The 144179-nt window shown below is 44.0% G+C and overlaps 4 protein-coding genes across 5 annotated transcripts; 3 read left to right on the forward strand and 1 right to left on the reverse strand.

Moving 5' to 3' along the window:
- Window positions 1-36909: 36909 nt before the first annotated feature.
- LOC308286611 (alpha-2-HS-glycoprotein) lies at window positions 36910-43866 on the forward strand. The gene is made up of 7 exons (XM_080727701.1): window positions 36910-37178; window positions 38076-38186; window positions 38784-38871; window positions 39535-39701; window positions 40270-40377; window positions 41088-41174; window positions 42218-43866. The coding sequence occupies exons 1-7, from the start codon at window positions 36954-36956 to the stop codon at window positions 42743-42745; spliced, it is 1314 nt and encodes a 437-aa protein (XP_080583827.1). The 5' UTR covers window positions 36910-36953; the 3' UTR covers window positions 42746-43866.
- Window positions 43867-46422: 2556 nt separating this feature from the next.
- LOC308284554 (G-protein-signaling modulator 2-like) lies at window positions 46423-66367 on the forward strand. Of its 2 annotated transcripts, none has more exons than XM_080725214.1 (15): window positions 46423-46535; window positions 52776-52997; window positions 53332-53467; window positions 54012-54151; window positions 56055-56178; window positions 56720-56835; window positions 57698-57853; window positions 58076-58184; window positions 58678-58840; window positions 59789-59868; window positions 60392-60577; window positions 60863-61025; window positions 61847-61993; window positions 62093-62208; window positions 65723-66367. In XM_080725214.1, exons 2-15 carry the CDS (start codon window positions 52777-52779, stop codon window positions 65888-65890), a joined length of 2025 nt encoding a protein of 674 aa, XP_080581340.1. In that variant the 5' UTR covers window positions 46423-46535; window position 52776; the 3' UTR covers window positions 65891-66367. The 2 variants fall into 2 exon arrangements, with proteins under 2 accessions (XP_080581340.1, XP_080581339.1); XM_080725213.1 differs by lacking the exon at window positions 46423-46535 and adding an exon at window positions 48438-48476.
- A 796-nt stretch (window positions 66368-67163) lies between these two features.
- Window positions 67164-72684, reverse strand: mcoln3b (mucolipin TRP cation channel 3b; the record flags this gene model as incomplete). The annotated part of the gene is made up of 13 exons (XM_080727568.1): window positions 67164-67203; window positions 67303-67433; window positions 67522-67728; window positions 68660-68782; window positions 69778-69879; window positions 69991-70140; window positions 70260-70372; window positions 70520-70619; window positions 70938-71034; window positions 71164-71242; window positions 71399-71552; window positions 72125-72292; window positions 72478-72684. The coding sequence occupies 13 exons, from the start codon at window positions 72682-72684 to the stop codon at window positions 67164-67166; spliced, it is 1671 nt and encodes a 556-aa protein (XP_080583694.1).
- Window positions 72685-75943: 3259 nt separating this feature from the next.
- dnai3 (dynein axonemal intermediate chain 3) lies at window positions 75944-117777 on the forward strand (the record flags this gene model as incomplete). Its single annotated transcript, XM_080727582.1, has 23 exons — window positions 75944-75982; window positions 76683-76742; window positions 81847-82031; window positions 84471-84573; window positions 84771-84907; window positions 85349-85548; window positions 86315-86431; window positions 88438-88628; window positions 89518-89642; window positions 90566-90655; window positions 91410-91502; window positions 94515-94637; window positions 96460-96533; window positions 97157-97307; window positions 98167-98263; window positions 109125-109249; window positions 109882-109945; window positions 111118-111248; window positions 111537-111741; window positions 112446-112537; window positions 113483-113605; window positions 117047-117177; window positions 117774-117777. The coding sequence occupies exons 2-23, from the start codon at window positions 76721-76723 to the stop codon at window positions 117775-117777; spliced, it is 2583 nt and encodes an 860-aa protein (XP_080583708.1). The 5' UTR covers window positions 75944-75982; window positions 76683-76720.
- Window positions 117778-144179: the final 26402 nt, after the last annotated feature.

Consider the following 144179-nt stretch of genomic DNA (forward strand, 5'->3'; position numbering starts at 1 on the left):
CTCAAATAAATAGGTCTTACCTGTTTAAAGGGATAAGAAACCCCGCCTCTAATGTGTTTTATGGGATTTCAGAACATGAAAAGATTTCTAAAATGTAGGCGTGGTTATCTGCTGTTGTGGGGGGAGGGGGCGGAGTAATGCGTCTTGTAACAGAGAGAGACAGACCGAAGCTGTCAGCAGTGGGCACTTGTTGCTTTTCCATTTCGGAAACATTTTTTAAAACCAGCCATTGGAGTCCAGCTCTGGACCACGGAACCAGTGAAGAATGGACGCTAGGCTCGCTATTTGCTGTGTAGTGTGTGTGTGTGTGTGTGTGTGTGTGTGTGTGTGTGTGTGTGTGTGTGTCGTGACAGTGCGCGCGCACACAACGTCCACACACACGAAAACTAGCAGATCTACAAGCTCACAACGCGTCGCTTTCGCGACGCGTTGTGAGCTTGTATATTAGCTATGTAGCTATGTAGCCTAGCTAACAGCCGTAGCAGCAATAGCTTCTCATGTAAACATGTTGGTTTCGGCTATACGGCTATTAGCTAGGCTACATACATAGCCGATATACAAGCTCACAAGGCGTCGCTTTCGCGACGCGTTGTGAGCTTGTAGATCTGCTATTTTCCGTGTGTGGACGTTGTGTGTGTGCGTGCACTGTCACGACACGCACGCAAACACACACACACACACACACACACACACACACACACACACACACACACACACACACACACACACACACACACACACACACACACACACACACACACACACAGGCTACACTACACGGAAAATAACACAGGCACCACACAGTGTAACCGTCTGTTGACAGAGCCTGCTCTTCTCTCTGGCTGAAACAAGCATACAGTGAAACCACGCCCCCCTTGATACGACTCTGTAAAACAAACGTTAATATTAATTAGATATGCCTACGTCACGTTACACCACAGAACAGTGATAGCTAATATTTAATGAGTGGCGCGAAATATTTCTTTTTGACCTAGAAACTGGAAGTACACAGAAATAGCTACAGCGACAGCAGAAAGCTCTGAATCCCCAAGCCTATAGGCAAATTGAACCATATCACTGCTCCCTATCACAAGTGACTCATTGATATAATATATATTTATAGAAAAAGTGATTTTGTGTTTCATGCTCCTTTAAATAGGCTGAAAATATAATAAAGATTGACCGGTCCTAAATAGAAAACTATCTTTAGTTTGAATTAACTGGATTAAATATTTAGTTGGTAAACTAAATAGAAAAACTAACCTAAGAACCTGCTCTAAAAAAGAAAGGTGTTGAATGTTTTTTGAGAATTTTGTCTACCTACCTCCATCATTGTAAATAGTTTATTGTATGCATACTATTTTTGCTTCATTATTTCATTCAGTAAACTTGACGTCTTTATTATTCACATTTAAGCTCTTGTCTCTGGTCTATTGTTTTAGTCACCTCCTCACGAACCTAGAAATACGGTCATTTTCTACATCACTGCTTCTATCTCATTTATAAATGCTTTATAAGGCATGAATAGTCCTCACTTTAGATGGGCTCACGGAACATACTTAACTAACGAGTAGTAACTACCTTAATAAATCATTAATTGATGATGAATTCATGATTAATAAAGTATGAACTCATGATGAATTCAGCAGTTACTAATGCTTATTAATCATGAATGTTTTGTCTTATTATTACTATGTTGTTTCAGGTGTCCGCTTTTGTAATAAATACAGTAATTTTCTACATCACTGCTTCTATCTCATTTATAAATGCTTTATAAGGCATGAATAGTCCTCACTTTAGATGGGCTCACGGAACATACTTAACTAACGAGTAGTAACTACCTTAATAAATCATTAATTGATGATGAATTCATGATTAATAAAGTATGAACTCATGATGAATTCAGCAGTTACTAATGCTTATTAATCATGAATGTTTTGTCTTATTATTACTATGTTGTTTCAGGTGTCCGCTTTTGTAATAAATACAGTAATTTTCTACATCACTGCTTCTATCTCATTTATAAATGCTTTATAAGGCATGACTAGTCCTCACTTTAGATGGGCTCACGGAACATACTTAACTAACGAGTAGTAACTACCTTAATAAATCATTAATTGATGATGAATTCATGATTAATAAAGTATGAACTCATGATGAATTCAGCAGTTACTAATGCTTAACTACTGTGTTTACTACTGTGTTTACTAATGTACAGTAAATGTATAAATAATGCCTTACTAATGATGAATTCATGATTAATAAAGTATGAACTCATGATGAATTCAGTAGTTACTAATGCTTAACTACTGTGTTTACTAATGTTCAGTTAATGTATAAATGATGCCTTACTAATGATGAATTCATGATTAATAAACTATGAACTCATGATGAATTAATTAGTTACTAATGCTTAACTAATGCTTTATAGTGTATAGTTATTATAAAGTGCTACCAGGTGGGTAAATAGTTAGAGACTAGGTGGTGTTCATCTCTGACACTGAAGTAAGTTGTGTATCAGCATTTAACCCAGATGAGGCCGATTCTACAAATGCCTTCTTCGGCACGAAGTTATGCGCTGTGAGCTAGTACATCTGATATTTTTGAATAGCCAACACTAAAATCTATAATGTCAAAGATGCTTTCCCAGTTTTAAAAGGCCCCACAGCCTTTAAAGGAAATGACATAGAATACACAATAACAGTCCAGAACATGTTATGCCCATGTTACTATGGAGGGAAATAAGACTTTCACCTAGAAAAGAACCACACTATGATAAAATAGAAATAGACAATAGAAATGGATGCTTAAGTGACACATTTGAGCACGTAATGCTTCACACTTGCTTTTAAATATTGAAGTTCTAACATTATTTGAGAGTGCTGTTGGCGAGGTGTCTTAACTGATAAAAGATGTTTGTTGTAAAGCAAGTGTGGTTTAATTTCTCTGTTGGTGGGTTAGTGTGAAAATCAGATGAGGTGATAGTATCGGAGTGCAGGTTGGAGGAATCGGCTGATGAATTATGCAGCGTTAATGGCAGGATGGCATGCACATGTGCCAAGAGACTTGGGTTTGGGGGGTGGGCCAACACCATCTACAGATCGTGCCTGGGGGTACCAAAAGGCTACCGGTATATGAAGTGCCCCCACTTCTCCTATGTGATCATTATGGCTGAAGCTAAAGAGTTGGGTTGCAATAGAAAAGGCCAATGAAATGTCTTTACAGCCAGGTGCAGTAAAAAAAATCACACCCGTGTGAACTGAGCGGTGGTTTACTGTACTGTATACTGTACCTAACTGTACTGTACTGTACATATTCTGTGTTCTATATCTATGAATTCTATGTGTTCTAGATCTATGAATTCTGTCACCTCCCCCCCACCCCCCCCCCCCCCAGGCTAGTCTCAACAGCACCCTCTTACCCACCAACCCCCCCCCCCCCTTCCCCCTTCCCCCCTGTGTGTGTGTGTGTGTGTGTGTGTGTGTGTGTGTGTGTGTGTGTGTGTGTGTGTGTGTGTGTGTGTGTGTGTGTGTGTGCCTGGTCTGGCCTGGCCTGAAAACAGCGCCCCTCCCTTAACATGTGTGGTCAGAAAAGGTACTGCAGGCTTGAGGCTACATACACGGCCGGACGGCCGGACGGACGGCCGGACGGCCGGACGCATACACACACGGCCACGTATAGGAGACGGTGTGACCACCGCTCAATAAAAGATGTGTGTGCAGTGTGTGTGCAAAACGTGTATTTGTGTTTCTCATAGAAATAAATCAAGTTGCGTAGCCTCTGAAATGTAAAGCACAACAACAGAAAGTAGGCCTACAGCACTAAATGCTTTCTTTTCAGTCTTCTGAAGTCTATTTAGTTGTTCTTGTTCCAGGTAGCATTTTCAGATCATTTTTAAAGTCCCATTGAGCGGTCTGTTTCAGTCTGGGTTAATGCAGAGCTCTGTTGGGCACAGAGTATAGGCTGTGTTGTGTGCCTGAGTGTCTGAGTCAGCGGATGAGATTGGAAGTGAATGGAATAACTAAATGCTAAATGCCAACAGAATAATGAGAAAACTCTATGAGGTTGTCAGAGGCTGTCAGGACCAAATTCTCCAGTTAGTTGAAACACGGAGAGTCCCGGAAAAGAGCTAAAAAAGATTATTTCCAAAAAGGTCATATTTTCAGGAAGCAGCACAGCTACTGACAACTGTGCATGTTTAGCACTGACAGTTTATATGTGTTTAAACATTTTTTTTACATACTTTTATTCCCAGATTGCCTCATTACATTAATGATAAACTCCAGTTAGATTTGAAACACACCTCCTGGAAACTAACTAACTAAAGGTTTTGAGCTTCTGTGAGAGAGAAGGTGTCATGATACAGTGTTGGAACAAAGGGATGTCGGTGACTCACGGACTCAATATAGTTGGACTGTCATCATACGACTAATCAAAGCCGGTATAAAAGGACTTGAATGAGTCATTTCTTGTTTACATAAGTAAAAGTATCAATGCTGCAATGTAGAAATGCTCTTACTGGAGTATAAAAGTATCAAAATGTACTTAAAGTACCAAAAGAATGTTCCATTTCATAAGTAAAAAAAAAAAGCTCACAATACATCGAGACACATTGTCAGCTTGTAGATGGGCTATTTTCAAATGGCCGAAATGTATAGGACTGAAGTGGTTAATGATTTACCTTTAAGATGTAGTGGAGTAGAAATAAAGTAAAACATACTGAAAATTGGAAATACCGGTAATAGTAAAAGAATACCTCAAAATGTTACTTAATACAGTACTTGAGTACATTTTCCATTTTGGACAACATGATTATGTCTTCTCTAAAGTCATTGGGCACGATAACTTTAAAGATAACTATATATATCTTCCCCCATTGTATGTTTTTTATAGTTGGAGTGAACACTGCTTTCCACTTGGCTTAGAACGATTTTAAAATGATATTTTTTATAGCTATAGAACAGTGCTCAGTATGAATGGCCCTTTAGGGTTAGCCAAAATAACCATTTCTAGTACTATACTTTGATGCCAATCATCCTCTCTGTGCCACTCGTATTTTATTCATTTCTTTTCTGTTCAGCTCTGATTTTGAAGTCATACTTTATTCTATGTGATAGGATTGTCGATTATGCAGTCTTACTCTATTCTGTTTGATAACGGGGTGTTCTCTCTAATCATCTGGTTTCAAACCACTGCAGTGCTGAAAACAGACACAGAGGAAGCCTCAGTTCGGCACAATCCACTGATCTCCGTGACAGACGTGTCCATCTAGAATTCAGCATCGTCTCAGCAATGGCCACTTCAGAGAACATAGGGAACGTCTGGGTCCTCTAGTGCTCCTAACACCTTCTAGCCATATTCCTATCTAGTCTTGTTTTTCTTGTTCTTTTGTTTCTTGTCATTTATTTATTGTTTTTAATTATTAATAATATTGCAATTTTTTTATTTGATTGTTTTGCACAGTTTTGAGGGCATACTGACCCCAAATGTTGCTAGTTGTACCTGTATGAGTGAGTGACAAATACATCCTTAACGATTCTTGATAATTTTTTATATTAGTACTGTATATCGTTGATCCCTTTTCATATGCACAACCCAGCACTAAACAAACATCTATTTCCACACTATAGCATGATACAGCCTTTTTTGAACGGTAGTCACACCGTCTCCTAAGAGTGACTTTGTCCGTAAGTTATGTATGTTTGTCTGTCATTACTGTCTGTCCATGACGCGTTATTGGAAATGACACCCAAGCTCCAGGCGGAGCCGCTCGATTGTCCACGACACTGCAAGCGGCGCGAAGGCCAGCGGACCTTGGTCCTGCTCTTCGCCCCCGAGCGCCGCAGGCGAAGCCGTGGTGAAGCCGTGGTGAATGCAATCGTTATATTTATGCCCAGGCCATAAGGCCTGGGCAAGCCCACGATAAACGCCCTGTCCAAGCGACTACAATGGAGCGCTCCCTAGCTCCGCTTCAGCCAATCAAAAGCTTCGGTGGGCGGGGTTTCCCTGGAGCTCGGGTGTCATTTCCAATAACGCGTCCATGACAGTAGCATGAGCTGCAATACTGCTGGTGACCAAGGGGCGCTGTTGCGTCACACACACACACACACACACACACACACACACACACACACACACACACACACACACACACACACACACACACACCGCTCACTTCAAACTTTAACTCACTTCAAACTTTAATCAAAGTCTGAGAAGCTTCTTTGATATAGCAGACAGCATGTTACAGTACAGGCACCAGTCTAGTTAAAGTAATGAGGAGTATCCCTGATGTCTTCATAAGAACCTTGAGTGTAGACTTTTATTTTAAACTGTTGTTGCTGTTGGTCAGAAACGTCCTACTGTATGTCCAAAACTGTTACTTTTCAGGATTCAAATTCAAAAGTAACAAAAACGCAGATAAACAGAAATTCATGGTACAGTACTTCCTGGTTTTAATGCGGCACACGTAAACATGACAGACGGGGAGGAAATCATATCTCCCTGCTGTGTGGGATTATTAGCGGCCAGCCAATCAAAACAGCACGTTCAAGTAAAACATTTAAAGATATAGCCAGACCAGGCCAAGGTGGGGGGTGATGATATGGGACATTGTAATATAGTTTTTCACTGGAATATTTTTCCACAGTTTTACATATGACCACTTCTCTAAATACTATTGCTGTACTGTTCAGACCCCCACCGATACATTCCTGCCTAATATGCAAATGCAGGGCTTGCAGAGGAAATTATGCATTTAATAAGGCACATCAAATGTCATAGAGAAGAATGGATAACTGCTTGCATAACAGCAGCAACACACCTTACAAACCAATATGCTTAGAATTTCATTTTGAGGAGCTGAAAGTGTGTGTGAATATCCCTTATCCCTTTGATTCAGTTACTATATCGTTACACCCCTAATCGTGATGCATTCGGCTTTGTCGAGCGTCTATATGAGCACAATTGGCTCGTGTTTGGGGGAGGGATGCCAGCCAGGAGAGGATGGTGATATCACTGCACGCTAATCCTACGGGCTGGGGCAGCACCTGACTGCTGGGAGTGTTGGGCAGGAGGAGTTGGGGCCTCCGTAGGATAGGATAACGACTACATTTGGGAGAAGAAATGGGTAAAAAGAGAAAGAAATGCTACTACCATCAGGGACGGACTGGGACTAAAATTCAGCCCTGGCATCTTAGCCCAGACCAGCCCACACAACCAGCGCACGCGCAGATACTCTACCGACTCATCCGGTTGAGGCACATACAAATACACAAGCTCTTAATACCACAACTTTTACAGAACAACATAAATGATAACTACACAACCCACAGGCAACTACACAATCCATACATTGTATAAGTTAGCGTACAGTTCTCACCAACAAGGGGAGTATGAACATGACTGCATGTCAAAATGTGCATGCAATTTGTATTTGTATGTTCATGTTTGTTTGCATTAAGAAAAAAGGAAAATGATAATAAAAAGACCTTGATCAAAAAAAAAAAAAATGTGCATGCAATAAGAAATTTGGCTTGTTAGCTAATAAATGGAAAATAAGTATATTGATCTGAGAAATGCTACTGTTTAGGTAGGTAGTAACAGTACCTACAAGGGGCCGTTACTACTTATTGGCATCAGCTGCCAGCTGGACTCAGAGTCTGACACAATCACCTCCCCTCTGCAGGGCTCTGTGTCTGTCTCATTTCTCCAAAAGCACTTGACTATGATTGAAAATTATTAAGGATTACTGCGATTATGGTAAGCTTATGTTTCATATCGCACTCACCTTACCTGTAACTTTCACTACTCCCCGAAAAAAAATATGTTTCGGCCCCCCAGCCCTCTGGCCTAGCGGCCCACCGGGCATATGCCCGGTTTGCCAGATGCCCAGTCCGCCCCTGACTACCATAGAATAGAACCTTTCTAGCTGTGGACACAACACCTCCAGTGATTCTGGGGAAACGCTAGATCACAGAATACATGGACACATAAAAAAGGCTATAGTCCTTCACGCAGTTGACCTGGGTTTGAATCCGACCTGAGGCTCTTTACTAGATGTCACCCCCCCCCCCCCCCTCTCTCTCTCTCTCTCTCTCTCTCTCTCTCAAACATCTTTCCTTTCTCTCTGTTTCACTGCCGAAAATAAAGCATGCATGAAATTCCCTAAAAAAAAACTTAAAAACAAACCCAAAGACATAGGAACTTCTGTGCAAGTATATATTTTAGTTTTTTCCACTGTGAGCGTATTACAATCAAATCACAATTATAGAATTAGCATGGAATTATTACATAACAGTAGTGTTGTTGTCATAGGGTTTTTGTTTTATACAGACAATAAGGTCTGTGATTAACATGTGATTAACAAATACAAGAAACCTTCAGGTTTTGTTGACATTTATACGAGCTAATCAACCGTGGATTTTGAAGCCACTGTGGGCTTTTTTCACAGATATTAATTGCCTGTATAGTAAAACAAATCCAAGTGTATTGACTGATGGAGATTATCTTGTTGAACAGAAGGTGTGAATATCATACTGAAAGCTTTCGTCATGTATCCCAAACCCAATGCAAATGAAATATGCCATTGGAAATAATGATGGTAACTTCCAGGTTGGCCTATAAAGAGATGTCAAGCTATTGAAAATGATTGATGGCAAAACATGGAGGGAAATACAACTAGATTGCACTGTATACCTGTAGCTTAAAAGCAGTTGGTAAACAATGAAATTTCCCCCAAAATATATACTGATTTCTGGAGAGAAAATCTATCTACAAAAGAGGGCCACAAAATAAAAAGTTATTGGAGCAGATGCAGACTGCAGAGTAGCACAGAAAGGTTTCTGCCTTTGTTTTTTAGCGTCTATAACTTTCCTTTGAGTGAGGTTATTTTAGGCGACTTTTCCTCTGAATATACAGTACACACAAATTAGACACAATCTCACAAACTCAAACAACTAGAGGCGCACACATGCGCACACAGACGCGCACATATCCACGGCTTATCGTAGGCACCCAAATCTGTTTATTTCCTAATGACTGTAGAAAAGCCTCATTAAGATCAAAGACTTTCTTTCTCTTAATTACGCTGTCACCCCATCCAACCCCCCCCCCCCCCACACACACACACACACACACACACACGGGTGGAATCTAATTAAGTTTAAGCCACAGTATAGGAGTAAATAAAATAAAAATGCTAGAAGCAGTGCTCTTCCGAGCACAGGTCTCCACCAGGTCAGGTATGTTATTGTGACCTCTTGGTGGCGCTATAATAGGCCGATGTGAGAAGGGTACCATGTCTTCTTCGGCCTTTAACAGCAATGTGAAGCTGCATGCATGATTTGACGCATTTTGTTCCACAAATAAGTTTGGCAAAAGTCAACCTGCTGGTGGCGCTATAACACGCCAATGTGAAAAGAGTGTCATTTGTTCCTTGTGCGTGCTGAATTTCTCTGTAATCCCAAGATGCGTTCATGATTTAAGTCATTTTGTAAAAAATTGACCAATCCTGCAAACTTTGGAGGCCAATGTTTGCCAATTAGGATGGATATTGGACAGATCTGTCTTGATCACATGACTATAGATCTACTGAGTACTGATTTGTGTAATGTTTGGATTAAATCTGAAGGAATAATAGGAAAACATTTGTTTTACATAAGTCGGCCACCTGGTGGCGCTATAAAATGGAGATTCCACTCCTTTAAGGCCTTCGGTAGGTGTTCAACATTTTAGTGGTAGGCCTATAGCAGGAGAACTACTTTGACCCTTTGATTGAGCCCAATCTGGGTTGGACATGGTCTGTGGCGCTGCCTCTGCTATGACATGGTGATGTCATGAAATGGTATGACATCATGGATGGAACAGGTCTCATCAAACAAAGAAATCACCTGCGCTGGTCGCAAAAATGCTGCCGGCTCAATATCACTGTTTTCTTAGAAGAGATGCCTTGTAAGCAGCTATCGGGGGGCGTTCTCCATTCCGACATGTCGCTACTCCGACATTGACTTCTTATTGTCTGGGTGGCAACACTTCCATAGAGGTTAGGTTTAGGGTTAGGGTTAGGTATGGAGTCATGTCGTAATGGAGACATGTCGGAATGGAGACATGCAACTGCAGCTATCATGTGAAGTTCAGGGATATTACTTTAATGCCACATTTAGCTAATACAGTATGTATTAGCTAAATGTGGCATTAAAGTAATATTGCTTAATTATTTTATTTTCATAGTCAGATTATTAGAATCCCACACTCCACCCTCAGTGGAGTAGGCCTGACCCAAGTAGCCTATAGTAAAGTGAAATCAATGCATTGTTTTAAATGATTCTCAAACGCGCATTTATTATTTAGTAGCCTACATATTTGTTTAAATTAGAGGACAGTGAAACTTTACACTCATTCAGCATGTCAAACAATCTTTTAATTTACAAGCTAAGGCTTGGGTCACTCACTTCTCTAATCAGTACAGGTCTTATTGTTAGATATGATTTGGTCAGACATGGTCGGTCATTTGGTGGAGAATTATTTTACTGGTTGTAAGCACTGTAGGTATAGAGAGAACAGTGAAACTCACTTCAATGATCATGAAGTGTTCTCTCTCTCTCTCTCTCTCTCTCTCTCTCTCTCTCTCTCTCTCTCTCTCTCTCTCTCTCTCTCTCTCTCTCAACATGTGTTGTGTCATGCAGAGAGGACACCTGTCACATCAAAGTGCTCGCCAGATGTGAGAGTACGGGGATTAGCTATGCAAGGATCCGCACATGGAGGTACCTGCAGAGTTCAGTTCCATCAATGATGATGTAAATAATACTGTAAATAATATAAGAACCCCCCTCTGTATTCACCTGATGCTTTGATATCACAGTATGGTCACAATCATTTAACCCTGACTAGTAAACATGTTGTTAGTGCAACTCAATCTATACAAAATGGCATAGATATGAGTAATCAACCGTATAAACCAACAGAAAAGCATGTACCGTTTATACTGTATTGCCTAAAAAAACAAACACAGAAATCATTGTGTCCACACAGTAAAAGTGCTAATGCTAATTTATCCACGACAGTGTAATATAACCATATGGGCCGTCAAAGGTTCATTTTGAACATTTGAACACAAGTCAAATTAGTCAAATGAACACTGAGGATTTAATTGTGTATGACACAGCATCTGCAGTTTCCCTTTCAAGGATGATAGAGCTGCTTCTCTTGGGATCAATTGAATGGTATATGCAGCATCAACTGTACGGTAATGCCATGGCTTCTAAACCATTAACAGACTTCAATGGGCCATTTCCTCCCTCCGTCTACTGTGCGGCTCACAGTGTTAACATACATGATTTAAGTGTTGAAAAGACTACGTGAGCGTGTTCCGTGTGGCTTTAAAGGGCATTCTGACTTCAAGTACTTAACTGATATTATGGAGCCTCCTTGGCACACACCCATTGTAAAATGGATTTCATGTTTCGCACCGAAATAGTAAATAAAACCGGTCTACTTATGTTTTATGTTTAAGTGTGTGTGTGTGTGTGTGTGTGTGTGTGTGTGTGTATTGGCAAAATTCTGTTCAGTGTCTGCAATAATTGGCAGTCGCCATATATGGAGAAGGCGATGCTTCCTGTACCCATGACCTATACCCTAGCACTTGTTGTACAGCTTTTTCCAAGTTTGCTCATCCACTATTGTTTGCGTTCAAGAACTTCTTGTTAAATGTGAATGCAAATAAAGATGTTAAAATGTGTGTGTGTGTGTGTGTGTCTGTCTGTCTGTCTGTCTGTCTGTCTGCGTTTGTGTCTGTGTCTGTGTGTGTGTTTGCATGTACTGTATGTGTGTTTGTGTTTAAATATGACTGCATAGATCTTTGAGTTCCTTTTTGCAAGGTTCCGATAAAGTGTTGGAACTCACATGTAATGTTCACACATAACTCCATGCACGTGCACACAAGTATAGCCTACACTTCTATCTTTACATACACATTCTCTCTCTCTTGCACGCACGCACGATTCCTGTTTCAATCATTTATTGGCTGGTGTCTCCCTCCCTCTATATCTTCTCTGTCAGGCTGTGAGCAGCACTGATCTGATGGGCCCTGAGAATAATTTACCACTGCCACTCACCACAAAAAACGGATTCTCACGACAGAGACTCTGACTTGTTAGATTATTACTGCAACAGACAACATGGTATTGTGTAGATTTCTCTTGAGTTTATTGTCCCGCACCAGTGTGAAGTCGGAGCTCATCTGACCTATTATAGACTAAGATGGAAGAATATAGGACATAAGGTGAAAGAGAATGAACACATCCAGACTAGGGAATGACTATTTGACCCACAAGCTGGCTATAATTGGGACGCAGACATGATTTTTTTTAAAGCTAACATTACACCAAATGTATACAGTCACCTTCAGTGACTACTATCCTATATAAGCGAGTTTCACTTGACTGACTTCATCCCAAAACGTAAGATTGGAACCATAAGTGACAATGACTTACTGCAGGGGTCTTCAACATTTTCAGGCCAAGAAGGAGCCCTTAGTTGAGAAAGAGATGAAGCAGATTCCATATGGTTTCATTATTTGACAACACGATCATCAGTGTATTTTGGATTCATGTCAATTCGTGTCTTCAGATTTTTGACCACTTGAACCGTCAATACTTAATAAACTTGACCTTTCACTCTTTACTTAGTTTTGCTCTTTTTACCGTCTACACCAAAGCTCTTTGCCGAAAATAGCCGATCTACAAGCTCACAACGCCTCACGCTGCGAGGCGTTGTGAGCTTGTAGATCGGCTATTTTTGGCTAAAGTTCTCAGAATATGGATACTAGGGTTCAAATGCTTAAGAAATTAGGAAAAAAGTTTCTATCACACAAAGATTTGGAGGACCCCCTGTAGTAACTCTGAGGACCCCCTAGGGGTCCCGGACCCCCTGTTGAAGACCCTTGACTTACTGTAATATAGCATGTAGCAACTTTCACTGTGGAAAGAAAGCCTGTGTAGCAACGATTGCATTGGAAAACAATTAGTCGCTGAGAGGTTATAAAAGGGCTGTCTGGCATACTGGTTTCAAACAAATACACAATGACTCCATGGCTACGTTTTAATTGTTTGTTTTAAAACACACTTGAGACAAAACAACTTGCTCGCAGTATGATAAGCACAAGTTAAAAAGCGGCATTCAAACGCAGTCAGCCGAACATATCGGCTCCCTACTCAGCCTATGACAGGTGCATAGGTTATATTAATTTACCCCTAGCAAACCCAAATTGACACCCTCATTACCATCACGAACAATGCGTGTTACAAATACATAAACAGCTCCTACAGCCTCTGAGTCTGGACACTAATAATATTCCTCGCCAAGAGACTTTGGAAACAATCAAAGACTTTCTCAAGGGGAGCACACACTGGACGCGGGCGGCTGCGCAGCGTCCCGTTGCGGTATCGACGCACGTGAAGTGCCCCGCGGTAACCCCAACTGGATGCGGCGCGCTGCCACACAGCACATCCATTTCCCCCGGTGGGGAGAACCATGGGAGAACATGTTCACCGCGCGGCAACGCTGGAAAAATAGAACAGTGGCGTATCGGCACGGCAGGCGAGGCAGCAGACCTGCGGCTGCGCGCATCTGACGCCGCCGGTGTGGGGTTAGTTCATTGAAAATAATGGGGCCGTATTTTTTGACGCACCGCTTCCGCGCCGCTTCCGCGCAGCCTCCGTGTCCAGTGTGTGTTCCCCTTTAGTCTATGTCGCAATGATGCTCACCCCAGCATGGTGGCCAAGGGCTGTATTGTGTATTTATTTAGAATTGACTCTAGTCCAGGGGTCTTCAACAGGGGGACCCCTAGGGGGTCCTTAGAGTTACTACAGGGGGTCCACCCAAATCTTTGTGTGATAGAAGCTTTTTTCCTCCTTTTTTATATTAACCACTTGAACCCTAGCGTCCATATTCTGAGAACTTTAGCCAAAAATAGCAGATGTACATGCTCACAACGGATCGTGCTGCGAGGCGTTGTGAGCTTGTAGATCGGCTAGAGGTTTGGTGTAGAGAGGAAAAAGAGCAGACTAAGTACAGAGTGAACGGTCAAGTTTATTAAGTATGGATGGTTCAAGTAGTTAAATATCTGAAAAATACAAATGGACATGAATCCAAAATACACTAATGATCATGCTAATGATCATGCTGTGAAACAATGAAACTATATGGAATCTAAGCAGATTGTGGGGGTCCCTGCTTCATCTCTCTCTCAACTAAGGGGTCCTTGGCCTGAAAACGTTGAAGACCCCTGCTCTAGTCTCACAAAATAACACCTTTCTTTTGAGAGTGACACTAATCAAAATAAAAGGAATTAATTAATTACATGTTCAACTTCAAATGTGATATACAGTAGATGCACAAATGCCTACAATGATCTAGCCTACAAAGGAAAAGCCTGTATAGGCGGGTGCAGATATGGTTTGACCCAAAACAAATTGCAACAAAAGGTTTCTCAATGGTTTATTGTAGTATCAGGTGTACTTAATAACATATCAAAAGTCTACCAAAATCTGACCACTAGAAATGCATATTTTCAAGATGGCCGCCTCCAGTTCCTTAAAAGACCATTATTCCTTTATTATTCATCATAGACAAATATTTGTGGTGTCAAACCTCATATTTTGATGATTTAGGAATCCAATTAGCATATATAAATTATAGTCAAGTGATTACAAGTACAATTATGTTAAAACAGTTGGTTATAATAAGGTTATAAGCATATTTATGTTAAATTTGAAGATTTCCGAATGTAATTGTACGTTTCTCCTTTTTCCATGTGCCATAATGTCCAGTATTGAAGATTTCAGTTATAATTAACATTTTGTTAAAGTTTTCAGGAGATTTCTTTTGATACCAATAAGGAATTACTGTTTACTGTGAGGTACTGTGAAATGAATAAAAACAGAGCAGCCATGTTATATGTCATATACACATTTGGGAACAAATTCCTCACCAAGAAATGTCTTCACCATTGTGTTTGATAAGGTGTCTAGTATCACATAAAATAAATTATAATGAAATATAACTTCCCCCAGGGGAACCTGTGACAGATGCTGAATGTTGGGGTGCTGCAACCTTATACAGGAAAAATCTAAAGAATTGTAATTCTCACCTCGTAGCTTGTGAGTCAAACTAGAGTTTCTTCATAATTATGAATTCATTAAAAGCATTAGTTTTGCACTGAAACCACTGAGAGTCACACAACTGTTACCTCTGGAGAGTCCCCCCAGGGGGGAGTGGATGTGTGTAGCAGGGATAGAATGCACATTAGGCAGAAAAGGGAGCATGAGGGGTGAATGATGTGACGATCAGTGAGGGGGCAGTGTGGGAGTGTAGAGGGGATGTGGTGGCTCTGAAAAGCTCCATACATGAGGACTAAGCTGGGCCATCATGGGCTTGGAGAGGGAGTGGAGGTCAGTGCTGTCACAAACTAGGTGTTTACTGGGTCTTGGCAGGAGTAGTTGAGGAGTGTGGTATGGAGAGGGTTCAGATTGACTTGTCACAAATGTCTTTTCTGGAGCATTTTAGCAGTAAGAGTGCAGATGGGACAGCCCATGACACGCTGTGCTCCAAGTCTTCCCATCTAACCAACTTCAAGGCCAACGCAAGGCTGTGTCCTTGCTGCTGTCTGACAGACAAGCATTGCTTTCTGCATACACCTCAGTTTTTTGACTGGAGAGCGTAACAGCCAAGCACCCTCTGAGTCACATTGATAGGTCACTATGGGCTCCTGTTAATATTAATGGTCTTAGAAAAATACCAAACAACCAGACACTGACTCTCCTGTGAGCCAGTAATAGGGAAACACCTGTGAGCCTGACACACAGTCATGCTCCACATGGTGGTTTTACAACAACAACACTGGGAACTGGCCTTCCTCCCACCCACAAGGGCCTATCATGACCCGAAGGGCCACTTGGAACCAGTGGGACTATCAGTAAGCCAGGTGACACCCCTGTCGGCCAAATGCATGATCTTAATTCTATTACCTTACTTGCCTCCTCCTCACTCCATCCTCCAGTGATCCGGTTTGTGTCAAATGCTAATTTGTTTTTGGAGGAGCTGTGAGCCTCCTCCACATAACAACCCAGCTGTCTCACACATCATAACTAATTGTAGTATCACCAAAGTTACGCTAAGCATGGAGCGTTTCTTAAAGCGAACCCAATTTTGAGGATGGAAGTTTGCGTATTGGCATTTGGCTATTGCACCACTAAGGCCTAAACCACCACCACCACCACCGCCTATGGGCACTCGTCCTGGGCTTCCAAGTGCCCCACTACATAAGCCCAATGGGACATACTGGTATCTGAGCCAGTTGTTGTTGTTTTTCCCCCTCTGACATGGGGGAGGAGAGAACTCATGTAACTTTGCACTTCAGTGCTCCAAGTGCCCAGGGAGCTATCAAGATACCCTTACGCCCACCTGAAGGTCTCCTTATAGGTCCACTAAACTCTTAGACGACCATAGGGTTTTTCATTATTAGCCACAAAGTCGTATCAATTCAATGTACACTAGGCTGGTGGTTGTAAAATGGTTCTATATGTTCTTGTAGAACCTAACCTCGCCTACCAGGCTTTCAGAGAGAAAGCCTGGTGTTCGTTCACAACAGGCAGCTTGGTTTCCGCCTAAAGCGCGGAAACCACTTGAAGAAGCGGCGTCGCTTTGATTTGGTTCCCACCGTTTATGCTCGAGTAGCCTAGTGTGGTCTTGCCGGTCGCCAAAAGTTGGACTAAAACATGCATATCCCAAACTAATTTTTCTAAAGCGAAACTACTCCGCATTAAGGAGTTTATTAGGTAGGCCATAAAAGTATGTCCTTGAGCGCAGGGGAATTATTTTGGGTTAAAACTGTTTCCGGTGGATAGTTCCGGCCAAATTGTAGTCCTTGAGTACTACAACGGTAGGTTCCGTACGGAACCATTGTTTACTTAGATATGGAAGGATGACCTCCCACTTGGGTAATGACGCCCCCTGGCGATCATTCAGAGAAACTACTTCAGCTCCCGTACTAACGTAGGTAGGAAGGGCCTGTCACTCAAACCGGAGTGACCCGCCTCCAGGCTATATAAGCCCCCGGAGGCGGAAGTAACATCCTCTTAATACCACTCTCTGCCACATTCAGTGAAACAGAGGGGCATTACGTGGGAGGTCATCCTTCCATATCTAAGTAAACAATGGTTCCGTACGGAACCTACCGTTTACTGTCAATATTCCAGGATGACCTCCCACTTGGGATTCTTAAACTCCCCTCTAAGCCACAACCTACTCTCATACCCCCACACACCCCTCATACGGGTGAGCACAGCCCAAACGGGCGTGACCCATCACCCAGAAGGTCCCAGGCCCACCGGACCTGGGTGTGAAGGCATGAGAAAATAAGGAGAGACCCTGACAGACCGAAGTCCGCCTCATTCAACTAAATGAAAAGGACAAGTCCGCCTTATAAGTAAGACACACTATATAAGGAAAACACAGGGTCCCCCCAAAATACCCCAGGTGGCTACATGCCCACCTGTGGGAGGGGAAGATCCGACTCCTCTATGACGTAGAGGAGGCAACTGCACCCAGAACCGAATGCGCTAGCGAAGAGGATTCGATATCCAGGTGATAGTAGGCTGCAAAGGTAGAAGGCGAAGACCAATTCGCCGAAACACAAATCTCCTGAACGGAGACTCCCTTTGCCAGTGCCCACGAAGTAGCCACACCTCTAGTGCTATGGGCTTTAAGTGCCGCCGGCACTTCCACACCCGCACTAGAGTAAGCCAGCCTAATAGCATCCACAATCCACCTCGAAAGAGTGGGTCTAGACACCGGCTTTCTGACAAGAACATTGCCCATTTCCACGAAGAGCTGAGAAGAAGCTCTAGAACCAGCAGTCCTGTCACAGTAGGCCTTCAATGCCCTGACAGGACAAAGGCAATTCAGCCGTTCATCCTCCACCGAGACAAACGGAGGAGGATGAAAAGCCAGAAGAACAACAGGCTCCTTAGGAACCACCATGTTCTTAGGAACAAACTTAAGATGAGGCTTGAGCAACACCTTGAGATCATTGTTCATAAACTGCATGCACTCCGCAGACACCGAGAGAGCTTGCAGGTCACCAACTCTTTTAGCCGTGGCCAAAGCCAGCAAAAGAGCCGTCTTGAAACTCAAAAGTTTCAAAGGCATCCCTACAAGCGGCTCAAAGGGAGCCCGACATAGGCCCCCTAGAACCACCTGCAAATCCCAAACTGGGAACAAAGACCTAGTCACCGGCCTCAAACGTTCAACTCCTTGCATGAACTTGATGACCTCCGGGACTTTAGAAGGTGCCTTGCCCGCCACCCCCAGGTGACAGGCATTAATAGCCGCCAAATACCCCCTAAGGGTAGAAAATGCAAGACCACTTCTCAAGCGGTCCTGCATAAATTCCAGAATTTCCTGGGCTGACGCCACATGGGCCACCACCGGTGGAACACGCGACTCACACCAGTCCTCAAAGGCATTCCACCTTCCATCATAAGACGCCCTCGTAGAAGGCGCCTTAGCACTCTGAATGGTAGCAACCACTTCAGAAGAAAAACCAGCCGCCAGCAGGTTTAACCTTTCACGTGCCAAACCCACAGGTCTAGGACCTGCAGGTCTTGGTGGAAGATCTCCCCCCTGGCCTGACTCAACAGATCCCTGCACTGAGGCAGCTGCCAACCCGGTTCGCAAAGGAGAGGGGCGATCGCCGACCTCCACGAGCCCTTGTAGGGAGCCACCAGGAGCATCTCCAGACCGAACCTCCAGACTCTCTCCAGAGTGGGTCGGATTAAGTCGAAGGGGGGAAACGCGTACAGTAGACCTCTCGGCCACGTGTGCGCTAAGGCGTCCAACCCCAAGGGAGGACTGCCCTTCACCGCGAAGAACAACGGACACTTCGTATTCTCCGCTGACGCAAACAGGTCCGCCACTGGCTGACCGAACTTGCGAAAAATCTGGCTCGCCACCCTGGGGTGGAGAGACCAATCCTCGTAGCGAGAACCTCCCCTGGACAGGAGATCTGCTCCGCTGTTGAGGAGACCTGGGACGTGTAAGGCCCTGATCGACTTGAGGCGCGACAAGCACCAAACCGTCAATTCTCGAGCCAGACGGTCCAGTGGCAACGACGACAGGCCCCCCTGTTTGTTGACATAAAACATGGCCGTCGTATTGTCTGTCCTGACCAGGACGTGACAATGCAAAATCCAAGGCTCGAAATGCTTGAGCGCCAGGAGTATAGCCATCAACTCCAAATAGTTGATGTGACGACCCCTCATCTCCAGAGGCCAAAGCCCCTGCGCTGTGCGCCCCTCGAAAGTGGCTCCCCATCCACTGAGACTGGCGTCTGTCGTGATCGACTTGCGGGAAACCACCTCGCCAATCGAGACTCCGCTGGTGAGGAACCCCTCCACCAGCCACGGAGACAGGGCGATCGCGCAGGAAGGGGAAACCGTAACCTTCTTGTACTTCAAGGAGGGCGGGATCCCGAGGGATAACATCCATCTTTGAAAAGGTCTCATATGAAACCTGCCCAAACGCAACAGATGTACTGCGGAAGCCATCATTCCCGTCAGTACCATGCAACTCCTGTAAGTGACCTCCTGGCCCACTTGAAAGGAGTCGAGACATTCCCGAAACCTGTCCACCCTCTCCTCTGAGAGACGGGCCGACATGTCGGATGAGTCCAGAAGGACCCCAATGAATGTAAGACGACTTGCTGGAGTCAGCATGCTCTTGCCGTGGTTGACTATGAAACCTAAGGCCTTCAGGTGAGCCAAAACCACTTGTGTGTGACGCGCCACTTCGTGGGCGGAGCTCGCTGAAATCATCCAATCGTTGATGTACGTCGCCAACCTGACGCCCTGCTGTCTCAGCGGGGCGATGGCTGCTTCGGTCACTTTCACGAAAACCCTCGGGCTCAGTGACAGACCGAAAGGGAGTACTGTATACTCGTACAGGCGACCCTCGAAGGCGAACCGTAGGAATTTCCTGTGTGGGGGATAAATCTGGACGTGCTGATAAGCATCCTTCAGATCCACTGAACAGTGGAAATCCCCTTGCCTGACCGACCGTAACATGGTGGGTACAGTTAGCATCCTGAAAACGTATTTCTTCAGGTACACGTTTAGTGCCTTTAGGTCCAGGATGGGACGTAGCCCCCCCCCCTTTTTGGGCACCAGGAAATAACGGCTCCAAAATCCCATGCGGGATTGGGTCCTGTCCAGCTCCACTATAGCACCCTTGCTTAGCAAGGAGCTGATCTCTTCTCTCAAAAGATTTGCTTTTAAACCACGCGCCCTGGTATGAATAACCCTGCTCGAAAGCGGGGGTATGTCTGCGAACTGTAACCTGTAACCCCTGGTTATCGTTCGAAATACCCAATGGCTCGGGTTGCATAACTTCCACTGGCGCGCGCAGCGTGCTAGCGTGTTTTGAGCGAGAGAAACCCCACCACTGTGCTTCCGTGACGGCGGAGCTTTTTGGCGGCCGGACCGGAAGTGGGGAACCTGCGTATCCGTATCCGGAACACCCGGATGCGGAGCGCAGGGGTTCAATAGGCCGCAAGGCGGGAACACCTTCTGATTGTACCGCTTGACTAGCGGAGCTTTTTGGCGGCCGGACCGGAAGCGGGGAGCTAGCGAATCCGTATCCGGTGAAACCGGAAGCGTTCGGTTTTCGCTCGATAGAGCAACAGGAAGAGCAAAGCGATTCGACTGATAAACAGACTCGCCCACAACTAAAGCATTCTCCCCTGACAGGAGAGGAACTTTTACGTTTAATACCTGCTCTAAGGCCTTTATGCTTGTCCCTTGACCCGGGCTCATAGTAGGCCGACAGAATTTCTGACTCAAAGTTAAATTCATAGCATCGCTCACGCGAGGGAAAATCCACTCGCGCGCATGAGGAACCACATAATTGTTTGACGTTAACATTACTGGTTGCTGATAAAACCTGTGACTGATTAAAGAGTCCTGACGGGACTTCATCATTCTTACAGGAGGCATGCATAAAGGAGTCATATTGTCGACGCGAGGGATATCCCACTCGCGCGCTTGAGGAACCACATAATTGTTTGACAATAACATTACTGGTTGCTGATAAAACCTGTGATTGATTATCGAGTCCTGACAGGACTTCATCATTACTACAGGAGGCATGCACGATGGGGTCGTCTGTGCTAGTGCGAGAGAGTTGGACAGAGACAGACTTTGCTCTTTCAACATATTTATTGCCGACACAGGAGGCATCAAATTCAACATTTTCATTTCCCCGACACGGGGTACAGAAAAACGCCCTCGTTTGGGGGGAGGGGGACCGAGAGACACCTCGGACCCCCGCCCCAGCACAATCCCCCTCTTCCGAGTGTCATTTGCGCTGTCCCCTACCGCGGCCACCGCGGTAGGAAGACGGCTGCCTGCCATCCTTGGACGGGCGGCGCGGCTGAGCGCGCTCGGGAACCACAACCTTGCTGCGGGGCCTGTCAGGCGCCCTGGCTGCAGAGGCTCCCCTGGAGGAAGACGAGTGCTTCTTAAAAGAAGCAGAGCGGCCCCTTTCCTTGACGCGGGAGGAGCGGGACGCCCTCCTAGCTTGCTGCGGTTCTTCCTGTGGCACTGTGGTGGACTCGACAATGTCCTTAGCAGCCTTAAAGAACGTGACTCTGCCCTGCAGCAGCTCCAAACCGCCGCCCATGAGGGTGGTGGGACTGTTCTCCATGTTGATGAGGGATTTATACATCTCCCCGCGAGGACCCAGAGGCTTCTCGCCCACGTCCCTCTTAGGCTCGAGGTCGACATAGTCGAGCCAGCGGGCTCTCTCAGCTTGGAGGTTATAATCCATGGACCTGCCCATCCACTTGACCGCATGCCAATTGACCTTCAGCATGATGTCGAATAGGGTGTTTAGCTCCGCAGTGTGCTCCCCCGTGGGCAGACCTTTGACCAGGTCTTTGGTGGAAGCTAGCAAGAGCTGGATAAGATTAAGGTCCTTAGCAGCCAGAGCAGCGGACCGGTAGGCGTTACGAGCCCTGTCCGACTGCAACTTGTCCTCCAGGACAGTGAACCCCGGCGGGTTGGTGCCGACGGGGCCGACAAACGGCCCGTTTTTAGCCGTGCCCACATCCTTGTACTGGGGTCTGACGGAACCCAGAAAGGATTGTGCCAACAGGTGGTCCAGGTTAGGGCAGGTGGACATGCCTGCCTCCGCACCGCCAACCACATCCAACACAGAAAAAGGCAGCTTCCTGGGGTCTTTGTGTGTCTTCCATGAGGAATGGAGGGCCTTGGTGAAACCTTTCACCAGCGGCAGCCTGGAGAGGACATACGGGGCGGGAACCGAAGGCTCCTGCCCGGGCATTTCGTCATCATCCTCGGCCTCTTCAGAGGGGAGAGGAGGTGGCAACTCCTCTCCAACTCTGGCAAGAGCTCTCATGTAGACCGTGAGATGATCCAGCATTTCTGCTGCAGAATCGACGTCCTCTGCTCCCGCTTCACCCGCTTGACTGGCGGGTGGAGGGGCAGTGGTGCCTGAGGAGGACTGGGAGCTCCCTGCGGCGTCCAGTTGACGTGCTGGAGCCGCAGGGGCATTACCTTTCACTGTGACCGTGAGTCGAGAACCATCGTCCTCGACGGAGTCCTCCTCCTCCTCGGCCGTGTATCCAGAGTATTCAGAACCAGAACCCTCGCTCTGACAGGAGCTCAGGTCCGACTCGCGCCTGAAAGTCTGGACTGTTTTGGTGATGCTCACGTTGAGGGGAACGTCCCCGACGGTCACATCCGAGCGTTTCTTTTTGGGCACCGCGCCCGAAGGGGAAAAGGCTACCGGAGGGATGTTAGCCTTCTTGGTCGCCTTCTTAGCGGCGACTTCACCAGACCCGCCAGCTCCAGTGACAGTGGAGCTAGCTGCGGTCGGTTGCGCGGCAGGCGGTGTCTCATGTAGCACGGCGCCATCTTGACTTGGAATGGCGCGCTGTTTGCCAAACGGATCTCCGGAAGGCAGCGCCGCACCTTGACCAACGGTGCGGGCCGCCTGGGGAAGGAAAGACTGGGCTGTGGGGTTGAGAGCAGTGGACCCACCTGGTGGAGCGCAGGCCCCGAGGCCTGCCCTGGCTAGGTAGAACCGGTGTACCAGTACATCGTGGTCGTAGGCCACGCAGAAGTCACAGAAGGGTCCTGCTCTCCCCTGAGGACTCAGTGCAGAGAAGGCGTGTGCAACGCCCATGCAGCCGACACAGAGAGGGTGAAGATCCTGTCCGTCGATGAGTCCTGGACAGCCTGGACATTGCCTCGGCAGGAAGGCCAGAGGATCCATGGCGAAGCAATGTAGCTAGAGTTAACAAGAAGCAGACGAGCTAACAAGCTAACGGCTAAAGCTAGGCCACGCTTGATTCGGGCAGGGCCTGAACAAGCGGTAAGCAGTGTAGCTAACGTTAACAAAGAGCAGACGAGCTAACAAGCTAACGGCTAATGCTATGCCACGCTTGCTTCGGCGGAGGCCTGAACAAGCAGTAATAATCCTTTGTTATAGAAGGAAATAACCGTCGTTTTAGGACGGGACAAGAATAAGTATTCTTAAGTACGGGTTAATTCAACACTCGCCGGTGGGCGACTCCAATGCCACCGCTTTAGGCTAATGCGCGAAGAATAATAATACAAAGGCTGAGTTTCAACTTATCTGAATGTGATATCGCAGAGAGTGAAAAGAGGATGTTACTTCCGCCTCCGGGGGCTTATATAGCCTGGAGGCGGGTCACTCCGGTTTGAGTGACAGGCCCTTCCTACCTACGTTAGTACGGGAGCTGAAGTAGTTTCTCTGAATGATCGCCAGGGGGCGTCATTACCCAAGTGGGAGGTCATCCTGGAATATTGACAGTAAACATGACGTTTTGTGGTTTCCGCTCCAGACCGGTTACAAGCCCGAAAAGTGAAGTGATCCCAGACTAGTAGAACCCCCGAGTATGTATGCAATCACTCTAGTTTTAGTAAAAACAAGTTTTTCCCAGCCCCATCCCCATACTCTGCACCCTAGGCCTTATTCACCACCTCTGCCTATAGGCACCCAGTAGACAATTACAGTAGGCTCAGACAGCTCTGCACTAACCTCCATACTCACCAAAACCCCTCTTTGCACACTCATACTGTTCCTAGAATATACACCTTCCTAATATATCAGAAAGTTGTTTTGAAAATCTATTTAATGTTCTTCACGTTTTGCCCCTACAAGATGACACTGTACATCTAGTATGTACAGTAGGGGTGGAACTATGACATTTCAGTCTTGTTCAAGTGAAACACAAATGTAAAGAAATAATGGTATTTAATACATATTAAGTTAGGTAACTTGAAACGTTGGCCCTTTCAGTGGGTTTTAATAGTCTTAGACACACTATTGGATTTCAGAATGATGTAATTGTATTTCTACAATTTGGTCCAATGGATTCCTAGGCCACATAAACATAGGGTTTGACACAAAAAATACTTGTCTAGGGTAAATAATGAAGGAGTTAGAGTATTTTAATGAATGTTTGTCCATCCTGGACGCCATCTTGAAAATGACACCTTTCCAGTGGTCAGACTTTGGTAGACTTTTAGTATGTTATTAAGGACACCTAATACTACACAAAACAGTTGAGCTGGACTCTTGTGACCAGCTCTATGGTCCAGAATGCACAGTGTCTTTGCCCAATGACACTTTGGGTGGGACTACACACCAGCAACAATACAGTAAATTATCTTTGTTAGAACTGACTCTCTATTAAAACAATGACGCAAAGGATAAGGAATATAGCACATAGTATAGCCAAAGCCATCACCCAGACTGGTCCCATGTGAGCCCACTTCCCATTCAAAGGTTGGACCAATGGACATAAAGGACAATGGACATAAAGGAAAGAGAGGTAGCGTGAAGTGATATCTAAAAAGATAAACATCCCCCCTCCAAAAAAGAAAAACCAATATCAATATAAACAGATTTAAACATTTACAAATGTGTGTGCAGTGTGCCCCAAACACACACAAATGTATACGTGCATGCACACAATATTAATATGGACATATGCACACGTATAGACACATTCACACACTGACAGTTCCCAAGCTTCCTCTCTGTGTCAAGTTCATCCTCCAGGCTGAGTTAGTGGTGCTTTTAAGTGCTGACATCAAAGGGGCCTGTCTGTATGGGTGCATAAATAGGCTTTGGGGGTGAAAAAGTTTCAGTTGTCGTGAACTTGATTTCCAGTCGGTTACCCAAGGTCACAGATTGCCTGTGTGACTTTTTTCTGGCCTGTCTCACTCTTTGCACAGATGCACTCAATAGTGCACTCACGCAAGCACACACGCACGCACACATACACACACACACACCAACGGAGTGCAAATTGCAATCAACTGCAAAACTTTATGGGCATGTTTATGCACTGATATCATAGCGCAGTACTGTTTATTTGGTGAATCAGACCTTGTTTCAAGGCAGATAGCGGTTGCAGAAGTGATATGCAATTCATGGCGCTATAAGCAGCCATAATCCATTCTTCGTGAGTTCACCCTGCCATGAGGATTTTACAGCAGCCTAGCTTTTGATGTTTTCCTGTAAAAGTTCATGGCAGCCAGTCAGCTAAACTGTCACAGTGAGTGACCTTGCTACATAAGGATTATTCCCCGTGTCAAATATGGATCAAACTCATCCGCTAAAAAACACAGGATTCTATGGATGGTTTAGTAGAATTTGCAGCTGAGGAGACAACAGCGTTTATCTGTGTGTAAGGCAACAAAAAACAAAACTGGAAAACAGCCTTCGTGGTTCACAGGAATACCAGAACACTCGCCCTAAAACACAGTCACCCGGGCCTCTATCCGGCGGAGCGATAGAATGGTCTTTGTCATTCCTAAACGTAATCTCGGTAAACTATGACTAAACGGTTAAACCTATTCCTTATTCCTAAACGCAACCTCAGTGAAACAGTGCCAAAACCGGTTACACATCGCTATTCCGACCACCTAATCCTAACCTTAACCCTAACCTCAGTAAGACTAACGCTGGTGAATGCTAACCGGTGAGTAGCTAACCTGCCGACTCTGGTGAATGCTAACCTGGTGATTGGAATGGGGATGTGTCGGAATGGCGACCCTTCCCCACCAAAACCTAACCCTATTCCTAATCTTAACCAGTAAAGCCATGCTTAACCCTAAAGTTATATCTAACCTTATCTTCAGTAAAACGAATACAAGAATACTAGAAGTTCTAACCGTCCCACCGAGCGGTCAGCGTGAGGCCGGCGGAAAGAAATACAGGCGAGAAGGTTTGTCGGCGAGTAGACCGGTTACCGTTCACAGAATGGCTGTATGTATACCAACAAAGAGGGAAGCACGGCAGCTACACACCTTCCATGTTCTGGGTGAGCCATCTCTCACCCAACACTGCAGGAAATCCCAGTGGGATAATGTATTTGTTTGCAGGTGGAGTTCTTCATAGACACTAATGAGGTCCTTGACCTCCTGGCAACATGTACAAGAAATGTGAAGCTGATCAGCCTAGTAGTTTGCGATATTAGCTGCACACACACAGAATCCAGGGATTTGACTTTTCTTTTTTTTACTTACAGTTCAAAGGTTATAGGTAAAAACTTAAAAAATTGTATAGCACCATCTGGCCGATCACTACAGTATATACTGTAAGTAACTGTATATAAATGTATACTGAGAAGTTTGGGAACTGTAGCTGTTATTGTAAGACACGTATTTTAATGTAGAAGAATAATCCTAAAACATAGACCTACTGTACAGTAGAGTAATAAATAATGTCAAAATATTATTTCAGAATATTTTAAATTGTTGCAGATGCTTTTACAAGGACAAAACAGACGAAATGAAATGAAACACAACATAGTATTGGAAATAATGGTGAATGTTTTGTCTGACATGCCTGGCCTGCTTTCCTCTTCATCTGGTTCTGAGTCTTGATTACTTTCATGTTTCTCGGATGCAGAATGGCTATTGTGAAGGATGTAGCACACTGCTATAATCTGGCATACTTTGTGGGGACTTCAGCATTGCTCCGCTGCTACGATCCAGGCGTCATAGCACTCAATCACAACGCGTGTTGTCAGGGGTGTCGCACCAAATTCTGGGCCCCGGGTACAAGGATTCACTGTGGGGCCCCTGTGCTTTAACTATTGAAAAATAGCAGATATACAAGCTCACAGCGCAAGTATAAAATAATTAAGGCCCCTCCTCCACCTTGGGACCTAGTAACTCAGTCCCACTTTCCTACCCCTTGTGACGCCCCTGCGTGTTGTTGTGATGTGTGCCCGATTGCAAGCCACTTCCCTGTCATTTGTTGGAGTCATTATCCATGTGCTTCAGTTACCACCAACTCTCTTAAGATGCAAATAATCTTCACTCAAACCGCATGCGGCTATTAGTGCTGGTGTTTGTGAATTGGATTTTTTTACACTGAGGCTCATTTGCAGAGAAATGGGCAATTTTTGGGCTAATTGTATATTATCTGATTTAAATATTGTATGCGCAAATTGCACCAGAGCACATTTGCTTGGCAGTGCAATTAGGGGTGCATTTCACCATTGCGGCTGCTTTGAGAATTACATGGTTTCCCTTTGTCTTAATCTAGCTGCCGTAAAAGCCTCTCAATCCTTTTGAGCCTGTGTTTTAACTTTAAATTAAGTAGGCTACTTGAGTGTGTAAAAACTGACCCTTCCATTTTTACATTATCAGAGTTTAGTATTCAAGTAAAAAGAAACAAATAAGTAAAATAACCCACCACTGAATGTCACCCAACAATCTCAAGATTTGAGCTTATGAGCTATATTTTCGTCCATGCTTTACGCCTTATCTCTAAACTTCTTTGCCTGTTTTTACTATTTTGGGAAAAAAACATTTTTTTTTTAAATACTTCAAAAAGCTGCTTGTAGATCAGATATTTGAAATATTCAAAAATGTTTTTCAAAATAGTAAAACAAATGGCAAAAAGGTTTAGAGATAAGGGGTAAGGCATGGGTGAAAATAGAGCCCTATATGTGTCTGAGCATGTGATTCGGTGTATTTACACAAAGAAAGGCTATGTAATGGATGAACACTAGAAACACATCAGAGAGTTGCTCCTAAAAAAAACAGCACTTTTCTCTCCACTATTCTGACATACGTACAGTCGTACACATGACATTTTGTTCAGAAAGGCCTAATGTTTTACTGGCACAGTGGAAAGGTCTCTGAAAGAACATTTATTCCATGTCACGCCAAATTATCCAATTAACCACTTAAACCCCAGCCTGCATAGGCCTATTCTGAAAAAAAAGAAAAGAAACTTCGCAAAAAATAGCAGATTTACAAGCTCACACAGTGCATCACAGCAATTAATGTAGAGCAAAAACATAAAAGTGTACAGCCCTGAGGGACTCCGCTCAACCAAATAGAGTTTAAGTGGTGAAATATGAGGATAATCAGATTGGTCTTAATTAATTGTGCTGATGGTAATCAGATGTAATTGGATTAAAATAACAGAACCTTAAAATATCATCATCCCCTTGATGGTTAATTGGGGGAAAGTTTTAAGCCATATTTCTAGTAGAATTATTCATAGGCTACTGTTCTTTTCTAGATGTCAGCGCTTCAGAATGCTGTGCTGTGGGGAGCAGCGAGTGACTCTGAGTATCGCCTTAGCATCTCTACAGCAGGATGGCATCTTTTGGAAGCAAGACGCAGAGAGCAGGCTACTCTGTCCTCACATCAAAGGAGGTCTATATGACTTGGGTCTGCTGTTGAGCTACCAGAACGAGTCCTCCGAGCAGATCCAGCATTCTTATCTCTCCCCCACAGACCTTGTGCTTTCTGCTGCACCACAACTGTCTGGCAGTGTAGTAATACACAAACACACAAGCACTGCGGCAATGCTTGGCCACGTACGTATACACACATGCTGTAGTCGATGCACTCGCTTGTCTCTAATGTACTTTGGCCTACATGCTTGCGCACACATGCACACACACCCACACAGGGGTGTCACACCAAATTCTGGGCCCTGGGTACAAGGATTCACTGTGGGGCCCCTGTGCTTTAACTATTGAAAAATAGCAGATATACAAGCTAACAGCGCGGCACCGAGTGCCGCGCTGCGAGCTTGTAGATCTGCTATTTTTGAAAAATCGTGAATCCTTCTAAGTCTATGTTTCTATGTCAGTGGGGCTCAAACCTTTTCATGTGAAGATATGTATATGTATTTGGCCACGGACCCCCATCTCAAAATATTTAGTTCTAAGGACCCCCCAGAAGCAAAATTTGAGTTACAAATGTTCACTTAAAAAATACATATATTCAAAGCTTTGCACACGTTTTCAAGACTTTTCAAAAATAGCAGATCTACAAGCTTGCAGCGTGGCACTCGCCGCGCTGTGAGCTTGTGTATCTGCTATTTTTCAATACTTAAAGTATAATAACCAGTAAGACTCCCTAATCGGGAGATAAGCGACCGTTGGTCGCTTATCTCCACAAATAGGCCAAAAGTTTGTTTTACCAATTATTACACTCTATGTGAACATTTACATCAACAAATCCCAAGTACAGGGCATCATCTGGGATACAATCCCTTTTATGCCCATATATGGAGATCCCTAACATAATCCCTTTCATGCCCATATATGGAGATCCCTAACAGAATCCCTTTTATGCCCATATATGGAGATCCCTAACAGCATCCCTTTTATGCCCATATATGGAGATCACTAACAGCTAACAGAATCCCTTTTATGCCCATATATGGAGATCCCTAACAGAATCCCTTTTATGCCCATATATGGAGATCCCTAACAGAATCCCTTTTATGCCCATATATGGAGATCCCTAACAGAATCCCTTTTATGCCCAGTTGGTTGCTAGGGTAAAAAAACATGGTTGCTATGGTAAACAGTTGGTTGCTAGGGTAAACAGTTGGTTGCTAGGGTAAAACCATGGTTGCTAAGGTGGTTGCTAACGTACACTAACAGACCAGCAACAACAGACTGTTGCCACAGCAACGTACACAAAGGTTTGTGTACACATGTGGTGTGATGTCATACTGAAGATATATGACATCACACCGTACACAAACAAAGGTGTGACGTGTGACGTGTGACGGACGGACGGACGGACGGCCGGTGGAGGTTTTCATAGTAAACTGCTCCCTGACGGTCGCAATTAAGGCCCCTCCACCTTGGGCCCTAGTAACTCAGTCCAACTCCCCCCTCCCCTTGTGACGCCCCTGCACCCACACACAAACAACAAACATGTTTGCCAATACGCACACAGTGTTGTCAGGCACACGCACACGCATGTCTGGCATGCATACATTCTCCTCTCTGATATTAGCTGAATTTGTTATGCTGACTGAGCTTCTCTGTCTCCTCTAGTCTCTGTTGGTTTAGCCTGTGAGCATGCTCATCCATTGATTTGTTCCAAATGGTCCATTAGTCCACTGACCATTTCAGTTACCCACCTTGGACAGACTCAAGCTGTATACTGCATTTGGCGGCAAATATCTGGCTTCAAATAAATGCTTGAGTTATTGAGTTTTGTTTCACTCATCTGCTTCAGGGGTAAACAAAGCAGCTAATACAACATACGAATAGAGGCCAGATAATCTTTACTTGTTTTGTTTGTTTCCTTGGACCTCTTGTTTGATTGTCTGTGACAACAGAACCAGCTAGATTGGCCTGGAATTGCAAACTTACCCAATACTGCCTGTGTAAACCAAACCAATATTAAAAGAAAATCCATCTGCAATAAAAAGTCAGTTTACTGTGAATTCCTGTCAATAATTAAAAGTATAATTTATACTGTGTAGTTTAAAATGGGTTTCATGGGGCCCGGTCAGGACACATGAGTGGTTTTCAGCTGTGTACAACATGCAGGAAACATAGCTCTGACAGCACGCTCTGGCTTGATGTCCCTTTTATGCCCATATATTTTATTCCCATATACAGTCTCTCCAATGTGATGTCAGAACATGCCCATATATGGGCATTCCCAGATCACACATGCAAATTAATTACGTCCTTGTCCGTTTTATGCCAATATATGGAGATCCCTGTCCCGAAGTCATCAATATCAAGGCCATATCTGGGAATGCCCATATATGAGCATGACATCACATTGTTGACTATCAAGCAGGGATCTCCATATATGGATATAGCCTATGTATATCACTGGCCAGATGGTCAAGAATTGGTGCGGGCGAGGTTGCATGTCGCCCTGAGGCGTCTTACTAGTATTTTAGTACCCTGCTGGGCCTCCCATTATGAAATGTAGGCAGTGTATAGCAAACTTTCAGAAAAGTTCTGAAAAATACCAAAATCTGATATATAGAGCTTTTTACACGAGAGCTGGAAGATGCTTACAGTTATTAATTAGGTTCCTCTGAATAACTGACCCACTTCTGCCTGGGGGAACAACCACAGACTGTAAGCAACACACATCAACAGCTTACCCAACACACTAGGCCACAATACAAGACACACAGCGACATCTATTGGTGAGATGCTCACATTACAGCACAGGAATCATATCTAGTTATGTGACAATGAGTGTCAAATAGCTTTTTGATAAATCATACGTTTTGCCTGTAACTGGCTTCCACAATTTATACAAAGGAAAATAGAATTCCAGGCAGGAAGTGAACACAACATCCAATCGACCCCAAATTGGAATTGAGTTGACAGGCTTGAGGCTACTATTAGGGGTTCAGAAACTTTTTCATGGACCCCCAAATTGATATGCAGACCGCAGATCTGAAAATATTTTGTGCCAAGGACCCCATAAGAGATTTATTTTGGTTGTTTATTTAGCTTGTAGATCAGGAATTTTGAAATAGCTGATGCATATAGGGTTAACATGGTTAAACTGATTTTGATGCTATACTAACCAATTTCACAGGGGACCCGTTTTGCAGAGATCGGGCCTCATGGTGGGCCGATTTGTAACATTTGAGACAGAGGTTCTGCTCTGGCCTATACAGGGAGTGTGCATGCAAAGTTTCACCCGATCTGACCAAGTGGTGCCTGAGATTAGCTGATCACAGACAGACACACACACACACAGACGGACGAACAGGGCAGAAACAACAACCCAAAATTATGTATTGTTTGAAGGCACGGCCTACAATCTCATCCTCTTCGTAAAGTATTAGTATACTCGGGAACGATGCAAGCCCCACCCGGTTTTGCAAAAGCCATTGTCAGAGTACCCGTCTGTCTGCCTGTGTCCCTTTTATGCTCATACATATGGTATATGAAGATCTCTATATCTGCCTGTCCTTGTGCCTTTTATGCCCATATATAGAGATCCGTATATGTCCATATATTGGGTTGGATCGGCTGTTCTGGACCTTTCCGAACGACTTGATGCCAGGCACTGCACACCTTCAAGTCAGGCCAAGTTTGAAGTCTGTCTGTCCTGTCCTATATGATTATCAGACTGGAAGCTAAGATGGTCTGGAGCCAGGCTAGGTCTGTCCCATATATGCACATGACCATATATGGGCATGGGCATAGCGGTTAGGGTCTGATCTGCGGTTCTGGACAACAAGATCTCTATGCCTATATATGGGCTTCTTACAGTTAAAGGTAAAAGATTAGAGTTTGGTAGAGTTCAGGCTGCTACACCGCACCGCCAATCCAGCCACTATGTTTGAGTCATAGTTGGGGGCTTTGTCAGAGCACGAATTGTACCGGTCTATCTGTGTACCCTTTTGTAGCTACTCTGCTTCACGCTATTGTAGCTACTCTGCTTCACGCTATTGTAGCTACTCTGCTTCACGCTATTGTAGCTACTCTGCTTCACGCTATTGTAGCTACTCTGCTTCACGCTATTGTAGCTACTCTGCTTCACGCTATTGTAGCTACTCTGCTTCACGCTATTGTAGCTACTCTGCTTCACGCTATTGTAGCTACTCTGCTTCACGCTATTGTAGCTACTCTGCTTCACGCTATTGGGAGAAAATAACAAGTAGACTGAAACATAATGTTTACGGGGCAGGCAAGGGGGCCTGGTCTGTCTCTGGGGCTCTATGCAACTACGTAGTCTGCATAGTGCAAATAACCACCTCTGGCTACAGACATCTCTGTATAGGTCTGTCTGCCTGTGTCCCCTTTATGCCCATTGGAGAACCCTGTAACTGTCGGTTCTTGTCTCCTTTATGCCCAAATATGGAGATCCTTGATGGCATCAGCCCATATATGGAATGTACATATATGGGCATATTGGTTGGATCGGCGGTACTGGACAACTGGATATCCGAACTACTGAACGGTGGGCGCCGCACTCCCTCGAGTCCTTACCGCTACACGCAGCGAGTTTGAAGTTGGTTGGTTCCATAGGCCTACAGTATTATTTACATGACCATATATGGGCATACCGGTCGGATCTGTGGCTCTGGACAACCGGATCTGATGTCATCAGTATATGACCATATATGATAATGGAAATGCTCCCTTTTGTGCCCATATATGGTTAGACAACAGTCACAACACACACCATATTTGGGCATAGCTGTATTGGGAACGCCTTATATGGTTATGGCTGAGTCATAGGTCCACCGGCCGGCCGGTCCTCCCTCCCTCCCAATCTTAATATAGGATAAAACCTTTTGTTTCGCAATACGGCTTCAGTCAAGCTCACAAGCAAAGCAGGAGCAGCATCATTTGAAGCTCAGTGAAGAGGCACGTTATACCATGCGTCACGTCAAGATGAATGCAGAGCAGACAGAGCATCATTATCAGTCATGTAATGTCCTTGCATCAGGACCATATACTCCTTTGCCTGTTTACCAGACCAACCATGAACAATATTCTGTGTCTCCTGCTTACGTGACTCTTGAGGAGAAAATGCAGGCGCAGGATATAGCAGCCATGCGGGATATAGCACCCTTACAGTATTACATGCAACCCAGCGAGATGACGCCGTCGCTGTCAGCTGCTGCCACAGGAGACAATGCCTTATATGAACTGCATTACCCCGACTCAAGTCTTCCTCAGGGAACAATGATGGCCACCACGTACCTTACTCAGATGGCGGCCACCACGCAAAGCCCTGGCTCAAGCCTTCATCAGATGGCCACTGTGCACTGCCCTGGTTCAAGTCTTCCTCAGATGATGGCCGGCATCAACAATCCCAGCTCAAGTCTTCCTCAGGGGATGATGACGGACAACGGGATACTTCCTCAGGTGGTCCCCATGCCCAGGACACGCAGACGCTACCAGCCTGCCATGGCCCCAGCCATGGACCCTGCACAGAAGAGGGCGCTCAAACTGCAGAAGAACAAGGAGCAGGCCAAAAGAAACAGAGAGAAGAAAAAGGAGTATCTGAAGTCTGTTGAGAGGAGTATCGACACACTGGAGGCTGAGAATAAGCAATTGCGAGACAGGGCGCAGTACTTGGAGGACATCTGCAGTGTATTTGATATGTCTCCATGATGGGTTTATAGACTGGCACTGGCTATGCTCAGAGACCACATCTATTGTTGTTCGGGTGGTTAATTTTACAATAAATTGCCACATGCTGTCATGATTACAGTTGGAAGACAGAGTCTTAACATTATTATTAATATAATAATAATAATAATATCGGTTTCTCGGGGAGAGAGCCAATGTAGTGTATTAGACTTGTTTAGCTGCCGTGTCACACACCGGTAATAACTGATCTATAAGCTCACATTGTAATTCAAAGTGTCGAGAGCTTATAGATCTGTTATTTTATAACTACCAGAAAAGACAACGTATACCACTGGTGATCAGAGCACTACGCCACATAAAGCTTGCCAACCAAATCCGTATGTTACGTCTAACATTTCTTTATGACATTTTGTTGGCCAATCAAATCCAGATGTTATCTTTTGTGACATTTGTCACAACACCCACCACCACTCGCATTAACATTTGAATATACATTTAATAAACCTGGCTTAACATTCATTTTTGTAGTCTGATATTTTGATATTTTGGAATGCAATCCGAAACGGTATTTATTAAAGCTAACATATATAAATAGTACATAGAATTCTGTTACATTTCCGGTTTGACGCGATTTATACTGATCACATCAGGCATCTCCATGTATGGGCATAAACAGGACATACAGTCAGAGACAGAGATCTCCATATATGGGCATAAAAGGGACACAGGCAAACAAGACAGACAGATAAAGAGATCTAAATACATGGGATCTAAATATTATACAGCGGAGTCTCCTACTGAGTCATCAAATTATTGACTCCTTTAAGTATATAGGGCTTAAAGGTAGGATAAGTTGGGGCGCCCGCTGGCCTACTGGTCCAGACGCATACAGTACCACTCATTGCCACATAGGCATGGATGCCTGGTGTCGCTCCCCATCTCTCCCCCCATTTCCTGTCAGTCTACTGTCCTATCTAATAAAGGCATAAAAGCCCCAAAAAACTAATCTTTAAAAGGTAGGATAAGTTATATTGTTTTGTTAAAATAAGTGTTATATATTGTGTTTGTTCAGTAACAGGAGTCTCCTCGTCTCTCCAGCTCTTTGGTAGACAGAAAACACATTTTTAGGTCAGGATACCGGTTTCGTTCAATCAGGACAGAGAATTCATGCAGGATACAGGATAAACAAGTGAATTTGAAAGTGATGAGAAAGAAGAAGAAAGAAACTAGAAAGATGCAATTCTGGGAAATTGCACAGTAAGAGCCGCTGAATTGCAAGTGCCTGGACGCAGAGTCACGAGGAATCCACTGCCAAGTTTTCCCCTTTCATGCCCATATATGGAGCTCTGTATCTGTCAGTCCTTGTCCCTATTTGAGCAGTGCTAACCATCGTTTTTGTCTGTTTGCTCCGCGTCTGTTTGTATATGACCACGGTCACACTGGCCAAGCTTCGCGGGACACTTAATGAAATATACTCATAAATAAATAGCACCACTCACTTTACACTGGGTGTATTTTTTGCCCAGTTCCATCCTTGTCCCTTTTATGCCCATATATGGAGATCCCTGATGTCATCAATATTAAGCCCATATCTTGGAATGCCCATATATGGACATACTATGTCAGTCTTATGTGGTCTATGACGTCAGACATCTATGACGTCAGTCATCTCCATATTTGGTAAAAGATATATTTCAGCATTTTCCCGTTCAAGAATGGGTTTGGCTCGCAAAGTATACTATGATGCAAAGTACACTTTAATGACATCATCAAAGTGTACTTTGCAAGCCAATCCCCACAATCAATCCTCCAGTTATAGGCAACAAAGAAGGTATATTAATGACATAGTTCAATATTGAAAATGAGTGGTATTCCCCTTTAAAGGGATATTCCACCGTGCCTCGAGGTGATTGTGTGCATCTCAGGAGCGTAAAAGCCGGACACATATAACCAAATATAGAAGGCGCTGGAGCAACTCGGATGATTGGAGCCTTTTCATTTTAATAGCAGGGTACAGAGCACAGAAAAAAACGACAAACATTTCAATGCCAGATTACTGTGCTCTGCACCCTGCTATTACAATAAAAAAAAAGGCTCCAATCATCTAAATTGCTCCAGCGCCTTCTTTATTCACTGCCTGAAGTAGACTTCATAGACAGAATGGAATTCCTCAAAATAGAAACACAACATGTTAACAAAATGTATTTCATCTATTAGTCCATTTTGTTACACTATACACTACACATAATTGTGTGTCTGTTTTTGAACTATACCTCAGCCAACTATTTCCCCAAGTGGGCTATAGGTAATCATTTCAACATTCATTCACAAATCTGTAGAGTTTTGCTGCTGCCATCGTAAACTTTGTTCTTGGCTTCTGTTCAAAACCTGTTTTGATTCCAAAAGTCACTCCCCGGGACTAAATGCAAACAGAACAGAACAAACTCCAGCTATTTCCCTTCTTCTGTGAACCACAACCAACATGGAGAAATCAACCTGGATATTATTACCCCTGCTATTGCTTCAGCAGCTGTGTGTTTATGGTCAAGGTGTGGGACTGGCTCCTATTGAACTAGCTCCTATTCCTTGTAATGACAAAGCTGTAGAGAAACTCTCTCGCTTGGCTGTCACGTACATCAACGAGGATCGGACGGAAGGCTACAAGTTTGCCCTCAACCGTATTGCTAATGTTCATCTGCATGCACAGGTTAGTATGCAAACTAATTACAAAGTGCTGATGATATTCCAAGTTGCTTTCAGTGAGAGTGATTTGTTTGCATTCAAGATAGGATAAGTTTGTTTTCTTTTGTCATATCCTGATAGAGTAAACCAAAGAGATGTTTATAGAAATGTAGTTGGAGAGTTAAATAAGGTGTCAATATATCTAACAACTAAAACCTAAAATAATGTGTATACAATGGATGCATATATATTATATTAATATAATTGAAGAAAGATGCGTCTCTGCATCCTCTTTGAAATGCCTATAGGGAACTGGATGGCTGCCAGTCTGGCCAGGTCACCTCAGTCCAGTGTGTCTAAGGCAGGGGTTTTCAAAGTGGGTGACGGGGCACCCTGGGGTGCCGCGACGGCAGTCCAGGGGTGCCGCGAGATAATTTGATAATATTTGAAATTTATTTGGACATTTAAAAATATATTTAGTATCTATATTTAGTAAACTTGAAGTACAAAGTTATTTTCAGTCAGTTCTAACCAAAATGGCTATTATCTCGCTTTCCTCGCAACATAATCACTAAAATATGCTATAAATATAAGGTGCTGGGAGTGAAAATTAGGAATATAATAATGTAGGGGTGCCTCGGATGAAAACAATATTTATAGGGGTGCCCTGAGCCAAAAAGGTTTGGAAATCCCTGGTCTAAGGGACTAAACTAATCTTATAGAACACAATTTAAACATCATGCCTGCTGCCTGGACGGTACTGTCAGGCTAAATAGATAACTTATTAGTCAAATAAGTAAGTTATTTATGTAGTTTTAAAATATACCCTGTGTGTGTGTGTGTGTGTGTGTGTGTGTGTGTGTGCGTGCGTGCGTGCGTGCGTGCGTGCGTGCGTGCGTGCGTGGGTGCGTGCGTGCGTCAGGGTCCAGCCGGGAATGTGTATTACTTGGACCTAGACGTGTTGGAGACAAAGTGTCATGTCGGCAACCCCAAACCATGGAAACGCTGTGACATCAGAGCTTTCATGGAAACAGTAGGACTTGTTTTGTTGTTCAACGTCACACTGCCTGTTTAAACAACTCAGAGCCCTAAAACAGTGGTCCTCAACCTTTTCAGGCCGCGACCCCCAAAATAATCATATTTAACTGGGGACCCCCCCACCCTGACGAGCACTACGGGTTGAGGCATTACATTTTGTATAACACGGTTCTATCGTGAAAATAGCAGATCTACATGCTCACAACGCCTCGCGTTGCGAGGCGTTGTGAGCATGTAGATCGGCTATTTAAAAAAAAAATCACAATTTCAGACATTTGACCAATGTTTAATTTGTCATTTTAGAGCTATTAAAAAGTACTTAAATTGTCACTTTAGACATGTGCAGATACCCTCTATACACTTAGACTTTATGTTGGTTTGTTCACTGTTGAGTGAGAAAACAATGTTGCACATTATGTTAATCATCTGGGGACCCCCCAAAATTATTTGGCGATCCCCCTGGGGGTCCCGACCCACAGGTTGAGAACCACTGCCCTAAAAGACCACGTTTCCTGTTGGTCTCAGAAACAGGGCTTCATATAGAATATTGTTTTATGTCTCCTCGCTTCACTAATGGTTCTATTGCTTGCAGCAAATCTCTGGGAATTGTAATACAACCATTCTCCATACAGCAGAGGGCTACTCTTACCTGTACAGCTATGACTGCACTCTGGTTCCAGGTACAGTAACATCAGCATGAACACAAAGCATATACAGTACAGTAGTACGCCATACCATAGGCCAAAATAATATAGCATCATCACAATATGGAAATATAACTGAATATCGTTCAATTCACAATATATAGATTGAAATGTGTTGGACTCTATAACTCTGTTTCAAGGAAGGAAGAAAGAAAGAAAGAAAAAAAAGAAAGAAAGAAAGAAAGAAAGAAAGAAAGAAGCGGTTTTGTAGAACACACGTCTTTTTCGACAAATCCTGGCAGACCCGGCCCCTGGAATACCAAGGACTTCCAACGTAAAAAAAGACTGTAAAAGGACTTATTTGGGATGCTCATTTTAGGCAGGGTGTTTAACTGTACTTGTACTGTACTACATTTTTTTATTGTATTGACTATACTTGTAGTGTTCTCAATTTTTTGTCTAATAAAATACTCAATCAATCAATCGACCATAGCGATATAGTGAGAAAATAGTAAGAAAATGTAGGTTCTACATGTTTTCACTTGCTGCCCACCTGTGCCATAGATTATAACAGATTAACAACCTGAATATTGGAGGAAAGTGGTCTGAAAAACTAATAAAAGTAGTTGGGATGATCCCAATGATAATATTCTGCAGCAGCTGTATTATTATTTCTGTGAATAACATCCCTGACTGCAGACCCCCCAGAGAAGTTGCAGCAGACATGTCCAACCTGTCCTCTCCTGTTGCCTGTGGACAGCCCTGAGGCTGTGAAGGCTGCTGCACTCACACTGATGTCCTATAAGAGACGGTCCACCCTAGGGGCCGGACTGGGGGTGAAGACAATCACTAGAGCTGCATCACGGGTACAACTGGAAAGATGCAATTGGAAAATTGCAAGTGTGGTCGCCATGACGCAGGTCACACTTGCAAATGAATTCTGTCTAATAACATTTGATTTTTTCCCTTTCAAGTCAATGGGGAAAATTAATTCACAAAATAAATTAATGACCATATGGCTGGCGATCTCTGTCAGTCCTTTTCCCTTTTATGCCCATATATGGAGATCCATGATGTCATCAATATTAAGCCCAGATCTTGGAATGCCCACACAGTTGTGTCGGTCTCATGTGGTCTATGATGTCAGACATCTATGATGTCAGTCATCTCCATATTTGGGAAAAGTTCATTTTTAATTAAAGTCAATTGAGAAAATTAATTCACAAATGAATTTATATAAATTAAACATACTATACTTTTACTCAAGTACGTTTTCATTCCGGACCTTGATAGATGTTCCTGAATTTAGGACCAAAATAAATTAACAACCAAGCACTTTCATCTGTCATCTATGTGCGTGCGTGTGTGCGCGTGCGTGCGTGCGTGCGTGCGTGCGTGTGTGTGTGTGTGTGTGTGTGTGTGTGTGTGTTTCAGGTTGTACCAGTGAAGGCCAGCTTTGTAGAGTACACAGTTCAAGAGTGCCCAGAAGGAATGACGAACACGGGCACATGCCAACGTCTCTCAGTAGAATCTGACACAGAGGTAGGCTACTGTACACAGCACTGTTTCCCAAACAGTGGGTCAGGACCCATTTGTGGGTCACGGACCAATTTGAATGGGTCACGACTTAATGGGTAAAAGATCCCATTGTCTTTTCTAAGAAGTATCAAAAATAACCAATCTACAAGCTCGCAATTAATCCGGTGTACGCGTAATGCATTGAAATTGAAGATAAAAAGTTGTATGTGCTCTTTGTATCATAGTTATTTTATATTCTTATGTGTCGTGTTGATGTCAGGTGTTTTGTTTTTTGTGTGTTTTTTTGGTATATTGTATGCTTTTTGTTTTGTCTGAATTTTGATTGTGGTCTTTTATTGTATTGTATATGTGGTTTTGTGTGTCTTGAAAAAAGAAAAAACACACACACACACACACACACACACACACACACACACACACACACACACACACACACACACACACACACACACACACACACACACACACACACAAAATAAATAATAATATAATAATAAAATAGGACATGACAAATACCTGTATATAGTAATAGCAATCGTCCTTGAAGGGAGTTGCTCTTGTCCACACATATTCATGAGCGTGTCTAAACACATACAGTATACTGTAAGTAATGTAACTAATGTAATTCTGCTTTCAAGTTTGCAGAATAAAAAGCATTGTGTACCTGCAATAAATGACGTTAGGTGGTTTCCTTTCCGATCCTCTCTCCTCAGACTGCAGGGTTCTGTGCAGGCTCCATGCGTGGGGACATGGACCAACATCCTGATGTCCAGGTGTCCTGTGAGATGTACAAAGTACAGGTACGGAAAGAATGGGTGTCACTGTCAGTCTTTGTTCCACAACAATATTAGAGTGCTGCTCAGGGATGTGCAGAGAATGTTAAGAGAGGCATGGGCTGAAATTTCTAAAAGGGCCTTTTGGCGAAAATATCGAAAATAGCAGACCTCCAAGCTCAAAGCGTGTCACAGAGCTACGCGCTTTGAGCTTGGAGGTCGGCTATTTTCGATGCTTGATTTCTACACAGAGAGGGCAATTCTTTCAACATAAGATGCTGCATTCAAGTTCAGGAGAGTAAGTTTGGACAAGGCAGTTCTCTTGAACGCTGCCTTCAGGTATGTCTGGCATGGAAAGAGGGCATTTGCATTTCTTTCACCATAGTAAAACTGCATTCATGGTCTGGAGAGGGCACTTTTTTACAGACGGATAAAAGGGCAGGGGCTCAAGCCCCCTTTGATGTCTATGTGTGCACGTGCCTGGTGCTGCTTCATATACATTTTTATTATGTTTTTTCTTATTATTAATTTAGATTAGCCTTGTAAAGCCTCAACCTTTACACTGTTTATTATTTTTTACCTTGTTTTCTCTCAATTCAGTTATGCCAATTAATTTCTCTGACTGTTTGCCACTACTGTACCCTATTGGCAATGGCTCACCTCACCTGACAGTGAGGGGGCCCCACCGGGAGGACATAGCGCCTCCCGTACAACATTCCCCACTGACAGGTGCCGCCCCAGCCCGTAGGAGTACATGCAGTCACCTGCAGTAACAACAATCACCCTCTCGGTTCCTCCTCAACCGGCTTACCTCCCCCGAACACGACCAAGTGTGTTCATAATCCTTTAGACAAGCTGGATGCGCCACGATGGATTAGAACCCCTAGACTCAGTAGTGGTGGATTTATTTTATTTTAATGTATTTTAGCCCTACGACATCTAAGCGTGTATTATGTTTTCTTATCTAATCCTCCATACTGTTTGGGGTGTGATGTCACAGTGTACCTGTCATTGTGTTTAATTCCATTGGAATAATATTTCTTTGCTTTTGCTTCTCTCTCCTTCCTTAGAACGTTGACATCCTCAGGCCAATGCAGCCTCAGGGCCATGACCTTCAACCTGACCTTATGACCCCGACCCAACCATCTCTGCTTTTTGACCAGGGAAATGATCCCCAGCCTGTCCCGTCTGATCCCACACTGCCCCCTGCTGTTCTTCCAGAGGTCCCAGCAGCTCCCTTTGTCCCAGCGCCTTTTGACCCTGTGCCCTTTGAACCTCCTGTTCGTACCAAGCCCTCTAACCCTTTGAGCTCCTCTTCCAGCGAGGAGTCGGATGAAAGCGCAGACTTGAGTTCCCAGCGACAACCACAACCACCTCAGCCATCTCTGTCTTTTGTTTCCTCCTCTGAGGAGGTAGGGGGCCCTGTGGCCCTGCGTCCCCCCGCTGACTTCCGCTACAAGACGGTATATCGCAAGAAAAGGCAGGCCTTGCTGCTGGAAGCAGCGCCGCCTCATAACCCTATCTTCATGTCTGTTTTCCCCAGCGGCTCATCCCCTTTCCGCTCCTGTCCTGGTCCTTCCAGGTATACTACAGTCTAAACACTGGTTCCCAAACAGTGGGCCGGTCGGGACCCATTTGTGGGTCGCGGACCAATTTTTATGGGTCACAACTCGAGTAAAAGTCCCACTTTCTTTTCCTACATTAAAAAATAACTAACTATCCTTACCCATCTCCTCACCAGTCCCTAAGGGATCCTTACCTCACGTCTAGAGATTGCCTTTTCCCCTTTCTGATTGGCCATGGGCATGCCCTATTCACGGCCCGCCCACTCAGCAAATTTCTCAGCAACTTCCTGGTGCTGACGTCAGTTTAGAAGGGGAAATTAATACAGAAATGGCTGGACTTAAAGCCAACAAATCATTATTTCGAACGGTAAACTAAATTATAATGCTTTGTGCCTTTTACTATCTTGTGTTCTTGATCATGCTTTATACTTTACTATTCAGAAATTGCATTAAATTTGCGATTTCTGTGTTAACTCTATGGGCTTTTAGCAGGGTTTTACCCTTCAGAACGTGACTTCAGCACCAGGGGGATGCTGAGTGGGCGGGCCGTGAATAGGCTATTATTGGCCCAGATTCCTGGAATTATAGATAGATAGATACATTTCAACCGTTTTTTACAATAATTGTATGCATTTTAAAACAGCAAATAAACAAATCTAAGAAATTCCATAAATAAAACATACTGATAATTAAGAAGTTTGGGAACCACTGTGTTGCACACTGGCAATGTTGTTTAAAGATAAAAAAGGGAACAGGGGACAGTTAAGCTCTTGTTCTGTTCTTTTTTTTTATTTTTATCTCTAAGGCAGATAGATCATTTGTGCTCCTGAATGAGGAATACCATTTGCCTTCAGGAGATGTCAATTTGTTGTCTTATATTTCTACTTATATTACTAGCTACTGTACCACATTGATTCTAATATTTAAAGCTGAGAAAAATATACATTTGAAAATGAATGTTTCAGTACTTGTGGAGAGCTCTACATACATGGCACATATGGTGCCAATTATGTTTTGATCAAAACTGTTATACCATGACATTGTTTTAAAAAAAAAAGAAAACACTATTAGTGACACATTAAAATATGTTATCTTAACTATTCAATAAAGTGTTTATTTTGGGATGCCAAACATTTAGCTGCTATGTTTTGTTCATCTCTCTCTCTCTCTCTGTCTCTGTCTCTCTCTCTCTCTCTCTCTCTCTTTTTTTTAAGTTAATTAATCTTGTCTGTCCCAGATGTTGCCAAAATAAAGTAATTATTGTACAGTTAAAACCTATCGAGGATAACACAATAATATATTAAACAATTCCATTGTGATCCTCGTAAACACAACAAATACATGTCTGAACACATGAGCGACAGTCATGTACAATAAATGAATGACACCTACAGTAAACAATACACCAAGAGCTAGGGAAACTGTTTGCGGAATAAAACTCTAGAGTTGACAGTGGACAATAGCGAACATTAGTGGGAAGAGCATTTACCCTAGTAGGCCTACTAGGTTTACACCGACTCAGAGGCCAAAAGATACAGGCATACATGGAGGTTTCAAAAATAGAGGAGCAGGTGTGTTTGAAAAATATGATTCCCACCACACATTATTGCAAGTAGACACAGCAGAATTCCGGATATTAATTTAACTCTTGGTCCCATTACTGATCCTGGCTATTGACTTTTTAAATGGTGAAATGTGATTATATATCACTCAGTCAAACTAATGCACTTTCTACAATGACTGATGTATGGTTGTAGCGCGTCCCGTAATGCAAAAGCACGTTAAAGGTCCTACACCATGCATTTAAAAATAATTTATATAACACTGTTTGTGTCCCAAAAACGTTTTTGAAAAGGTTTGAGGCTAAATTACCACTCCTGAATACAGAGCCCCTGTCATTTCTGCCTGGCTTTCAGAGCATTTTCAGCTGCAGTACCACCTTGTCCTGAGTGGGAGGACTGCGCTATTGAGCCAGTTTTGGCCCCACACTCCTCCCCACCTCCTGCTCAGCAGGCCTGCCCACCCCTCCCCAACCCTCTCCCAGCTCCTCCTGCCTCCTTCTCAGGCCTGCCCACCCCTCCCCAATCCTCTCCCAGCTCCTCCTACCTCCTTCTCAGGCCTTGTGACATCACAAATCTGACATTTCACAATCAGGACCGTTCTGAGACATGCTAACATAGATCGGCCCATAAACTGAGAAAGACACAATGGTCAGAAATAGGACTTTGTGAGGATAGAAGTTGCTGGTGGGACACCAAGAAAATACATAAAAATTGGAAAAATGAAAATTCATGGTGTAGGCCCTTTAAGGCAAAGTACCTATAAGACAAAATGTAGGCTACTAAACCTCCTTTTGTTATGGTGAAATGTGAGCTCACCTGCATCGCGTTTAATCCCATTCATGCGTTTATCGTGCGCTTGCCCAGGCCATAACGATTGCATTCACCATGGCTTCGTAAGGACCAAGGTCCGCTGGCCTTCGCGCCGCTTGTCGTGGACAATAACTGTGACATAAACATTGTATTGCTAAAAATTCTTTATTCATTTCACCATAACAAAAGGAGGCTACTCTGTATTCGTTGGACAATACGGTAGGAGACCCGGGCAGTACATTTGCCCAGTTTGCCTTATCGGCGTTTGCCTTATCGGCGTTTGCCTTAGCGGGATTTCCCCATTGCCTAACAACCGGAGGGGCATCATTCCCCACAGGTGGCAAAGCAAGCAGGCTGTGTATACTGCTCAAGATGAAGACAGACAGATACAGAGATATCCATATAAGGGCATAAAATGGACGCAGACAGAAATGTATCTCCATATATGGGCATAAATGGACACAGGCAAACAGATAAATGGGGTTTGCGTTAAAGGGTGGGGCATTCATTCCCTATTTACATCGTTCCCGAGTAGGCCGGTCCCCGACTAGACGATTGGCCGCCCGAAAGGCATAGATCTCCATATATGGGCATAAAAGGGACACAGACAGACAGATACAGAGATCTGTAGTGGAGTAAAAGTACATAATTTGCCTCTGAGATGTAGTGGAGTAGAAGTAAAAGTATTGATAATTGGAAATAGGCCTACTCCAGACAGTGAAGTAAAATCGAACCTCTGTTCGAAGTGGAGCTGTGTGTGTGTGTGTGTGTGTGTGTGTGTGTGTGTGTGTGTGTGTGTGTGTGTGTGTGTGTGCAACAGCGCCCCTCCCTTAACATGTGTGGTCAGAAAAGGTTACTGCAGGCTACAGACAGACACGGAGACACGGAGACAGACAGACAGACCCACACACACGGCCACGTATAGGGAGCTTGTGTTCCACACAGCTCCAAAAATCAAAATTGTTAGTAGGCCTACTTGAGTAAAAATGTACACCACTGGTGTTTATTGTGGGTGTAATATAAAACCAGGCCTGTAGAGGGCAGGCTTGACCCGCTTGATTGGGGGTTACTCCACTCCAGTATTTAGTGCATCAGATAATTCTGTACTTAGCGTAATAGTATGTCATATAGTTGGTGCACGAACTAACAAATGTTATGGTTGGCCAATTATTGTTGATGTGATTCATTCGACAAAGGAATTAGGACGGTAACTCTTGGAGGAGATTAATAAAGGTGCACCCAGTAAAGTATGCCTATAGTGGGAAAATGGGCAAGCAAAGCCAACTCCGGCTGCTTGCCCCAAAAATCTAATCTACAAGATAACAACAGATGACTGGAGTGGATTCAGTGGAAACGGGTCGCGTTATGTTGAAGATCACCGGAGGCTGGATTTGATTACAAGGCGTGGCTTTTCTAGCTCTGCTTCTCAGTGATGCCGTTTCTTTCTTCAGGTGGGTTAACTGTTACTGGCTGGCTGGAAATAACTGAGTGAAACTGGTAAACATCTGGAAGTCAAAAAGTTTTAACTAGGTAGTTGAGTTACTTATCACCCTTGAAGTCATAGCCTACATATATGGACGCGCGCAGTGAGGTGAGGTAAGATGTTGTTTTATTTGTACCCTGTGCAAAACGTTACTATTGCGTCTTTGTATGTCATTTTTGTAATGCTATGTCTCAGGTTTCTGTCAGCTCGCACCACTGCGATGTCAACATTGAAAACGTATAGCTGGGAAATGATTTAAATTACATAACAGAAGTGTGTAGGCTACTGCGTATGCCACACTGTACACAGTACACACCAATAAACTAAAGTGTGTTCCAGTTTTTCCAGTGAAACAACAGAACGTGTGGAATCATGTTCTGGCCCCAACGTCCACGTTGACTGCGAGCATAGAAAATCGCGAGTAATTATGTGAAGGTTCATACCAAACATGTCATCAGTCAGTCACGGATGTCAGCGGCATGAACTGATCCTACAGGATATTAAGCATGATCCCATGGAATATAGGGTCCTGCTTGTTCGAGCACCTCATGTAAAAGGGGTTTCATTTACCTTGGTCAATGGAGCTTTTGTGGTTTGACACTTCCTTTTAGCCACTTGAACACCCGAGCTATAGCATCCCAGAAGTCTCTGGGCGAACATTCTGCAAAAAAGGCAGATCTATCCTGACTGGTGCATTTGTATACTCTCTGAGTTGCAGAGTGCAGACCCATAAGGGTCCATTTGGTTCCTAACTATAATTTAGCTGGGGACCCTCTGGAATTCCCTCAATGACCCCAAGGGGTCCCCGGACCCCACTTTGAGAACCAACCAATGGTCTTGTTAGTAGATCCCTGGGGGACCCTGTCACCATGCATGCAGGGTCAACTATGGTTTACTTTAAATGGTTAGAAAATATGCAAACTATCCACTCAACATTTCCACACTTATAACACTTTAAAACGAGTCAGGAACTGAAGATGAGACTGACTACGCTATTATAGTATTTTCTACAAACCCACAGCACAGCCACCTAACTTTACATCATGTTCTGGTATTTTACCTCAGACACACTTTCTGTAACTGACCCCAACCTCAACCGCAACCCTGAAGGAACATACATCGGGCTGAGCAAACATACTAAGTCTACAGGAATACAGGATATTCTTGTATAAATTCAGTATCAATTCAGTATACTCAACTTTCTGTTGAGTAATAGCCTGTAAGTTCCCTATTTCTAAGTGAGTTTACTAAATACGAAACTAGATGACTAAAATACGAAACAGAAATGTTTACATTTTGTCCAAGGACTGTGACTAGCAATATATTATGTGTTGATGAATGTTATGAAGAGTATTGATACTGGCTTTAGTTCAGATGTATTGTAAATAGGCCACTGGGACAACATTTAGTTTGAATGTAGTTGAAATATTACATGCCCTACATGTATATCAGTGGCCCTTAAGAGTTGTGTCTACTCCTTGATCTGTTTGTGTTGGGTAATACCATGAGTGTTGTCATTTACTGGCACAGGTGAACACATCCTTTCTCATATTTCGTCTCGAATTTCTGGAGTGAGGAGGCAGAGAGAGACTGGGGTGTCACCGGTCTACTCTAAAGGCTAGATCCTCCCACTCTGCCTTTTTGAGGTGGTGTTCCACTTTCACTTGAAGGCTTTCAAACAATGAATTTGAGATCAGCCTATTTTGTAAGCAGCCAGAGTTACTTTGTTCGTTTTGTCGTGTGCGTTGCTGTTGACAGGGATGCCTCATGTCTGTCCTCTGGCTGTGTTTATTCAGGGAGGGTGTCACTGTCAATAGGACTGCTGAGCTGCCCAATACACTGTCATGTATAGTGGCACTTTTCTGGACAGTGCAAAGGACAGGGAGCACGAACTTCATGCCTGCCACAGGTAGGCACTAGGCAGTATATGTGTAGAAAAACTAGCTGATGTTATCAGTCGTGAGATTCTGCAGTACTACTAACTAGGCTATGCTTTCATTGTACACAATGACTATTAGCTGATATTGCTTATTTCTTTCAGTGTGTTGACATTCTTTAAATGTTCTTTGATATTTCATTTTAGATTTAGATTCAACAAAATGGGTATTTCATCATGTCAGTGCAGAACTATACGGAGTAGAGATGAGAATCTTTATGTGATTGTTATGCTAAGTTTACATAGTTTAGCCTTTCAGCAGAACTTGTGAATGGCCAATCATGTTTGCACCACCAGTATATTTGTTATGAGCCCTGCTTATAATTGAGCCATATTGAATATCTTGTTGAGTATGTCACAGTAAAAACCTACTCCTGTGTTCACTGTAGATGCATTTCTTAAATTAAGTCACTCAATAGAATTGCCTGGATGCATGTCTAGTCACGTCAATGTAGCAGATTGGTATGAATCCCTGTCCCTATAAATTCCATTTTGATACATTCACCCTGTCTTCTTTACTACATGGATGGGCTGAATAGTGGCTACTAGCAGCGTTGTTTGTTGCCCAGACTGCCTAGTGCCTACAATTACTTCTTAAGGGCTTTACAATAAAGGTCACTAAAGCCCTAATTTACATCTCCTGTACTCCAGAGGGCTCTTGGATTTGTAGCCAGACTAGCCATGCTACATTAGTGGTGAGCTGTTCACTGGCATCATGTCAACTGAGGTTACTGCCTTGATGTCACCTGGCTCATCTGAGAGCTCGTATTCAATTCAAAACTTTTTTAATCCCACTGTCACAATGAGTTTCGAGCAGCTTGTTGTAACAAGAAACACAGTAAACATACAAACAAGTAAGTACTCCAAAGAGCTAATGTGGGATAATGATGATTACATATTGCCAAGTAACATGATAAAATAACTTGAGAATTAGTTTTTAGAAGGAACTGACTAGACTATGTTTTAGCTCTCCTGGAGGGCACCTTGGGATACTTACTCATCCTAGTTAATTCAGACAAGTGGATTTCTCTTGGTAGAGCACCCTTACGTGTGATCCATGGGAAGGGAGGTCTGGGTGGGTATATTAGTATAAGCACCCTTACGTGTGATCCATGGTAAGGGAGGTCTGGGTATATATAAGCACCTTTACGTGTGATTCATTGGGAAGGGAGTTACATAATGCATTGAGTTTCTCTGTCCATCTGATCATGCACTGTTCTGGAATCTGCTATGCTTTTTGACCCTTTGCTAGCTAGGCCTCAAGTGTCATTGTGTTGGTAGGCGGTATTAAATTGAGCCACTTTGTTTAAATTGGTCATACAAGCTGATGTTAAGCTGATTCCCTGGCAGGCAGGCGGTCACTGAATGATGATTTCACAGGCTGTTAAATGGTCAAATATCCAAAGCCTGTTACAATGTGCATTGCATTCACCCATTCACACACCGATGGCGGAGCGGAGGAAACCATGCAAGGCACCAACCTGCTCATCATGAACAGTTAGGGGTTGTCCAGTGTCTTCCTCAAGGACACTAACAGTACAGTCGGGATCGAACCGGGGACCTTCCGTTTCCCAAGCGGCCGCTCGACCTCCTGAACGGCTGCCGCCCCTTCTGTTGTTTCAAAGAGCATTAGGACTCCCCACAGCCACTATAATCACTATTGATCCTCTGGGCTAATTGGAAGTGACACACCATCAGGTGGATCAGAGACACAGGCTACTGACTGACGACGGAGGTGTCAAGAAAGATAGCTCTCCACACTAAACCTATCTGACCACTGTGTCTGTCTCTCTGACCACCTCTACGATGGAATAACCCACAGTTAAGCTACACTTAACAAGACTATGCCACCTCACTGACAGTTGAGGTGAGTGGGACACACACAGCAGATTAAGTCCTTTGTTATGCTGCAGGTTGGCAAGGCGCGTTTAGAGACGGCAGCAGAAAAGGAAACCCTTAATGCGCTAGTGTGTCACCGTGGTAGTGTGCGTATGCTCAAGGAGAGAAGCTGAGGGCCACATTTGTTGATCTTCACCTGAGATAGTGATTTCAGAAGGTTGGGATGTCTATCATATCACGTTGTCTAGACCGTATCAGATCGAGAGGGCGAGGCAAGAGGTATGTGGGTCAGAAATGTGATCTATTTGTAGTGAGATATTAATTTTAAGTTGTATTGACATTAGATAGGACAATTTACATTACTGTGTCTAGGAATCACGGTCTACTTCTACCTTAGTACATCCTACATTATCAATATGAACTTGTCCAAAGGTTGTACATAACAAGTCAACGTTGTGACTCCTTTTTTTCTGTTCTCAGTCACTTCTAACTCAATTGTAGCAACTGATGATTTGTCTACAGTTGTCACAGTACTACCACTATGGAGATGTTCGTATTATTGTACTATAAAGCGACTTTAGGTAATTAGAAAAGCGCTGTATAAATAGTTCTGAACTATTATTATTGTTATGTATTGTACTGTATGTCATGGATGGATGGAGCAGGAGCAGTGAGGAATCTGTCTGCCAGACCAGTCTAACTCACAGGAGAAAAGAAAACATCCAACCAACCACAAGCATGTCATGGGAAAATATTAACATTTCTTTAGAAGCCTTATTAACTCCTGAGCCTTTATAGTACCAAGAGACCATGACTGTACACATACAGAATGAGGGTTGTGATTGATGGGACTGCTTATGTAATCCATTTGGCCTCTGTAGCACCTGCAAATAATGTGCCCAAGGGGTCAACGTGAGCGTTGCATTGCATCGTAGCATAGCCTGTTCTTGGATTTCTTTTAACTTCTGACTAGGGCTGTCACAATTATGACATTTTACATGACGATTAATTGCCACTCAAATAATTGCGATTAACGATTTAATTGTGTTTTTGTCGTTGGCAATTACATTTCTGTTTGGCTTTTAGGCTTTGAAGTTGCACATGGTAGATATACAAAGAAATTAATTACATATTTGACAACTTTATACTTAAAAAAGAACAATGATAGTGGAAATAGCCGATCTACAAGCTCACAACGCGTCACATCGCGTCACGTTGTGAGCTTGTAGATCTGCTATTTCCACATTTTTTGACTTTCTTTTTTAAATATATGAACATTTTGCAACATGGAAACGATTATGAAAAATAATCGCGATTATGTCAAATAATCGCGATTATACGATTATGTAATAATTGTGACAGCCCTAGGTCAACATATCATAGCATAGCCTGTTCTTGGATTTCTTTTAACTTCTGAGTTGTAGAATAACTGTTCTTGAGTTTTTTGTTATGGGCAGAAGGAGAGAGGGAAAAAAAAGAAATGGTTTTAAATTTCACAGGAAGGGCGTGTAAGATATAAGATGCTGGACCTCACCAGTCACCAGTCACCACAAACACGTCTGAGTCTACTACTTTGTGTTCTTGGTGAAACCTTAGGCACACATTTTCATTCCAAGGTATTTTGGGATTCGTTGGAGTTCCCTGACAGGAAAATGGAACATCCTATTTTAGACTCTCTTCTTTCTTGTTGTTACAAACTGTCTGAAACCGTCTCCTGCTAAATGTCTAGTCTACCTTGCATGAATGCTGCCAATCGAGGTAAAGGAGCTAACGGTGGACTGGGGACTTAACAGTAGACTCCCCTTGACCCTCCTGCATGTCTTAAAAGCGGTCAGACTTTAAAGGTGTCTGGCTGGCTGGCTCTGATTCAGTGCATGAAACTAAGACCAAGTACCGTATTTTTCTGTTCCATGACAATTAATACTGATGATGCCGGGGACGGATTTAAAACAAAATGAATAGTATATCCTTGGATAGTTCTGTGACCTTAATTTAAACAATTAAATTAAGGGCTATACAGGGATATACAATACAGTACAGTCTATTTTATATTATATAATAGCCTATGTAGCACATAGGCTCTGATACCTGACCCTGACCTGATATGTCCCTGGTTTGACTCCTGGGCCGGGCGGACCATTACATTATGCTGCCACTCCCCTACTATCTGCTTGTTTCCTGTCTCTCTCCAATACTATCAATAAAGTCAGAAAAAGTACAGTGTGCGACCTGAGCTGTACTTGCATTTCTTACATTTTCCGGCTCAGTGGCCAAATGTGGTCATTACTGAAGATTTACTTTCTCTCTTAGTTTTTTCATGCAGCAGCATCTTCAGTAATACATTTTTTCATTAACAGTTTTGTTGAGAAATAAATAACTTTTACTTTAAGCTGGACTGAGTACTCTCTCCTCCCCTGATTATCTTCTCTGCAGGATGGAAGCATCGTGTCTGGAACTAGCTCTAGAAGGTGAGAGGCTGTGTAAGGCTGGTGACTACCGTGCTGCCGTCTCCTTCTTTGAGTCTGCTATCCAAGTTGGAACGGAGGACCTTCAGATCCTCAGTGCCATCTACAGCCAGCTCGGCAATGCCTACTTCCACCTACAGGAGTATGGTAAAGCACTGGAGTACCACCGCCATGACCTCACACTTACCAGGTAAACTGTTCCACCGTCCTAGTTTAACTGCGTAAGCTTGCACTCACTGTAAACACTTCCATAAGCTTCCTGTCATTAAATGGTGCCTCGCAGTTAGCTAAACTTTGCCATTGTAATGACCTTATAAAGTAATAAATAGTATCCACTCTGACATGATCTACTTTGGTTACAAGGTAAATAGTTTAAAGTTGATCACAGTTGCGTTTCGAGAAACTGTGCATTTTGCACCTGAGGCAAATTGTGTTTGTAACTGAGACAAATCATTGTAATCCGAAACAAGTACAATGAGCTTGTCTTTATTTTTATACCATTCATAGTTTGTCTTTTTTCCCAGAACAATAGGGGATGACCTTGGAGAAGCCAAAGCCAGTGGTAATCTTGGCAACACATTGAAGCTTCTGGGTAGGTTTGATGAAGCAGTGGTTTGTTGCCAAAGACACTTGGAAATCACCAGATCCATGTATGATAGGGTGAGTATAATAGAAATGATATGAAATAATCCATCATGTTAGTTAATGTCAATGCAATATTAGTTTGGGAAGCCTTTTTTTAGATGTTCAAATTCAGATAACAGCCATTTGATCAATCCATGTTCTATGTCCTGCAGAGAAGAAGCACATCAGTTCTTTGGCATATAGGTTTCGAATTGAGTGCTTTGAGTGAATGTGTTAACATGAAAAGTAATTGGTAAAAGTTGGATAAACTAAAATAAGCACATTAATTGTGCTATTTTTAAAAGATGGACAGGTGGTTAAAAGCCCAATGTCCTTTGATTACATGCATTTACAACTAAATCGATCCTGTGATGTTGTTTTAAATCGTACCACAACATGGCATCCAACCATGGAATAGCTTGGGTACACGCCAGGACTGTGGAACAGCTGCGTACTACCAGCATCTTGAATAGTTTGCCAGCCCACTTGCAAATGGAGGGTCTGGCGACAGTGTATTTTAAGTGTATAATTACAATGTTGGTTACACTTATTCAGTGAAAATCTCATGTGCACGCTGTAGGTTGGACAGGCTCGAGCGCTGTATAATTTTGGGAATGTTTACCACGCCAAGGGAAAGAGCATCTGCTGGATTGGAGCTGAGCCTGGCGAGTTCCCGGAGGAAGCCAGGGCCGCTCTGAAGAAAGCCACAGAGTTCTATGAGTGAGTTGGTGACGGTGCTGTTTACGCCAGTTCTGAACATCTGATTTTCATTTGATTTTTAGGGCTGCAACTATCAATTATTTTCTTAGTGATTTGTTTTTTTTTTAATAGATAAAAAGGATTATACATCAATGAATCAATGCAAAACAATTCCAGTGTATCACTTATAATCAACGAAATCATTTAATTAACTAGCGGTACTTAAGATCTATTAAAACCTTTGCCGATATACTAGCCATTATTTGACAGCGGTCAGCTTATCTGCAATTATACAGCCAATGTGTCCGACACCTTAACGACCCTACACCGCCAGACTTCACACGACACCCTAATCTGAAATGAAAGGAAAGTTTATCCTTATTAGAAGAAAGAACTCCATACCTTCCAGAATTTTTGGTGGAACCATTCAGGGACAGTCTAATTTTCTCTAATTTATGAAAATATAGGATGTCTCTCATCCAATGAGTATGGGAGGGAAGATTAGCCTCCTTCTTAGCTTTAGAGAGGGAAGGCAACGAATGGAAAACCCCAAACAATGCACCAACAGCAGGTGGTTCCACATTTCCCCCCGATATCTCTGACAAAGAAATGAGTGGAGTGATGGATGAAGCCAAAACGTATATACTATGTATGAGGTCTGCTTGATTCAATGTGGATTGGGGTGCAGCGAGCATGTTGACATCTATCACAGGCTGACAATACATTCTCATGAATTCTAGATAACCAAGCCTTGGTTTAGTAAATATGATGCACTTTGCATTGAATAAGAGAGCGTCTCGCACAAAAATAAGACCCATGAACACGTTTCAAAACCTCCTCCCAAACTTCCTCTGAGATCTCTTCCCCCAAATACTCCTCCCATAGCTTTCACACGGTTTAATGACTCTGGGCGTAATAGACGAATCAAATCATAAATATATGAAATGAAGATTATTATTTTTATTTTTTTACCACTTCTAATAATTAAAAAAATAACAGATCGACAACCTTATCTTGATGTGTTGTGACTTGTTGCGAGCTTGTAGATTACTTGTGGGTTGAAAATCTTGAATCATATCGAAAGTGTAAACTTGTGACCTGACGGTCGCTTATCTCCCGATAAGGGAGTCTTAAGGGCTTTGCACACAGACACGTTTTTCTTTTCCGCACGGAAAAAACTGACAATTTCATCTTTTTAAAGAAAACAATGATTTGGCAGGTGGCTGCGGCTGTGCGTTTTTTCCCGATCTAACCCAGTTCGATTTGTGCGTCTTGTTGCATGCGGTAAAAACTCATTGACTCCTTTTATGACTCCTTTTCGGATCCGCAGTGTGGATTCCGCACAGCCTTGTGCACCAAATCCAATGCGTTTTTAATCATGCAGCAAACGGAAAAAACGCAACGGTCCTGTGTGCAAAGCCCTTTACTGGTTAGAATTTATTCAGCACTTTTTGACAAAACAGTCAAAATATTGTTAATCAGGGAGTTAGGATTTTGCATTGCATTAACACGTAGCATACTCAATTCACTGACTTGAAATGAAAGGAGCCAGACTGGCTGAGATCAGAATGGCAGGTAGGCTGCGTGTGGTCCACTCAATGTCCTTAAAATGTAAACATTTTAAGTAAACATTTTAATCTCTGAAGTGCAGGGACTTATTAAGCCACTCCGATTTCAAAAAGGGAAATTATTACCCCCAAATAATGCTGGATTGAGCTGCTGGCTTATTGAATGTTGTTTATTATATAGTCTTAGTCTATAATGCAAAAGTTTCGAATGTTTTGTTTTCTATCATAAAAAAAAGAAAAACGTGCAGTTGTATTTCATATGAATGTATGAAATATATGTATATGTACATATGTGTAATGGTATTTATGTATTAATGTAATACTAGTAATGTGCTTTGTGTTGGTGCTTTATGAAGAGCAAACCTGGCCCTGGTGACAGAGCTGTGTGATCATGCAGCTCAGGGTCGAACCTATGGGAACCTGGGGAACACCTTCTACCTGCTTGGGGATTTTGAAAATGCAGTGGCTGCCCACGAAAAGGTTGGCACTAGCTCTGTTACCTGTTGCACATCTACAATGTCAGCTAATTGGAAAAGAGAGGAAAATGTAAAGATTACGTATACAAACATGTTGTATACGATTATTGTGCCAGTTGAACCACTTACCTGCTGACCCTATTTTCGACATGTCATTGTCCAAAAAATGCCAAAGAAATATATTCAAAGCTTGGCCTTTTAATTTTTTTTTTTTTTTTTGCTATTTTGCTATAGGCTGAAGCTATATGCCTATGTGGGGGTCCTCATTGGCATGGAAAGGTCTGGGAACCCCTGACCTAACCAGCACCCATTAAATTGTTGTGTAGCCTAGTTCTTTTCCCTTAAAGTTAAATTACAATAAACCTTAGTTTCCTGTAATTTAGCTCTTTATATCCCACAACGTTATCCAGATGCATTTCCAATACTAGTGGTTACAGTATGTAGACATTACTTTCCTTCTTTCTTGCCTCAAAATGTTGCTATTTTATCTTGACCATTGTGTCAGATTGTAACATGCACCCTATACTGTTTTCCCTGGTTTGCAGCGCCTGCAGATCGCTAAAGAGTTTGGGGATAAATCTGCTGAGAGGAGGGCCCACTGTAACCTTGGAAATGCATACATCTTTTTGGGCCAGTTTGACATGGCTGCTCGTCATTACAAGTGAGTTAACCCGTCTTCTCCTCTCCCCTTGTGGAAAAGATTACCGGGTTATTTTCAATGCATAAACAAAGTATTCTGTCTATTGTGATTCTTAGTTTCAGCATTTCAGAATGTCTGTCCTTTATTGCCATCTATGCTATATACAGTCAGGCAGTGGTAGAAAGTAACATTTACTCAAGTACTGCAAAAGAGATATATACTTTTGCTTTGCTGGAATTGAGTATTCCAATTGTCTATACATTTACTTATACTCCACTACATCTCAGAGGCAAATAGCTCACAAGGTTGTGAGCTTGTAGATATATTTTCAAAGTTTTTTTTATTTTTTTATTTATCAATTTTAGACATAACTTGTGAAATGGGACATTCTGCATAATGAGAAAATGTACTTTTGGTACTTTAAGTATATTTTGATGCCAATACTTTTCTACCTTTACTGAAGTACATTTTTAATACCAGACTTTTACTTGTAACAGTTTCTACATTGCACTATTGATGCTTTTACTTAAAGGGCCATTTCACCCCTGGGACAACCCAATCTTATTTTATTGTTGTTTGGGAGACGATCAACATGCAAAACGCATCACTAGTACATGCTGAAATACTAAAATATCTCAAAACACAGATTGAACACAAAAAATAACTCAGGATTGTGTTGATAGTCTCCCAAACAATAATAGAATAAGATTGGGTTGTCCCAGAGGTGAAATGGCCCTTTAAGTAAAACTGTATACAGGCAATACCTCTGTAGTCAACAGGGAGGGAAAAAGAGACAAAATATCTGATCATGCACTGCCCCCACCACCCTAGACATTCTTTGACCTACCTCTACTCTCCCCCTCCCCCTCATTCTGCCCCCTAGGAGGACTCTGCAGCTAGCCAGGCTTTTGAAGGACAGGGCCGTGGAAGCCCAGGCCTGTTACAGCCTGGGCAACACCTACACACTACTCCGGGACTATGAGAGGGCCATCGATTACCACCTTAAACACTTGGTCATTGCCCAGGACCTCAAAGACAGGTACATGCCACAGGTGGATAGGATTCGTTTTGCTCGGGGTTATTTCAGGACATATAATTCATGTTTCTTCTGCAGGTTTCCTATTTTCCCATTGTCTTATTATTTATTTCAGACTTGCTTCACTGTAGTTTATGATACAGAATGGGCAACAATGCATTGGTTTACCTTATACATACCCACATTGGGAGTTACTTTGCTCATTTCCCTTTTGTCTTCCTGCAGGGTCGGGGAGGGCAGAGCGTGCTGGAGTCTCGGAAATGCTCACACTGCCCTGGGGAATCACGAGCAGGCCATGCACTTTGCTGAGAAACATCTGGAAATTGCCAGAGAGGTGATTGTTGACTGTTTATTGCATTCTATGTAGGAGAGCACAATCAGCTGTGCCATCTGCCACAACCCCACCTGGTGGGCATCTAAAGAACAACAGGGAAAGTGCAGACAGACAAAATTTTACCTATATGCAAAATGACAGTTCCTGGTGATGTTGTGCCATTATGTTTTAGTTGATTTTGATTATTGATTGGTAGTGTTCGGTTGCCACATTTGTATTTGAACAAATGTGGCAATAACTTAAACTTCATGAGTGAGACTGATTTATACTACATACATTATATTACATGTGCCAAAAACAGCTTAGCTTGTTCATCTGCTATTTTTGGCACAGGTCACCATCAAATGACAAAATATAAATTAGTCATACTCATTACTGTACTGAAAAAAGCCTAGATCATCTGTAGGCACTGACACCAGCAGTGTATTCGTCTCATTTACTGTATTACCGCTTCAGTCGGCTTCATCAACATTTTATCATCTCATTGCTCTAGATTGGAGACAAAAGTGGTGAGGTGACAGCCACAATGAATTTGTCGGACCTACGACTGGTTGTAAGCCTCAAGTCCAACACCAACAGTCACCTCAACAGCCACTACAACACCAACACGAATAGCTCTGCTCTGTCAGGCCACCAGGGACACTACCCCTTCTCAGGTAAATGTACAGGGTCATTTCTCAATGGCGGGTCCGGGGACCAACAGCAGTCCAAAATGGAAAATAGTTGCAACCTTACTTATATCTTAGCTCATGTTTTTTCTTTTTTTTATCAAGTCTACAATAGTAGTTTCTGTTTAACAATTTTGCTGCCATGTTAAACATAGCTGTAGTAAGCAGCTGCCAAATTGTCCTTACCTTTTAACGTGGGCACGTGCACGCATAGTGCATGATCTGTGCGCGACTCATGTAGTAGACCGGTAGACAAGATGACAGCTTTCGAATAAAAAAAAATCCATTGGAATTGACAAATCCGTTGCCAGGCAGTTACCCCTGCTGTATCCGCCAGTGTTACATAAGAAAACATTGGACACGGCCAGCTGTGCGCTATGGTAACACGTGGACACGTTCGCGCACATAGCAGACGATATGTGCGCGGATCATATGCCAGGCGAGCACAAGAATCAAACAGCTATCAAATAAAAAAAAACGCATGAAAAAAGACGATGAAATGACCGTGCTGCTCCTTCCTCTGTTTACAATGTAAATAGATGGGACGGAAGCTACGATTTGACGTCAGACCGGATATGGAAATCTAGATCCGGTCTAAACAGAAAATACGACGGGATACAGTTAGGAGGCGGGCCTAAAGAGCCAGAACCGGCTATAATCAGCGACCATACTTTTAATCGTTTCATAATGATTAAAGCTAATTAAATTTCCGGGATCGACGGGCATCGCAGCGTGGTACAGCGGGAAATCAACGGTTTCGAGTCGACGGGATCGTGGGAAATGAGTTAAATGAGAAAGCTTTGCACAACTAAAATATCTGTTTTGGGCAAGTGCATAGACAAAAATAAGAATAATGCAGTCCTGCACACTGCTTTGCTGTAGCAGGGATGACAGAGGTCTATGACTAAAATATTGAGTGTTGTGTCTTTGTTTCAGGTCTCGGGAGTCTCGAATCACAGTCGGGGGAAGGAGACAGTACAGAAAACTTGGGACCAAGCCCTGACATAAATCCTGCTGTATGTATTCATCCATATTCAGTATTTATACAGCCAAACACAGATACACGCACACTGCACAAGGGATAATACGTAAAATGTAATATTATAAGCAAACATGTTGATAAACAAATGATGCACAAAATAAAATCAAGAAAATGTCACAAAGAAGACGGTTTTACCTATGGCCAAACCGCACCAATGCAATTAATCGCAACTCTGTGCAACAAAACAGTTTTAAGGCATGTCACACCAATGCAACTCCTTGCAACTGCCATTGGGGATAATGGTTTGCGAATAGTTGCAAGTAGCTGCATGTTGCAAAGAGTTGCATTGGTGTGGACTGGCCTTTAGTGGTAAAACATTTGCAAACTTTCTTTGGCTCTACTGGAAGAATGTACAACTCACTGCAGTACAGTAGTGAGTTACAGTAGCTCTTGTTTGAATCATAAAATACATTTCTTTTCAGGGCTGTGATGATGTGTTTGATTCAGGTGAGCTTTGTTTCTAACATTATACATTTTCATGTATAACCAATGGACAGGAACAGGATGAAGATGAATTCAACAAATCTCCCAAACATAACTCAATCAAGGCCTCAACAAAACGTTTCCTCTTCAACCGCCTGAAAAGCAAGAAGCAAAAGAACAGCAAATCTCCTTCCAAAGACCAGCAGGAAGGCAGCAATACGCCTCCATCTCCTGAGTTGGCCAGATCAGCTTCACCTAAGGTACTGTATTTCTTAACTACTTTCAACCTGGAGTCCTATGTTGGGCATGTCATATTGATACTGTATGTCATACAGATTAGAATCTGACACATTTCTTGTCTCTTACTGACACTTTTCACAAATAAGGCAGATAAAGCAGAAATACCAATAATTAACTATCTTAAAAATGTTGCATGGCGGTTGTCGGTGTGTGTGCGCGTGTGGTGTGTTTTTAATGTACTTTTTTTTAGCTTGTTATGTTCCTATCATTTGGTTTTCATTTGATGGTTGTTTACCTGTTTGCAGACAGGACCGCCAGACACGCTGGGTGAAGATGACTTTTTTGACCTGCTGTCACGCTTCCAGAGCAACAGAATGGAAGACCAAAGGTGCTCCCTATTGAACGGCCAAAGCCGCCTCCCTGACACCCCCTCCCCCTCGACCACCCCACCTGTAGCTGAGAGAAAATGTGAGTTTAGCCTCCTCTGAAATTAATCTCCCGGACCCTGTCTTCCCCTCATTTAGGAGTAAATAACCTTCTGACCTAGAAGAATCCCGCAAAATGTTGTGAGCTTGTGGATACTTGCTGTTTTTGAAAAATGTGGAATTTGGTCAACAGCAGACAAGTAGGAGTAATTCCACTCCTGAGGGCATTGGAAAACTCTGACTGCTTTCTTCTCATTCTAGTATTCAGTGTGTTCTTGTTATGTTATTGCAAAGTTAAATTATTTTCATATTCCTCCTCATTGCTTTGTAGAAAATGTAAAAAGGGTAGAAACATTCTTTTGTAACATGGCAATAATGTTTCTTTTTACATTCTGGCTGAACAAACGTTTCTTAAATTGCTAAATAATTCATATGAGAGCACTCCGATTTCAGCGTGGATTTACGAACACACCTTAAATCATTGTGATTAATTCATGCAGATTTCACTGTGATATAAATACCTGAGGTTAATGTTTTGTATGGATATACCACTAAATCACTATTTTATACTTTCAAAATGGTTCAAATTGCTCAAATATAGTACAAGCTCACAATGCTCAATGCACATTGCAACATGTGAACCTCGAGATGTGCTACTGTTGCAATCTTTGAACTTTTTTCTTTTTAATTTTCTAAAATCTTCAGTTATAAATTACGCCAAGTTCAAGTGATTAAATGTAACTCTCTAATGCCCAACCCCACTGTACATTTTATTCTTACGGATAAAAGTAAGGAAAACAACAATGTAACTGCCATCCTCCTCATTATTAAATGTGATAGATTATTGATATCTCTTGTGTGTAGGTATTTTGGGAGGCGAGACACCGTCCCAGGACCCTGGTCATTCCCAGGTCCGTCGTCGGGACGACCAGAGAGCCAGCCTCAGTCATTTTCCTGGTTTGCGACTCAGCAGCTCCGAACCTCCTCACACAAATCCAGGCAACGCACATGGTAATTAAAAAGAATGGGGGTTTTGGACACTGTGCCCATCAATGTTTTCTCTTTTGCTTTTGCCTTTTTTTTTGACCCATCCATATTTTGGCCTCAAAGGCCCTTCCTCCCACACAGATCCTCCACACATACCCTCCCTCTGCCAGCGTCTGGAGGCCAATGCTGAGCACCCAGATGGGGATGATGTCTTCTTTGATATGCTTCTCAAGTGCCAGGTAAAACAAAGCAGTCAGAGCGGGACATTCTATGTGCTTGTCTATATCCTACCCAGGGTACCCGCGGATCTTGAAAAGCATTGAAAAGTATTGAATTTAGTTTTGCAAATTCAAGGCCTTAAAATGTCTTAAAAAGTATGGAATACTGTGAGTGGGGGTATTGAATTTTATCTGGGGCAGAATGAATAAACGTGTCGCAAACAGACTTGATGCGTTTCACTCCGTATCTTTTTTTTCTGGTTCTGAACCGTCCGACGTAGAGTATGTGCAACAGGCTGGACGCTAGCTGCCGCTGCACGAGCAGCAGCTGTAACCTGACACCATTCACACCAAGCGTTAGCCTAGCTTAGCTTAGCTATACTATAGCCTGGGTGTCTGTCGTTGTGCAGGTCTGCAAGCTCATAACGTGTCACTTTGTGACTCAAAGTACTACGGATTTTAACGGTGAAGTTATGGAATTCGCTCTGTATGGATGGCAGTGTCCAAAAGATGAAATCACAGGAATAATGGAAGTCACTGGAGTTTTACATCATGCAAACAGCAGGTAGGCAACTATGCAGTAATTGTCAATAAACGTTTGCTTACGTTGTCTTGTATCAAAATAAGCAACGGAACACTTGTTATGTTCGCAAATCAGAGATTCAATGGGATTTATTTTCACTCACAAAAGTTATCCATATAGATGCTTATGCAATACTTCGGGGCAATGTTTGTTTGGGACAGACGCAACATATCATGATTGGTGTTCATGGCAGTACTAGTAGGCGGAGGTTTCTCCACTACTGCGCAGTGTTTCTCTCATAACATTACCCACGTGTGGGATCGGTTCAGTCAGCGACAATAAGGAGTTTTAGTTTAGTTGATAGTTGTGAAGAAAGGCTCGGACGTGCTCAGCGCGGTCAAAAACAAATGGATGTGGGCTTGGCTGGATGAAAAGGTTGACACAGGAAAGCCATTCAGGTCCTGGTGTCAAAATCTGCGAGATCCAGGAGCCTGTTTCTGTTGTTTTTTTTTGCTTTAACCCCTGAGAACAGGCAGATAACAGTGCAGGGACCAAAATGGCAACACTGATAACAAAGTCTAACTCAACGAGGAGACAGGCAAAGGACAAGAGAGAGGAGATCTTAGCCATAGATGGTGAAATTGATAAGGCAGTTGAGCTACGACACATCTTGAAAATCATGTCCATGTAATAATTGTGACAGGCCTCTCCCCCTCTCTCTATCCTCGCTGCTCGACCCCTCTCTCTATGCTCTCTTCTTTTTCCCCCTCTCTGGCAGAAATGATGTACAGCATATAGATTGTTAATTGTTAAGATTGTTTTAAGTGATACTGAGTGACATTGGGGTGTCAAACTCATTTTGGACTACAGGCTGGTTTGGGTCAAATTGGACAGGTCCTGTGCAGTATTGCTGTGAGTACTGGGATTGTACTAAAATGAATTGGGAGAGATGATTTTCTTTTGAATTTGAAAGGTCAAAGTTACAGTGAAGGTCAATATTTGCCCACATAATTGTTGAAGAGACCGGAATAAGAATATTGGTTGTCCAGGTTTGCATGTGCATTTGAGTATTCCTACTGTATATGGTAGCTTTTTACTGACACACTGCTTTGCCACTGACAAACACTGCTTTGTCTCTGATTTATGAATGTGGCCTTACATTTGACGATTATTTTGCCGCGGTAATGGTATTGAATTTGTCTTTTTAGAGGTATTAAAAAGCCTTAAAAAGTATTGAATTTGAACTTGGGAAATGTGCAGATACCCTGATCCTACCTCCAAGACTTCAGTCATTGCAGAATGCTATTAGTCTTTATTTATATTTGTCTGAATCCCCTGAATTGTTTTGTTATGGTCTTGGATAGCAGCAAAGTCATCTTGGTTGATGGACACAGAAAAACTAAGATAGAAATCACAACTATGCCTCAGCGTATTATGTTATGTTAGGAATGAAAGGATGGGTTGAGTTGAGTCACTTCTAGGTCAGTGTGACCAATATTGTTGTACAATATGGTTAGTTATACTTTGCTATACTTTTGCAGGTTCTGCACTACATTCTGTCTGCATCAAAAAAGTGCAGCACCTCACAACATGGCGGCCACCGCCCATTCAGTTCATTGGACAGGTGGCGCCAACTTGTGAGGTTCCGCCGCTCTTTCTGGATATGATAATGAAGCACCAGAGACAGAGAAAAGCTGATTGACTGACTGACTGACTGATTCTTGGCTGTCAGCCAGCTCAATTTGTCTCAGGTGTTGCACATTACTCACATATCCGGCTGCCCCGGGGTGCCACCCTGTGGCCCCTCCATGTGCAACTGACAACAAACTATGGTAGAGATGAAACCTGGATTCACACCAAGTACTCTGATCTGGAACTGGGTCCACTTGCCAGATGCTTTGATTAGCGTGAACACTGGTGTACTGTACTCGGGGACAGATCAACATCCATACTCGGGTCCACTTCACTCGAGTGGTATATCGCTTTGGATAAAGGTGCCATATAAATGCACCATTTACCATGTTTGTATCTGGCAAGCCACAATACCCAAACACAGGACGTCCACGAGATCTGACAACAATGTTCATGTGAGGTGACCATGCCCACTTAAAGGAGTAGTTCACCACTTTTCAACCTGTCTTCATATAATAGGTCCTCACTAATGGTCATGATAAAATATCACCATTTTTTTCTACTTAGTCCAAGTCTCCTAGGAGAGCTGGGGGAAGTTCAGAATCCATAGTCTTGTGACAAAATCATTTTCCCAAAAAAAAAAAAAAATCAATATTTTTGAAAAAAAAAAAATAGATTTTTATTATCGCGAGAACAATGGCTTCCACTTTAAAATTGCAACTTTTCAGGAATAGAAAGCCTGCAGTTTCTATAAGCTGGATTGGCAATCGATGATGTCACAAGACTATGGGTTTCTGACCTGCCCACAGCCCTCCTCTGAAAAAAAAAAAAAGAAAAGCTATTTTTGAGTGAGGATCAATTATATGAACATAGGTTGAAAAGTGGTGGAGTGCCCCTTTAAGTGTATATCACTGCATACCATTGGAAAGGTTTGGACCTTCTCTATTGAAGATCATTGGTATAAGCCCAGGGCTAAACTTTGACCTCTGACTTGAAATTGTTTGACAACTTATCACTACTGTATATTTGATGTATGTACAAAAGAAGCTGCTACTCATATTATTGTACCACTTTATTGCCTTAAATGCTTCAATTGAAAATCAAATAAACAAAGTTTTAAAAAAAAATGTTTGACAACAGTACTGTCCAAGTCTGTTTGGAGTGTAATAAAGCTGTTGTTGGATACAATCCATATACGTTTTTTCAGGAATAAAGAAAATACTACTCAAATGCTCAGTTTTGACATTTTAGGTCTGTACATATTCTACATGTTAAAGCTAAAGCAATTTTATTTTATAATTCTCCATTTCATCCCCACCATGTTCACTGCTTGTGATCTGTGTTATCAGTATCGCTCAATCTTCTTTCCCTCCCTTTCAGAGCTCCAGACTAGACGACCAGCGATGTGCTGCTCCACCTCCTCCCAGTAGGGGTCCCACTGTCCCAGATGAGGACTTTTTCAACCTCATCCTGCGCTCACAGGCCAGTAGGATAGAAGAGCAGAGGGTGCCACTGCAGCCTGGCTCCACTCAGTCCAAACCAGACTGACCCGGTGGGGGCGTGTGTGCCTGTGCGGGGCACGTCTCTTTTACATCCAGTATTCCTGTTCTTCCATAAGCTCTACCATGGTTTATTTCTTGACATACAGTGCATGTCACTCAGCGTGCATCTCTACTGATGCCTTTCAGGGATGCTATAAAGAATACGGAGCCTTTGGTGTAATACTGGACATTTAAACTATTATAATCAAAAAGAGATCTTAATTTATGTTGTAGCCTTTGTTTTCACAGCACCACTAAGGCCTACTCTTAACTATGCAAGTATGAATTATGCCACTTGGAGCAACCACCAAACCTAAAGAGGATGTAGTTTGGTTCTTTGGGTTTAATTCAAGGTATTCTGTATCCCAAGATCAGAAGTGATGGCAAAGAGATTTCTACTTTAATCAGGGTGAAGATCTTCTGTTAGGGAATATGACTCTGATAAAACCACAGCCTTTCAGGAAGTACCAAAGTGCAGCATATATTTAAGTACATCCTTCACAGAAGTCGACATGTTCAGCGCTTCTCCAGGAAATTCAATTTGAGCCCCATCTTCCACTCCTTGGAACTCCTTACCATAATGTATAAACAAATGTGCAATGAATTGTTCAAAGGGGCTTGGCATTTTGACAAGCTCAAACTTATCTTTGAATTAAATGTTAGGGAGAAAATAAAACTCGACTCATCAGAAAAATTACCGATGATTCTTTTCTTTTTTTGCATTTATTCAACCTTGATTTAAGATGTATGAAATACAGGGCGATTTCTCCTGCTGGAAAGTTCAGTAACATTTCTGTACTGTGGATATGGGTCGCTGTTCATTCTTTTGTGCATCATATCCATCTAGTGACGTTTCAACTGCATTCTTAGTGGCTGGGTGGCAAGCGATTCTTTGCCAGCCTAACTACACCCGACTAGATTATAGATGGCAGTTATACATTTGTAACCAATAAAACCTAGTTGTACAGAAAAACACAGCATAGCACATCCACATGTGGACGCAAACCAATGGCTCATTCAGAATATAAAAACTGAAAACGGTAGAAGTGCAAAACAAGTACAGTAAAATAGATCATAGATTGTAGTGAAAGTGTATGGCCTTTTCAGCACGACTATTTTAAGCATGTGCCATTTATTGCACTTTGCCAGCACTCCGCTTTTGATTACACCGGTAATGGGAGCTTAACATGCAAGTTCCTTAGTCAGTGGACACAAGGCCTTCATACATTAAAGTGCATGTACTGTAGATTTGAGTATACAGTATAGAGAACAGGGACATGTCATGCGTCAGAGGTCAGCCTCTCTTGGTGTTCCTTGCATCTGAAAGGAAAATAATTATAAATTACATAAAACTTCCACAAAATGGTTAAACAAAGCCAACTACATTTCCAACCCCATAAAAGCCATCTTTATCCGTACCTAGGCATGCAGCAGTTAAAGAAGCAGCCACTCTTGTCCTCTACTCTGTATACACCCGAGTTTGGATGATCTTTACACTCTGACAAGAACCACTGTAGCTCAGATGTTGGATCTCCACTCTCTTGCTGTTGCTAAAATATATAAATCAAAAACTTTGATTAATATACTTTTGGACGTTTGGAAATGGGGGTTTAAAACAAGAATTCAGTATGTGTTTACCTTGATGGTGTCATAGGTGTTGGTTATGAGAGTGATGAACAGGCTTAGGATCATGTAGATGAAGAGAGACACAAAGGAATAGAGGTACACCCTGCTGAAGATCCACACCAGCCTGCTTTTATGTTGCATGTTCTTAAAAGTGGGGTACATGTCGTCACCGTTGATCAGGGAGAACAGACACTCTGACACGGTGTTCAAGGTCCGGAACTAGGCCAAACAAAAGAGTTAAATTATGTCAGCAGGGTCATCTCATCCCTTCATTTGCAGTATTGTACTGTATCAGCTCTGTTGGAATTCGGTTTAGGGCTCTCACAATTATTACATAATCATCTAATCGCATTATTTGAGGTAATCGCAATTATTTTGCATAATCGTCATAATCATTTCCATGTTGAGAAATGATAAACACTTTCAAAAAGTAGTGGAAATAGCAGATCTACAAGCTCACAACGCGTTGCATCGCGATGCGTTGTGAGCTTGTAGATCGGCTATTTCCACTACTAATGTTCTTTTTTAAGTATAAAGTTAAGTTTTTAAAGTAATTTCTTTGTATATTGAGATTATGTGTCATACAGTATCTGCCAGGTGCAACTTCAAAGCCTACAAGCCAAATAGAAATGTAATTGTCAACGACAAATACACAATTAAATCGTTAATCGCAATTATTTGAGTGACAATCGCCATGTAAAATGTCATAATCATGACAGCCCTACTTATGTTGTATCCTACTCTTGGCCTAGCAGCCGGGAAAGACTCATTTCAGAGCAATAAGAGTTATAACACAAAACCCACCCAGGGAAAACTAAATCCACCAGGGGAAACCAGAACCTACAGATGGAGCTGGGAAGAGGCGTCAGACAATGGAAAAGGAATGCTTAATACTTGAACCCTAGCGTCCTTATTATAGGCTTTTAATAATAGGCAAACATTCGGCCAACATAGCCGATCTACAACAACATGTCGTGCAACGTGTTGTGAGCTTGTAGATAGGCTATTTTCACCGAATAGATTTGATGTAGAAGGGGGCAAAAGGATTGGACCAATATTGGTCAGCTGCTAGTTTGTTACATAACCCACTCCAGTCAATCTGCCAGAACTCGCTCACAGGCGACACCTAATTTATGTGAAAACTACTTGCCTTCTCATGATATGGGCCAAGGACAATCCATCCACAGAAACAGTAGCTCAGGTAGATTATCCCAGCACAGCAGATAAATCGTATAACATTTGGGAAAGCAGCCCTTAGTGTCAAGATGAGAGTCTGTCAGATAGTCACAGAACAGGAAAAAAATTATAAAGAGAAAACTAGATCCATGTACGTTTAGTAGCAGTAGCTTTATTATGTTCTAGACTAGTATTATAAAAGGTATGCTGAACACACCAATACAATATAGTCTTGTTAGTGTGGTAGCCCAATCAGGGACGAGCATTTCTGGCCACGTCATCATTAACAGCCAATGAAGGACCAGCATTCCTGGTGATGCCAGTGGTGATGCCAGTGGTGAGCACACCTCATGGCGCGCTCTGCTGGTGCACAAGTAGGCTATACATGGCCTACTTGTGCACAGTTCTTTTTTTTTATTATAATTTTTATCCCACGATTTTGCAACCCTTTTTCACCCAGTGCCAATTGCCTATGTAATCCTGGGCTCTGCTCTCCCTCTGCCACGCCTGGGGAGACAACGGACTGACCTCATGCTTCCTTCAATGCATGAGTAGTCCAAGTTGTTTCTTTTCACCTGACAGGGGGGATTTCCCCGGGATGGACGTAGCGCGTGGAAGGAACACGTTATTCCAACCAGTTCCTTTCCCCTCCATCAAGCGCCCCGGCTGGCCAGGGGGAGGCATTATTGAGACCAGGATTACTGCATGTTTTTGTGAGGGTATCAACCCTACACAGAAAGGCCCTATCGCCGACCCCACCTTGGGTGTGGGCGCTGATGACGCGGAGGGAGAAACACGCCCCCAGCACCCACAGTGTCACCCGGCGGGAATCGAACCCAGGACCTTCTAGCTGTGAGGCGAAGCGCTAACCACTGCGCCACCGTGCCCTCGCTTGTGCACAGTTCTAGTCTTTATTTATTCTGCTTACAGTAAGTGAGTGAACATCTTCAGTCTAATGATTATGGCGATGGCATTGTATGGTCATTGATTTCAGTCATTACGCTGAGGAAGACTCTTGCCCCGCTATTGCTTTGGGTTTGACAACACTCAAAAGCAAACAAATTTCAACAACAAAAAAAGACCCAGTCTTACATTGTACTTCTTAAAGTAGCCCATATAGCGGATGACACCTATCCAGACGAACATGGTGCCTGTGCCAAGGAAGATGCTGCACACATCGTAGCTCGTCAGTGCCTGAAAGAAAGTGTGCAATCCCATCTTTGTACCAGATTGAAGGACCCAGTAGACTGGCTGTTACTGTTAAGTTAGCCTAGCCCTAATAATATTATACCAACTTTTAATCACCTTGGTCTGAATCTCTATTTTGAGAACTGAGCCAATGATGGTCAGTGTGTCACTGAAGATGATCATTAAATACCAGCCATTTAGAAACTCCAGCCTGTCTGACCAGGATACTTCTTTACCATTGTGGTTCCTGTAGTAGATTGTGTACTCCTATGAAGAATAGAAAACATACAATGTAACAAGTAGTTTCATATAAGGTAGAGAACAGTGCAAGGGGTGACAAAAGGGAAAGAAATAAACATTTTGTTTTGTGTGTTTAGTTAACTTACAAACTGCAGATGTAGCCCATTGAGCACAGATCGAGTGCAGAGGGTTAGCGATGTGATGCACATTATGATGATGAAGCAGTCAAACAGGAGTGTTAGGTATATGCTTCTAGCAGCTGAGAACACAGACATTTTCTTTGATCATTTCCTCTTAAAAAAGTATCAAGAAGGACTCTCAATATGGCAACCTTCATAAAAACTGAAATTCTGCCAGACCGCAGATGCCTTCTTACATCCAGTGCACTAAACTAGTATATACTTACTTGCCCCAGTTACTTTCCAGTCTCTACATTCATTGATCTCCACATCATTGTCCAGGTCAACCTTTATTCTGCCACTGTGGGCTTGGTTGTTGAAAAAGATCTGTTACCCAAAGTGGTATTCAAAGGGAAGCAGATCATTTTACAAAGGGTTACATTCAGACAGCCAAACCCTATTGCTAAACATTCACATGCCAAACCCTGTAAAGCTTCACACACTTACACATGAAAGCACCCTTAAATAGTTTAGATTTCAGTCCCACAGTTAGCTTAAATGGATTAAGCAATGAAAACTACCACATTGTATATGAATGTTTAAACACTTCGCAAAACTATTGTTACAGTTAAGGCAGCAAGGAAACAGTCTGCGTCACATGGAAACAAATGAACTCAAGCCACAAAGACAGGTCAAGTGACATACCGTCACATTGAAGTCATAGCAATCTGGCAGCTCTCTGTGTCTCACTGTCTGCAGGTTTATAGCCTTGAGGACAAATGTGATTGTCACAGACAGCAATCTGAAAGTCAAATAAAGCAAGGCAAGTTAGAACAGACAGGAATTGTCATTTAATGTCATACACCGATAACTAACATCTATGTTCTAGTTTCTCTCTCGCAGCAATATAACATTTATAGTGTTAACCTACCTTGTAAAATGTAGTTCAAAATCTACCGGTAGTGCATCTCTTGCAGACTGATGGGACATTGGATAAATCTGCAGACAGTCTACGAGGCAGGACATTAATTTAAAATAATTATTTCATTTGTATACTATAGGAAACATTTCTTTCACTTATTCCATTAATTAGTCAATAGACTTAGACAAAAAAACTATTGTAAAATATCAAACCATATCATCACTAATAAAGATCCATATCCTACCAGTTTCCACCGTGGCATCTATTTCAAAGGTCTCATTTCCAGGATAGATGGTACCATTTCTGTAGTAAGCTTGACACAGAGACATGGGGGTGTACATTCCACCGCTCCTCTCATACGCATGATTTCCTACGGAGATGTTGCGTAGCCGTCCATACTACAAATGAGCCATTCAATAATAGAAAACTCTCAGATGGTATGTACAGTACAGTCATCAAACTTACGTGAATAAACCCAAGATAGCCACTGTAGCCTACAGGAGTACACTGTAAAATCGGCAGTGTTCAATTATCAATCTTAAAAAATGTACACTCAGGATTTTAAAACTTAACCTGAGATAAATGGTAAGACAGCCTAGATGATAGCCAAAGAATAATTGGTTTGTCTTGAAGAGTAATTTTGAAGAGCAGTTTTATTTGAGTTAATCTTATCTGAGCATAATTCACTTCAACACTAAATTCATGTGTAGTGTGACCAGGTCAAAGTCCTAGAACTTTATAGGGGTTTGAGCTCCTGTATATAAGCAAAGTAATAAAATTTCATCAATAATTGACGACAGTATAAAACAAAAGGTTTTGTATTGCCACGCACCAAAACAAAGATTTAGGAATAAGGAACTACTTGCAGACTTTGACTTCAAGGGGTGTAAAAATAAAAAAAAAGTAACAAGCATGACATCATTTTCGTAATTCCAATAACATGAAACCAAACAATATTGCCACCAAGTACCTGTTCAATGACGAAGTAGATATGGTCATAGACATCCGTCTGTTTGTATAGAGCATATGTGTCCATGCCTCCATCAACATAATCTTTTAGGAAGAGGTGCTTGAATGTCATCAGATTTTCTTCCTTGAAGGTGACGACCATCTGGTTGCTCAGTCCAAAAGACACCAACTGGCATGAGAACAATTAAGAGTCAGTAACATGTACAACTTCAGCTGTGCCCCCAAACCAGTGATTCTTAAACGTTTTCATTTCGTTCCATTTCTGTCTGAGTTACAGACCCGCAAGTGGAACCCCCCTGAGGGTCCCTGGACCGCACTATGAGAACCACTGTTGTAAACAGCATTCAGACCCACCTGAATGGTGACTATGGCGATTTTGATGACCTGCAGGATGAGCTTCCATGGTTTACGACCACGAGCGTGGTACTTCTCACATGGGTTCATGAAATAGTATTTGATCTTCCTCCTGAGGTTCTCCACGTTCTCATGGTCCTGGTTGTCCCAGGAAGGGAGGCCACTTGTCCCACACACTGATGAGTACATGTCACTGGACTCCTCCATGTCTGAAATGTGATGACAACATGGACCTCATAAGTTTTAAGGGATAGACGAATGCGGGGTTAACATGATGGGATAAGGAACATCTATCCTACGTGGCTTAATGCACCTTGTATTTACATTTAGTTCTTTTTTTAAATATTTGTATTTGGGATTTTATGCCTTTAGGACAGTATAGAAACTATAGATAGACAGGAAACGGGGAGAGAGATGGGGAGCGACATGCAGCAAACGGGACTCTAACTTACGACACGCCACCAGGCATCAGAGCTTAGGTGGTATGCGCCCAGACCGCTAGGCCAGCCCAGCGGGCATCCCTATATTTAGTTCTTTGAGCTACATTCTAAACAAAGATGCCAAAATGTCTGTGGTGGGAACAAAACAAAATTGGCAAATTAAAGAGTAACCCCTCCTCCCCCCTCAAATGCTTAATACATTACTAGTATACATAGCTATATGGAAACTGAGCTTAATGCTTTGTGGACTTGAATGGACATTAAAATGCCAGAGGGCAGCCAGCTGTATCAGGTATCGGCTGTTGCTTATTGCAGTGCAGTTCTTCCGTGTAAATGTCTGAAATACAAGTTAACATGAATCCATCCAACATAGTAGCCAAAAATAAACAAAACACTTAATGAAGCCTTCAAAGCTGCAGCATCACCTGGATGTAAATAGGCACCAAAAACAAAAACCTGTGGAATAGGCTACTTCCCATTAAAGCTACAAGGCCCATTCCCACTGGGCCAGATAACAGATAAAAAAAAATCTCTTTCTCTAGATATTTTTCCATTCAAAGTTGATGGTAGATAAAGATAAAAAAATTGCCACAGATAAAAGTATCTGTGGCAAATATCTGTGGTGGATATTTTTTTTATCTGTATCTACCATCCACTTTGAATGGAAAAATATGAAAGATTTTTTTATCTGTTATCTGGCCCAGTGGGAATGGGCCTATAGTCTCAAATCTCTTCACAGTCAATGCCTGGCGACTGTGACAATCAAAACATGGAGAGAGAGAGCTTTGAAATCCTCTTATCAAGTTGCATGGGAGGCTTCAATCCCCCAAATTAAGAATTACTAGTCCTTACCCGTTCAAAGATATGAGCTCCGAAATGATGTGCAGTGTTATGGGGTGTGCACTGTGCACACAGTATATGAGGGATGGAAAGTAACTTTCTGGTGCATGATAATATGTAGGAGCATCAATGTAAGAAATACCTGTTTCGTTTAAAGGCTACAGAGATACTGTGTACCGATCTACATGACAACATCTGAAAGATGCTAGATGCAGAATAGATATGCCTCATGCTAGATGCAGAATAGATAGTAGTTACACCATAAAAATGCTAATATACAGCATATGATTTGTGAAAGTGACAAATGGGCTTCACAGTTATGTCAGGTGTGTTCATATGCTAATGGTGATGCGATTTCAGATCAATTGCTCCAGCCACTGAGGAGAAACGCTGTGACAGACACTCAGACAGACAGACAGACAGACAGACAGACAGACACTCACTCAGACAGACATTCGCAAAATTATAGTATAGATAATCTTCATCTTTCAACTAATTGGGGTGGTAAACTGGATAGGTGGGCAATGGGCACTAAAGGGACATCTGGGCACACCGATGTAAAGTTGGTAGAATATTAATACATTGGGGTCCTTTGCATGCAGTGTGTGTGTGTGTGTGTGTGTGTGTGTGTGTGTGTGTGTGTGTGTGAGTGAGTGAGAGAGAGAGAGAGTGTGTGTGTGTGAGAGAGAGGGGTAGAGAGAATTTGAAGCATAGATTAGACAGTGTTTAAATGACCTTGGTCCGTGGCCTTGTTTGTTTTGCAAGGTGTAGAAGGGAAGGCTATAATTTTACCTTCACTAGTGTTTGTCTAAAGTTTCAGGGTTTTAGCCCATTTGATCATCAATCATTGATTCGGACACTAGTCTTACCTGAGCGTCCGTGTGAGTCGTGCTGATTCTGCTGAATAATAAACAGCATCTCGCGGTTTGATACTTTAACTTTATCATCATCTACATCTAGCATTGCGTTTAATCCCAGTCAGTCAGCTACCAACACACTGTATCTGATGGAGTGGATAATTAACAATGGCATTAAGTGGGTAACACTTACCTTATAACGTGACGTAGTAAGTTGGTCAATTTGACTGATCGCCTCCACCTGTGCCTGAGGAACCAGCGTTCTGTTCTGATCAGTCCTCTTAACTTCACATGGGTTTCACTATAGTTGCTTTAGTTCCATCGGTATTGAATATTGATCCATATTCAACTCTGCTGCACCTCTTCTGAAAGCTGTATTGTCTCTCCCCACAAACAAAAGCTCACCAGACAGGCACGTGAAAGGGTCATAAAATATGAAGTAGATCGAGGTGTGCGTTAGTTTAATGGTGGACGCGATTGGCTGCTGAAGCTGTCAGTATAGCCTCTGTAACTATAGCAACCGCACTAAACAACTTCAAGGATCTCGGAGCTGCATGCATTCCAAGGATCTGAAGGGGTAAAATAATCATTAAAATGCACCTCGTTCTTTGTTGTGGTTGTGGGGGTGGGAGTATTTCTAAACTCTTAACTGTAAACAGTCCTATCTACACACAATCTTTCATTACACATAGTCTAACCCTCAATATGCACTTTAAAGTTATTATTTCCTCTGTTAACGTTATCGTTTTGCATCAACATGTGGACAACAGTTTGTTAGCAACGTGTACGTAACACCGTGACGTTAAGAAATAACTATGGGAAGAAACTAAAGGCAATTAGCTAATTTGAAGTACTGGTAGGCTACTGTTGTTTGTAGTCTTTATTTTTTACAGTCTGTTGTTTCACTTGTTTGTAACCCCTAGCCATGAAATTCTATTCACCCCCTGTGAACGTTTAAGATACCACAAGATGTCGCTCTTGCATAGGGAATTGATGTAGGGCCCCCTAGGCTATCAAAGCTACTGATGCGTGTTTGTTACTTTTGGTAACATCATGGTGTATAATAACAATATTATGATCGGCTCGTTTATTATTAGAATCACTATTCTAGATTAACATTGTTATGTTATTGCTCCTTACAGTAGTCAAGCCTCCTACAGAATGCCCTCCAAGATACGAAAGAGTGGCAGTGCAAAGAAAAGCAAAAGTGAGCAAGTTCACCAACATTACACATTTATTTACTGTACATCTATGTTTAGCAATGACCAATTAAGCTATATTGTTGATACAAAAGTGTCTTAATTGCTTTCATTTCACTCTTAGACCAAAAGGAAGATTCTTCTGACAGGGAGAGTGTTGCAGAGTCTGGTAAGGAATGGAAGCCTTGATGTTCTCTACTGTAACATAACAGAAGAAGAGTATAGTATTGATGTAGCCTATTATTTCTTCTTTTTTCCTGGTTACGAAAAGCACACAAACCATCCAATATATCATACTGCAGTGCTTACACATTCCCCAGATATGATTGTATATTTATTTGTATTTTCTTTTGTGTAGGGCCTGCTCCATGTAGCATACATTTAGGTGCCAGGTGGGCCTCTCAGGAAAACAAAATATACTTTATATATTTATCTTAAGCATTAAGTTTAATCAAGTATCATTAGTAGGCCTACAATTGTATCTATGACTGTCTTATGCAGTTGCGTGTGCTTGTAGGCCTATCAAAAATAACACCACACTGTTAACCATGATAGCCTACTTTGAATAGTAGTAATAGGATTGGCAACCAAATACTATGCCGTTTTGGGAAGGGGGATTTGTTTAGCTTCTTAACAAATTTGACTGCCAGAAGATACTTTTGTGACACTTGCATGTCCCGCTCAGTTTTCTCACAGGCCCACGCAGTTCTCCCAACAAAATGATCTATTCAGGGCCCCTTGATAGGACTTAAACTTATGTATACTGATTTGAGTCAGCCATTAGTTAGATTCATGCCAAATGCAATAACTGTAATATACTACTAAATATCTTTAATACCAATGTGGTTTGCTCTTACTTTCCACTTTAGACAAAAAGGATGCTTTAATACTTACACCACCTTCTGGCATGGGAAGTGTTGCAGAGTATGGTAAGGAAACCTTGACATATACCATGAATTACTTTTGATGATACTTTGTTTTTTTATCCTTTTACATGTTTCCCATGTAACCTACATGTGAAAACAAAAACAGACAGTATCTTATTGGTTACACATGTCTGACTGTAGATTTCTTTCTGGGTGACAATGCTGCTACAGCACATGATCTGTGCTCCATGTAGAGGACATGTATACTGGTTTGGTTCAGCCATCAGCAGATGGATGCCAATTTGCCAAAAGCAATCATTGAAATATGCTACTGGGGCACTATAGTATATTCAATATTTTTGCCTAACGTCAGTTCAGCTCAATAGTTTATTTACATCCTTTTTTTTTTTTAATTTGCTGCCGAATCTGGGTTGAACTAGATAAGGTTAGCTACCACTGGTGTTGTGCCTGTGTGTGTCTTTTACGTTATTGAAGTAGTTTGACAGGTACATGGGTGTCTCTGTAGTCTTTGTGTATCTTGAAGACCAGGCCCATTGCAAGTTGCTGTAGGCTACTCTGTCCTCTGTCTACAATTTAGGCATTTAGCAGACGCTCTTAATCCAGAGTGACTTACAATAAGCAATACATAATAATAATAATAATAATACTACAAATAATAATAATACATCACTACAATAAGCAATGTAATACATCACTACAATAAGCAAAGTAATACATCAAATGCATAGAAATATCAATACCCTGAGCCATCCCACCCTAGAGTTCTAGGTGTGAGGCCAAGTAGTAACCTGACCAGTTTGTTTTGAGAGGTCTGAAGCCTTGTTTTTAATGCCTTTGTGGTGCTATAGTACAGTCAAAATGACATTGGATGAGTGCTCCAGATAGTTCTACAGACCAATAAGGAGATCCTGCTCAAAAATCTTATTCTTTGGTAGACTTTTCTTATTACTTTTTTTGCCCTGTTTTGTCCTCTAAAATAAAATAGATGTTAAATGGCTCTATATTTCTATAGTAATAATCATTGATATAGTGTTCGATAACAGGGGGTCATCCTGTCTCTTTAGTAATCATAAAAATAACAAAAACATAAGAGAGAAATTATACAGGATACACAGAACTGGAACGCTATAACATTTAGGCTGATAATGATCTCTGTGGAGTTATATCTTCTCCTGATTGGATGAAATTGGTATCCCAACCAGTGAACTAAAGAGCAGGAGAGATGAATGAAATGATTAGACTCAGAATAGAGCGTTAACCTTTTAACAAACATTTAGTAACAATAAGATATCACTTACACCACCCTTAACACAGGTTACTGTATGTGTATAGTGTGTCATCTTGTTTACTTAAAAGAAGTCATCAACATGACTCACTATAATGATAAGAATGCAGATTGGGGAATAGATACGTTGAAATCATAATATTGCAAATACAAGCCCTGGCCTGCCCTGATGTCGAGTGGACCAGTAGCAAGCCGTCTCAACTCTCTAATCTAAATTGGTTCATACAGCTGCAGTGTTCTTGTCCACTGATACCATTTCTCTACTGATTCCCATGAAATTCAATAAACCATTAGCAACCTGAACTCTGCTCTCTGAATAGGCCGGCAGAGTGTTTTAACACAAAGAGTCATGGGAAAACAATACAGTTGATCTCCTGTCAGTTATCACTATAAGGTGAACTTCTAGAACAAGATGAAAATAGGAAATTGAGATGTTTTGAAGTTTAGTTCCCAACTGATTATTATACCACAGTGAGTACTTACTGTATATAATTCATTAAGATATTAATATAATAAATTGATGTTGGCCTAAAAATGCAGATAAATCCTTTCCCAGAAATATTTAGTTATATTGAGTGTTAGGTCTATACCCTCCACTACATCCTTGTATAGACTTAATTATCCACAAGTCAAGACTATGATTAAACAAAGACATTATGGGTAGGTCTTTGTCATTGTAATGTCACCCACTGAAGATACACTCTGCAACACGTTGTGAGCTGGTAGATCTGCTATTTTTGAGAAACCTAGAGAAATCTTGACACAGTTTCTCTTATGGGGGTACCTGGCACAAGATCATTTCAAATGGAGGCCTGTGGCCAAATACATATCAATTTGGTTGTACTTGATATGAAAATGTTTGAGAACCACTGGCCCAAGGCACAAGCCTGTTTTACTATGAAGTGGTGATGTAATGAGCATGACACGGGCCAATCATCAGAGATATCTATGAGAGGTATAGGAAAGCTATATGCATTCTTCTGGTGTGAGCCCATGTATACTGTTGCATAGCCTTTGGACATGCACATGTCTAACAGGTAAGCTATATCTCTACTCACTTGCGGCTCCTCATTGTTAGGGTTTCTTTTATATTCAACGGGCCGGCCCTGAAAATATGCTTTTGGTCAAATACGGGTCAAACGAACAGTGTATCTTTTTACCGCAGATTAGGTCATTAGCTTTTACGTGGGTTGGTTGTGATGATGATAATAGAAGAAAGAGAAGCGAGTCACTCTGTTCTGTGCAGTGTTTATATTATGTCCTGGTGAAATGCACGCATGCACGCACGTCGCACGCACACACAGTAAAAGGGAATAGTAAAATTATCCAGAGTTATCAATAGATTACCAAGACTAAGATAGACTAAAAGCTGCACTAGCAGTCCCTAGAGGCCATGGGCTCTTCTAAAACAGTAGAATTCTTCTGGGAATTAGATTATGTGTAATATTTTAGCCTGTGGATGGTGTTAGAGGAAATGTCATGAGGTAACTCAAATATAGAGGTCATCTTCCAGAGAACGTGAATGTGTGCATCAAGTTTCATGGCAATCTGCCATTAGATTTTGAGATAAGTTGTGTGCAAATGGAAAGTCTGGCCTATGATTCATCTCCTGGGAAACATGAAGGTTCCCAGACATCTCCATGGAAGTCCCAGCTGTAATGTTCGAGATAATATCGTTTGGGACCAAAGTCGTGGATGGATTAACAGGCGGACAGAGGGACCAACTGACTGACATCCAACCATCCTCAGAGTGTTGAGTTAGGGAATTTTAGTCAAATATGGTCTGCGCGGCACAAAATAGGCCCTGTCTAAAATAGATCCCCTGTGTGTGATATAACTTTTGAAGGGTGTTATACAAGGCTGTGGCACGTTGCACCTCATCCTGTCCTTATTCTCTCTAGCAAATATTTCCCATGAATAGAAGTGCCAAACTTGACACATTACTGTGTGAAATGAAGGGTGTGAGTTTCCACTACAATGATTTGGCATGGGCCCTTAGTGGTCTGGGTAGAAAAGGGTGACACACCCAGTTGGGAAGTGGTTACTTAAGCTGTACTTCAGCATTCCCAGCGTCCCCTGAGCAACCTTATGGAAAGACTTTGAAGAGACCACAAGTGGGATGAAAACTATCATTATGCAAAGCCTTGTTTACTGTAGCGTGCACTGGACCCAGTCGTTGCTTATATATCCAAGGGAATCTCCATACATTGTTTATTGAAAAAAGAGGGAGAAAAGCGTTTGTTGTGTTGCTGCAGTTCTCTCATAGGATGGACCTTCTTTACGTTAGTGCAACAACATACTGGTCAGATGTCATAACTGGGCAGATTATGCGTTTCGGGTTCATGCATTACTGATCTTTATCTTGGCCCCATGTAAAAGTATAATGCAGCAAAACTTGAATATTGTTAGTTATAGACACTGGATATTGCATATGGGCTCAAGAGTTGAGCCAGTCTATGATATTGCAGCCGGTAATTTATATTGCAAGGTGGTCCTCAGGGAGGGGCAAGATGAGGATCACAGCGTTTGTATGTTTGAACAGTAAAGTAGGCGTGAGACTGCATAGGTTGGGTGAGTCTCAAGGCTGAGCATTATACATCTTTAACTCTCATTTTGTGTTATTGTACATTATGTGTTTTATATCTGTGTAATCAGTTCTTCAGTCTGCCATTTGTTATCTGTTTTCTGTGCTGTAATACCTGCACCTGACCACTTGTTAAATCATGATTGAAATAAACGAACTAACTAACTAACACCTTGTCTGTTAAGCTTATTTATTAGTTGTGCCGCAGTGTTGCACACCGAAAATAGCAGATCTACAAGCTCATAAGCCTTATTGCTTATTGATCGTCTATTTTCGGTGTGCAACGCATTGCATTCAAACCGATTAAATCAGGCATAACTCATTCTGTTTTCTCTAGTGTGATAGCAATCTCTGGCCTTCATTGAGCTGTGTTCTCTCAGATTCTGACCCTAACCCATCTCTTTTTAGTTCTTGTTTAAATAAAGAGAAAACACAAACTACTGCAGACGGTGAAATAACGTGCCTTGATTAATTTAAAACAAAACAAAAAAAGCAACAGACAGAAGCAACACTTGTAACATCCTGGTGTTTTAGCATGCTGGGATGCAGACACCATGTACTCTAGATCAGTAGATCTCAACCTGTGGGCCGGGACAATTATTTTGGGGGGTCCCCAGATGAACCCATTTAGGCCTAACCTATAGTATAGGCCCAAATCAGAAATTAGCCTACAAAAACAAATATGTTGATACATACTGTACATGTACTGTAAGCCCCTCCCATACACTATGTGTACCCGGCCTGAATGGTTTGTTAATGTGCAACATTGCAGTAAACAAACCCACATAAAGTTTAAGTGACTAGGGCTTATATGCACATTTCTAAAGTGACAATTTAAGGCCTTTTTAATACATCTAAAATGACTAATTAAACATTGGCCAAATATTAGAGGCAGAAATGGTGAAAATAGCCGATCTACATAACCCTAACCCTCGCAACAAAGCAAGGCGTTGTGAGCATGTAGATCTGCTATTTTCACAATAGAACTTGTGTTATACAAAATATAATGCCTCAGCTCTCAGTGCTCGTCAGGGTGGGGGGGTCTCCAGTTAAAATATGATTATTTTGGGGGTCGCGGCCTGAAAAGGTTGAGAACCACTGCTCTAGATGATGTATCGTAGATTCACATCAAATCCTCCTGATCCCAATAACCTTTGAGTACATCACATGGCCGCTCCCTGAGCCCATCTGTCTACCTGTGTGGTATCAAGTACATTATGTAATAAATTGTCTTAAGAACAAGATAATAATCGTTGAGTGCTTCCTGCTCCACCAAGGTCACCCCGATGACATCTTCCCATTGGTCCTGACCTCAGCCACCCAGGAGCTGTTTGGTTGTCGTGCTGACGAGGACGTCACTGGGGACAACCCCTACAAGCTGCTGAGAAAAGACGACATAGTACAGGACATGAAGACGAGGGCGGCGGTGTCTGATTTCAGCCCCGTGAAGCAGATTGTGCTGGTAAGACTCACCCATTGTCACGCAGACCACTCAGACAAAACCCCTAAGCCATGTGGAAGATGCACAGACCCCAACGTTGGAAGACCATGGGAACGAGCGTAGCGTCCACTCCCTCTCCCCTCAGACAATCTAGGTCACGGTTTCTCAACCAGTGGTCCACGGACCACTAGTTGTCCATGGCACAATTACAGGTGATCTATGGCAATATGTTAAAAAAACACAAAAAGTACCTTTGTTAAATTTATATTACTAGCCCTTACCCGTTCAAAGATATGAGCTCTGAAATGATGTGCAGTGTGTGGGTTATGGGGTGTGCACTGTGCTGTGCACACAGTATATGAGGGATGGAAAGTAACTTTAACTGGTGCTTACATGATAATATGTAGGAGCATCAATGTAAGAAATACCCGTTTCGTTTAATGGCTACAGAGATACTGTGTACCGATCTGCATGATTTTTGGACAACATCTGTAACAGGGCCAGTCACCGACCCCCCCCCCCCCCCCCCTCACCCGCCCCTCATCCTTGTATTCTGCCTTCAAGAGACAGTTAGGGTGACTAGCATATACTGGCCTATTTACAGTCTCTAGGCCAGGGCCTAGAGAATATTCCATGCAGAGAAATGGACATACAGTATGGTATACAGTTGTGTAGTATTAGTAAGACGCCTCAGGGCGACATGCGACCTCGCCCTAAATTCTTTGCCATCTGGCCAGTGATGTATATCGGACCAGTTACCCATATATGGAGACCCCTGGTACCCATATTTTAGCCTCGTAAACCAGTCTCTTCCTGCCTTCATTCGAACAGAAGATGGGAGGAGTCAGTTTACTAGGCTACCCATATATGGAGATCCATGTACATGCTTACTCATTTATTGTCTCCACCAGCCGAAGGCTGAGGGAGAGTATGTTTTCCCCTCCGTCCGTCCGTCCGTGCGTCCGTCCGTCCGTGCGTCCGTCCGTGCGTGCGTGCGTCCTCGCAGTTTGTGAGCGCCTAATCTCAGTCGCCGTTGGCCCGGTCGCTGCCGAAGTGAGCACACACATTCCCTGGAAGCCAATCTAGAACCTCTGCCCTAAATTTTTCAAATGGGCCTTTTCTAGCGCCACCTAGTGGCCGATGTTCGCAAAACACATTTCTGTGCACTACTCTTACAGATTTTGTCCAAAAATCCTACAAATCGGTAGGCAGTATCTCGACAGTCATGTGATCGACACGGATCTGTCCGATTTTGCATATTCCATCCTGATTGGCTAAGATTGGCTTCCAAAGTTTGTGGGATCGAGCCGTTTTGAACAAAATGCCTCAAATCACAAACGCAAAGTGCAATTATCATGAAATCGCACACACACGTTCCCACTAGGCCGAGGAAGAAATGCCACTTAATTTTTTTTAAATCAGCCTCATGGTGGCGCTATAACAGGCCGATTTGTGGTTTTACCTATAACTCCACCGATCAGTTTCAAACTTTGTAAGCGCACTCCCTAGAAGCTAAGGATAAACCTTTGCCCTGCATTTTTCACATAAGCCTTTTATAGCGCCACCTTTGGTCCGACTTATGTAAAACACATTTTTGGATATTACTCCTTGAGATTTTATCCAAAAATCATGCAAATCGGTACACAGTATCTCTATAGTCATGTGATCAAGTCCGATCCGTCTGATATTTCATATTCCATCCTGATTGGCTAATATTAGCTTCCAAAGTTTGCAGGATTGCTCTGTTTTTGAACAAAATGCCTCAAATCATCAACGCAGCTTGCGATTACCGTGACATTTGCCACACATATTCCCACTAGGTCAAGGAACAAATGCTACCTTTTTAACATTGTCCTGTTATAGCGCCACCAGCAGGTAGACCTTAGCAAAACACATTTTTGGAACACAATGCTTGAAATCATGCATGCAGCGTCCGATTGCCATGAAAGGTCTAAGGTGAAGAACATATGCCACCCTTTTTACATTGGCCTATTATACAGTAGCACCACCAGGACGCACGGCCTGGTGGAGACCTGTGCTCGTTTGTTATGTGAAAGTCCTATGATGTCTATGACATCTGACATCATACCCTTTTATGCCCGTACATGGAGATCCCTGTCTGTAGAACCAGCCACACAGATATGGGCTGTCTTGGCCATATATGGATCCTGTTAGTGTGGTATGTGGCCGATGTGGCTTCCTGCTTCCATATATGGGCATTCCCATATGAAGTCCTGTTAGATATGGGCTTAATATTGATGACATCAGGGAACTCCATATATGGGCACAAAAGGGATTCTGTTAGTGTGCCATCACAGTGAAGCCAGTGAGCGTGATGTCAGCTGGGGTGCTCACAATAATGGACGGTGCGATTCCTCATTGTCCCTTAATCAATTCAACTATACAAATTACATAAAATAAAATACATAATTTAATATTTTACCTTCTTCAATACTGTAGGATTACCCAGAAGATGAGCTCCTGCTGGTGTTTGACTGGGACTTCACATATGGACAGAGCTTCTACCTGGTCCTCACACCAGAGGCCAAGGAGAGGATTCTCAGTGCAAGCCAAGCAAGTGTGATGTTAATGATGCTAATAAGGCCAAACATTTACAGCACACAAGGTTTTCTATTTAAGCTGATAGAAAATATTATGAAAGGGCATGCTTAGGAGGATATACATTTTGTTAGGCCCCCGACAGCATTCCGACTAATGTTTCATCCCCGATAAAAAAATAGTTGCCCAGCCCTGCTCTAGAGGCTGGAGATGAGGAGGCTGTTGAGGATGAGGTGCCTGACGTGTTTGTCCAGAAGAGCCCAGAGCCCCAGCCATGGATATCCCTGGGCAGCGAGCTGGAGATAGAGGAGGAATCTGTCACAGAGTCAAGACCAAAGGTACAGGAGGGTATAGAAGAGTTACATTAACACTTGGGATGTTTACAGCGTACTAGCCATAGAGTCAGTAGGTATCAGAGTTACTTTGCGTGAATGAAGCCACACAAATGCAGCATTCAGTGGGGAAGACTATATCGTTGTTGTCGGTTGGAAACCTTGTATGACCAAAACCATTCGTTTTGTATTTATCGTATTTATCTAAACTAGTGAAAATAGCCAATCTACAAGCACACAACGCCTTGCATCGTGAGGCGTTGTGTGCTTGTAGATCTGTTGTTTTCACGAATTTTGTGTGACACTTTTCTATGATGAAGCAGGGCTTTAATTTACAAAAAAAAAAAAACATCGTTATTTGAATTAATTAATTCTTTGATTAATTCATCAATGAGTCGATTTGTCTCCCTATCATTTCACTCATGTTATCTCTTGGCCTCCAATCAGCTGAGGTACAGGTTCTCCAGGATACGGAGGGAGTTCGGTGCGCCTGTTAATTTTTCCGACCGGAACGTGGCAGATGCTAAAGATGGCTTCATAGAGTGTTCTCCTTACCAAGACCCCAACTTCAGCATCAAGCAGATGGAAAGGCACTGTGGCGTCCAGGCCATCTCCACCCTTCAAAGCTCCAGCACTCAAACACAGTGGTACAGTGGGCTTGGACATAATAGACATTTGGTTGCCCATGCTTTATCTGTCACTTGTTAACTGCATATTTCAAGATCGAATACAGGTTGTAAAGTTGCAATCCAGAACTTATTTTAATTAATGAAAGATCTGAACGAGATTTGAAGGAATGTAAAGTAAGTAAAGAGTATTTCCAATTTCCAATACTTTTACTTCTACTCCACTACATCTCGGATCCATATATTGTACTTTTACTCCACTACTACATTTATTTGAAAACTTTATCCACTAGTTACTTTTCAGATATAAATTGTATTATTATAAAACATACATAAATCACTTTAGCCCTATTTTATACCTACTGTAGGCCGATCTACAAGCTCACAACGTGTCACATTGCGACTCGTTGTGAGCTTGTAGATCTGCTATTTTCAAACATTTTTGTACTTTTACTTTTGGCACTTTAAGTACTTTTTGATGCCAGTACTTTCATACTTTTATTCAATTACATTTTGAATTCCCGACTTTTACTTGTAACAGAGTACATCTTGCAGTATTGATACATTTACTTACTGTAAGTAAAGAATGTGAGTACTTTTTCCACCACTGTCCATGGTAGAGTATGTTGATACAAATACAATATGACTAGCACATCTGCAGTGGTTGTAAGAGGTCTCCCTAATATTCTCAGATGTTGGTTAGGACACCTACTGGTTGATAAGTGACTATTGTTTATTTGTATCTCTACTCTACTCATCTTACTAAACAAATGTACTTTTTTTACAGGAAATATCCAAAGAGTATGTGCACTCAGTATGAGCCACGAGAGTTTAGCGAGGATGAAAAAGAAAGATTACTTCAATCCGAGAATCTGAAGAATTTCATCAATTCTGTGGCCTCTAGGTAAAAAGGATTTTTACATTTCAGTGATTGATGGGGTCTCTCAGCTTCTTCTGAGGGGCAATATTGTACTGTATGGTGGTGTGACTGAAAGCCAATTCTAAAACGTATATGTCACGGTTAGATAGAGAAACGGTTAGATAGAGAAGCGGAGCGCTTGTCGTGCGTCGCGGGGCGGAACAAGCGGTCGCTTTGACCCACAACAACGTCGCGTCGGCAGGAATGATAGCGCGCACCCCACGGAGGTTAGGGTTAGGGTTAGGGTTAGGGTTAGGGTTAGGGTTAGGCATAGTTTTACTGAGGTTAGGGTTAGGGTTAGGGTTAGGGTTAGAGTAAGGCATAGTAAGCTAATGGCTAAACACAGCCGAGCTGGGTCTCACTGAGTTACCCAAAATGACTGTAACATATACATTACTGCACCCGCCCAGGGGTGTCGCACCTAATTCTGGGCCCTGGGTACAAGGATTCACTGCGGGCCCCCCATGAATGTTCTTTATAGGGGGAGGGGGTTTAACCCATTTAGACTGGGAACGCATTATTACGCAATATTTTGTGCGTTAACTATTGAAAAATAGAAGATATACAAGTGCCGCGCTGCGAGCTTGTAGATCTGCTATTTTAGAAAAATCGTGAAAAAGTTTTTTTGAAAAATATGTTTCTATGTCAGTGGTGCTCAAACCTTTTCATCTCAAGGACCACCAAAATGATATGTATTTGGCCATGGACCCCCATCTCAAAATATTTAGTTCCAGGGACCCCCCAGAAGCAAAATTTGAGTTACAAATGTTTGTTTAAAAATACATATATTCAAAGCTTTGCTCAAATTTTCACGACTTTTTAAAAATAGCAAATCTACAAGCTCGCGGCACGGCACTCGGTGCCACGCTGTGAGCTTGTATATATGCTATTTTTCAATAGCTAAAGTATAAAAAAAATTAAGGCCCTTGGCCCCTTCCAGTTCCACCTTGGGCCCTAGTAACTCAGTCCCACTCCCCCCCTCCCCTTGTGACGCCCCTGCACCCGCCTCAAGGGGACCAGTGCACATCCATTATTAAAATGTGAGCCGTGTCAAGATATTACCAGGTACAGGACAATGACTCAGACCATTCCCCTTGCCAGCCACAACAACACATTTAGTATTTATGTACTTCCCAGACTTAGAGAATGATACCTGCAAAGGTAAAACATTGCGGTTTCAATGCTGCAGGCCCGGCGTAGGCTTGGTAAACAGTGGTTCTCAACATGTGGTCCAGGGAATAGTTAGGAACCATGGACCCTTAATGGCTTCATAACTCAGAGTGTGTTGGTTCCGTACACTCTCAGAGTTTTATTAACAAATTGCATCAAAATGGACCTTGCAACAATGCATATCAAACCGATCACACCGAACCCCCCTTTGTGTTCAGTACATAACTGTGTTTACAGATTGTTGAAATAAAAGATCATGATCCACATAGAAAATCTTTACTTATTTCATACTCAGAATATCTTGACTTATTTCATACTCAAGACATTTAAATGGAAGAAAGGAGTCTGCCATTCAAATAAGTCTGTCAATCTTCCCTTTTATCAGTGTTGATTTTGTCGACTAAAACTAAATAAAAACTAAGCTGTGATGACTAAAACTAAGACTAAATATATTGACAATTTCGTCAACAAAATAAAAACTAGACTAAAATGTTGGGGAGGGACTGGTGGAGAAGAGAGTCATTTTATGTTTGTTTGCTCTCCGGTGTTGCGTGCTGAAAATATTTTCAGCACGCAACAAATTGTAAAATCAGTCATTACGATGCCATCAAGGCCAGCCAAAATACATTTTAGTTGACTAAATCAACTGTAGATTTAGTCGCCTAAAATCTTATGATATTTAGTAGACTAAAACTAGACTAAAACAAAAACCTTTCAGGTGACTAAATTATGACTAAAACTAAATGACACTTTATTCAGAAGACTATGACTAAAACTAAATCAAAATTTGCTGTCAAAAACAACACTGCCTTTTATTGCAGGTTTGAATTAGCCATCCAACAGAACGAGATTATGGATGTATTCTTTGATGACCTGAAGGCCCTGAGTGAGGAGGACAGTAGCGTGGGAGGAAAGACTGACACTCACCTCAAGGAGTATCAGTCCTTCACAGACCTGAACTACAGCAAGGAGAAGACCATCAGTGACATCAAATGGCATCCCACCATCAATGGTGAGGTGCACAGGTCACAAGAGGTTTCCTTTAGTGCTACTAGCTGAAATAAAATGTAATCATTCCAGAAAATATGCTCAGTAGGAGACAACTTGTTGATAAAGTGCTGTGGTGACATTCACACTGCCATGTGCCCTTTTTGGAAAATCACATGTAGATTTGTAAGGCTACGTTCTTCTTCTTTCAAGGGACCTGTGTTCTTGAGCAGTAAGACTACCAATCCATACAGTACATTCATAAAACTACTACAATCTAGGCACCTTTATGAAAAACTATATATCACACTACTATCCTGGGAGAGGTTTTTCATGGGGCAAGAAATAACTTCTTTCCTTGCTGTTGGCTGGTTGACTTGGAGCCGTCAACATTATCACGCTATCCCGGTATTATTTGTAGTGTTTTCACTACAGGGAAAATGTAATTCCGCCAGCCTCTTTTCACATAAAATAGATTAAAATCTTTCCACCACATGATTCCTACACTTTGGCTATGTGAAAATGGTTATAGAGGGGTGCCTGCTGGCCTACTGGTCCAGGTGCATGTGCATACCACTTAGGCATTGCCACATACTGTAGGCATCCCCCCCCCCCCCCAGGGGGTCCCAACCCACAGGTTGAGAACCACTGCTCTAGGAGACCAGAAGCAGGTCGTGAGTGTATTCATTCCAATTGTTGAAATGTCAAGGGGCTATCCCTTCAATAAAATCTTACAAATCTTACAAAATGAACGTGAACACTTTCCACTTTGCCAAGAAAGATATACAGTATATTATATATACTATAAAGAAGGAAGACATGGAATGGGAGTGTTATTGGGGAGCACTAGTTTGCACTGAGTGTTTCTGTCCAGTGAATTGATGATGACGTGTGGTTGGCTGTGCTGTGCTAAGGTGTGATAGCGGTGGCCATGACAGAGAGAGTGACCTTTGAGGAGCGGATCGACCACTCTACCAAGCTGCTCCTCAACCCCTCCCTCATTCTCTTCTGGAGTTTCTCAGACCCCATCAACCCGCAGGTATGAGAATCACTCCTCTCTCATTTCACTGCCTATATTTACACAGCCACAAAGGATTTAATTCTTTCGTCCTCTTTTTTTATTACTGTTGTTGGCTCAGAACTGATCTGGGTGTCTATGGGACCAAAACACAAAACACACTCTAGATCCTATTTACCCTTGTTAGACAGTGATGAGAAGATCAAATGCGCTCCACAAAGGGTTAAAACTTAGATTCGTCTGCTCATGCTCTCTCTCTCTCTCTCTCTCTCTCTCTCTCTCTCTCTCTCTCTCTCTCTCTCTCTCTCTCTCTCTTGCTAAATCCTCACTGACAGCTTACAACCAGTTTCTTTCTCTCTCATGTCAGATCTGCTTTCAGATGACCTTTCATAAGAAATGGCTTGAAAGATTTGCTTTCTGCTGTCCTTCATCGCCATTGTTTGGTTTGGCAAAAGTAACTGAGGTGCTCAATCAATAAAAATGAACTGCGAAACTACTCGCTAAGTAATGTGAGTTGTGCATGCACACTCTCACCGCTGCATGCATCACGGTTAGGTTTCACTGTCTGTGATAAGAATAGAAATAGATCCTGGATAGAGGAAACGAGAGACATTATATCGGGGGAAACATTTATTTAGTTAAAGGATTAAACTACTGGAGTTCATTTTTGCAGCTGACTTAAATATCTCCCGTAGAATGAAGCATGGCACTGAAAAATGAATGCTTTTGTAAAACAATCCTGCAACGCCAAGGTCTTTTTTCACGTCTGGTGAAATAGGATCATACAGTATATGCTTGGCTTGCAGGATTAAAAGCAGAACTTTGTATGGACTAGAATAAATAAATACTTGAGATGGCAGAGACCCAACACATGAAAGTCTCCGCTTTGAAATGTAATATCTCTGCAATGTGTATGCGGGTTTCTTCGTTTGTGTCGTTCACAGTTGCTGCTGGAGTGCCCAGACGACGTCTTTGCCTTCGAGTTCTGCCCCTCGGATCCAAATATTATCGTTGGCGGCTGCATGAATGGCCAGGTGCTGACCTAGACTGTGTCTGAATCTCTGCCTGCCCTCTGTCTCTCTCTCAGCTGCTCCTTTCCTCACGGTCTCCCTTTCCATCTCTTAGCAAACATTCACCGAAAAAAGGTGAACTTTTGTCTTGTAGATCTATTTTCGGCAAAGAGATTTACTGTAGAGTGAAAAAAGTAGGGGACCTTGTACAGACAACAACGTTTATGGGGTTTAAGTGGAGGAGACCCCGTGGCAGACCAAAGACCAGATGGAAGGATTATATCTCCAAACTGGCTTGGGAACGCCTCTGTATACTCCCTGAGGGAGTAGAGGAAGTTGCTCGGGATAAGGAAATCTGGAAGTCTCAGTTGGAACTGTTACACCCGCGACCCGATTCCGGATAAGTGGTTGAAGATGGATGGAACTGACCTGGCCACAGTCTCTCTGTCCTATCCTCCTACAGGAGATGTACTGTAATCACTGTTTATTATTAACAGTGATTAAAACATTTTTTAAATTAAAGACAATTTGTTTCTTCTCTTTCTTTTTTTTTTTCATTTCAAGGCACTGATAACAAAAAACATTACATTTTAGAGAATTGTCCCTCTCACTATGCTATTCATATCCTCTATACTTTATTGTTTCCATACGGACACAAGGTTTAGTTATGATGGATACAGTATGGGTGATGTGCTTTATGGCAGGATGTGTGCTTGGCTACAGTTTCCCTGCAGGTAATTGATCCCCAGTAATTGACTTTGCATTGTTGTCGTCTCAGGTTGTCTTATGGGACATTTCCGCTCACGGCGAACGGCTGCTGGGGATGCAAGCTGGCAGTGGAAAGAACGCCTCTGTCAATGCCCACGCTTTTGTAAGTACCCAATATCCTCCTTTGGGTTGGTTTAAATGGCCCGGGGTGCACAGTGATGCCGGAACAGCATCCGGCAATGCGTGCTGTTGCCATCTGTTACTTTGCTTCCTCGACTGCTGGTGATATTGCTTTGGTTTTATACCAATATGGATCATGGCTTTATTAAAGACTTGAATTTTGGTTTATTTACCGTAAGGACAGGCTGTGCTTTCCAAAGGTGCTGTATGACAGGGAGAGTTGATGATACGTTGGCTCGCCGACCCGCTGGTCTCTCTCCTCAGCCCCAAGCCTTTCATTAGATGGGAATGCAGCGGCCTGACAGTCCTTTTCAAGCCAGCCACAGCTGTCACAACTAGTTCCTACTAAACTACTAATGGCCGTGTGCCTCATCTCTGCTACTTTGTAGTTGAGGATTGTAATCACTCCTATCTGCACAGTTTACAGGCAGCCTAATAGTATTAATAACACAAATCTGCTTTGTTTTCAGCAGGCTGCTCAGGATCTCACTGATCTGGGTTCTGCTTGAAAACCTCAAGTAAAACAACAACACAAGTGTTTGTACATTTCTTGCATGTATGATTATCTAAATGCCAACGATCCAAACAGTTCAGCTGCTTGACAGATTTCATGTAATAATAGTCACAGTCTGTAAACCCCTTATGAATCAGTATTTGTATTTTTCCTTTTCCTTTTCCTTAGATGGTAATCATGGTATACAGTGGTGTAAGACCGGAAAGGTGGGAGAAAGTTGGGGGATGAACTTTGACGAACAGACTTATTTACCGCAGTCGAACCCACAGCATTGCGATTACATGGCAGTAACTTTCAATCCAAAGTACATGTGCCCGCTGAACCACCCAGACGGCCCTCAGTAATCTAGTACTGTCCCTCAAAGCCTAACCTCTGCTGACATCTTCCCCCCGGCTGCTGTGTTTAAATAGACACATATGCCACCATCATCCAGCCCTCGTTTGCTTTGTGTGTTTTTTTATTGCCTCTGCTTTGGAACAGCTGTCTCTCCCTCCTTCTCTCGCTTTCTTTCTTTCTCAACCTCCCACCGTCCCTCCATCTTTCTCCTCCCCTCATCCTCTCTGGCACACTTCCCTGCTGTCTCACCGTCTCTCGTCTGCCTCCCATCTTCCTCGTTCACCTCGCTCACCCCCACCACACACAGAATCCACTTCCTTTCTCTCTGCCCACTATTTACCCTTCATTCTCCGGAGTCAACATCATCTGCCCACATTGTCCAGCTGTTACACAAGGCCATTGTGCTGTCCCACGGCAGATAACATGGGCAAATCAGATCAACACTCCCACCCTGTGTGTTTGCGGTGCAAACAGTGGCAGAGCTATCTTCTAAAAGCCATTATTTTGGCGCTGAGCGCGGCAGAACGGTGCTCTCCAATAGCACCTGTTGCCAAGAAAGCCAGGGTACATTTCTGTTCTGTTCCCTCTGATATACATGATAAATCAAACAACAGGTGGCCCAGCTAGCAGTCAATATATACACACACACAGTTACGCAGTACCAATTCCAGTGCGCTAGGGTGGACTTCTGACTAGCCAATGATCCCTTTTAATGAGAAGCAGACGCAGTGACAGCAGAAGCCAAAGTACAAACTGGAATCACATGCGCCACAGATTTAGTCTTTCAACAAGAGGACGCTGTTTGGAAAAGACTGAGCTGGTATTTCCACTTAGTGAATTTGACATTGTGTAATAGTTGTGCTTAGATTACAGTAAAACTGCTCCATCACTGTCTTGCTCTTTGACTGTTTTTCCACGTGGCAGTGCTAGTGGCAGTGGCAGTGCCATAAATGTGGCCATTGTAGAAATCCCACTTTGCACTCCAAGCTGCAAGCTCCAAGCTCCAACCACAACACCAGAGGCAGCTCCACTAATCATCATCAACGTAGATTTAACACTAAACAAGGCTCTAACTCGTTCTCCTGCTACACCATCAACATGTGGAACGCCCTTCCTCAAGCCCTAAAGGAGAGCAAATCCCTAGCCTCCTTCAAAATTGGTATAAAAAGTCACCTTCAGACAGCTGCTACCCGTGACTTGTAAATAGACTTACTTACTCATTGCAATTGTGCTTACTATGTGAAAGAGAATAAACTGCTGCAAACTCGGCAGTATTGACGACATCCCTATATAAATTACTTAGTCGTATGACGAATATAGCAAAAAGAGCAACTCATATTGCGATGTGTTGTGTTTTGTTTTTTTGTTAATCTTGATATTTTGTATTATTTTACCTATCGAGGCTTTTAAATCCCTTCTTAAAACACACTTTTATTCTTTAGCTTTTAATCACGCTCAAGTGTATGTTGTATGTGATGTATGACTTTGGTAAATTTCGGTTGTTGTAAATGTGCTTTATAAATAACGTTTGATTTGATTTGATAATGACATGCCCAAACACAAGGAAGGTGGTGTACTGTGGGTACGGTACCACTGTCGGAAGCAGGGGCGTCACACCAAATTCTGGGCCCTGGGTACAAGGATTCACTGCGGGCCCCCCATGAATGTTAACTATTGAAAAATAGCAGATATACAAGCTCACAGCGCGGCACCGAGTGCCGCGCTGCGAGCTTGTATATCTGCTATTTTTGAAAAATCGTGAAAATGTGTGCAAGAAACCTATGTCAAGGACCCCCAAGATGATATGTATTTGGCCACGGACCCCGATCTCAAAATATTTAGTTCCAGGGACCCCCAGAAGCAAAATTTGAGTTAGAAATGTTCGCTTAAAAAATACATATATTCAAAGATTTTCACAACTTTTCAAAAATAGCAGATCTACAAGCTCGTATAGCTTGTATATCTGCTATTTTTCAATAGATAAAGTTACTAGGGCCCCTCCACCTTGGGCCCCAGTAACTCAGTCCCACTTTCCTACCCCTTGTGACGCCCCTGGTCGGAAGCCTCAGCCTCTCTCGGTTGTCTGAGTTCTCCCTCCATATGCTCTAACATTCAATACTGCATCCTTTGTGTCTGCCCTCCCAGAAGGACTTTGAAGAGAAGAGAGAAAATGAGACCCCTGTGGTTCGCTACAGTGCCGTCTCTGCCGTAGAGAACAGTCACAAAGCACCAATTACCGATGTCCAATGGCTGCCGGAGACCTTTGAGGTACAGGGGTCTTGGGGAGTGTAGGGGAGAAGGGCTGAAGGGGCCTGGAGAGTCAAGAGAGCAATATTAGATGGAACTCTGATTACTTGGTGCGTGAGTCATTAAAGTACAACTTTAGTTTTTTACAACAAGGGTTCATATTTTAGATTGCAATTAAAGAATATAAAAGATGAGTGTTAAAATTATTTCATTTACTTCTTTCTATTGTTTTAGAGATTCTTATTTCAGTGGTTGGGGGCATGCGTACAAGTGGCTAAATATGTCATTTTACACAGAATAAGCCCATTCCCAAGATACAACGCAACCTTTCATGGTTGGATGTGACTTATGGGGACTAGAAGTGTTACTGTAAATAGCAGTAAAGAAACTGCTGGCTTATTGTGTCTAAAAAGACACATTTAGCCACTTGTACGCATGCCCCCATGCGTACGCATGCCCTACATTTTAGCACGGTAAACGCGATACAATAGAACGAAGCAAATGAAAACATTTTAACACTCACTTTTTCTTTTCTCTAATTACAATCTAAAATATGAACCCTTGTTGTAAAAAAACTAAGTTGTCCTTTAATGGAATGTTACAGTAGCATTAGATAACTCTCACAATGTTTTCTTCTGTCAGGGGAAGATATGATATGAGGTAGAATTAGTCATATAAATATTTATATAGATATTTTTTTGTTGGACTGTCGAGTATAAAAACATATATAGTGATAAGATATTTTATTTGTGGGACTACTTAGTACTGCTTCTACATCCTGGTGAACATTGGAAACATTGTTCAGTGATTTTCTTGATCTTAGGCCAACTTGGCTTTGTCTTATCATATCTTTAGTAAACACTTTTACAAAGTCTCCAAAGCACCAAGTGCAACTCAACACATAACAGATGCTTTTAAGCCTCCACACCTAATTCATTCGCTGATAGTAAAACACTTTTGACTTAAAAGGGTCAGGCCCTTATCGCCCCTAATGATTTCTCCGTCTAATTTTGGAACACTGACTTCAGTGTTTGTAATCCAACCAGGCTTAAAAGCCCCTTGACCGTGAACAGTAAAGGTCTTAACAGAAGGTGGGGTGCCATCGGGCACATTAAAGGAGGTGGTAAAGGTGAGAAGCCAGTGGCGATAGGCAATACAACACTGAAAAGGAATGTGGTTCGGGAAAAGGAACAATATGTGTGAATCACCAAAGTGAGCTTTATGGAACATACCGGTAACTGGAATTGAAAAACATGATGGGTCATAATCAGGGTTTGATTAGCATTTTCTTAACCCATAAGCTCTATACTTCTCCTAGTTCTTTATTTTGATAAATGTTGAACATTTTCCCAAAGCAGGAATGCCATAGTTAATATGGTTAAAGTACAGCTTTAACATGTATCTTTTATAAAAAAAAATCCCAAAAGGAACTGCATGTACTGTATTTAATTCAGTATGACTAGAATATATTTTGTATCCTCGTCGGTGATAAAAGTCAATGACCAGGGAGGGGGATATCAAAGGCAGAGGCATGCCCTCGAAAATGACAATGAAATCACCTCTAATCTGAGATTTTTGGCTGATTTGGATTTTTTGAAACAAGGAGTTTCATAAAAAGCTTGTCTTCTGTCACTGTGCAGCCTACTGTCATGAATCAAGGAGTCATAAAACACACTGACAGTCATCCGTATAAGTAAAACAAGGCAATCGTCAAAGTGCCCCCAGAGGGACCTTAAAGCTACATAAATCTACGTAACAGCCTTGTCCACCACTTATCAATGCCTGACATCACTAGGGTCTACAATATGCTGATTTCTTTAACTCTCTCTCTGTCTCTTACTAGGTGACAAGGATGGGTGTACCAGTCGAGAACAAGAATAATGTATGTGTTCAACTTGTCACCTGCGCCCCTGACTGGTAAGAAAACATTGATCATATGAAGACCTGTCAGCTCACAACTAATGCAAGTGGTGTACGGTGAATTATGAACGTACGTTTGAATTATGAAGTCCAAGTATGCCTGTTCTGTTCATTATACTGATTGAAATATTATCATCTGTCTTCATGTACTGTATGGCCAGGCCAGATACTGTCCCTCTCTCTCTCTCATATTTCTTGCGTTTCTATTTTTTGTCCTCTGTACTTCTATCATGCTCTATCTGTGCTCTCAGCTGTTGTTTTTGTTTAATTTTAAATCTTTTATCTATGACATCATGAGCTCTATTTTGATTGTCTTAAGTACCAGTTCTTATGCCTTAACTTGAAGGCCTGTCCATACTGTCTCCGACCACCAAACCTTTCGTCGAAAATGTCCGGTTCAACTACAAAATGACGCCACTCGCATCTTCTGAAAAGCATGACCCCCGAATTAGAGTTCGGAAAGCTGCACGTCGGAATGTCGGAACTCTCAGATGAAAAGTGGCCGGAGACAGTATGGACAGGCCTTTAAGTTAAGTCATGAGAGCTGGTACTTAAGACAATCAATATACAGCCCCCTGTATCCTTCCATTCTTTTTCTCTCTCTCTCGCTCCTCCCGAAGTTGTGTGATGTTCTGGGACATCCGGGCTCCACAGAGGGTCACCCCAGTGACGGACAGGAAGCAGAGGGCTGAGGAGAAGATCCAGGAGAATCCCCATGGTGTCCCAGAGACTTTCAGACACCTGGACCTGACCTGGAAACCACTAGTTAAAGTATGGCTTTAAATACTGTAAAGCCAGCGCGCGCACATGTGTGCGTGCGTGTATGTGTTAGTAGGCCTGACCTTGAATAGTCCACTAATCGATCAAGGGAGTCTGATTCGATTACCAATCTCTTAGTCGAATATAGGCAACATTTGGTCAATCAGATTCGACTATAGAACTCTTTAGTCAGGGACAGGCCTAGTGTGTGTCCTATACGTACATACTACGTATTAGGGCATTCGAATTATTCAACCTCAAAGTATTTGAATAGTCGAATATTTGACAGGACTGGCCAAACTGTCAAATATTAATTAAGCAAGAAGTGAACATTGTGAAAATAGCCGATCTACATGTTGCGAGGCGTTGTGAGCATGTAGATCTGCTATTTTCACAATATTTATCTGCGGAACCGAGCCACATTAAATGTATTACCTACAATTCCAAGTGCTTGTCAGGGAAGTCGAATATTCGACTTCGGTGAACAACGTCGAATAGTGACTTTGATATTCGAATATTCGAATATTTGGTGAATGCCCTACTACAGGGCATAGTACGTATGTACTATATGCATTGTCCTTCCGTCCGTCCGTCCATCCGTCTATCTGCAGCCTAGACCCACAGTGTATGGGAACTGTTTTTGGACTTCTCAGATAGTGGTGGTGGTGATCTTCTGTCATGGACAGCAGACGCTTGTCTCTGCAGTTGATCAACCTGACAACAATGATTTCTTTTAGTGCTTGTGTGTGTGTGTGTGCGTGTGTGAGTGAGTGAGTGAGCGGGTATGCCGTGCTTGCGTGCCTGTGCCTGTGCCTGTGTTAATAATTCAGATGTACATTTTTTTCTTCTAATCTACATCACGTTGCTATAGGTTGCTCTGCCAAAGATTGATAACAGTGGGGAATACAGCCCTTTGAAAGTCAGCCTGGAAGACAACACCTGTGACAGTCATACAGGTAGCAATGCAGGTGAGAGAGTCCATTCCTTGTGTTTATATGTGTCTGTGTTTATATGAAAGACCTCTGCCCTGCATTTTTCACATCTGCCTTTTATAGCGCCACCAGGAGGCCGACTTATGTAAAACAAAAAATTATATTACTCCTTCAGATTTGATCCAAAGATCACGGAAATCGGTACACAGTATCTCTATGGTTATGTGATCAAGATAGATCTGTCCGATGTTTTCATATAATTTCACATAATTGGCTTCCAAGTCCGTTTTAAACAAAATGCCTCAAATCACGAACGCAGCGTGCAATTTCCGTGACATTTTGCATACACATTCCCACTAGGTTGAGGAACAAATGCCACCCTTTTCACATTGGCTTATTATAGCGCCACCAGGAGGCCACATTAACCTACCTGACCTGGTTCAAGTTTAACATGCGTCTGACACCATTCGCCATTCCACACCAAATTCATAACGAGGTGGGCAAACTATGTGTATTGTGTAAATAAAAAGTGTCTTCTTCATCGTGCATCACCGTCAAATGATGAACACAAGTGTTGTGTGGCCATGGCCTTGTCTCTCGTCCCACTTGGAAGAAGCCGGCCTCTGAAGGTGGTCTGACTCTGTACAGGGGACAGGTGGTGACTATGTGTTCTGCAGTCTGCTCAGCCTTGCCACGCTCACATACTGCGCTGTTTGCCAGACCCCACTCCTTCATACTGTAGTTGACTTGAAGCACCTGACCCCAGTACGCAGGGGGTTCATCCAGGATGCCGCTAGCCATATGCTTGTGGACAAGTCCTCAGAGACAGAACAGAGCATCTCTTTTGCTGCCTTGTATGGGTGCCGGGATTTGAGTCAGTATAAACTGTCATGAACTGGTTTTTATTCAATGTAGGTAACTGGCTGGCTAACTGACTGTCTGTCTGTCTGCCTGTCTGTCTGTCTGTCTGTCTGTCTGTCTGTCTGTCTGTCTGTCTGTCTGTCTGTCTGTCTGTCTGTCTGACTGACTGACTGACTGACTGACTGACTGACTGACTGACTGACTGACTGACATTAGGTTATTGACCTGACAGAGAAGTGAAATCGAGCCGGAAAGTGCTTTTGAAGTTGGCATTGGCAAGGTAGACGCATTTGTGTTTATCACATCGAAACATAACAGTTTCATTTTTGAAAGAATGACTCGACTTCCAGTTTACCAGTCCTGCCACCGGAACAGAACAGAGATTAGATCACAAATAAGAAAGATGGCTGGCTGTCTTGTAACATTGTATTACGACAAAACATTGTTGCGGGTTGACACTTGACAGTGCAACAACAATATTTATTCAGCATGATACACTGGAATACGCACACTTATGTCATGAAATGCCTCATCAGCCAAACATGCAGCCAGTGTTATGTTCGAAACACATACAATACCTCAACATACTGTGTGTAGGCCTACTATAGTAGGTCTATAATCTAAATGTGATGCTTCACAATGCTGTGAAGGTGGGTCAACAGAAATGACAAAATATATCCTACTGTGTTAAAACATTTTGAAAAATAAGTCAAATAAGCAAATAAGACTAGTTTTCATAATGGAATTTTCAACCACAAACCTGCCCTGTTGTCGTGTCCATGTGTGTGTGTGTGTGTGTGTGTGTGTGTGTGTGTGTGTGTGTGTGTGTGTGCGTGTGTGCGTGCGTGCGTGCGTGCGTGCGTGCATGCGTGCGTGCGTGCGTGCGTTTGTGCGTGTGCGTGTGCGCGTGTGCGTGTGCGTGCGTGTGTGTAATCTAAGCGAGTGTGCATACCCTGTATTGGATTCTGCTTTGGATCGGTGAGCTCCGTGATCAGTGAAGCAGGCCCATAAGTCCACTTTTTCTCTTCTTGCCCCTTCTTATCCCGTTCTCGTCTCTTCTTTGGTTTCATAGCACTTTATTAAGTAATACCTACCAGACAAGGCCCTCATAGTGGTGCAGCATTAGCCTTGTTGACTGTCAGCTGTTTGTAATATGTTACCCGAGGCCCCTCTGGGCCAAAAGATGTTCCTGTGTGTCTGGGCTGGTCAAGAAGAGACCTGCCTTTGTCTGGCTGAGGGTCTGCTGCCATAAACAAAGCTTTGGAGGCTGGCAGTTATAGAATTAATATGCTCACTTACTCAGGCAATAAAGCTGCTGCATTTTTATGTGACCCTCAGGCGGTCTAATGATATTTTTTTAATGAATCCCTTTGCGATTAAAACCTCTGTGCTTCCTAGGAACATTTGACTCATATTGATAAACGGCACCCGCCATAAGCGAGACATTGAGTGAGTAATAAGAAGAAAAACATAACATCTAGCTCGGTACATTGCGTTATGACGTGGAGACTGTTGCAACAGGCCACTTTAAACCTGGCTGCCCTATTTTGGGCATGTCATTATAGATGAATTATTGCTATTTCTTTTAATTACAAAAATAGCTGATCTGCATCGCACAGCAATGCGCAGTGAGCTTGTATTGGCTATTTTTGCTCTTCGCCGTGCAACGATGTTCTGCATATGGGGCTTACAAAAAAACATCTGTAAAGACGTTGGTTGTATTTTTCGTATCTTTACACATCTTAACCAGCGGAAAGTGTCTGTATAGAGTGTGTGGTATGGGGTAATCTGATCTGACCTCTGATAGCTAATCTAACAGAGTCCGGGTGGGATGTGGTCGGGAGCAGCCCGCTGATAAGGGGGTGTGAATGGATTGTCCTGCACTGTCCCTGACAGACAGTAGGGCTTTTGTGAGGGAAAAGGCCACTTCTGTCACCGCTGACCCTCACCGTTCACCTTTACCTTGCTCTCCCCTTCTCTCCATAGGCCTCCCGCCCCCCTTCACCTTCTCCTCCTGCCCCTCTTGCACACTGGTTTTCCACCATCACCTCCTCCTCTTACTGCCCTCTGTTATCCCCTTACTCCCTCTAGGGATGGGACGATAAAGCTATATTATCGTTTATCGTGATAAAAAAAACACTCACGATAATCGTATCGTGGAGATTTAATTTATCGTGATATCATCCTCCGTCATGCACTGGGATCAATTAATTCACCTTTTATTTGCCGAGCTGCATATCTGGTACCACTTTAAACCCTCTATAATTGGTAAAAGGTACTTACTGTATAATATACGTACTTGATACAGTCTTTTTTTCCCACTCTCTATCAAATGTCTTTGCCAAAAAATAGCTGATCTACAAGCTCACAATGCGTTGCGTTGCGATGCGTTGTGAGCTTGTAGATCTGCAATTTTTTGGCAAATGTTCCTCCCCAGGATAATGGATTTTGATTTCCTAAATCGTGATTTATTTTGTCACAATAATCGTGATTTCACTAGTAAGAAACCACACCTCTGCTCAAGTTGAACATGTTTATTGATTGAAGTGAAGGTGAATGTTGAGTGTGTGAGTGTAGTGCGAAGGTGAAGGAGCCCAGGGTATGGTGAGACGCAGTGTGGGGGTCGTCTCTGGAGTGATGGCGAGGATGCTCAGCCCGGGAGCTATCTCAGGCCTCGGCTCCGTTACTCCCATGCCTTGGGCTCCTGGAGGATGGAGAGAAAAAATTACGTTAGGAGAGCAAGGACTGTAAAATGATTAGGTGTTTGGGGAGGGAGGGAGGGCCTTTGGTTTCTACTTTTGCAGATACAAACAGGTAGGGGAGGCAAACACAGGTGCTTTTATACTGTGGTGATTGCGACTGGATTGGCCAGGAGATAGTGAGGCAGGTGTATGTGATGAGGTGATTGTGACAGGGAAGTGGCATGGATGAGCAGAGGTGGGTCTCCACTCCTGAACCTACGTTGCAAGCAACTACATTTCACTAGTAAGAAACCACACCTCTGCTCAAGTTGAACATGTTTATTGATTGAAGTGAAGGTGAATGTTGAGTGTGTGAGTGTAGTGCGAAGGTGAAGGAGCCCAGGGTATGGTGAGACGCAGTGTGGGGGTCGTCTCTGGAGTGATGGCGAGGATGCTCAGCCCGGGAGCTATCTCAGGCCTCGGCTCCGTTACTCCCCAAAAGATGCCTGGCTCACCTGACAAAAAGACTGGGTACTACGGACGGCCTAGGTGGTAGTGAGCGTTGCGTACGTTGTGAATGTTGGTGCGGATATATGAGTGGTAGGCGTGGGAAGACCATCGTCCGAGGATGCGGATCAGATGATCTGACAGACCTTGACTGGCTGCGGTGGAGGCGGCACCGATTCGGAAAGTGGCCGGAGTAGAGTTGTGGAGGAAGGCCGGTGAGGGACGGTATCTGGCGGAGGTGATGGTGGAACCAGAATCGGGTGGCGATGGAACCGGTCTCGGTAATGAATAGGGGGTCGTGAGGAGTGGCATTGAGGGATCGTCTCGTGGTGATGTAGCGGTGGATGGGTTCGTAAGGGCTGAGGGGTGAGTCTAACCTGAATAGGTGGATGGTGGATGAGCGCCCCAGCTGGTCAGTTTTACTGTGTTTGAGTTTGAATGTGAATGATTCGGAGGAGTGGAAAACGATGTCAGCCAGGCTCGGGTGGATTGAAGGGTCGTAACGGGAGGAGGAGGACGTCAGTTCGGAGCACCGCAGGAAGCCGAAGAAGGCCAGCAGGAACATGCTCTCCAGGGTTGAGGCGATATAGGGTGTGAGGTATCCAGCTCGGAGTGTGAGAAGGCAGCGGAGCAGTAGGTCAGCGGTGAGTGGGTGACGACTGGGGGGAACCTGGACTTCACTGCGCTGGAGACCACGGAGCAGCATGGTGATGTGGGGGTGAGAGATGGCCGGGCTTGGATGTCCATCGATCAGGCGGAAGAAGAAGTTGATGCCGCTGAGGTAGACGTGCAGGGTGGAGGTACGGAGATGGAGGTGTGAGTGAGCGTAGGAGAGGTAGGCGGCGATGATGGAGACGTCGGAGGACGGGAACGGGACGCCGGTGGTGGTGTGGAACCTCTTGTAGGAGTTCCACGCGGTAAGGTAGCTGGAGAGTGTCCAGGGGGAAAAGCCGTTTATGATGTGGTGACGGGCCTGGATGATGAGGTGTTGGAGCTGGGGGTTCAGGTGAACGTGGTTGTGGAAAACGGAGGTATGGGAGTGGGATGGAGGTCCGCGTCGGGCGCCAACTGCCGAAACCTCTTTGTGACCACTCAGATCCCCAAAGAAGTGCACTTGTGACAATGGGATGAGTGGATGGGGGGGTGATGGCGTGAAACTCTGGTGACCATGGAGCGGAAAACCAACGGCCCTGATAATAGCCACCGTAGCCGATGGAGGGGGCGGCGTCTGTGTACAATTGGATGTCGTCTGGGTTGGAAATGATGGTTTGGTATTGCTCGAGCAGGTGACACCAGAGGCGGAGGTCAGTGCGGCAGGAGTCGGTGATAGGGACAGGGTCGTGCATGTTGGGGACGGATGTGGCTGTGGCGAGGAGGTGGAAAATGAATGGACGGCCTTGGGGAATAATGCGGAGGGCAAAATTGAGGTGACCGAGTAGTGCGAGCAGCTGGCGCTTGTGCAGTGGGGAGTGAGAATGTAATTGTGCAATAGGAGGGTGATGCGGTTAAGCTTCTCTAGGGGAAGGGAAGCTTAGAAGGCTACGGTGTCGAGGGTGATGCCTAGGAATTCGAGTGAGGGGGAGGACTAGGTCTCGGCCTAGTTGGGGGAGGGGTGCTAGGTCTCGGCCTAGTGGGGGGAGGAGGAGGACTAGGTCTCGGCCTAGCGGGGGGAGGAGGAGGACTAGGTCTCGGCCTAGTGGGGGGAGGAGGAGGACTAGGTCTCGGCCTAGCGGGGGGAGGAGGAGGACTAGGTCTCTGCCTAGTTGGGGGAGGGGTGCTAGGTCTCGGCCTAGTGGGGGGAGGAGGAGGACTAGGTCTCGGCCTAGTGGGGGGAGGAGGAGGACTAGGTCTCGGCCTAGTGGGGGGAGGAGGAGGACTAGGTCTCGGCCTAGTTGGGGGAGGGGTGCTAGGTCTCGGCCTAGTGGGGGGAGGAGGAGGACTAGGTCTCGGCCTAGCAGGGGGAGGAGGAGGACTAGGTTGATTATTGTACCGGGGTGGAAGCACTTGGCGAGGGGGTGGCTAGGTCTCGGCCTAGCAGGGGGAGGGGGACTAGGTCTCGGCCTAGTGGGGGGAGGCGGACTAGGTCTCGGCCTAGCGGGGGGAGGAGGCGGACTAGGTCTCGGCCTAGCGGGGGGAGGAGGCGGACTAGGTCTCGGCCTAGCGGGGGGAGGAGGCGGACTAGGTCTCGGCCTAGCGGGGGGAGGAGGCGGACTAGGTCTCGGCCTAGCGGGGGGGAGGAGGCGGACTAGGTCTCGGCCTAGCGGGGAGAGGAGGTGGACTAGGTCTCGGCCTAGAGGCGGACTAGGTCTCGGCCTAGCGGGGGGAGGAGGCGGACTAGGTCTCGGCCTAGCGGGGAGAGGAGGTGGACTAGGTCTCGGCCTAGTGGGGAGAGGAGGGGGGTGATTAGAAAGAGGCGAGGAGCGATTACGCGCCTGCCTGCGGGAGTGTGGCTGCCGGTGGGAGTGCGAGGAAGAGGAGGAGGCAAAATGTGCCGCTTTTTAGCAGTACGTTTGCGGGGGGGGGGGGGGGAGGTGTGCTGGGGACGCCTGCCCACTAGGACCCGGCCTAGCGGGGGGAAGGGGACTAGGTCTCGGCCTAGCAGGGGGAGGGGGACTAGGTCTCGGCCTAGCGGGACTAGGTCTCGGCCTAGCGGGGGTAGGGGGACTAGGTCTCGGCCTAGCGGGACTAGGTCTCGGCCTAGCGGGGGGAGGGGGACTAGGTCTCGGCCTAGTGGGGGGAGGCGGACTAGGTCTCGGCCTAGCGGGGGGAGGAGGCGGACTAGGTCTCGGCCTAGCGGGGGGAGGAGGCGGACTAGGTCTCGGCCTAGCGGGGGGAGGAGGCGGACTAGGTCTCGGCCTAGCGGGGGGGAGGAGGCGGACTAGGTCTCGGCCTAGCGGGGAGAGGAGGTGGACTAGGTCTCGGCCTAGAGGCGGACTAGGTCTCGGCCTAGCGGGGGGAGGAGGCGGACTAGGTCTCGGCCTAGCGGGGGGAGGAGGCGGACTAGGTCTCGGCCTAGCGGGGGGAGGAGGCGGACTAGGTCTCGGCCTAGCGGGGGGAGGAGGCGGACTAGGTCTCGGCCTAGCGGGGAGAGGAGGTGGACTAGGTCTCGGCCTAGTGGGGAGAGGAGGGGGGTGATTAGAAAGAGGCGAGGAGCGATTACGCGCCTGCCTGCGGGAGTGTGGCTGCCGGTGGGAGTGCGAGGAAGAGGAGGAGGCAAAATGTGCCGCTTTTTAGCAGTACGTTTGCGGGGGGGGGGGGGGGAGGTGTGCTGGGACGCCTGCCCACTAGGACCCGGCCTAGCGGGGGGAAGGGGACTAGGTCTCGGCCTAGCAGGGGGAGGGGGACTAGGTCTCGGCCTAGCGGGACTAGGTCTCGGCCTAGCGGGGGTAGGGGGACTAGGTCTCGGCCTAGCGGGACTAGGTCTCGGCCTAGCGGGGGGAGGGGGACTAGGTCTCGGCCTAGCGGGACTAGGTCTCGGCCTAGCGGGGGGAGTGGGACTAGGTCTCGGCCTAGCGGGGGGAGGAAGACTAGGTCTCGGCCTAGCGGGGGGAGTGGGACTAGGTCTTGGCCTAGCGGGGGGAGGGGGACTAGGTCTCGGCCTAGCGGGGGGAGTGGGACTAGGTCTTGGCCTAGAGGGGGGAGTGGGACTAGGTCTTGGCCTAGTGGGGGGAGGAGGACTAGGTCTCGGCCTAGTGGGGGGAGGGGGACTAGGTCTCGGCCTAGTGGGGGGAGGGGGACTAGGTCTCGGCCTAGTGGGGGGAGGAGGACTAAGTCTCGGCCTAGTGGGGGGAGTGGGACTAGGTCTCGGCCAAGCGGGGGGAGGAGGACTAGGTCTCGGCCTAGTGGGGGGAGTGGGACTAGGTCTCGGCCAAGCGGGGGGAGGAGGACTAGGTCTCGGCCTAGCAGGGGGAGGAGGACTAGGTCTCGGCCTAGTGGGGGAGGAGGACTAGGTCTCGGCCTAGTGGGGGGAGGAGGACTAGGTCTCGGCCTAGTGGGGGGAGGAGGGGGGCGATTAGAGAGAGGCGAGGTGCGATTACGCGCCTGCCGGCGGGAGTGTGGCTGCCAGTGGGAGCGTGGCTGCCGGTGGGAGTGCGAGGAAGAGGAGGAGGGAGAAGGCAAAATGTGCCGCTTTTTAGCAGTACGTTTGCGGGGGGGGGTATGCTGGGACGCCAGCCCACTAGGACCCGGCCTAGCAGGAGGGGGAGGGGGACTAGGTCTCGGCCTAGCGGGGGGAGGGGGACTAGGTCTCGGCCTAGCGGGAGGAGGGGGACTAGGTGTCGGCCTAGTGGGGGGAGGGGTGCTAGGTCTCGGCCTAGTGGGGGGGGAGGGGGGGCGGCTAGGTCCCGGCCTAGCGGGGGGAGGGGGGATGCATACTTACCTGTCGACGAAGAGCTGGTGGAGCTGCAGGAGTCGGAGCTGAGGCTGGAGTCGGAGCGGAGGAGGATAGACGAGTTGTAGAGCTGGAACGTAGGGCTCTGGGAGGCGGAGCTGGACGAGCGGTGGTGGGAGCTGAGCCGCCGCCGCGGTGGTCAGTGCCACGGTAATAGGCCATGACCGCTTTAAACAAATTAAGCTTTGCGGTCCGTTCGCGAAAATGGAATGCCGGCCGCTGATAGAACATCCTGCAGACCGGCGACCGTCCAGTGTGAAATAGTTTGCAGAGGCAAATCGAGCCCCTGCGAACGGCCGCCGGTCACAGGTGCATCTCGGCGCGAGGTGGAAGGCTGGCTAGGCGAGATTGCGACCGGCTGTGCTGGTGGAAAGGGACTTTGGAAGTCCGCTGCACTCGAACGGCTGCTTTCAGCGATTGAAAAAAACGACGCGTCCGAAAACAGTTCGTCGTCGGACGCATTCACAAAAAGCTTGTCCATTGTGGACGGCCTCGAGGCCGAGCCTAGACTATACTTAAATATGTACAAAACGTCTAAACTTAAACAACAAAGAATTCAATTAACCAAATTAAACAAACAACGCGCTTGGAACAAACAACGCGCTTGGAGGACAAAGGCTTTACCTTGAGACAAAGGAATTAGCTTGTAAGCAAGTGAACTTACACGCAAACGAGCATCAAACGATGTAGAGTTTGGTTTCTACTTTTGCAGATACAAACAGGTAGGGGAGGCAAACACAGGTGCTTTTATACTGTGGTGATTGCGACTGGATTGGCCAGGAGATAGTGAGGCAGGTGTATGTGATGAGGTGATTGTGACAGGGAAGTGGCATGGATGAGCAGAGGTGGGTCTCCACTCCTGAACCTACAAGCAACTACATATGTCGTTCCATCCCTAACTCCCCCTCTCTTCTCCCCTTACTCACCCTCTGTTAACCCCTTACTCCCCCTCTGTTCTCCTCTTACTCCCCTTTGTTCTTGCTGCTGATGGTCAAATGACAGTCCTAATTTCTATTCAGAATCAGAACCAGTCCATTTTGTCACAACACAGACTCACAGGTATAAATGCAGTCTGTTAAATTCTTTTTTTCGTGCAGACTCCGTCGTCTTGGTTGTATTCTGCGAGTAGGGAGAGCAAAGGGAAAATATAAAAACAAATATACAAATATACAGATAGCGTATGTGAAAGCAGATACAGATAGCATATGTGAAAGCAGATATATATACAAATATACAGATAGCGTATGTGAAAGCAGATATCTACAGTACATGATATTTAAACATTAGCGTCATATGCAGGTGAAGAACAAATTGCAGCAGGTACAATGTTTCTTAAAGGGGAAGACCACCCATTTTCAATATTGAACTGTGTCATTAATATACCTTAGAGGAGTTGTGTGGAAATAGAAAAAAAGTTCCCCCCCTTCTGTGTTGCCTAGAACTGGAGGATTGATTTTGGGGTTTATATTGTAAAGTACAACTTGATGACATCACACATTGTACTTTACAATACAAACCCCAAAATCAATCCTCCAGTTCTAGGCAACACAGAAGGGGGGGAACTTTTTTTCTATTTCCACACAACCCCTCTAAGGTTATATTAATGACATATTTCAATATTGAAAGGGTGGTCTTCCCCTTTAAGGGGCTGTTTCAAGTGCAGTTTGTGCAGCGTGCACAGTAAGAAAACAACAACCACATAATCCTATGGTTAAAAACTACCTCGGGCAGGTGGTGTTGTGGTAGATTGTGGCTGAGGTCTGAGGTGGCAATTGTCCTTGATGAAACGATGGACTTTGACCATGCACGCACGCACCGCTTCCGTATTCACTGAATCCTCCACGGTTGCCTCTCATGTTTAAGTTGAATGATTCTGCTTTTGCTTTTGACATAATATGGTGTGTTGAGTCCCCATTAATATGAAATGTGTGCAAGTACTTTCTGCCAAAACAATTTATGAAATCACTGGGATTATTGCACAGTGTTCAGTGTTAGCATGGTTTGACGACAAGCATCCACTTCTCCAACAATATCATATGTTTTTCATTTTTATATCTAGTTAGTTATAAATGGTTATTGTGTCCCATGTATTTTATCAACAGGTCCTGGTGAAGTCGAAAAACTAACAAATCGTCATTGTCGGGTGGAAACCCTGTATGTCCAAAACCGTTCATTTTGTGTTTATCATTTTAAAAATGATTTAAAATAGTGAGAATAGACGATCTACAAGCACACAACGCCTGAGGCGTTGTGTGCTTGTAGATCTGCTATTTTCACTAGTTTTGTGCCACAGTCTTGCATTATGAAGCAGGGCTTTACTTGCTTAATTTGAAACTTGGAGATACGAGGTTTCTGCCCGACAGTGATGAAATACATTAATAAATAAATCTGTGTATTTCTACCTAAGCTGAAAGAGCATTTGTTAAACTATGTCGACCCGTCACATGTTCCCTACCAGACCGGGCCCACCTGTATGCAGAGAGGTCAGAGGTGGCCCCGGAGTATGGGCTGCTCCGAGTGCCCTCAGCCAAAACACTGAAACCTCTGGAAGACATCAACACCAAGCTCTATGTTGGGACAGAGGTGACCCTTCAATAAAGATCAGCTTGAGCTTGTGTTGCAACATTAAAACCCATTTAGGCCTAGAATTATTGAATGCTTTAACCAGTGAAAAATAGCAGATATACAAGCTCACAGCGCGGCACCGAGTGCCACGCTGCGAGCTTGTAGATCTGCTATTTTTGAAAAAGTCATGAAAATATGTGCAAATCTTTGAATATATGTATTTTCAAAGCGAACATTTGTAACTCAAATTTTGCTTCTGGGTGGTCCCTGGAACTAAATATTTTGTGATGGGGGTCCGTGGCCAAATACATATCATTTTGAGGGTCCTTCACATGAAAAGGTTTGAGAACCACTGACATAGTAGTCTCTCAAGAACAGACTAACTGAGCTCCAGTTAAGTGAAAAGGACCTTTTCTTTGACGATGGCCAGCCAGATTGCTGACATAGAAACATAGGTTTTTCAAAAAATCTTGGAAGGATTCAAAAGACACTTATAGAATCAGGTCAAAATTCAAATTTTCACGATTTTTCAAAAATAGCAGATCTACAAGCTCGCAGCGCGGCGCTGTGAGCTTGTATATCTGCTATTTTTCAATAGTTAAAGCATAAAATAATGATACACAATAATGTGTACCCGTTCTTTTTAACAGGAAGGCGGGATTGTTTACACGGACTGGAAGTTGGAGAAAGACAATGACACAGGGAGACTGCACAGTGAGTATGCAGGACTACTATTTTAGTGGTAGTGGTGGTGTGCATAGTGCTGCTTTAAGGCTTAATTAGTCAGTTGTGTGTAGCATAGATTGGATTTTTTTACTGTGGCAAATAACATTCACGGGAACATTTGTCCCTTGAAAATTAGAAAGAAACTATTTTGAAAGAAATCAATTCCCAGAAATCTTGCCCATGTAATTTTCACAATGGCATCTGGTAAGGAGACTCCAACAATACCCCTAGTGTTCACTGAGAGACAGTTGATTTATGGTTTGCCCACAAAAATGCTGCAGTTTTGAGATAAAACAAGCCATTGCCTGGAAAACCTGTAATTGTCTCCTTAATATTAAACTCAGCTTTTTTTTAATATAACTAAGTTGATATCCTCGTGTTGCTTTAGAATGCCAAAGGAATTTGATTATAAATTGCCTCTTGTCATAACATAGTTTGGGTCGGTGATTTAGTTGGACATAGAAGGTAAATTGCCATTTGTTATGGATTGCTCTGAGCATGTTTTGCTCTCGATTAGTGATTAATGATGGGAAAAATAGCATCTAAGCATTCAAGGGAAATGTAATTATTGTACAGTACAGGCTCAGGCTTTACTTTACTTTACTTTATTTGTTTATTTCGACGGGACAATGCATATAAATGAACACTACATAAATGCAATGTAAATACACCGGACTTAGCAAGAATGCAACACACACCAACAAACAGCACCCTATATTCGGAGAAAAAGCATTAAAAACATACATACAAGCACAAAACTATTCCACATGAAAACTAAACAACACATACCAAGTGTTTGGCTTCCCAATGCACTTCTTATTTGGCCAGTTTAACTAAATGTCATTACACTGAGTGCCAGGGTGTCTGGTACACAAACATGGCACCTTCCATCAAAACATTGTACATTTCAACATTGATCAACACATGCTGTATGGTATTAGTAGACAGTAGACACAGCATGTCTTTCTCTCCCTCTCTGTCTATCCATGTCCCCATTTGTCTGTGATTTATTCACTCTTGAATTCTGCTGTCCATAACCAGTGTGATTTATTTGCCATCTGTGCTGGGGTGTGTGGAATTATAGTATATATTACAGTATATATTTTATAGTCTCTTCCTGTCTGTCTGCCTTTCTGTGCTCGTCTCTGTCTCTCTCTGAGGTACCAAGCCTTCTCACTGTTTCAACATCCATGACGGGCCGGTGAACACCGTGCGGCGATCTCCCTTCTTCAAAGACATCATTCTAACAGTCGGTGGCTGGACGTTTGCCATCTGGAAGGAGGGAGTCACGGTAACAACAGTAACTGACCGCCGTAACGTTGAGCATCGCATTTCAGTCTGAACCATTGACCTTGGCACAACTTCTAAGCACAGGAACAAGAGATTTCAAAACCGCTGCGACTCTAAAATATCACCCCCTTTTGACCTCCAAGGTTAAATTTAAATTAAATTGATTCCGAGCCATTGATGTAATTTGACCCATGGAGACATAGAAGATTAAATGGATAGCGCATAAAGCCTTGAACCTCATTTCTTAAGCCTGAGTGGTTTTGACATTGTATAACCTCTCTTGTCCCAGGACGGCCCGGTCATGCAGTCGTCGTGCTCCCAGAAGATGTGCACGGTGGGTTACTGGTCCCAGTCGCGACCCGCTGTGTTCTTCATCGGAAAGGAGGACGGCAACGTTGAGGTGTGGGACCTGCTGGAGAAGAGTCACGAGCCATCGCAGGTCCAGAACGTCTCCCCTGTCAAGATCACCTGCATCAAACCCTGCATCGTCTCCTGTGAGTCCTGCATGTGTCCTTGGTGCCACTGAACATATTGTTTTGCAGGGGTGGGCAACATTGATGATGGAGAGGACCACTATATTTCCAACTTCACTCCAGAGGGCCACATTGCATATTGCTAAGTCTTACTTTGTCATTCTAGTATGTCATACAAAAGAAGCTAAATTAGCCGATCTATCTACAAGCTCAAAGCTTGCCGCACTGCGACGCATTTTGTGCTTATAGATCTACTGCTTTTGCTTCTTTTGAATTGGAATCCTGAATTATTTTTTGTTATTTTTTAATTGTCATCCCGACTTTATGAACGTAAACACAAATACTTTGGACATCAAAAATACATTGTAATACTACTATATTAGTCATTAAGCTACTTATATAGACTTAAGTAAATTCAAGCGGGTCATGTTTGGAATTGGCCGCATTAATTGAAGGTGGCGGCCGCATGTGGCCCCCAGGCCGCCAGTGGCCAGTTGCCCATGTATGTTGTTTTGCCTCTGCTGGGGCTATGAAAATCATTAGCTGCTGTGTGTGTGTGTGTGTGTGTGTGTGTGTGTGTGTGTGTGTGTGTGTGTGTGTGTGTGTGTGTGTGTGTGTGTGAATGTGTGTGTGTGTGTGTGTGTGTGTGTGTGTGTGTGTGTGTGTGTGTGTGTGTGTGTGTGTGTGTGTGTGTGCGTGTGCGCTTGCGCATGCTTTTACCACAGCCAAGCAGCACCTCCTGGCAGCGTCTGATGAACTTGGAACGCTCCACATACTTGAGATCCCGTGGACCCTCCGTAGACCCTCCAGTAATGAGGTTAGACATTCCAATCCCCTCCTGTTTCACTCAAAGGACACCCATAACAGATTATGATTTGTGAAACTCTGACAGCAAATTAGTATTTGAATGTATTAGAGCAGGGGTCTTCAACGTTTTCAGGCCAAGGACCCTCATAGTTGAGAGAGAGATGAAGCAGGGACCCCCACAACCTGTTCAGAGATTCCAATAGTTTCATTTTTTGACATCACAATCATTGTGTATTTTGGATTCATGTCAATTTTTGTTTTCAGATATTTAACCACTTGAGCTGTCATTACTTAATAAAGTTGACCTTTCACTATGTACTTAGTCTGCTCCTTTTCCCCTCTACACCAAACCTCTTTGCCAAAAATAGCAGATCTACAAGCTCACAACGCCTCACAGCGCGAGGCGTTGGGGGCTTCTCAGAATAATATAAAAAAGGAGAAAAACGTTTCTATCACACAAAGATTTGGAGGACCCCTTATAATAACTCTGAAGACCCCCCCAGGGGTCCCGGAGCCCCTGTTGAAGACCCTTGGGTTAGACATTCCAATCCCCTCCTGTTTCACTCAAAGGACACCCATAACAGATTATGATTTGTGCTACTCTGACAACAAAGAGTGTTAGAGTGATGGAGAGTCATGTTTTCCAGATTTACTTTCCTATGAACAAATCCAGAGTGGTGAAATGCTAGCAGCATTCAGCACTCATCATCAACCACTGCAGCAGAATTCCTGTATTTAGTTCTCTGCTGCGTCACACTGTGTTCACACTAGCGGTGACAAATGAACGCGTCACAAGTCGTTTTCACACTTCAGCGGCGACTCGGCAGCAACGTGTGTTTTTAGCTTTTGTCGCCAGTAATGTGAATGCAGTATCAGCGTTGTCCTGATCTCGTTTACTTACAGCCGTGATCTTGATGCTACTAATGTTCTCTCTCTCTCTCTCTCTGCATTGCAGAAGCTGAGTATGAGTAAGTACTTTGAGAAGGACGTGGACAGGCTGCTGTATTTCAGTAAGAGGAAGGACATGCAGGCCGAGGAGAAGAGGTGCATGGAGGCTGAGGAAAGCCGAAAGAAGACGGTGAGAAATGGATTTGATCCATATGGTGTGGTGATATAACTTAAGTGTTGTCTTTTCTAATATATAATATAGTCTTTGGTACCGTATTAAAGGCTGCATTAAAGCAAAGTGATAGCGAACCTTTGGGGACAGAGCATTCAGTGTGGCGGCCACCACCCTGTGGAACTCTCTCCCAATGGAGATGTGCCATGCTCCAACTCTCTATGGCAAATAGTCACGTTTTACCGTGTTACGCAATATACTGTAGGCTACGTAGTATGACGTGCAGAATTTTTTGAAAAAAGTTATCGTGCGAGTGTGACCACACACAGAAAACGATTATCGTATGCCCCCCGATAAAACCTAGAACACACCACTGCAAATAGTTGTTTGGTTGTTTGTTTGTTGGTTGGTTGTTTTTGATATAAAACATCCTTTGGGTTCATGAGAGGCACTATATAAATACAACTATTATTATTAATCTTCTGAATTTATTAATTCACTTCTCGCTGAGTGAAATGAACAATAATTCCCCTCACCTGTTTGGTCGTATCCACATTCTCAGAATATTCTTGTGTAAATGTGTCCTGATAGAACCAAATAGTCATCCAAAATATTGTTACATTATCGATATTAAGTTCTGCGGAAAAGAATATTGGAATATTTGATGTCCATAGCACTCATCACTACTAGTCCTCAGACTTAATGCAATGATGCCAGTCATCATAAGGTTGGAGAAGTAAGTTACTGTACATTCTGGGACTGGAGGGTGTCTGTCTGAATAGCCTGGTCAGCTATAAACAATTCTCTGCATTAACCAGTATAAATTTGCCAGCAGCCTTTGCGTTCCACTTTGACAATCTTTGTATGCATGACTTCTCTCCTCTCCTCGGAATAATGGCTTTTATCGACCCAGTCAAAAGTGCTGAGGCCAATTCTGCAAAGCTGAAACTTTTAAAGCAGGAAAAGACCATCTCCCCTCTCCCTCCCTCCCTCCCTCCCTCCCTCCCTCTCCCTCTCTCTCTCTCTCTCTCTCTCTCTCTCTGTCTCCCTCCCTCATAACTAATTCAGATGGTTATTTGATCTCAGTACTATGGAGAGCGTGGTTATTGACAGCTGATGCCTGATAGTTTATCTGAGGGATATGTTTGGCTTTAAACCAACTGAGGCTACATCTCCATGGGAGCATTCAGACCTTTACAGTCGGTGATGACTATCTGTATGTGTAATGTATGTCCTCTTTGTATATCTGTCTATTCATTTGAGTAAAGGATTGTTAGTTGGGGAAATCTTAGCAAAGATCTTTATAAGCTTTTTAGAAGCAATTGCTTGATGTGTGTGCTTTAGCCAGGCTTTGTTTTGGCACATACATTAAAACAGTGATGCCATGTCTAATTTAGATTGTCTATTTCCACGAGTGACAGAGCTGTATGACAAAGTATAAATCCAGCTTTATTATGAATAATGATCCTATTAATAATCCATGTACTAGTCATGTGAAATAACAAACATGAATACAAGTTCTATTTTTTTCCCATTACTATGGTTGTTAAGTTTCTGGTCTTCTGAAATAAAGGCACACGAGTTACTCACAGATCTTGACAATAATGATTAAAAATGAGTAGTAAAGGCACGTATTTTCCAGCAAAACAGCAATCATTCATTCTTGTTCCCAAATATAGCTTGGCAATTTCTGCTGAAGTTGTGAACGCACTAATTAACTGTGAGGTCAAATACTTTATGAGGACAAGACACCTCAGGAATGTCAAACAAACACTACATTCCAGAATTGAATGCGCTGCAAGCTGCATCTCAAGAATTGATTAAAATGCTTGAGTGTGTAACTGTGTACAGTACAGTACGTATTTGTGTGCGTCTGTGCATTTATTTGACCTTTCCAGCTATAATGATCACTTGTAACCAAGTGATCATTAAACAAATCAAACATGAACCAACATTGCTACCCTCATAATCATGTAGGCCTACACATTATGACTCTGTATATAATTTTCAACTAAAATGTGTCTGAAAATCAATTTTTAGTGAGTTGTCTGACAGAGTACTGTATAAAGTAGCCATTACACAATTGTCTTTCCAGTATATTCTAATAGCTAAAAATGTATGTGCAGTTAACCAATTAAGCCCTATTGTACAGTATATTCTTTTGTCATACAGCGAAATAGCTGATGTATTGTACAAGCTTTTTTATTTTATTTTGACCTATAATGACATACCTGAAATAGGGGTTAAGATAAGTTATAATAGATGCAACCCCACGCTAGGGCATTCACCAATAGTGATTTTTAGTATTTTAATTATTCGACCTCAAAGTATTCGAATAGTCGAATATTCGACAGGACTGGCCAAACTATCAAATATTAAGTAAGCAAGAGGCGAACATTGTGAAAATAGTTGCGAGGCGTTGTGAGCATGTAGATCTGCTATTTTCACAATATTTATCTGTGGAACCGAGTCACATTAAATGTAATACCTACAATTCCAAGTGCTTGTCAGGGTGGGGGTCCCCAGTTCAAATATGTTTATTTTGGGGGTCACAGCCTAAAAAGGTTTGAGAACCCCTGGTATAGAGCATTTACAAATTCATCCACCAGGGGCATTGACAACTCATTCTTATAACTTCCTATCTAGCCAAGCTTTATAAACTATATCTAACATATAATTTTCGGAATGTCTGAGTGAGTGTCTGTCTGTCTGTCTGTCTGTCTGTCTGTCTGTCTGTCTGTCTGTCTGTCTGAGTGTCTGAGTGTCTGTCACAGCGTTTCTCCTCAATGGCTGGAGCAATTGATCTGAAATCGCATCACCATAAGCATATGAACACACCTGACATAACTGTGAAGCCCGTTTGTCACTTTCACAAATCATATGCTGTATATTAGCATTTTTATGGTGTATCTACTATCTATTCTGCATCTAGCATGAGGCTTATCTATTCTGCATCTAGCATGAGGCAACATGTTTAACCAGCTGTGTGCGTGTGTGTGTGTGTGTGTGTGTGTGTGTGTGTGTGTGTGTGTGTGTGTGTGTGTGTGTGTGTGTGTGTGTGTGTGTGTGTGTGTGTGTGTGTGTGTGTGCGCGCACACGCGGGTGGGGGGGTTGTCTGGCCCCGTTATAGATGTTGTCCAAAAATCATGCAGATCGGTACACAGTATCTCTGTAGCCATTAAACGAAACGGGTATTTCTTACATTGATGCTCCTACATATTATCATGTAAGCACCAGTTAAAGTTACTTTCCATCCCTCATATACTGTGTGCACAGTGCACACCCCATAACCCACACACTGCACATCATTTCAGAGCTCATATCTTTGAACGGGTAAGGGCTAGTCTTTTTAAAAAAGCGAATATTCGACTTCGGTGAACAACGTCGAATAGTGACTTTGATATTCGAATATTCGAATATTTGGTGAATGCCCTACCTCACACTGGCTTTTCTCTGCAGGAGGCCACCGTGCCAGAGAAGTCTCTGGAGCAGATGGAACAGGAGAACTCAAAGGAATATGAGGACTACTGCGCTCTGGAGGAGGCCATTCTGAGGGACATGGCTCTGCCCTCAGACGCTCTGAACAGCACGTCTGACCTCTCCCTGTTCTTTCTGCAGTCTTCATCACACACACATGCACACATGCCCACATACACACAAAACCGGACATTGTGAAAGCCTTTAGAGGGGAATACCACTCATTTTCAGCACTCAACTACAGTGTGTAGTTTACTAGAAGGTTTGCGGCTCGCAGTCTATTTTGGCCTATCCCAGCAAGCACGGTCAGGACCTGGACCAATCAGTGACGTCTCGATTGGGGCCAGATCACAGATCTTGGCGTCATTACCAGGACGTCATATGCACTTTTTTGTTTGACAGGATTTATGTTGGTTGAAATCAGGTGATATTCTAGGCCAGATAAATATCATAACTAGTTAAATATGTCCCAGAATATAACCTTATATGCTCATATTTCAACAAACATTACAAACAATAACAATAATCCTGTCAAACAAAAAAGTCCATATGTTGTGGTAATGACGACAAGATTATCCCCATAATGTGATCTGGCCCCAATCGAGACGTCACTGATTGGTCCAGGTCCTGATGTGCTTGCTGGGATAACTCTTGAACCATAAGTCCAAGCGTTATTCCTGAAACAACTCCCCATTTGCCCCTTTTCTAGTTAGTATGTTTGTTTGTTTTTGTTTTTCTGGTAATTAACCAATTGCCAAATTAGTAAGATATTGTTGTTAATTGAAGGTTAATTGACTGGGTTTTTTATATCCAGTTTTAGACAGTGTTGGAGTGAAGGTTCAACGTCAGTGAGTGACTTTTCACGTCCCCCCCATGTGAGATCTGATTACTGCGTAATGCCATCCATTTGTCCCCTGTTCACCATTGCTCCCCTGGAGTCCCGCTTATAAAATACATTCTGGAATACCTCAAGGATCTGAACTTGGCAGGAAATCTATTCATGGTGCTTTAAAACCCATTTAGAACGGGTACACATTATTGTGTGTCATTATTTTATGCTTTAACTATTGAAAAATAGCAGATATACACGCTCACAGCGCGGCACCGATTGCCGCGCTGCAAGCTTGTAGATCTGCTATTTTTGAAAAATAGTGAACATTTGAATTTTGACCCGATTCTATAAGTGTCTTTTGAATCCTTCTAAGGTTTTTTGAAAAACCCTATGTTTCTATGTCAGCAATCTGGCCAGCCATCGTCAAAGAAAAGGTCCTTTTCACTTAAATGGAGCTCTGTTAGTCTGTTCTTGAGAGACTACTATGTCAGTGGTTCTCATACTTTTTCATGTGAAGGACGCCCAAAATGATATTTATTTGGCCACGGACCCCCATCTCAAAATATCTAGTTCCAGGGACCACCCAGAAGCAAAATTTGAGTTACAAACGTTTGCTTTGAAAATATGTATATTCAAAGATTTGCACACATTTTCACAACTTTTTCAAAAATAGCAGATCTACAAGCTCGCAACGCGGCACTCGGTGCCGGGCTGTGAGCTTGTATATCTGCTATTTTTTAATAGTTAAAGCATCCAATAATTTTAGGCCTAAATAGGTTAAGTTTCATGGCTCGGCTGTCATATGAAATATTAATTGGCTCATGTTCGCCTGCTATTGATTAAACACTATTGATTCATTCTGTTGCTGCACTCTGTGAAACATCCCAGTACTAGCACAGGGAGGGCACACTACACGACTGGCACATCATAAATTATCTCCTCCCAAATCAGTGGAGCGAAAAAGTCAATTTTAAGCTACATTGTTTTTCAGTCTGCAGAAATACTGCAAGGGGTAATAGCAGTGGTGGAAAAAGTACTAACGATACTGCAATGCAGAAATACTCTGTTACAAGTTGAAGTCTGGTATTCAGAATTGACTTAGTATTGGCCTCAAAATGTACTTAAAGTACCAAAAGTTAAAGTAGCCTACTGGTGAGGCAGAAATCTTCCATTTTATGTTTTCAAGATGTATAAAATCTAAAATGATTTGAAAATAGCAGATCTACAAGCTCACAACGCGTCGCATCGCAACACTTTGTGAGCTTGTCGATCGGCTATTTTCAAATAGCTGAAGTCTATATAGGGCTGAAGTGGTCAATGTATGTTTTGTAATAATATTTAAAATGTACAAAGTAACTAGTAACTAAAGTTGTCAAATAAATGTAGTCAAGTAAAAGTTCCATATTTGGATCTGAGATGTAGTGAAGTAGAAGTATAAGTACTGGAAATTGGAAATACTCAAGTAATGTACAGATACCGCAAAATCGTACTTAAGTACAGTAAATGTACTCGGTTACTTTACACCACTGATTTTAAGATACATTGTTTTTCAGTCTGCAGAAATACTGCAAAATAGTGTCTGTAGCGCTGACTATACGCTCCACGTAATGCAGCAGTGTTGCTTGGCTGGTGGTCATCAGGATCTTCAGACATACAGTAGCCTACTTCACTATGGGCATACTTCAGATCGAAGCTGTATAGGAATGTTTGTGTTACCTTTGTAATGGAAATAACCAATACAATAGCAGCACCTGAAACTTAAAAAAAACCTGGATTGCTTTTACGCAACACTCCACTCGGTAGCTGTGTCAAACATCTACCCACACCTAAACCGGTGCTCACTTCCTTGACAGCCTCATTAATATTCAATGTCAGCCCTCCTAGCTGTACTAACCAACAGAGATTATGGTGCGCCAGAAAGTGTCCCTTCCAAAGTCATTTTCCAATGGAACACCCCCATTAGCCATGCTCCTTCATGGCAATAGGATAAGGAAAGCTCACGGGGGTCCATCTCAGGCCAAGGGCAGCTGAAGGGGGTGAAAGCGGAGAATAGAGAGAGATGGGAGGAAACTGTGGCAGCCTGGTGTGTTACATTCATGCTCCATATTCTCTGTACTCCATATTAATACATAATACTTTACTGTGTTAGATGAAACAGTGAGGATAAAATGTGTTTAAAAGGCGCAAGAAGGGAGAGCAGAAAAGGTGTGCTTGCGAGCACTGGTGAGTGCAGAAAGACAGGGGATCAGGACGGAGTAAAATAAGGGACAAGAGCTAAGCTGAATGAGATGACAGTGGAAACGGGGCGCACAATGAGAGAGAGAGAGAGAGAGAGGAGGGAAAACGTCAGAGAAAGAAAACAGAGGATAGGGGGGCCCTCCTGAACGGAAGTGTGATACGCCAGTGTCCAACAGATTAAACGGCACATGGCTGACTTCACTCCCTCCATAACTCATTGACGAGGACAGACCTGTCACAGAGTGGTGTGAGGAGGAGAGGAGAGGAGAGGCGGGGGAAAGGAAAGGGCTTTGCCTGAGAGCGCAGACCAGGCCAGGCGTCCATATGGCCCCTGAGGCACCAACAAGGCCATGGTGACAAAAGGGGCCTCTCTCTCTCTCCGCTCCTCTCCTCTCCTCAGACCTCTCTGGGAATTTGTGTTTGCGGGCCCCTCTCCTCTCTGGCGCCCCACTCTTTCTCCCAGACCAAACTCAGGAATGTGCTCTTTCCCTTCTGCAAGGCAGCAGACATGATATGCGATGGATTCACCCATCGCTGTTCCAGGTGCTCCCTGGCTTTTAGGCCTATTTTATACTTTGTCGTACGGACCGTGACGTTTTTCAGCTGACAATCGGTTGTCCAAGGCAGGCAGCACACAACAGCAGCGCAGCCATAAACCCACTGACCCCACTAGTGAGGAGGGTATTCATAGTGTCAGACCTTCCGCAGTTGATTTCTTCATCTAAGCCCTTGAGATTTCCCCAAACATAAAAGAGAAGAGATCTGTGTGTGTGTGTGTGTGTGTGTGTGTGTGTGTGTGTGTGTGTGTGTGTGTGTGTGTGTGTGTGTGTGTGTGTGTGTGTGTGTGTGTGTGTGTGTGTGTGTGTGTGTGTGTGTGTGTGCGTGTGTGCGTGCGTGCGTGCGTGCGTGCGTGCGTGCGTGCGTGCGTGCGTGCGTGCGCACTGTGCAGTCTGTGCACACACGTGCATGTGTGTAAGGGGGGGGGGGGGGGCTACATTCCAATTTTTATCACCAATTCTTGAGGGTTTTCGCCCCAAATCCTGGGAAACAATGCAAGCAGGTGCTGGGCAGAAGGGGCTATAAATCTGGCCAGCTGAATTAAGCCATTGCCAGGGCATTGTTCAGAGACTGGCCTCCTAGCTTCTCCTGCTGGGGAGGAGGGGATGGGGTGGGGTCTTCTAAATCTCCCTTTGCACGGGTGCTCGCACATTTCACACATGTTCATCTTAGCTCAACCCCAAACTGCTGGGGCAAACACACACAGCAGCAGCACAGTCAAACACACCTCCTCCCAGGGGCGTCACAAGGGGTAGGAAAGTGGGACTGAGTTACCGGGGCCCAAGGTGGAGGGGCCCTAGTAACTTTAGCTATTGAAAAATAGCAGATATACAAGCTCACAGCGCGGCACCGAGTGCCGCGCTGCGAGCTTGTAGATCTGCTATTTTTGAAAAGTCGTGAAAATGTGCGCAAATCTTTGAATATAATTTATTTTTTAAGTGAACATTTGTAACTCAAATTTTGCTTCTGGGGGGGGGGGGGGTCGCTGGAACTAAATATTTTGAGATGGGGGGGGGGTCCTTCACATGAAAAACTTTGAGCATCACTGACATGGAAACGCAGGTTTCTTGGCACACATTTTCACGACTTTTCAAAAAACAGCAGATCTACAAGCTCGCAGCACGGCACTCGGTGCCGCGCTGTGAGCTTGTATATCTGCTATTTTTCAATAGTTAACATTCACGGGGGGCCCCGCAGTGTTTCCTTGTACCCAGGGCCCAGAATTTGGTGTGACGCCCCTGCCTCCTCCGCCCGACATCTAAGGCCACATGGAGTGAGCGCTGGCTCCGGGCCATGTCGTGAAACAGCCCCATGACACAAAGGCTAAATATGAGCGGTGGTTGCCATTGAGAGAGACAGCAGCAGGGCTCAGTACAATGGCTCTTCTCTACCGTGGACTTGTTTAATAGACTAGAGAGCAGGGGTCTTCAATGTTTTCAGACCAAGGAGGACCCCTTTAGTTCAGAGAGAGAGAGAGATGAAGCAGGGACCCCCACAACCTGTTCATAGATTCCATATAGTTTCATTGTTTGACAGCACAATCATCAGTGTATTTTGGATTCATGTCAATTTGTGTTTTCAGATATTTAACCCTCTGAACTGTCGATACTTAAAAAACGTGTCCTTTCACTCTGTACTTAGTCTGCTCTTTTTCCCCTCTATACCAAAGCGCTTTGCCAAAAAATAGCCGATCTACAAGCTCACAACGCCTCGCGCTGCGAGGCGTTGTGAGCTTGTAGATCTGCTATTTTTGGCTAAAGTTCTCAGAATATGGACGCTAGGGTTCCAGTAGTTAATATAAGAAAGGAGAAAAAAGTTTCTATCACTCAAAGATTTGGAGGACCCCCTGTAGTAACTCTGAGGACCCCCTAGGGGTCCCGGACCCCCTTGTTGAAGACCCCTGGACTTGAGGAGCAACGGATCAACATGCAATTTATTTTGAAGAGGGCGAAGTAGAGTCTAAAAAGAATATGTACTGAAAGTGGTCGTGTGATGAATAGGCTTCGAAGCAAGTTTGGGGTTTATCTTGCTATGTGTTTTCACCATGTATCCTAAAGCTGTGTCTGTCTCTAAAACCCTTGAGAGGTTGGTGGTAGATTTCATTAGTTGACCCCCTGACCTCATAAGAGATCAGGTGGCCGGGGCACTGCTTTGGAATGTTCCCTCTTGACTCCCTTCATTTTCTAATTTGAAAGCTCAGAACAGTTTGGATTCCTGTAACAATACTGCACCCCTGCCTGATGAAGAAAAAGAGGGCCAATTGGGTGGAGTTGACTGGTTTGGCAGAAAGCGGATTTTGTCCCAAGCACTTTTTACTACTTTCCATTGGTTCAATATTATTTTAACCAACACTCAGATGTAAAGGGTGTTCCATAGACCTGATATATGCCAAAAAATCGAAAACCTCAAAAATGGAGTTAAGAGTTTTTGGCCAGACAGTGACGATTACTGTATTAACATAACTTTAAATATCTGATTTAATATATATATTTTCTCTTCAATATAACAGCCGATCTCTGTGTGTGTGTGTGTGTGTGTGTGTGTGTGTGTGTGTGTGTGTGTGTGTGTGTGTGTTTGTGTGTGTTTGTGTGTGTGTGTGTGTGTGTGTGTGTGTGTGTGTGTGTGTGTGTGTGTGTGTGTGTGTGTGTGTGTGTGTGTGTGTGTGCATCTGTAGTTGATGTATCTTGAGAATTGCGTCATCAGCGCCCACACCCTAGGTGGGGTTGGCGATAGGGCCTTTCTGTGTGGAGTTTGCATGTTCTCCCCGTGTCTCCTAGGGTTGATACCCTCACACAAACATGCAGTAATCCTGGTCTCAATAATGCCTCCCCCTGGCCAGCCGGGGCGCTTGATGGAGAGGAAAGGAACTGGTTGGAATAACGTGTTCCTTCCACGCTCTACGTCCATCCCGGGGAAATCTCCCCTGTCAGGTGAAAAGAAACAACTTGGACTACTCATGCATTGAAGGAAGCATGAGGTCAGTCTGTTGTCTCCCCAGGCGCGGCAGAGGGAGAGCAGAGCCCAGGATTACATAGGCAATTGGCACTGGGTGAAAAATGGGTTGCAAAATCGTGGGATAAAAATTTAGAGAAAAAAAGAGAATTGTCCGACCGATTGACTTCAAACTCGCCGTGCTCACCTCAGAGGACCCGAGGGAATGTGGTGCCCGGTGTCAAGTTGGTTGGATACGCCGGTACAACCATCATGGCATAATAACTGTGAGGATACGGGTACAACCATCATGGCATAATAACTGTGGGAGGGGCATGCATTTCCAACTTGCATCGTTCCCGAGTTGGGCACCAGCCTATTATTTTTAAGTAATTACATAATAAATTATGCTGATGAGGTTGAAGTTATTGCCTGTTTCTCACTATGATTGTTTTGATTCACTTTTAATAAAATAAAATAAAATATTTAAATAAACTGCAGCTAGTCCCAGTTTTCAGAGGGTGGAAATCCTGTTTCCTGTTACAGTTCATTCTCCCGTTGAACCATAGACATAAATACGTAGACGCCTATTGGCCACAGGGCTGCCCACGTCGCACCCATATTATGTGGGTCCGCTTATTGTGACTCGACTGCAAGAAATATGCCTGAGTTATACTGTACCTGAGACTAAAACTAAAACTTGTTTCTGTTTTCTGACAATTGCTGTTATAGTCAGGTCCACTATGTATTTTTGTTGGCTTTCTTTGGAGATTAGAAAAACTATACATTTCTGGAATCTTCAGAGCATGGGGAATCCAAAAATCTTTGTTGGCATTTGCACGGACATGTGCAAAGCCGCCATTTTGGACGTTCAAAATGGCCGACATAAAATACATAATTTGTGCTATCTTGGCTTCTAGACAACCTAAAAACCTAATTAAACATGCCAATCCTATGTTTTCTGGGTCAAGGAATCGACTGAGTAAATGATACTCCCCCTTTCTGTGGGTTATCTAGTTTGGGACCTCCCAAAACAGTACCAGTCAATTAATGTCTGATTTCCATAATATTAGAGTTGTTTTGTAGGTTTTAAAACATCCCGAGTTCATTCAGTAGACTTTTAAAGCAGCCAGAATAACCTTTCTGACTTTTGTTTGGGGCCTTTCCTCACCCGGGACCCCCCAGACAGACCCCTGAGCCTACAGTATCTCAGTAATCACTCTGCTCCTGCTCCAGAACAATGTTAAATTAGATAATAATTTAAGCATAAAAGTTGTTGTAGCTGGGCTCTGAAAACAAAAATGGGTTAGCAAAATACCAGGGCCAGGGGTCTTCCTCAGAGGGTCCGGGACCCCCGGGGGTCCTCAGAGTTACTACAGGGGGCCGCCAATTCTTGATGGGAAAGGATTTTCTCTTTTTCTTTTTTACATTTGAAACTTTGTTTTTATGTATCCTGGGTTTATGTATTGTACTCCGATGATTTATTAGTATTCTCAGTATTATTTATAACATTTTTGTGTTAGACAGTTATGGTTGACAGGTGTTACTGCAGGGATTGCAAGAATTAAGGTATTGCAACTTCTCACTTCGAGCGTGCAGACTAACGTGTGCATTTATTGCACTGCACTCACACTGACAACACAACACACACACACACACACACACACACACACACACACACACACACACACACACACACACACACACACACACACCTCTTTGTTAATCGTCACCCCAAAGCACCCTATCCTCTTAAAGAGCTCATGGTAAATTATGCCCAAAGAGATTCACTACATGTCCTCCCTAATTGTGTTGACAGTCTCCACCATAGCATTTGCAGGGAGGAGTGCAGCCTGCTTTGCAGCCACATTTGATGAGCTCAAGTACTGACTTTGGAGCAGGGAGGGCAAGACACCTGACTGGAACATACCCTCCACTCTCTAAATGCCATCTATTTTCTTCGATTGATCAAAGCTTGTGGCATTTTGTCAAGTATGACGAAGTAGTCATCATAATACGATACCTTCATCAAGGGACATGATTTTGTGGAAGTGCACACACATGAAGAGGCTGATACCCTGATTCCTCATCAAGTCCTTGCCTCTGCGGCTTATGGTGCTTTGCAAGACATATGTGTTTGGTCACCCAACACCGATGTCCTCCTGCTGTTACTGGAAAAAAGAAATAGATATATTCGAGCGATTTCAAGTGTCACAAATGTCAAGGGTTCCTTGGCCTACACATTTTTTCTGGTGCTGGCTGGGGAAGAGCATTTGTTGGAATCTCCAAAAAGACATGGGTCAATGCCTACTTGAAGCCTGATGATGTTGACCAAGCCATTATCCACTTCAAGGACCTTGGCAAGGTTTCCATGTTTACGGTTCAAAAGATCCAACAACCCTGCGATTACTCAGATGGGAACTATTTCTGTCAAAGAACTTGGAGGGTGAGAGGCTACCTCCAACTTGTGCTGCACTGCTACCACAGAATCCTCTGTGCCAACTATGTCACAATGTGGGATAAATCATACCTGATAAATTGCTCTGAGCTTCCACCAATCAAAGAAATTAGATGGAATTCAGAGAGTGGAGGGTATGTTCCAGTCAGGTGTCTTGCCCTCCCTGCTCCTAACGCAATACTTGAGTTCATCAAATATGGCTGCAAAGCAGTTTGCAAGGGACGGTCCAGCTGCTCAAATAAGCTGCCTTTCACTCTATGCTATGGTGGAGACACTGTCAACACTATTAGGTTGGACATTGAAGATGACAATGATGAAGACAAATAGATCCTGCATGTCTGAAATGACTCCATTGTAGTGAATCTTTTTGGGCATAATTGACCATGGGCCATTTCACCATAGGGTGAGGGTTTTGGGGTGACAATAACAAAGGGGTGTGTGTGTGTGTGTGTGTGTGTGTGTGTGTGTGTGTGTGTGTGTGTGTGTGTGTGTGTGTGTGTGTGTGTGTGTGTGTGTGTGTGTGTGTGTGTGTGTGTGTGTGTGTGTTGTGTTGTCAGTGTGAGTGCAGTGCAATAAATGGACATGTTGTTCTGCGCACCCAAAGTGAGAAGTTGCAATACCTTCATTATGTAAAATTCTGGAACTGGCCCTTCCCCTGTTCTACCACACTTTGCTCGCCAACCTCCCCTCCTGTGAACCTGATTGTCAATCTGAACTCCTCCCGGCTTCACAGCTGTGAGCTGTTGCCGGATGAGTACCTAGTTGTCCATAAAAGGGATTTGGTTCCCCTGGCATCACAGGGATCTCCATATATGGGCATAAAGGGGATTTGGTTCCCCTGACATCACAGTGTTGTCAGAGTGGGATGTCAGAGTGTGAGAGTCAATCAGCAAAAAAGAAAAGTGTTACCCGTCCAGACATACAGACAGATACGGTCAAGATGTGACGGTTCTGATAGTTCTGACCTATGGTTCTGACCTATGGTCGCAATAAACCCAGGACACATAAAAGCATTCAAAGTTTCAGTTTCAAATGTAACAAAAATAAAGAAAAAAAGATCCCATCAATATTTGGCGGGCCCCCTGTAGTAACTCTGAGGACCCCCCGGGGTCCCGGACCCCCCGAGTTATTTGCTACTACTCATTTTTCTTTTAAGAGCTCACCTACAACAACTTTTATGCTTAAATTATTATCTAATTGTTCTAGAGCAGGAGCAGAGTGATTACTGAGATAGGCTCAGGGGTCTGTCTCGGGGGTCCCAGGTGAGGAAAGACCCTAACCAAAAGTCAGAAAGGTTATTCTGGCTGCTTTAAAAGTCTAATAAATGAACTCAGGATGTTTTAAAACCTACAAAACAACTCTAATGCTATGAAAATCGGACATTAACTGGCGTACTGTTCTGGGAGGTCCCAAAATAGATAACCCCCAGAAAGGGGGTGGGGGTCCAGAACATTTTACATCCACCATTCACTCATTCGATTCCTTGACCCAGAAAACATAGGATTGGCATGTTTAATTACGTTTCTAGGTTGTCTAGAAGCCAAGATAGCACAAATTATGTATTTTATGTTGGCCATTTTGAACGTCCAAATTGGCTGCTTTGCACATGTCCGTGCAAATGCCAACAAAGATTTTTGGATTCCCCATGCTCTGAAGATTCCAAAAATGTATAGTTTTACAAATCTCCCAAAAAATCCAACGAATAAATCTTTATTATCATAGTGAACCTGACTATTACTATCGTCTATCGGCTATTACTTTAAAAGTTCTTTAAGAGCTTTTAAAAGGGAGCGCTGAGGTGCTCTTGGGGGTGGGGCGGCAGTTTAGTGCACATTTTCATGATACTGACATGCCATGGTACTGACCATGTCACTGACTTGATACTGACCATGGAACTAGCATGATACTGACCATGATACAGTATCATCTCAGTATGTCATAGCCCTGTCACAGGGTTGGTAACATGGTACTATGGTAACATGACAGGGCTATGACAGCAATGCCATTCAATGCGAGAAGGGCCTGACATCCATGGACAGTTCTATTTTAAATCGAAAAAGGTGTGTAGGCTTATGTGTACAGTATGTGTATGTATGTGGTCAATAAAGCAGAAGCTTTAATTACAAAATCGGTACACAGGATATTATAGTACCGTGCCATTTGGTTTTGTATATCGATCTGAAATTGATTGGAGCAGATGTTTTACTTTTAGCAATTTCACTCCAGGCTATGGGATCTGTAGTGGCAGTTGTGGTCTCAAGTTTGCAAATATAGTTTTGAAGTGCACATCCCCAGTTATCGACTATGGCAACATATTCTCACCTTTAAAGCGTCAAACAACCGACGCCTTGTCAATGATCATACAAGTACATGTATGATTGACAGGTGGATGTCATCAAATACTACAGTAGATCTGCTGATAGAATCACAAATTACATTTTGGTTCGACAGGAAGCAATTAAGATTGAACTTTTGACATAAAAATACACACAAATTGAATTCTTATTTGTTTGTGGCTTAGGAATGAATGGGACAAAAACTATGGGGTGAGTATAACCCCTTAAGACAGAAACCAGTGCTGTTGAGAGGCTGAGGAAAACTCTGAGAGGCCGCAGCTGATTTCATATCACACTAAAATACCAACAGTATCGCTCCACTTCCTCTGCAGAGAACAAAGCTATCGCTCAGTCTCACATCAGCGTGACGCTAAAGGACAGATGGACGATGAACCACTGAGCAGGGCTGAAGAAGGTGTGCCACCTGCAAAGATATCAAACCAAGGGGAGGCCCCAATCTTCTCACTGAGCCATCGCACAGCTGCCATCAAGGCTCCTTCTCGGTCTCACCTTTCACATTTTTCTCTCCTATCAAGCGGAGCTGAACCCAAACCCTCATCCTGTCCTCACATTGAAAGGAGATTGCTCTCTTCTGGAGGAGAGAGAAAGGGAGAGAGAGGGAGGGAGAGAGGTGATGAGCAGCTTACTTCTAAGAGGGATTAGCCTTATTAAAATGAAATAGTCTAGTCCTGAGTGACAGAGCAATGGAGGTGGAGGGTGGTGGGGCGGTGGAGAGAGTGCACCTACGTACGTTGTGTGAGGCCCGGCCCCCGGCATCTAAGGAGCCGCTGCTCTGTTTTCTCCTTCCCTCCCATTCTTCACTTTCACCTCTCGCTCTCCTTGTCTTCTCCCCTCCGACCTGCTTTCCCTCTGGTCCTCTCATCATTATAGCGGTCCAGAACAGGGCTTCTAGCAGGGGGATCTGTCATCGCTACGTCACAGATCTACCCTGGAGCCCTCAGATGAGCTGCCAAGTACAGGGGGCCAGCCTGTCGGGAACAAAAGACCCCCAAAAAACACATCAGAAACGGCTGGGACTTTGGTAAAATGTGATTAATAGCCTTCCCATTGAAGAGCAGTGCACGTATGGAATGTGTGTCCAGGGCTGTTGCCTAAATGGTTCCCAGCAATTACTTAGGCTTAGCAAACCCTTGTTCATAACAATTGCATGGTTAGTATATATTGGGGATACTGTAGGCCTACATTAGTTTTGAATCAACAAAAGCCTATAGCTGAACATGTTCACTGACAGATGTATGAGTATTTGAACATATTGCAGAGGCCTATGTCTTTGTAATTCTTACCTAATTGGAATGCAATGATTATCCTGGTTACAGACAGAGAGCAGAGACTAGACAGCAGGAAGGCTAAAGTGAAGTGAATCAGCAGACTACAGCACAAACCTATTAGGTTCCGAACGGAACCCTGTTTATTTAAAACCGGAGGACAGGGTCCCCCTAAGGGATAACAGCGCCATCTGGTGGCGCAACAGAGTAAAACTCATAAGCTCCCGAACGTCAAATACAAAATGTCGGGAGGGCTGTCAATCACAAACGAGGGCACCGCCCCCCGAGTGTATAAAAGCCCCCTGGGCCAGCATAGCTTCCTCTAAAGCCGCACCTCTGCCCGCAACAAGCGAACCGAGGGGCTTAAATCGGGGGACCCTGTCCTCCGGTTTTAAATAAACAGGGTTCCGTTCGGAACCTAATAGTTTATTGTCAAACCTCCAGACAGGGTCCCCCTAAGGGACTCATAAACACCCCGAGAAGCCATGCACCGACAGAACTGTCGTGAACCCAGACCACAACCTGAAAGAGTCACCGTCAACCGACGTGACCCCTCCCAGGAACCGGCCGACCCAGACCCACAGGGCCTGGGCGTGTCCAGACAGTAAAAAGACCCTGACAGACCGAGATCTGCCTTATGCACTAATAGCAGACATAGGTCTGCCTTATAATACTACAGTAAGATAAGGAAACAGTCAGGGTCCCCCCCAAGCCACCCAGGAACAGCGGCACGCTGTCCCAGGAAAGGGAGAGAAGAGAGCCGTCCCACTACACAGTAGATGGGGCAGCAGCACCCAGGACCGAATGCGCCAAAGCAGAAAGCGCAAGGTCCAAGTGATAGTAGGTCGCAAATGTGGAGGGCGAAGACCAATTCGCCGCAGCACAAATCTCATTAATGGAGACCCCCTTGGACAAAGCCCAAGAGGTCACCACACCCCTAGTGCTATGGGCCTTAAATGCCACCGGCACTTCAGACCCCGCACGGGCGTAAGCCAACTTAATAGCGTCCACAATCCAACTTGACAAAGTTGGTGTGGACACCGCTTTTCGTTGCCGAGCATTCAGAACAACAAAAAGCTGAGAAGTAGACCTGCTGTCCGCCGTCCTGTCACAATAGGCCTTCAAGGCCCTAACAGGACATAGACAATGAAGACGCCTATCCTCCTCCGAAGCAAACGGAGGAGGATGAAAAGCCGTCAGAACAACAGGGTCCTTCGGGACCACCCGGTTCTTCGGAACAAAACCCAAATGAGGTTTAAGAAGAACCCTAGAGTCATTACTGAGAAACCTCATACAATCATGACTCACTGAGAGCGCATGAAGGTCGCTCACTCGCTTTGCCGTAGACAAAGCCAGCAAAAGAGCCGTCTTGAAACTCAAATGCTTCAAGGAGGAACTCTCAATAGGTTCAAACGGTGCCTTGCATAGGCCCACAAGAACCACCTGTAGATCCCAAGAAGGGAACAACACTCTAGTCACAGGTCTCAAATGGTCGACACCATGCATGAACTTGACCACCTCAGGGATTTTAGACAAGCCTTTGCCTGCCACCCCCAGGTGACAGGCATCCAAGGCCGCTAAATAACCCCTCAAGGTAGAAAACGCCAGACCCAGGTCCAGGCGGTTCTGCAAGAAATCCAACACCCTCTGGGCTGGAGCCAAGTGAGCCACCACAGGAGGATCCTGAAGCTCACACCAGTCCAAGAAGGCATTCCATTTTCCATCATACAAAGCCCTAGTAGAGGAGGTTCTAGCACTCTGAATAGTAGCTACAACCGCTGGTGAGAAGCCTGCTGCCAGCAGATTCTCCCTCTCACGGGCCAAACCCACAGGTCTAGGACCCGCGGGTCTGGATGGAAGATCTCGTCCCCTGCCTGGCGTAGCAGATCCCTGTGCAATGGGAGCTGCCAAGGGGACCGATAGAGCAGTGGGGTGATCAAGGACCTCCACACTCCCCAGGATGGTGCCACCAGAAGAACCTCCAGGTTGGCACACCTGATCCTCTCCAACGTGGGAAGGATCAGCTGCAGGGGCGGAAACGCGTAGAGAAGGCCCACCGGCCACTCGTAAGCGAACGCATCCGTCCCCAAGGGAGAAGGCCCCCTTACTGAGAAGTAAAGGGGACACTTCGAGTTCTCCTGGGAGGCAAAGAGATCGATCCGAGGCTGCCCGAACCTGGAGAAGATCTGCCTCACTACTGCCGGATGGAGTGACCACTCCTCGTAGCGAGGCTCCCCCCTGGACAACAGATCGGCGCCGCCGTTCTGAAGTCCCGGAACATGGGAGGCCCTGATGGACCTGAGACGCGGCACGCACCATAGAGCCATCTCCCGAGCCAGCTGATCCAGCGTGCGCGAGGATAGGCCGCCCTGTTTGTTGAGATAATACATGGCCGCCGTGTTGTCCGTCCTGACTAGGACATGGCAACCCTGGAGAAACGGTTCGAAGTACTTGAGCGCCAAGTAGATCGCCATCAATTCCAGATAATTGATGTGAAACTCCAACATAGCCGGAGTCCACAGACCCCTGGCTGAACGCCCCTCGTGGGTGGCACCCCACCCCGAGCGGCTGGCGTCCGTGGTAATCACCTTGCGTGACACCACCTCGCCCATGGAGACTCCAGTCGTCAACAACGCCTGATCCCTCCAAGGAACCAGAGCGTCCAAGCAGACCTGGCTGACAACCACTTTCCTGTAGCCCTGCCGGGAGGAAATCCTGAGTGCCAGTGTCCACCGCTGGAAAGGTCTCATATGAAACCTGCCCAAGCGCAGAAGTTGCACCGCTGAGGCCATCAGCCCTGCTAACTTCATACACTCCTTGTATCTGACCACCTGGTTCAGCTGAAAGGAGCGGAGACAAACCAGAAATCTGTCCACCCTCTCTGGTGAGAGGCGGGCAGACATCTCCACCGAGTCCAGAGATATCCCTATGAAGGAAATCTGCTGACAGGGTGTCAACATGCTTTTGCCAAAATTGACGTTGAAACCCAGAGACTTCAGGTGTGATAACACCAGATTGGTATGACGCGCCGCTTCTGAGCAGGAGGCGGCTGAAATCATCCAATCGTCTATGTAGTTTGCGAGTCTGACCCCCTGTCGCCTCAGTGGAGCTATGGCCGCTTCGGTCACTTTCACGAAAACCCGCGGGCTCAGGGAAAGGCCGAAAGGGAGGACCGTGTATTCGTACAGGCGCCCCTCGAAGGCAAACCGCAGGAACTTCCTGTGGGGGGGATAAATAAGGACGTGCTGATAAGCGTCCTTTAGATCCACTGAACAGTGGAAATCCCCCTGCCTCATTGATCTCATCAGAGCCTCTGACGTCAACATCCTGAATTTGAATTTTTTCAAGTGCTTGTTCAGAGCACGTAAATCCATAATCGGACGTAGCCCCCCCCCTTTTTTGGGGACCAGAAAATAACGGCTCCAGAAACCTAGACGGCTCTGATCCCGAGATAGCTCCACTATAGCGCCCTTGCGCAATAGCGAGCTTATCTCCTCTCTCAAGGCCTCTGCCTTCAAGCCACGGGCTCGAGTGTAAATAACCTTGCTGGAGAGAAAGGGTACTTCCGCGAACTGTAGCCTGTACCCCCGTGTCACCGTCCGAAACACCCATTGATTCGGATTGCAACATTTCCAATGCTCCGCACACCGAGCCAGCGTGTTGTTGAGCAAAGGAGAAGCCTTGGGGTTGTACAGAGTCCGCGTGACTAAAGGGTCGCGAGGAAGAGGTTCCGTTCCCAGAAGAGAAGTTTCCGTATCCGGTGGCCACCTCGCTGCGCAGCGAGGGGTCTCCGTGTCCGGCACTTTCATTTCCGTATCCGGTTGCCATCGCACCGGAAGGCGCGTGACCCCCGTATCCGGTAGGTTCGTTTCCGTATCCGGTAGAGACCAGAAACGTAACGCCCTCCTGGCCCCGCTCGTTAAAGATGCAGGGGGAACACAACGAGGAACCCGGGGGACAGGTTTTATTACATAAGAAACACAATCCCCGGCTTGGGGAAGTGTGTTTACGTTTAATACCTTTTCTAAGGCCTTTATTTTCTTCCTTACGGGAAGACGAGGCCGACCCTGGTTGTTGTGAAAAGCTGACTTCTTCCCTATCGTTAGCACCAAACCCCTGTCCTGTACTAAACTCGGCACTGCAGTGCCGCTCAGTGGAGACAGAGGAGTATTGCATAGAAGAGGAGTTGAAATGCTGTGAATAGGATCTAACGTAAGAGGAAGCATTTTGCAAAGAGAAACCCCTGGCTTGTACCCCGTCTGCCTGACTGGATAAAGCGGTGCTTTCTGAGCTGATAGAAAATCCAACCTGGACTTCTCTATACTGGCTGTATTCATGCAAAATGGAGTCGTCTGTGCTAATGCAGGAGGAGTCGAAATAAACAGGCATTGTTTCATCAACATACTCTTTATTTTTATTGGCACTGGACACAGAGGAGGAGGCACACATATTATTTTCTTGGCATGAGAAATAATTATATTGTCCACCCGCCTGCGTTTGATAGGGGGGGTCCCCTGAAAATTCAAGGGGGCCCCGCCAAGGTCCAATGTCACTTCCGCGACGGCTTCCCACGGGCCCTGTAGGAGCCGCTCGGTTTCCCGCCCCTGTGAGGGGGGCGAGGCTGTGAGCGGGCAGGAGCCCTCACCTCTCCGCGGGTGGGCCCCGCAGAGGAGGAGGGGGTCCTGGGGGGATGGGGTTTTCCCCTGCTGGAGGAAGAGCGCCCTCTGTCAGCCTGACCTTGGGCCTTCCCTCGTCCCTGCCTGTCAGGTTTAGGCTCCTGTTTGGGCTCGGTGGTAGCCTCCAGGAGCTCCAGGGTGATCCTCTTGGCCTCCACCTCCTGGCGGAGGAGATCCAGTCCACCGCCCATCAAGGTGGTAGGGTGTCCGGGTAGGTCCTGCATGACCTTCGCGGTCTCCACCCCCGAGGAACCAGGTAGCTTGACTTTGTTGAGCCACCTTTGCCTCTCCGCCTGCATTGAATAGTCCATGCCATGTCCAAGCCATTCGATGGCATGGACATTCAGGTCCACCAGCATGCGGAGGGTCTTGTCCAACTCGGCTGCTGTGTCTTCAGGGACCCCCTCTAGCTCACCGAGGAGGCGCCTGGTAGAGGTGAGCAACAGCTGTGTAACGTTCAGTCCTCTGGCGGCCAGCGCAGAGGATCTGTAACAGTTCCTCACCAAGGCAGACTGTTTGTCGTCAAAATCAATGGCGAATCCAGGCGCCTTGTTCCCGACAGCCAGCTTGAATGGACAGCGACCGCCCGGTCCCGTCCGCTCGTGCTCTGGCTTGATGTTCCCCGCAAAGGACTGAGCGAGCAGCTTATCCATGGGGGGACACAGGGGGATCCCTATGCTCTCCGCGTTGAGGCAGTCAACAAGGAAAGGGAGCTTCGGGGGGTCCTTGTGAGTGGACCAGGTGGAATGCAGGGCCTCCGCAAACCCAGGCACCACAGGGATCTTCGCCATGCGTGGCGGTGGGGAAGGCTCCACGTCCTGGCCTAGGATGGGGACTCTGTCCCGGGGTCCAAGCGCTGGGGCTTCGAGCGGCAGCTCCAAGTCACATCTGATGGCGGCGCGCTCCAACACCGACAGCTCGTCCAGCGGGATCGAGTCTGGGTCGGGTGCTGTTGCTCCGCTCCCCCCTACTGGCGTAGTAGGGGGGATGGGAGCAGTATGGGCCGGGGAGAGCACAGCGGAGGAAGGAACCTCGGCATGAGGGACCTCCTTGGCTGCGTCTCCGCCCTGTCCGGAGGGGAGCTGAGGGTCTTCCTCCTCATACTCACCCTCGGACCCTTCCTCCGACATCCCAGGGTCGTAGTCGTCCTCCGCCTCATCTCCATCGCTGTCGTGCCAGGAGGACTGCATGGCGCGCTGCTGGGGGACGGAGAATGACTGAGGAAAATCACCGACGGTGAAGTGGCCAGAAGCACCGGGGTGGAACTCCTGGAAGGCGGCCTTCGTGGCGGGAACTGGCGGTGAAACCACTCCGAAGGCGGCCTTGCATGTCCTCTTCTTGGGCACGGCCCCAGTGCCAGGAGAGACATGAGCAACAGTGGAAGGGACCTCCGGTGGAGCGGGAGTGGAAACAGGTCCGCTAGCGCCGGGGCTACCGGTGCTAGAAAGGGCCGCATCCGCCGGAGGCCCAACCTCGTGGCGAGTAGCAGCGCTGTGGCGTACAGCGCTGACCGGCACACTAGGAGGGGTAGAGGGGGAAGGTCCAGCGACGAGAGCGGTGGCTAGGCCGAAGCCAGCGGACGCGATCTCGTACCGGGCCCGGAGGGCTACCTCGTTGTAGCGGAGGCAGTCCACGCAGTTCACCCCCAAGGCTGGAGCTGGCGGAGACAGAGCAGCCAGGGCATGTCCTACCCCCTCGCAGACGATGCAAAAAGGGTGAGTGTCCTCCCTTGCGATGAGTCCTCTGCAAGCAGGGTTCCCACACTTCTTGGGCACCATAGCCAGCAAGTGGCTAGGGCTCGGTCCTCTGGGTCGTGGCGCAGACATGCTAGCGAGCTAGCTTAAGCTAAGCTAAGCTAAGCAAGGCTAACGCACAATAGACCGTCGAGAGAAGAAGCGTGAAGGAGAAACAGAGGAAACAAGTGAAAACAAGGAGAATAACTGAAGAAATTAGACGTTAAAGTGGGAGAATATTCTTTTTTTTTTTATATATATCTTTATTCATGTCACATATATTTCAACATTGTACATTAAACAAGTCAATATTGCAAAGACATTCTTTTTCTTTTTTTTTTTCCCCTTTTCCCCAACCCTCCCCCCATATTGCTATCATTAGTCACTCCTTGAAAAAATAAATAAAGACAGTAACAATAAAAATAAATACAAAACAATAAATCAGCGTACACAGTATGCACGATAGTAAAGAAAAGTAGTTACACAAACAAGGTTAAGTACGTGGGAGAATATTCTAAAGAGGCCTGTGGCCGACTTCCTAGCCGTCGCTTTAAGCTTAAACTTTAAAATAATAATGGCTGAGTTCGCAGTACTCTAGTTGCGGTAAGCAGAGGTGCGGAAAGAGGAAGCTATGCTGGCCCAGGGGGCTTTTATACACTCGGGGGGCGGTGCCCTCGTTTGTGATTGACAGCCCTCCCGACATTTTGTATTTGACGTTCGGGAGCTTATGAGTTTTACTCTGTTGCGCCACCAGATGGCGCTGTTATCCCTTAGGGGGACCCTGTCTGGAGGTTTGACAATAAACATATGTTTATGATGTATGTAAACATTATCCACACAGATTCTCCCACGAATCGCCATCGAAAAGCATCGGGTGCCGACAGGTAGCCATGATAAGCCATCGGTAGCTTATCGGCAGGTTTTCGGCAATACCGCTATCGACCAGTATCGACTGAAAACTGTAAGACTGGACTTTCCCAGTTTTATTGAGTTGCCCGTGGCCCGTCGGTAGGATTGTAGAGTGGACAGTTTGCTACTGTCTTTCATCTTTACTGGTCACTAGTGTCGCTGTCACATCAGGCCCCTCTCACAGCACTGAATGGCCGGCTGCCACAGGCCTTGTCATGTTACCCAGGGGCGCTGGAACTCCCAAATCCCAAGGGGAGCTGAGCCTGGAGGAGTGCATGCGTGCGGCCTTAGGCCGCACGCCGAAAATTCACGTTTTTTATCCGGTTTTGGGTTATTTTTATTACGGTTTCGGGTGCTTATTCCCCGCACAACGGTGTAACAAGGAGCTATATAGTTACTAGTTATTTTAGCACACAGTGCAACACACAGCACGCATGCACACACACACAGTCACTCACGCACACACTACAACATCGGGTATTATTTTTGTAACAATTTTCTACTGTTTTTTATTCCCCATATACAACGGTGTTAGTTTGCAAAAATGAGCCTATAGACAGTTTCTAGTTCTCAAATAAATAGACTTTGGTGTGCCATCAAAGCGGGATTTAAATTTGACTTCCCTTCTGACCGGAAGTGGCAAGGTGACCATGTGATTAGGTCACCATGTGATAATCAAATACCTTTTTTCAACATATTTCATTCCCCAAAGTCAAATACATTATTGTTTTAATATAGCTCTGTGTGTGTATATATAGGCTTATTTAAAAAAAAAAAAAAAAAAAAAAAAAATCTCCCCACCACCAGGGGAGCTGCAGCTCCCTCAGCACCCCACTTCCAGCGCCCCTGATGTTACCATGTTAGCATGGTAACCATGTCAAGCCATGTGACAGGGTTGTCAGGCCCTGTCACAGCAGGCCCTACAACATGATACTGACATCATCAGTCTTGCTCAGGGGCGTCACAAGGGGTAGGAAAGTGGGACTGAGTTACTAGGGCCCAAGGTGGTGGAGGGGCCTTAATTATTTAAGGCCCCTCCACCACCTTGAGTGCCGGGCTGCGAGCTTGTAGATCTGCTAAGTCGTGAAAATGTGTGCAAATCTTTGAATATATGTATTTTTTAAGCGAACATTTGTAACTCAAATTTTGCTTCTGGGGGGTCCCTGGAACTAAATTATTTTGAGATGGGGGTCCGTGGCCAAATACATACCATTTTGGTGGTCCTTCGTGATCACATGAAAAGGTTTGAGAACCACTGCCATCGAAACATCGATTTTTCAAAAAACCTTAGAAGGATTTGAAATATTCAAAGATTTTCATGATTTTTCAAAAATAGCAGATCTACAAGCTCGCAGCGCGGCACTCGGTGCCGCGCTGTGAGCTTGTATATCTGCTATTTTTCAATAGTTAAAGCACAGGGGCCCCACAGTGAATCCTTGTACCCGGGGCCCAGAATTTGGTGCGACACCCCTGGTCTTGCTCATACACTTGGACACATTGTAAGGCCTGGAATCGAACCTCTATTGTCACTCTCTCCACACACTAGTGACCAGTAAAGCTGAAAGAAATGTAACAAATAAAAAACAAAAATCGCACCTGTGCGAAGTGAGCTGTGCAAAAACACAACACATCTGCATATCTCCTTGTATGGGCCGTTCAGTCCATGACCTCAGTTACTTTGTGTGTATGAGCCAACTGCACATGCATACCATGCATGGAGATCCCTGCAATTTGTTTTGGCTGACACACAAAGTGAAACGCAGGAGCGGTTTTCAGCGCTCAATAACAATGTCAGAAAATGTTAAGTGTTTGTGCAGCCCTCTGTGTGGTTGGGTGGTTGGCAGGCACTGATACTGAATCAAAGGTCAAGGAGAATAAGGGGATAGAATGGAGGAGGAGGGGAGGAGGGGTCTGGTTTCACATGCAGGTGGCTGTTAAGGATGTTTACCCAAAGAGCCCCGTATCTCTGAGTCTCCACTCTTCTGTTTCCTCAATTAGAAATGAACACAAGTTCAGTTCAGTTCACAGACAGACAGGCTGATATTAAGTGGCGGATGAGTAACTAAACAGGCTCCATGACATTATGTCTACCGCTGTCTTCATATGGGATTTCAGTAGAACAAACCAAACAGTGTTTGTAAAGGGTTTTAGGGTTAGGTTATTTTTGTTGTTGTTTTTGTTTTTATGTAAATGGGGCTTTTAAGCCGTGACATCGTTTTGTAGTCAGACCTCCAAGCAGATTTATTATCAATATCTGTCCCTCGCTATTTCAACAGATCCGAGACAAAAATAACGAGTATAAGTAAGTATAATTCTACCACTTTTCCTCTCAACAACAAAGAGAAGAAAAAATAGTAAATAGTAAAAAATAGTAAAAAGATTCACGGGCGCTGGGGCCTTTTGGCCCCAAAAGTTAACTCCTCTGCCTACAAAATGATGTCAGACTTAACAGCCCCATATAAAATTATAATCCAGCAATTTGATGAAGAATTCCAGATACATTTGTAGGAGGTGTTACAGTTCAGCTGTAGGCTACCTGGTAGTTTCAGTGTAGTTTAACAGGTTAATTCCCAGTTTTCTTTGATGATGATTGCATAACTCTGTCTATAACTTCAATAAGACCTTGAGACTAATGGTGCTTGACAGACAGGAACATTATACGATGTAAAAATCACATGCACCTTCAGATTGTCAATGAGATGCTTGGCTCTCTCTCTCTACACTGAAATTCCAGTGTGTACTCTGTACCGTAGGTTCACTGAGGGCGCGTGCTGGTATTAAAAAAGAAAGGATATAAAACAAAGGGCCTGCAGGCATACCGCACTCATGGGTACATTATGTACCCTGAAGCTTTCCAGGCACATCATACTGTTGTACGTGACAGCCATAAAAATGTGATATGAGCATGTTGTACACTCATAACAAAACAGTGGAAACCATTTACTGCTGAAAGAAAGGTGTCCGGATCGTCTGACCTCTTTCTCAGCTGGAATCTCTCACTCCCAGACCTAACAAGGTGATTTTAAGACTTGGGCAGTGGTGTAAAGTAACCAAGTACATTTACTCAAGTAGCCTACTGTACTTAAAGGACAACTTTGTTTTTTTTTTTACAACAAGGGTTCATATTTTAGATTGTAATTAGAGAAAAGAAAAAGTGAGAGTTAAAATGTTTTCATTTGCTTCGTTCTATTGTTTTATCGTGTTTACCGTGCTAAAATGTGGGGCATGCGTAGTTGCGTACAAGTGGCTAAATATGTCTTTTTAGACACAATAAGCTAGTAGTTTCTTTATTGCTATTTACAGTAAGACTTCTAGCCCCAATAAGTCACGTCCAACCATGAAAGGTTGTGTTGTATCTTGGGAATGGGCTTATTCTGTGTAAAATGACATATTTAGCCACTTGTACACATGCCCCCAACCACTGAAATAAGAATCTCTAAAACAATAGAAAGAAGTAAATGAAATATTTTAACACTCATCTTTTATATTCTTTAATTACTATCTAAAATATGAACCCTTGTTGTAAAAAACTAAAGTTGTCCTTTAAGTACAATTTTGAGGTATTTTTTACTTTCTTCAACATTCTTTTACTTCTACTCCACTACATCTCAGAGGCAAATATTGTACTTTTACTCCACTACAATTACTTGACATCTTTAGTTACTAGTTAGCAGATTGAGATTATCACAAAACATACATTAACCACTTCAACCCTATACTGTATATATTTCGGCCATTTGAAAATAGCAGATCTACAAGCTCACATTGTGTCACATTTTGAACTTGTGAAATGGGACATTCTGCACAATGAGTACTTTTACTTTTGGTATAAGTACCGGTAATCCTATATTTTGATGCCAATACTTTTGTACTTTAGCACATTGAATGAATGTAACAGAGTATTTCTACTTGGTTTGTATAAGATACTTCATATTATTTTGAAGCGGTATAGGCTATATCCAACGGTTTCAGCGCTGTGCTTAAATTAACCAGAGCCTACTTTAAGATTATGGTACATTTGGCAAAGGTTACCTGAAAATAGATTTGTTGTTACATAACTTCCAGAACTGTTGTAGTAAAATGTGTGTGGAAGCCACAATTAAATCGCAGCCTTATACTTGAGCGGATCTTACTGGACAACTCAAAGACAGATGTATCCTGGGAATGTCCCTGAAGCTGTGCACTGTGCTGGGAGATTCCCACAAGCCACCAAGGGCAATTCCCAGCTTACTTTATCTATACTCTGTAAAGGCCGGGTTTCAGCTGCTCTTCCTTTACAAAGGACATCTGAAAGTTTGGAGTCCAGCAAATTGTTATCATCCTTCCCAGGGGTGTCGCACCAAATTCTGGGCCCTGGGTACAAGGATTCACTGTGGGGCCCCTGTGCTTTAACTATTGAAAAATAGCAGATCTACAAGCTCACAGCTGCGAGCTTGTAGATCTGCTATTTTTGAAAAATCATGGAAATCTTTGAATATTTCAAATCCTTCTACGTTTTTTTGAAAAATCTATGTTTCGATGTCAGTGGAGCTCAAACCTTTTCATGTGAAGGACCCCCAAAATGGTATGTATTTGGTCACGGACCCGCATCTCAAAATATTTAGTTCCAGGGACCCCCCAGAAGCAAAATTTGAGTTACAAATGTCCGCTTAAAAAATACATATATTCAAAGTTTTGCACACATTTTCACGACTTTTCAAAAATAGCAGATCTACAAGCTCGCAGCGTGGCACTCGGTGCCGCGCTGTGAGCTTGTATATCTGCTATTTTTCAATAGCTAAAGTATAAAATAATTAAGGCCCCCCCCCCCACCACCTTGGGCCCTAGTAACTCAGTCCCACTTTCCTACCCCTTGTGACGCCCCTGATCCTTCCCATTCCTTTTTATAGCAAAAATAGCAGATCTACACGCTGCATGCGTGTAGATCTGATATCCACTTATCCAGGTTTGTTACCAACCCCTACACCCAATTATAATATATTAAGCTTTTTTTTATTGTGTATTATTGTGTTGCGTGTATAATTTAGAAAACATCTTGATTTCCAAATATGAGATCTTACATTAAACCAGACTGTTAGTTGTCTAAGTATGTGATTATTACATACTTAAATACTTATACTGTCCATGATGCCGAGTCTGACATCATCACTATCATGGTCAGTATCATCAGTATCATGGTCAATAACATGGTCAGTATGAAACTGCTGCACCAAAATGGCCATTTTAACAGGAAATTGGGCTTATATAGGCCTACAGATTAACACAATAATAAAATCACTAAACTAATAAAAAAGCGATTACCGTATTATACTAGACAACATGCAACAAAAAGGCAAGCTGATATAATTTTGGTATTTAGCATGAAACTTGATCAATCTTTGCCCCGCTGCAGCACAGCGAGGTCTATTTCACATGCTAAACCACATTAACCTGTGATATCTTGAGGTACCAACTGTTAAAGCTGTATCCCCATATTCAGGGACGTGCTGGGCCCCTGATTCAGCCAGGGAAAAAGAGTTGGAGAGGCCCTCATTGCACGCTATAGAGAGAGATCTCTCCCCATAGCGCTGCTGCTACTCAAAGATTTGCCATTTCAGATCATGACAAGTGACAAGCCAGTGGGCCAATTACATGAGTTATATTTTGTCGTTGTTGGGTGGAAACCTTGTATGTCCAAAACCGTTTGTTTTGTATTTATAATTTAAAAAATGAATAAAACTAGTGAGAACAGCCAATCTACAAGCACACAACGCCTCGCACCGCGAGCGTTGTGTGCGTTTTTCTTAATGGCCAGCCTGGACCGGGCGGGAATGAACTGGCCGTTCGGGAGTTTGCCCGCTTTTCCCAATGGCCAGCTCGTCCCTGCTCATATTAAGTGTACTTGAATTCACTTTCTCAAAAGTAGCATTTAGATTAAAATAATCACCAATAAGCATGAAAACATCTACAACTTATCGTTGCTGTCTGGCAGAAACCTCCTATACAGTATCTGCATATTCTAACTTTAAAAAAAAAAAAATCGTAAATTAACGCCCTACTTGATCATACTATGACATCACACAAAAGCATCAAGAGTAGCAGATCCACAAGCTTATTATGCTTCTGCTATTTTTCTTTTTTTTCCTTTTCTGCCTTTATTGATAGTTCAAGTAAGATTTGACAGGAAAGAGGGAGAGAGAGATGGGGAGAGACAAAGGCAAAGGTCATCGTGAACGGGACTCAAACCTGTGACAGGCTGCCAGGCATTAGAGCATAACGTATGTGGTATCCACCAGGCCCTCTAGGCCAGTGGGCGCCCTGCTATTGTGCCATTTGAATCCTGAAAAATGTGCATGAGGTTTCCAACCGACAGAGACGACATCTAAACACATAAAACACAGTCTTGTATTGGCAGGCTGAGTCAAGAGGCACTGCAGGAAGATGAGGAGACAGCATGTGAACGTGAAATAATATACTTTAATATGACCATACATTTGTCGGGATCAGTACAAAGTAATATTCTGCTGGGAGATGCTTTCCTTGTTTCTTTTTTTTTTTTTTCTCTCTCTCCAGGGGACAGACGGCACTGGAAGTTTAATCAACGATTGGAAACACTGTGTATACACGTGTACACATACTGTATACATGCTGGAGGAGAATGGCCTGTTTTGGATAATAAAAGACGGCAATGCATTGATTGACAAACAGGAAGAAGATCACGCATTGGAAGGAGAGCTGGAGGTTACACTTGACTGCTCTCCTCCCTTCCTTGAAGTAACTGATTAGACATGACTGGCAAGATCAGCCATGCAAGGTTGATTTATACTATTCATGCAAGACTAGCATAAGCCCAATCACAGCACAGGTTTACAGGTTTTTTCTTTTTTCTCCCTCCCTCTCCCCTTTAACCTGGCAGAGATTTGTTGTGCTTTTTTGAAATGATGAGATCTGATTCTGTGTAATGTCAAGGCAATACTCAAAGTGTACCATATCATCACTGTCAACCTTGCATCTCCAAGTTTCAAATGTGTACGTTTTTTCACAAAGTAGAGCCCTGCTTCATCAGACAAGGCCGTCGCACAAAAGTAGTGAAAACAGCAGATCTACAAGCACACAACGCCTCGCGGTGCGAGGCGTTGTGGGCTTGTAGATCGGCTGTTTTCACTAGTTTAGTTAATT

The sequence above is a fragment of the Nannobrachium achirus genome (genome assembly GCF_963921795.1).
Source record: "Nannobrachium achirus genome assembly, chromosome: 1".
Lineage (NCBI taxonomy): Eukaryota > Metazoa > Chordata > Actinopteri > Myctophiformes > Myctophidae > Nannobrachium > Nannobrachium achirus.

Excerpts from the sequence above, each read along its gene's own strand:
- LOC308286611 (XM_080727701.1), top strand. The coding sequence starts at position 36,954 with ATGGAGAAATCAACCTGGATATTATTACCCCTGCTATTGCTTCAGCAG. Across the intron at positions 38,187-38,783 it reads TCAGAGCTTTCATGGAAACA|CAAATCTCTGGGAATTGTAA; the intron begins GTAGGACTTGTT and ends TATTGCTTGCAG. Across the intron at positions 41,175-42,217 it reads GTGAGATGTACAAAGTACAG|AACGTTGACATCCTCAGGCC; the intron begins GTACGGAAAGAA and ends CTCCTTCCTTAG.
- LOC308284554 (XM_080725214.1), top strand. The coding sequence starts at position 52,777 with ATGGAAGCATCGTGTCTGGAACTAGCTCTAGAAGGTGAGAGGCTGTGT. Across the intron at positions 53,468-54,011 it reads CCAGATCCATGTATGATAGG|GTTGGACAGGCTCGAGCGCT; the intron begins GTGAGTATAATA and ends TGCACGCTGTAG. Across the intron at positions 60,578-60,862 it reads CCAGATCAGCTTCACCTAAG|ACAGGACCGCCAGACACGCT; the intron begins GTACTGTATTTC and ends ACCTGTTTGCAG.